This window comes from Lissotriton vulgaris, chromosome 7 (genome assembly GCF_964263255.1).
Source record: "Lissotriton vulgaris chromosome 7, aLisVul1.2, whole genome shotgun sequence".
Classification (NCBI taxonomy): Eukaryota; Metazoa; Chordata; class Amphibia; order Caudata; family Salamandridae; genus Lissotriton; species Lissotriton vulgaris.
This window is the reverse complement of record NC_141695.1, coordinates 592,837,489-592,981,667: the sequence shown is the minus strand read 5'-3', so window position 1 is coordinate 592,981,667 and position 144,179 is coordinate 592,837,489. Positions and strand designations below refer to the sequence as shown.

General features: G+C 45.3%; 1 protein-coding gene across 1 annotated transcript; it reads left to right on the top strand.

Moving 5' to 3' along the window:
* Positions 1-33,821: 33,821 nt before the first annotated feature.
* Positions 33,822-136,193, top strand: SPHK1 (sphingosine kinase 1). The gene is made up of 5 exons (XM_086930689.1): positions 33,822-34,782; positions 91,370-91,519; positions 94,137-94,231; positions 126,764-126,879; positions 134,086-136,193. The coding sequence occupies exons 1-5, from the start codon at positions 34,386-34,388 to the stop codon at positions 134,954-134,956; spliced, it is 1,629 nt and encodes a 542-aa protein (XP_086786815.1). The 5' UTR covers positions 33,822-34,385; the 3' UTR covers positions 134,957-136,193.
* The last annotated feature ends 7,986 nt before the right edge of the window (positions 136,194-144,179 follow it).

The following is a 144,179-nucleotide window of genomic DNA, read 5'->3' as shown; positions in this document are numbered from 1 at the left end:
GCTACCAGATGGAGTGGTGTTGATCCAATATGTCGATGATATCCTTTTGGCAGCCGACACCACCCCACTTGCAATCACAGCCACTGTTCAACTCCTACACTTTCTTGCAGAGAATGGCCATAAAGTTTCCAAAAAGAAATTACAGTTCTGCCAGCCACAAGTGACATACCTAGGCCATCTCCTGTCCAAAGAAGGGAGGAAACTCACACCCGACCGAATCCAAACCATCCTAGACACCCCCGTCCCAAAAACACATAAGCAAGTCCGCTCTTTGGTCGGCCTAACCTCTTTTTGTAGACAGTGGTTACCTAATTTCAGCCTCATTGTAAGACCCCTACTTGCCCTATTAACCAAAGATGCCTCCTTCCCGCTCCCTTGGACCCCTGAGTGTCAAGCATCCTTTAAGGAATTACGAGATGCACTCTGTTCAGCACCCGTCCTGGGAACCCCGGATTACTCCAAACCCTTCTCCCCCTTCACCCACGAAAGGGAGGGGTGTGCATTGTCTGTCCTGACTCAATCAATTGGTCCTAAGCAGCGCCCTTGCGCCTACTTCTCCGCCACTCTTGATCCTGTAGCCAGAGCTTTGCCTGCCTACCTTCGAGCGGTGGCTGCCGCTGCCGTCTCTATCCGTCAGAGCGAAGGAATCGTACTTTCAAACTCTCTAGTACCCCATGCTGTCGACACCCTTCTGAACCAAACCAAGATTCAACATCTGACTAGCGCACGACTGACAGGGTACGAATTGACGCTACTTGCACCCCACATCACACTAAAGAGATGCACGACTTTGAATCCGGCCACATTGTTGCCCCTACCTGAAAATGACCCCGACGTTCCTCCCATACACGACTGTGTGACCCTCACGGACGAACAAACTAGGAGTAGAGTTGACCTCCGAGATACTGCTTTCACTGACCCCGATGGAGAGCTATGGGTAGACGGCTCATGCATCAAACTCCCAGATGGCACCACTTCGGCTGCCTATGCAGTTACGACAGCCCGAACAGTAGTTGAGACAGCCTGCATCACACAACGATCTGCCCAGGCAGCAGAGCTGATAGCCCTCACACGAGCATGCATCATAGCCACGGGGACCACTGCGAACGTATATACAGACAGCCAGTATGCCTTCGGGGTGGTTCACCATTTTGGGCTCCTGTGGAGGGAGAGGGGATTCCTGACGTCCCACGGCACCCCTATCCTCCACGGAGATCTAGTCTCCGCCCTGATTGAAGCAGTTCTCGTCCCCAAACGATTAGCGGTGATCAAATGCCAGGCACACAAAAGGGTGACAGACTTAGTCGGACAAGGGAATGCACTGGCCGACATCACTGCACGAACCACAGCTGAGAATAGGGCGATGACACGCATGTATGTGACCAGGTCACAAGCAGAGAAATGGACTGACACAAGGGAAATGATCAGAGACATCCAGTCGACCAGCACCCCTCACGAACTGACTAAGTGGGCCGGGGTGGGTTTGAAGGATGATGAGGGCTGCTGGCGAACAAAAGATGCAAACAAATGGTTGCTACCTGACTCATACCTGATCCCCATACTGACAATGGCTCATTCCCCCGCACACATAGGATCTGCACCCATGATCGAACTCATTTCCAAAGTCTGGCACAACGACAAAATCCCCGACTCAGCCAGACGCCTAGTCCAACAGTGCCTTATCTGTCTGCAACACAACCCCGGGAAAGGAACTGTGGTACCCCGGGGAGGGTTTGGGATCCCCAATCACCCCTTTGAGGTCCTTCAAATGGACTACATCCAGCTAGAGAGATGCCAAGGCTTGAAGTATGTACTAGTCATCGTATGTGCCTTCAGCAAATGGGTAGAGGCCTATCCAACCCGTGACAACACTGCCATGACTACTGCCAAAGTACTATTGAAAGAATTCTTTCCTCGCTATGGCCTTTGTCGAATTTTATGGAGCGACAATGGCCCCCACTTCATAGCTGAGGTTATCCAATTAATCTTAAAGGGGTTGGGGGTGAAGCAAAGGTTTCATGCGGTCTTCCACCCCCAATCCGCCGGCCTGGTGGAACGCCATAATGCCACACTGAAGCTGAAATTGTCGAAAATAGTGGCCACCACTGGACTTAAATGGCCGGATGCCCTCCCACTGGCATTGTTATCGATGCGCTCTACTCCCACCAAACACCATTTGACCCCCTACGAGGTTGTATTCGGGCGACCGATGAACCTCTGGACTTCTCCCAAGCCAACCTCCATTCAGGACGTCCCGGACGTCCTACTATCTGATTATTTGTGCAAGTTAACTAAAACGTTGTCTGTCATTCATCAACAGGTGCAGCAGGCCATCCCCGATGCTTCCAGGGGCCCCGGCCACGACATCCAACCGGGAGATTTCGTTCTAATACGAAATTTCCAACGGACCAAGAGTCTGGAACCCCGGTGGACTGGCCCCTGGCAAGTGCTGATTACCACACGGACGGCGCTTCGAGTGGAGGGGAAGAGGCATTGGCTGCACGCGCATCACTGCCGGAAGGTTTCTGCAAACCTGGCCACGACAGAAAACGTCAACACCCAAGAAGAGCTCCTGAACAAAGACCGACCGACATTGAACTGTTATCCCGATACTGAGGCACTCGAGCTTGCAAAATTCTCTGATCCCACTGTGCCATCCAGAGAAGGGTATTTCCTGCGTCGAAAGGAGGGAGCTTCGGCTAAGTAGGCCACGGACTAAGTTGAATCTCAGAACGGTGACCTAAGCAAAACCAAGGGTTGCCGGGAGAGACGCTAAACGAAGTCCGTGGTTCTGCCCGCTACCGAGCCCCTTGAAGGTGATGGAATCGCCAGATAAGAAGATGATGGAAGCGCCAGATAAGAAGATGATGGAAGCAACAGGAAATACCCACTATAGAAACCCAAAGACTGACAATTTGCACAAATCAAAGACAATCGCCCTCTTTATTGTCTTCCTCTTCTGCCTCCTCCTCATGACCTCCTTCTGGATTCTGGAGGAAAGCACACCGGCTCATGAGGCATTGCTGCCTACTGCACATCCGACCCCCATGAAGGAGCATCACCTAATCTCCCTGTCGCCTCAGCTCCGAGAGAGGCGCGGGGAATTCTGGAACAATTCCTTCGTGCAACTGTTGCACCAACACAACCTTGCCGCAAATGCTACGAACTGCTGGATCTGCGGGTTGCTCCCGCATGCCACTGGACACTCCATCCCCTTCATCCCTTCTCCTTTCTCAGTTCACGGCTCCTGCCTCGCCTGGCTGATCCTCATGCAAGAGAGCCACAAGGACAACGCCACTTCCAGCCAGACGGTGTCGCACTTCTACTCTGGGTTCTGGCTGAACAAAACCGGAAAGACCTCTGCTCCCCTGTGTCCTGCGCTCACAGGCGCCACCTTCCTTAAAGACATTCCAGCCAAAGAACGTGTCGAAGTACAGGTGCTCCACAATCCAGCTAGATCCACCTTCTCTCATCTGCAAAAACAAACTACTGCCACTCTGACTGTGGCTCTGTCTGTTATCAATGTCACAGGTCTTGTGTGTCTCGAAGGCCAGGGAACACAGCCGGTGGGTCGCAGTTCCTGCCGAATCATTAGAACATTGGACTCAGCCGACCCCCCTTCCTTTGTTGCTTCTCCAAACATGTACTTTGTGTGTGGCACCAAAGCTTACACCTGGCTCCCGAAAGGTTGGAAGGGTATCTGTTACATTGCCTTCGTTCTTCCCCCCACGTATGTAGCCCCTGCCAACCATCACCGGCAGAGGCGTGCAAATGACATTGAACAAGCCGACTCCACTGGAGCACAGTTCCTGGATGCCGCAAAAGGACTTGTTCCTCTGTGGGGGCCAATGGCAAACAGCCGCGCTATCCGACACCTGACCCAGGCAGTAGAAACAACGATCAACATCACGGCTGGCATCCTCGCCAACAACATGGCGGAGCTTCAGGCGGTCCGCCTTGTGACCCTTCAAAACCGCCTTGTCCTAGACGTGGTCCTAGCCGACCGAGGAGGAGCATGCCGCATCATCGGATCTAGCTGCTGCACCTACGTGCCAGACAACTCGCCTTCAGTCTACAAGGCAATTGAGCACCTCCACAGACTTTCCTCGGAGGTTCATCAAGAACAAGAAGTATGGTCGCTTGGGAGCTGGTTTTGGGACACTTTGAAGGGCTGGGGTTGGAAGTTGTTTTCCTTCATACTGATACCTGTTGTGATATTATGTGGGTGTTGCTTGGGTATTCAATGTCTACCCTCCTTGTGCAGCTTCGTTTCTAACTGTATGTGCCCAAAGACTTTGGACTCCCGAACTGAGCACATGAGTCCCCTCTATGAAGTAGAAATACGTGGCCTTATGGGGATAAATCCGAACTGACAAGTTGGCGAGACATGTTAAAAGGGAGGACTGTGGAATTTTAGTTTACGAGCTGAACATCATCTGCGCCAGCTTGTCACCCATGTACAACGTGCACAACAACCATTTTAGGTATCATGGTCTCCCTGTCCACGATCGATCGCCAGCGCGCCCCTCTGACCCAGCAGGCATCCTCCGCGCACCCTGGCTCCCCCTCCCTCCCTCTCATGAGCATAACCCTTCTGCATGACCCTGTCCTTGGGAGTCACGCCTGCGCCTGACCAGCATCTCCTCTCCTCCCATAATTGCCCCTCTGTTGATAAACCTTCCCTCCGCGCTCGATTGTCCACGCGGCATGAATACCACTCCTTTGATGACCCCTTCCCCCGTGTCCAGCTGTCCACACAGGTCCGAGGCCATCGCCTAAGCCGGGAGATATCATTTACTGCCCCTTATTGTATGAAGTCACTCTTCTTCAAAGGACCCTCTATTGATCAAGACCTCCCCACCCCCCGGGATATGATCAGGCGCACACATCCTAAGAATCGGCAGAACACTCAGCTGCGCGATGACCCCTTCCTCTTATCAGCAGGTTGAGGATCTCTATTGTAGAGGCATGTGGGGTGGGATTGACACGAGGATTACGGGGATGTCTTTTTCCTTACTTCACAATGTTCTGATTGTAATAAAGAAAGGTCACATGCCATAAACCAGTGTATAAGAGGCCAGGCCTCAGAGAGGCTGTTAGAGCACCTCGAGACGATACCTTGTTGTCTGATCTGATGTGTTCTGCTCCGTCGGAATAAAACTTCTGTTTCCTGCCTTCTGGTCTCCGGCGCCTGCCTCATTGCTTGGTAATTTGAATGGTACAAAGGCGGTTAGCGCCGGGCAAATCTTGAAAAAGGTCTTAGCCCTACCTTTATTCAACAAGCCTCCCGGGGATTTGACCGCTTACCCGGCTGGCCAGTCCGGCCATGGGCTTAGGGAACCAACACACTGATTCTCTTAAAGACATACCTGGAGACAGGAGAGCCTTGTTCACTTTTGAAACTGGTCTTGTGATATGGCATTTAAACCACAGTTATAGGACAAACTGAAGAGACAATGGACAAGAATATAGTGCAGCATTTCGCTTCCCCCTGCTATGGCGCTAACCTAGCTGCTTAGCTCCAACGCAGACACCTTTGCCCCATAGTTCAAGGGTGACTGCGTTGCAGGGGAAATATTGTTTATGTGCAGGAAGGTGCTCTTTCCTGCACATAAACAATACATAAGAACACTTTGTAACTTCTGTGTGTGCTGATTAATGCAGCACACAAAGAAGCTGCAAAATGTCATTTTTGTTCAAGAATTGTTTATGTGCAGGAAGAGACACCTTCCTGCACATGAACAATTAATGGTGTTTTGCTGTTTCTATGTGTGTTGCACAACGCAGCACACATTGAAACAGCAAAAACGAGGAGAAATAAAGCATTTCTCCTTGTTTCGTCCGTTTAAGACCAGGTTTTCCCTGGTCTGAATTTTGGCTCTGTCTCCTATTTACGCCACCCTTGTAAATAGGGGGCAGCTTCAAAATCAACGGGTGTTGCAGTGAAACGACCACTGCAACACCCATTGCCCTCCCCTTTAACGCTAAGTGTAGCGTGAAAGGATGCCTTATTTACAAGGCAGTGTTGATCCACGTTAAGTGGCTTAACGCTCCCTTTTAAATAATGCAAAGCTCTGCTAGCCACCACAACGTCTGAAAAAGTGACGCTGTGGTATCGATAGGGGCTTGTAAATATGCCCCAATACAGCATATACTCACAGACTAAACAAGCTCTCTCCACCCACTGCTTACACGGATGGAGTGAAGGACCTTTTTGCGGGGACTGGACAGCCCTCGTAATAGGAGAAGTCAGTAGACATCTCTCCTGTGAAAGTGATGGGAAAAGGGCCTGCCCCTTCTACAAGATGTGTTGCTGCTACCACTACCAGTCCCTCAGCCACAAGAGGCCAATAGTCACTCTCGGAAGAGGGTATACTTTGTGTACCGCTCCTGACCTCAGAGTCACGGTCCAGCATCTCATGCCATTACATAAGTAGGATCGCAGATATACAATTCTAAAGATTTTAGTCAGCATAGCGCCAAAAAGTACAAAGCTTCATCTGTGGATATTTGGTCGTGCCATTACAAGACAAAGGCATAAGTTCAGGCCAACCACAATAGAGCGCGAACAAACTAATCGGACCCAGAAAGGCCCACTGAACAGAGAACCTTAATTCCGGTTGTCGAGGATCCCATCGACTGGGCTTGCAATATGAAGTCCGACGATGCAGCACATAGTCGTGTGATGCGCCCATTCAGAGGAGCTGCGAGGGTGTGATGCAGAGTCTGGCATCGTCTTCGAGGCTGTAGTCAACAAGGGATGTGAGGGCCTGCACCAAAAATGGGTCACACAGCAGCGGTTCCTATGAGCTATAATACGATGCAGATATTTGCAATGGGTCCAAGCCACGCAGTAGTGGTGATGCATGCAGTGGCTTAATATAAGCCACCACAGCCCCCGAGGTGAAGGGGACCCTGAACTCCAGGGGTCCCCTCAGCAAAAGTGCTAGGTTAGGAGGCAGTGTCTGAGATCCAGTACTTATACCCAAGTGTGCTTTTGAAGTGGAGAGAAGTTTCTAGAGGCATGCCTTTGGGATGCATACCTTTGCGGTGCACAGGTACCCTGCCTTCCTGGCTCCAGACTAACTACAGGGCCTATTCAAGTGTATGTGGGGCTGGGCTCTCCCATTCCGGACTTGCCAGCTAATGAAGCTCTATCTAAACAGGCATACATTCTATGTCCGGATGATGATCCGCCCATTTTTTCAAAGGATCGAAACACCGTCAACACCATAAACACACCTTATATGCCAAAAAAAACTTTCATTTACCTTGCTGTGAAGGTGTTCTGTTGCGATTTGTTCTCACAGTACTATGTATTTCCTATTTGTAACAAACCAAAAAAGCTTTGCCTGAGCCCCCTGTTGTATGTTTTTTCCCCTGTTCTTTATTCCACTGGCTATGTAGGACACAGGCCTGTGTCCCATTTTATGTATTGTTGTGCATTATTGACTTAACTGCTCTCAAGTAAATATTAGACCTCTGTCCGGCTGGACAAGCCCACTAAATATAGTAAAGATTGAGTCTATATTCATTACTTGGTTTCCTATCTTTCCTTTCCGGGGACCATTGTTGTTCTAAATAATGGATTCCCAAGGTCCCTGGTCGACTTGTTTGGGTTCCCTTGTTGTTTCTGAATATAGACTAGAGCCAGGCAGCAGGGGAGAGGGGTGTTTGATCACCCTAGCGCACAGCAATCTCCTGTTTTGCCAATAGCAGGGCCATTGAAATCAATCTGCACCCTGATCGGGGAAGAGCAGCGGTGTTAACCATAAGTGTAATTGCCAGGTCTGGCTGAAGGGTGGGTGAGGTCTGTCATTTTTGCAATGTACGAATATATTGATATGTAGTAATCAAGAATGGGGAGAAGGAAAGTTAGTGATCCCACCAAGTTCCTTGGCTTTAAATACTGCTAATCAAAAAGGGGGGGGGGGGATCACTTGTCCTGTGTAACCTGGGTACAGTTCTTACTAGAATGACCCTTGGTAAAAGACCCTCATACACGTGTAATCATGATGGTATGGGCGGTATATCTTGATTCTCCGCCTTCGTTTACACGTCTGTGCAGAATCACGGGGTCAGTTGGTGTGCACCCTCCACCTGGAGGAGAACACCCTAGGTTAAAACAGTAGTGATCAGTGATTTTTGGTGAAGTGTGAGTGAATTTCTTTAAAACAATCCAATCATGCCGGGAAGGAAATAATTTTATTGACCGGGATTGAATTGGTGGTAGAGGATATGGCAGAATACGTTGGAGAAATTATTAGGTTTCACACATATTCAATCCTCCAGTGTTCAAACAATGGTCGACATGTTTCAGCCTTGTTGCCCAAGGGGTCGGTGCGGCTTTCTTCAGGACCAGGTGAGTTCAGTGTAGAGAGTGACTAAGGTCTACTCTTTATTGAAGGTCAAAATTGGACCTATAAGTGAAAAGAGAATGATATTGCTAGGGTGTGGGTCATAAGGATTAGTGCAAGAGTCAAGGTTAAAAAGTAGGTTTTTAGTCAGGAGTTAAAAAACTACGCTGTAGGACTCCCTATCTCTAGGGGACATAAACCACATACTCAATACAGGTAAACAAGTCGTGACTGGGAACCTCCAATTGTGTATGGCAGGAGGTAGAGGTAACTCTAGAGTTTGTGTAACTTCCTAGGGTTCTCTAAAAAAACCGTATTGTTTAGTAAGATATACAAAGGTCTGGATTCAAAAGGGAATCGTTGTGAAGTAGTAAAGCTGCATTAAACAACAGTGTTAGGGAACTGTTGTGATTCGCCCCTAAATGCCAAAAATACACTCGCAATACATACCTTTCATTAGTTAATTTTTAACATTTCAAACAGGTACCCAGAGGCTTGAAGGAGGGGCTCCTACAAAAATAGAGGTAGGTTTTAGTTAAAGGGAGCGGGTGGATACTTATCTCCATTCAATGTCCCGGCTGTTTGGTCTTTCAGCGCCATACCTCGTTGCTCCGCTCGCGTACATGCAGCTTGTGCTGTCTCTGCCTCTCGCGGTCCCGGATATGGCGGTAGCCAGTGTTGCCGGGTTAAATGGTCATTTTTCAGTATGGAGATGGAAAAAAGACTCAGGGGGGTTAACGGAATAACCGCTGGTAAAGGAAAAATATTGACGAATATAATCAAAGCGATATTAGTCGCGAGGTATGGGTAAAGTAGCGGTGAATTTATACAGACCAACAGTAGATTTGTATTGTTATTACAGGGAGGATTAATGTCATCAGGAAAACTGTTGGGAAAGAAAGACCCCCTTGTTGGTGTCATTTTGTCAACTAAGTGAGTGTTATTTTCATGGGTATCGAAGGTAGTATTGTGATTTAAAATTGATCATTTATTCGTTTATTCTGAATCACAGTATCCAACAAGATTTCTAAAGGGACAGTTCATCTGTTGAGGCTCAGCCAAGGGACGTTATCATTCAGTCCCCATTGGTCTGTCTTCAGACGGTGAACAGAATAAACGAATAAATGATCAATTTTAAATCACAATACTACCTTCGATACCCATGAAAATAACACTCACTTAGTTGACAAAATGACACCAACACGGGAGTCTTTCTTTCCCAACAGTTTTCCTGATGACATTAATCCTCCCTGTAATAACAATACAAATCTGCTGTTGGTCTGTATAAATTCACCGCTACTTTACCCATACCTCGCGACTAATATCGCTTTGATTATATTCGTCAATATTTTTCCTTTACCAGTGGTTATTCCGTTAACCCCCCTGAGTCTTTTTTCCATCTCCATACTGAAAAATGACCATTTAACCCGGCAACACTGGCTTCCGCCATATCCGGGACCGCGAGAGGCAGAGACAGCACAAGCTGCATGTACGCGAGCGGAGCAACGAGGTATGGCGCTGAAAGACCAAACAGCCGGGACATTGAATGGAGATAAGTATCCACCCGCTCCCTTAAACTAAAACCTACCTCTATTTTTGTAGGAGCCCCTCCTTCAAGCCTCTGGGTACCTGTTTGAAATGTTAAAAATTAACTAATGAAAGGTATGTATTGCGAGTGTATTTTTGGCATTTAGGGGCGAATCACAACAGTTCCCTAACACTGTTGTTTAATGCAGCTTTACTACTTCACAACGATTCCCTTTTGAATCCAGACCTTTGTATATCTTACTAAACAATACGGTTTTTTTAGAGAACCCTAGGAAGTTACACAAACTCTAGAGTTACCTCTACCTCCTGCCATACACAATTGGAGGTTCCCAGTCACGACTTGTTTACCAGTATTGAGTATGTGGTTTATGTCCCCTAGAGATAGGGAGTCCTACAGCGTAGTTTTTTAACTCATGACTAAAAACCTACTTTTTAACCTTGACTCTTGCACTAATCCTTATGACCCACACCCTAGCAATATCATTCTCTTTTCACTTATAGGTCCAATTTTGACCTTCAATAAAGAGTAGACCTTAGTCACTCTCTACACTGAACTCACCTGGTCCTGAAGAAAGCCGCACCGACCCCTTGGGCAACAAGGCTGAAACATGTCGACCATTGTTTGAACACTGGAGGATTGAATATGTGTGAAACCTAATAATTTCTCCAACGTATTCTGCCATATCCTCTACCACCAATTCAATCCCGGTCAATAAAATTATTTCCTTCCCGGCATGATTGGATTGTTTTAAAGAAATTCACTCACACTTCACCAAAAATCACTGATCACTACTGTTTTAACCTAGGGTGTTCTCCTCCAGGTGGAGGGTGCATACCAACTGACCCCGTGATTCTGCACAGACGTGTAAACGAAGGCGGAGAATCAAGATATACCGCCCATACCATCATGATTACACGTGTATGAGGGTCTTTTACCAAGGGTCATTCTAGTAAGAACTGTACCCAGGTTACACAGGACAAGTGATCCCCCCCCCCCTTTTTTGATTAGCGAATATATTGATAGCCAAAACCCAGTAATGATGGGGCAGGTCCATGTAAGATGTGCAAAGTCTGCTGCTGGGGTCTGGCATTTGAGACAACGGTCTGTTCTGTTAGCATCCTTTTTTGCTATTTCCACCAGGGTAAGATAAGCTCTGTGTAGGAACTTGAACTGTAGTAGTTTGTGTCTATGATTGAGTGATATTTTCTGTATTCGCATGCAACAATATGACCATACGTGTTTAGTCACGGGCCCCCAAGTCACGTGCCCATGATTCTCGTACCGTAGTGGTTGTGTCAGGTTTCAGCACTATGCATACATGGTAGATTCTGGAAATCAAATGAGCTCTATCTGTTATTGCAAGCCTTAATGGTGGGAACTCTTTTGGGGCAAGATGGTATGTGGACATCTTGGATATGAGAGTGGCAAAGGCTCTGGAATACAAAGCGGTACACGTATGGCATATTGTGGAATCTAGGGTCATCTGCGAGTTGCAATGCATGGCCATCTGGTAAGAGGTCTCCTATGGTGCACATGTTATAGTGTGATAATGTGCGCTGGACCACTGGTTCCCCCATGAGTGGAAGCTATAGATTATTTTTTAATGGAATATCAGTGGAGTAGAGGGGGCCCCTTCAGGTCTGCGTCGCAGCATGTGCCATGTCTAGCATGTTGTGGAAACTGTCAAATTATCATTGGGATCCAGTGGTACGCCTCTAGGTAGTAGGGCAGAGTGAGGGAGACCTTTCAGTTGATCTACTTCTTGCTTCAGATAGGGAATGCGCGCATCAGGATGGTACCAATGTTACACCTAGTGGCATTGAGCCACCAGATAGTTCAGCTGTATGTCAGGGACCCCTAGGCTGCCCCGTTCATATGGCAGCGTCAATGTGTCCCATTGCAACCATGGTCTGCATCCAGCCCAGATCAAGGTCAAGAGGAGACTGCGTAATGTTCGGAAAAAGGTAATGGGGAGTGGCACTGGAATATGGAGGGAAAGGTATAAAAATTGGGGAAGTACAAGCATTTTGATTATTGCCACCCTACCTGCCATAGAGAGTGGTTGTTTAATACATCTATCGATCTGCACCTCCAGATTTGCCACTGCAGGTCCATAATTAAGCTGTAGTATTTGATGCTTATCTCTGTGCAGTTGGATGCCAAGATATCTGGTTTGCCCTTCTGACCATTTGAGGGGATATTCAGACTGCACTGGTTGGGCAGCGTTGGTGAGTGAGAAGAGCTCAGACTTGGCCCAGTTGATCTGCAAACCCGATAGATTACCAAATCGTATTATCTCCTCAACCAGGGGCGGAAGACTAGCAGCGCGGTGCCTGATAAACAAGAGTATGTCATCTGCATACAGAGATAAAAGTAGAGGACCAAGCTCAGGTTGGAGCCCACGATGACTATGTCTCGCATGCATATGGCACACCAATGGGTCTATTGTGATAATGAACAGTAGTGGAGACAGTGCCATCCCTACCTCGTCCCTATAGTGATGGGAAAGGAGTCAGTTAATGACCCATCAATTCTTACACGGGCTAGCGGCTCAGTGTACAGTAACATAATCATGGATAGAGCAGCGAGGATCCCCAATTTCTTCAGGACGGTGGCCATGAAAGGCCACTCTAGGGAGTCGACCGCCTTCTCTGCATCGCAAGTGTGACAGCTGCAGGTATGTTTGGTACTATCCTGTGCAGGACTGCAAATAGTGTACGGAGTTTGAGGGAGGTCGATCTGTGGGGCACGAAGCCTCACTGCACTGGTGAAATAAGTTGCTCTATTAGAAGGGCCAACCTAATTGCCAGGGCATTGGCAAGTATTTTATTATCGTGGTTAAGGTGTGAGACGGGTCTGTACAAAGCTCATGCATAGGATCCTTACCCGGTTCCAATAATAGGATAAGCACTGCTTCTCGCAGAGTTGGTGGCAACAAGCCCGCAGTCAGAGCCACTTTACATGGCGTCAGAAGTTGTGGGGCTAGCTGTTCTTTGAAGGCCTTGTAGAAGACCCCCGTGAAGCTGTCAAGCCCAAGCGCCTTTGACCCATCAAGAGCATCGATGGCTTCTTTAATCTCGTCCAATGTAAGGGGTTTGCTTAAGAATTGCTACAGGCTGTTGTCTAGCCAGACCATTGCAACCTCCTCCAAGTATGCTGAGAGTGTCGAAGGGGGTTCGGCTAGACGAGCTGTATATAATTGATTATAGTACTCTTGAAAAGTATTTTTGATGTTTGTGGTGCCCAGGACACGGGTACCTGTACCTGCTTGGATTTCAGTTATGTAGCCAGTTGCATGACTGGGGCGCAGCATTCTGGCCAGCGTATGACCGACCTTCCACCCTCCCCATATTGGCACGCTGTGGCATACTTTACAAGGTTTCATGATCAGCCAGCGCAAAATTCTTTCATGAGTTGCACTCCGTGGTGCAGGCGCGGATATCCGTCCGCCACCACAGCTGAATCTAAGCTCCACAGTTCCAATTCAATGTGTTCAATTTGCCTACATATATTATGTAGAATGCCAAATTGCTTGGATATGCTTGTACCTCGAATATAGGCTTTAATGGCCTCCCATATTGTGGGCTGAGTGTCGACAGTGCCAGTATTGATGGTAAAGTATTCTGTGATTGCCCCAAGTAACTCACCCGGGAATGCCTGGCCTTGCAAAGTGTCACTGGGGAATCGTCAGTGCTTTTCGGCTTCAGAACTGACATGAATATTGAGCTGTGATAGGACCGGGCTGTGGTCAGATAAGGTTCAGGGTAGAACTGTGATTTGAGATGCTCGGTGTAGTATATTGGCTGACAAGAGCCAGTAGTCAAGCTTTGTCTTTATTGTATGTGGCTATGAGTAATAGGTGTAACCAGGATCGGTAGGGTAAAGTGCATGCCACAAGTCGTGTAGTGCATAGGCCTCCATTATATGCCGAAGTAGAGCCCTGGCCTTAGGTTTATCACTAGGGTGTGCGCTGGAGGAGTCCATCTGTGGGCACTGGATCAAATTGAAGTTGCCTCCCATTATTATCTGGTCGAAATCTACTCTGCCCATATGATTATATATATCCTGATCAAAAGTAGCGGCGTCTATAGTGGGGCAGTAGTAGTACTTGCTTATCTGCGAGTAAACCATATAGGATGATATATCGACCTTTTGAATCTAGATGTGCAGTAATAGATGAAAATGGACGCTTTTGTGTATAAGTTTACAGGTGCCCCTCGAGTACGAGATGTAGGAGGAGAAATAGCGATTTATGCCCCAGGCTTTAGCAAAGGAGATGGATGTGTCTGGCAATAAGTGTGTTTCTTGCAAGAAGGCTATTTTGACTCTGTGTCTGTTTAGATATGCTAATACTTGTTTTCCCTTCCATGGGTTATTAATTCGACAGATGTTCCAAGTAATACAGGATATATCTAAATGCTTAGTCCACTCAAGTTGCGGAGCGAAAATGAGGTTTAGATGTAGCGTGCATGTAAGTGCAGCCCCGGAAGTAGGTACTAATAAAGTTGTTCTGTGGTGTTGTGATACTGTGGGGAGATTAAGCAAAAAACATTCAAACATGATCTTTCCCTTATGACATAGAAACACCCCCGCTCCCTCCCAAACTAGATTAAAAAACATCCAGTGAATCCCAATTATACAAAACACGTAACTAATGATCCCCAAACTTATACTCATGGTGTACACCAAGGAGGGCGCAGAGGCGACCCGGAAGACAGCAGTCCATCTAGGAAATGAAATTGGAATATATTGCATACTAGAGAGTCCGTGCCATCACATACAGTTAGGATCATTGGCGTTACAGGCAGAGTAGGCTGACCCACTGCCAGGGACTCAGACACCATCCAGGGGCAGCGCCCAGGGGACCCGAGCAGTTGACCCAGCCGAGCGATCCCTTAGCCTGGGCTGATACTCGGCATAGTAGCCTTGAGGAACGGTCAGTTCGGCGTGGGGCTGCCACGCAACTGAGCGGGAGAACCATTCGACAGTTGCTTACAGTAGCTGGCGGCATCTGCGGGGGTTTTAAAGATCTTGAGTTTTCCATGGTGGTCAATTTTAAGTTGGGCAGGGGTATAACATTGCGAACTTTATATTCAGCTTGTGTAGCGTGGTCTTGACATCCCCAAATTTGCGCCAGGGTATATGGAGATGATGGACCCCTGATATTGCAATTGCCTGCGGTCCCAGGCAAGTCTGAGGACAGCGTCTCTGTCTTTATAATTAAGGAGCCGCACAATAATAAAGCGTGGTGTGGCGCCCAGAAGGGGCTGATGTTCCAGAGTGCGGTAAGCGCTCTCTACAGAGAAAGTTGGGGAGAAGCTGGAGCGATCAAAAAAGTCGACAAGCTGATGCTCTACAAAGGTGTCAGGGCAGCTCAAGTTTGCAGTTTCAGCTATGCCGGAAATGCAAATATTGTTGTGCCTGGTTCTGGCTTCTAAGTCTTCATTCTTTATGGCCGCCTGCTTGAGAACCGGTCTACTTTCTCCAAGCGCTTTTGCACTGTGGATGTAGTGTTCTTGAGGCTGGATATCCTCTTCTCTGCGCTATCCAGCCTCACCCCCTGGCGATCTAATCGCTCACCTAGCCTATACATCCATGTGGTCAGTGTATCAAAACAGGCATCTATGGCTAGAACCCCTGCTTTCAGTTTAATCATAAGAGCCGCATTGTCTGTGGCAGGGAAATTTCTGTAGGTACCCTTATAGATTCTTCAGCGTTTGAGCTTGCACCTCCACCCGGCTTGATCAAATTGCAGCCAGCACTGCTTGGGGTCGTTTCTATCCATTCTTTATTGCTGTGATTACAAAGTGCCCCAAACTGGTCACAGGTGGGTAATCAGGTGCCGAGAAATGGGCTCCAGAGCCCTGCAGGACGTGTGATAAAGTGATGCACTGCACCAGTAGGCAGGTAGGTCACATGTGGGGGCGATATTCAGGCCCACAAAGCCAAGGCCCAAGGCCATGGAGGCACAGTGTTTGACAGTTAGGGAAGCAGGTGATGGAGCCTACAGACTTGCCCCTTATTATCCTGGGCAGCGCGTACCGATTTGTCGCTTGCCACCAGCCTCCTGCGTAGCAGCAGTACCCGCAGCTCATGTATCGCAGCGCAGGTCAAGTACCCGCCTCCATTTTAGTTCAATGACGCCCAGGCCTAGCAGTTACCTGGGGCAGTGTGCAGTCTCGCGGACGTGGGCAGGCATCCCTTACCGCTGTGACTGTATGATGGCGTCTCCTGGCCGCACGTATGCCCATCACCGATCCGCAGTTTTGTAGTTTGTGATGATGCCAGTCCTTCCCCTCACATCTCAGGCTCCCAGGTTCAATGCCAATTATGCCAGCAGGGCGTCCGACACTGGGGCAGCACCAGCGGGACCGAGTGGTCTTGGCCTCAGCCTCACCCACGGCCCTAATTGGCTCAGGGCCTCCGAAGCTGGCTGTGCCTCTCCCAGCGCCCACCCGCTTCTCGATTTCAGTGCCACCGCAGGTCACCGGTCACTAGCTTGGCCCCTCCATTCACCCGGGACGCCGCGGGCGTGCACCACCACCCGGCGGAGTAGTGCAAAGGACAGCAAGCGAGATTAGATGGCCGCAGCCTCCGGAGCCCTACAAGATGCGGGCATCTTGTCAACGGTCACACTCCCACTTACACGCACATTAAATATGCCAATGGGATGTAATCAAATCCAACATGTTTTAAGGAGAGAGAACAAGCACTTTAGCAGTGGTAAAGTGTGCAGAACCCTAAGGCTAGCAAAATCAGGAGATCTGAAGGCAAAAGGTTAGGGGGAAACCACAACATGGATGCCAGGTCTGACACTCCACTTCACAAGTCTTGCAACAGGTTAATATGCAGTCATCCACCCTGCTATCCAATTATGCATTGTGCAATATTTGTAGGTCGAACATATAAGACAGAGTAAACTGTCTGGTTGTGAACAACATATTGTGGGCTTACCAAGAACATAAAAGTGAGCTTGCAGTCCAACCACTGCTTACCATTGGTTGGCTTTCCTGTCACTCTTCTTTGCTTGTATTCTATTCACTGGCTTTCCTTATTTCAATCTGTTTCTCTTGTGTTTGTCCCTCCCCTAGATTCTAACCCTAACCTTATTACTAGCTCACTAGTTGCCTGGCTTCTATGCCTCCTTAGCTCACTTTTAGGGAACTACTTTTTTTCATTTTGTTTGAGCACTCCATGAGTGGAGAAGTGTGGCTCAGGGGTTAGAGGAGGCAGACCTGGAAGCTGAGATCGGTCCTGGACCAGGGTTCAATTCCCTGCCTCGGCGGGTCTTGAGCTCAAAAATTCCATGGACTCGATAATTCTCGCTCCGGTGCCTACTTGACTCACGGGTTCACACTCTACAGCTCTGGGCAATAGCTTGCTTAATCTCCACTACGGCCCCTCGCGGCGGGATGCCTGGCTTTCACCTTGCGGATGCCCTGTTGGGGTTATCTCACAGGGGAATACCAGGACGGGTTCCCTAAGCAAGCGCCGAGATGCCTACGGGTAGTCGTGCGCTATATAAGAGCCTCTACATTTACATTTACATGAGAGTGGATGTGTTTTCTAGCAGTCTACCTCGTATGCTTTGCTCCCCCCACATTGCTCTCTCTCACCCACTCTTGTGTGGTGATATCTCATCCCTGTTCATCCCAGCTTTCCTCCCGCCTCCATGTTGTGATCTCTCATCCCTGTCCATCCCTGCTTTCTCACCCGTCTCCATGTTGTGATCTCTCATACCTGTCCATCCCTACTTTTCCCTCTGCCTCCATGTTGTGATCTCGCATCCCTGTTCATCCCTGCTTTTCCCCCTGCCTCCATGTTGTGATCTCTCATCCCTGCTTTGCCCCCTGCTTCCATGTTGGGATCTCTCATCCCTGTTCATCCCTTCTTTTCCCCCTGCTTCCATGTTGGGAACTCTCATCCCTGTTCATCCCTGCTTTTCCCCCACCTCCATGTTGTGATCTCTCATCCGTGTCCATCCCCGTTTCCCCCGCCTGCAGGTTGTGATCTCTCCTCCTTGTCGCTCACTGCTTTCCCACCCACCTCCATGTTGTGATCTATCATTCCTGTTCATCCCTGCTTTTCCCCCTGCTTCCATGTTGTGATCTCTCCTCCTTGTCCATCCCTGATTTCCACCCCGCCTCCATGTTGTGATCCTTTCTCCCTATCCATCCCTGCTTTTCCCCCGCCTCCATGTTGTGATCTCTTCTCCCTATCCATCCCTGCTTTTCCCCCCGCCTCCATGTTGTGATCACTTCTCCCTATCCATCCCTGCTTTTCCCCCCACCTCCATGTTGTGATCTCATCGCTGTCCATCCCTGTCCCCCCCCTCCAGGTTGTGATCTCTCATCCCTGTTTCCCCCCGCCTCCATGTTGTGATCTCTCCTCCTTGTCCATCCCTGCTTTTCCCCCACCCCGCCTCCACGTTGTGATATCTCCGCCCTGTCAATCCCTGCTTTTCCACTGCCTCCATGTTGGGATCTTTCATCCATGTCCATCCCTGCTTTCCCCCCCCCCGCCTCCATGATGTGATCTCTCATCCCTGTCCATTCCTGCTTTTCCCCCTGCTTTAATGTTGGGATCTCTCATCCCTGTTCATCCCTGCTTTTCCCCCTGCTTCCATGTTGGGATCTCTCATCCCTTTTCATCCCTGCTTGTCCCCCACCTCCAGGTTGTGATCTCTCCTCCTTGTCCATCCCTGATTTCCACCCCGCCTCCATGTTGTGATCTCTCATCCATGCTTTTCCCCGCCTCCATGTTGTGATCTCTCATCCATGCTTTTCCCCACCTCCATGCTGTGATCTCTCCTCCCTGTCGCTCACTGCTTTCCCACCCACCTCCATGTTGTGATCTCTCATCAGTGTCCATCCCTGCCCCCCCCCCGTCTACAGGTTATAATCTCTCATCTCTGTTTCCCCCCGCCTCCAGGTTGTGATCTCTTCTCGCTTTCCATCCCTGTTTCCCCCCGTCTCCATGTGATCTCTCATCCCTGTCCATCCCTGTTTCCCCCAGCCTCCATGTTGGGATCTTTCATTCATGTCCATCCCTGTTTCCCCCCACCTCCATGTTTTGATATCTCCTCCCTGTCCATCCCTGCTTTTCCCCCCGCCTCCATGTTGTGATTTCTCCTCCTTGTCCAGCTCTTCTTTTTCCCCCGTCTCCAGGTTGTGATCTCTTCTCCCTTTCCATTACTGCTTTTCCCCCCCGCCTCCATGTTTTGAGCTCTCATCCCTGTCCCCCCGCCCCCAGCGCCTCCAGGTTGGGATCTCTCATCCCTGTCCATCCCTGTTTCCCCCAGCCTCCATGTTGTGATCTCTCCTCCTTGTCCATCCCTGCTTTTCCTCCACCCCGCCTCCATGTTGTGATATCTCCGCCCTGTCAATCCCTGCTTTTCCACTGCCTCCATGTTGGGATCTTTCATCCATGTCCATCCCTGCTTTTCCCCCGCCTCCATGTTGTGCTCTCTCCTCCTTGTCCATCCCTGCTTTTCCACTGCCTCCATGTTGTGATCGCTCATTCCTGTTTATCCCTGATTTTCCCCACCTCCATGCTGTGATCTCTCCTCCCTGTCCATCCCTGCTTTTCACCCCGCTTCCATGTTGTGATCTCTCATCCTTGTCCATCCCTACTTTTCCACCGCCTCCATGTTGTGATCTCTCCTTGTCCATCCCTGCTTTTCCCCGGCCTCCATGTTGTCATTGCTCATCCCTGCTTTCCCCCCACCTCCATGCTGTGATATCTCATCCCTGTGCTTGTCTTTTTCAGTAAATTGCAAACACAGAAGCTATTTTAAAAATGCACCCCCAACATTCTTGCTTCAGACATGCTGGAAGCATTTTCATAGTGGGAAACTGAAGTTATGATTGCACTGTAGCACCTTCATTTATATAAATAACCCAGTTTATTGGTGGTGTTTTGTTTATCAATGTCTCCCACTGGAGGATGTTTTGAAGAGCAGGTAGAGACATGTGTGTGCTTTCATTATATTTGGCTGCCATATTTGGTGCCGTCTCCTCGGGCGTTACTATGTATTGACAATTGTGAAGTGCCTTTCAGGCTTTAAGTGGGAGTGTTTTCCTAAGTTAGGCGCTGTCACCCTCCAACACAATCAATTTCTCACAAGCTGCCAGTGAAAATGTTCAAATGTTTAAATGAGGGGATCTATGACAGCTTTAATGTGTCACCAGTTTACACTTAATGAGCCCTACACTGTCTTTACTTTGCATAGATGCATACATTAAGTACAGGCCATTTCTAAAGATGAAGTTTAGGGCTAGATGTACTAAGGATTTCTGTGATTCCGGGGTCTGCTTTGCAAAATCTGTGACAGCAAAATGGCTTTTTGGTTTGCACCAAACGCAAATTGCGATTCAGCAACATGTTGCCGCGGTGCAATTCGAGTGTGCGACTCCATATTAAAAGAATTAACATTAATATTTTATGAACGAAATCCGGTTTTAAAACATTATTATTTTACCGACTACACAACTGTAGTGAACCCATTTGTAAACGGAGAGGGGTCTCTAAAGAACCCCTTCCCCACTGTCAATGTTCACAATTTTTTAAGACTTGGCAGCGGTTCTGTGGACCACTGCCTACGCTTTAAACCTTTGTCACACTTTTCATTTTTTTAATCATCCTGGATTCCTTCATGAAAAACAACTGCATGAAAAAACAGTTGCCTTATAGTATATTGTTACCTGTGTTTAGAACATCTGGCCCTCTCTGTTTCACAAGAGTCAAGTGCCTCAATTTGTTTTGAACCTAAGCAGTAACATATCAAATGGCTCTGTCTTTGGAGGGAGCTTAGTACAGGTGAAGTTTATTCTTTTACAGCTCATTAGCATAGAGGCTTTGATCAGTAAATATCTAAACATTCAATCTGCATAAAACAGTTCTATATTTCTACAAAGGTATGTATGATTGCTATGACACTCACTGTCACTTCCACACTGTTGAGAAAAACATCCAACAATTTTGATGGCTTGTGAATTCAACTACTATGGTCAGCTGCAGTACAGTAACTTATGGTTTCCAAATACTGGCAGAGAAAATATGATACACGTTATCCTGTTATACATTAAACAATTACAGTATTCTATTTTAATAGCTTGAATGATTTTTAAGTTCAGTATTGGCAATGCCAAAAAATTGGCTATCTGCTTACAAACTCTAGACCTATTGGCTTTGCCAATGTGTGTTATTTTTGAAAAGTTTAGGCGTACCAGTATTAGGCAAACAAGAGTTCAGTTGCAGCAATACAAAAGATCAATAGCAAGACCTGGTGCTCAGAGAAGAGTTTCTGGTCCTCTCTTCTATACACGAGTAAAATCTAAAATCAAATAGGTTAAAGTCAGAAGTAAGAAGGATGGTTTAAACCCTGAAGGAGATCAAAATTCAGGGAAATGCAGAAAAATAGACTAACGCAGGGAAGTATGGTAAGGTGTCAGCATTGCAAATGCTCTGTAAAGAGTCTTCCTTGGTCTGGGGACTTTGAGTGTTAGCCTGAGTCACACTTAGCAAGAATCAGACGGAATAAGCATTGAGGTCAAAACCTCAAAATCCAAGGAAAAAATGGAAGCAACTCAGATAGTGTAGAGTTCAATTAAATGCACCAAAATGATCACTCCGATACCACCCCTCTGTTCACATCATCAGGGATTCCAATGTCCTTTTCCATTCTCACGCTGTAAACTGCAACATTGACAAAATGTCTCACACTGGAGATGGGCACGACATCATCCTTTCTCAGCCAAGCCACGTTGTAACATTGCTGAATAGGACTCTTCAGTTAAGGCTCTGGCTCTGCATGTTCCTTTTTCAAGGTCTTCTTCTCAGGCTCTCTTTCTGTCAGTAATACAGTTGTGTGGTACCCATCTGCAAATGTGCTTTAGCGCCTCGTCACAGGTATAAAGTGCTATATACTTCTATCTACAAAACAACTAAAAATGAACTATAGAAAAGAGTTTTTGCTCCCCCCTTTCTGTCCAGGCTGTCAGATCCTGCAACCATGCAAGTGAAATGAGGGTGACAATGGCTCTGGGAGTGTCGGATTGGCTATGGTAAAAGGACATGTGAACCTTTCCCAGCAGGGCCACCTTCTCCCCTCTCTCTTTCTGCGAGGTAGAGGTGGCACAAAACACCTCTTCCTATATCTCAGCCCTTGACCTCCCCAAAGCAGACCAGGAATACTTCATGAGTACCCTTTCATGGTCTCTGGCTTTATAGCAAATGTAAGTGAAAATTGTGCTCTAGAGCGCACTTTTTGATCCAATGTATTCAAACATTTCTTTGGAAGGGGAGTTACCTACTTCTGAATTCCTACTTGGTGAACACTGGCTCAATTGTTTGATGCAATTCAGCTATGTGCAGTGTTCACAGTGGCAATTGGAGAAGTGTGCAGTAGAGTAAAAAAAAAAAATGTTGGCCATTGTCACTTTTAAAAAAAAGAAATTATGCAGTGCATTGGATACCAATACATTTCCTTTACAAGACTACCACAAATTCAACACCCTCCCAATGATGCATCCCTCCCCCTCCCCCACACGTAGTGTGCCACTTGTTCTACCATACGCATCAGCGCCCTTTGGTGGAGTATGAGCAACGCCACTGAATTATGCAATTCTGTGACTGCTGTGTTTTCTGAATAATTATGGATTTACCGCATTCACAGCTGAACCTATCATCTGCTGCATAATTTGCTGATTTTAACCCCAAAAAGGTGCTCTATTTTAAACAGATCAAAAGTTACCAAAGACGTTCTGCCGCGCAGTGGAAGGTCTTCTCAAGGGTTGACTGGCCACCTTTCAGTTGCTGGTTACTGTATTTGTTGTTAAACTAGTTAAAAAGTAAAGGAGGACCCCGCACAGGCTAATAGGGCACTGGGGGGATCGTAAATCTTAAAAATGAGAGACAGGGGTGTCCCCACGCGAGAACAGTCTAAGACTGAGTTTCACACCTAGTTCTTGGGTTCCAGGGTGAATATTCTATTTTCAAAGAGACATATTTATGAAGCATGCCACTAATATGGCGGGAAAGGTAAAGTTACAATAATTTGTACTCAACTTCTATCCGTGTATGGTAAGAGCAGCTATGTTTACCCACTTTTCTACTTGCTTATATCCTCAATGATGCCGAATTTATAGAGAAATGACTATTATACACCCTTGTTCAGGACTACAGTTATTTAGTACTACCCACCATGAACACAATTTTTAGTTTTTAAACAATAGTATAAACAGGAAACAATGTTGAAAATATAAAACAGGAAAGTAAAATTTACCACACCGTGAGTTACTCTGTCAAACATTTATTGTATATATACATTTTAAAATCTCATCATTACACAGTATACAATTTTTCAAAAATCAACGTTAAATACATTTGAATAAATACAATTAAAAAAAGAAGAATCACAGGTCGACGCGGCGTTTCGGTTTCTTGGATTTCTACCTTCTTCAGGACAGATTCTACATCAGATTTAAAAGATTTTTAAAAGAACAGAGTTACTCTAAGTTGCATTGGTGCAGTACATTATGTATTCACAGATTTATGAATAATCATAGTCGTGGTAACTAAAACTAATCTTTGGGCATCTCTAGTTCAAAGCAAGCATACATCTTTTAGCACAGGGTTTTCATTTGCATGTTAATAATAATCGTTTGACATGCTAAGGGTTTTTTTTAAGTAAAAACATTCTTTATTCTTTCTCACGTTTAAAACATTGAGTTATGCGACATATAAACCATATTATTACTGCTCATACACTTCGAACAAAACTAATAGTGTTTACCTCTCCCATGGACTTGTAACGTCCAATGCTTATGTAACTTAGAAGAAAGAGCTCCTATTCATACACTCAAGGTTTTTCTCAATTTATTGCGTACCTTAGGACAAGTGGATTAAATTCCCCACAGGACAGTGCTTTCTGTTCAGAACTTTGTTGCCGTCTTATTTATGGGCTTATTAACAATTTCTGTTTGGTGTTTCACCTTAGATAAAATAAATATATGAAAAGGATATTAGCAACTGTATATCTACAAGAGATATACATGTATACAGGTGTCACAATGGACGCGTTAATAGATGAAGTGGGAAGTGGAAGTTAATCCCTAACTCCAGATACTGTGTGTAAATATTGATATATACCTTCTATTCACACTTGGTATGCTTGGTCTTTAACTACCAGGAGGAGCCACCGAATTTTTCATATTGGGTTTCTTCAATGACCCTAGGAAACATTTGGTTGTTTAAATTACAGGTTCATATCACTTATTCGAATACAGAATATGACCTCAGGGCATTATTTATTTGTAGCTGAATTATCACTCACCAAAAAATATTTCTGCTCGTTGCAGTCCCTTAGGTGTTCTGATTCTCAGTCCCTTTCTGGATATCAGAGTTCGTGGCTATATTTAGAAAATAAAATGTTTCTTGTATCTTACTGAATTTTAGCAATTTTTACATTAGTTGTTACAATCTTGGAATCTATCTTTATAAAAAAACTGTCAAAGTGTTGGTTGTTATTACAAGTGTTTATTCAGAATTACTACTGGAGGCTTATTTAAATCCTATTTGCATTTTTAAAGGGTTTGAAAGAAACCCTCTCTTTTGGTAGTCATTACCTTTTCATTAGCAATCGGCCTCCCTGCTCCTGAATCCTGATAGTCTATCCCAGCGTCCCTTCGTCGGTCTGCTCCGATCCGTCAGAAGAACTGAGTGTTGGTTTCAGCGCGATGTTCTTATACTACACGCGCGTTAATAGGCTAAGTATACCACCATTGCTGATTGGTTCTTCATGAGCCAATGAGATTGCGGTTACCTAGGTAACCGAATGCTTTCCGCCGGGATGCGGAAACGGCTTTCTATTTGTCTTTCCCTTTGTTTCTAGACTCCTTTGATAGGCTTGGTTGGTTGCTAGGTAACCTAGCGCATTTCTCGTCACTCCGATCCGGCAGACGACCTGAATATTGGTTTCAGCGCGGTGTTCCCATCCTACACGCGCGTTGATTGGGTTAGTCTTTCACCATTGCGGATTGGTTCTTCATGGGCCAATCAGATCGCGGTTACCTAGGTAACCGAATGCTTTCCGCCGAGATGCGGAACCGGCTTTCTGTTTGCCTACCCTTTGTTTCTTCACTCCTTTGATCGGCTTGGTGCATTGCTAGGAAACCTAGCGCGTTTTCTAGTCACCTCAACGTTTTATTTTTCTAGATTTGCGTGGAGGATTATGTTATTTGCTAAGATTCCTTCCGTGAGGGATATTTGTAAATATTCCACGAGCGGAGTTTAAACGGAGACAGGTGTGTCCCTCTTCGTGGATGCAAGACTAAACAAAGCCATACATGGATGTGCCTTCCCTTTACTGAAGGCACTCAGGATAATTATTCAAAAAGGTGTATATTTTTGTTACACAATGAAACATTCAATAGGTTCCTATATTGCTTATTTAATAGTACTACTGACTCATCTCATATACTATTTATTTGCCCCTTCCTTGCATGTATACTTATCTTTTAAAGAGATGGGAGTGTTGTTATTCCCATTCCCATGGTGGATAGTAAAGTCATAGGTACACAAGTTTTGTTCAGATCTTGTATATCTATTGCTTATTATCCTTGGATAATTTTCTCCCAATCCTCCTTGGAGTTTAAGCCACACCTGACACTGTTCAGGGTTGACATGAAGAATTGTTCCCTTCTTTTTCTTTTATTGTTCTGATTCCCACCTCTGATGTTCTCACTTACTCTCTCTAGGCCACACCATTTTAAATCCTCAATTTTATGGCCAGCTTCCCTCCAATGCTCCGTCAGGGGGGCTCCAATTTTATTAGTCCTGATGGCTGAGCGGTGTTCATTCAGCCGAAGCCTGAGTTCCCGGGACGTTTCACCTACATATGGTTTATTGCAGGGGCATTGAATGAGGTAGATTGCGTTTGTGGTTCTACAATTAATAAAACTCCTAATGTTGATTGTTTTATCATTCACTGTGATCGTGCTGCCTTTAATAATATTAACACAATTAACACAACCTGCACACGGGTGGGTTCCTGTCGGAAAAGGCTTGCCATCTATAGTGGTTTGCACGTTCCTGTGGGACTCCTTGTATGTATGTACAAGGGAGTTCCTGATAGTTCTATTTCTCCTGTATGAGATCATAGGCTTAGGGATGGGCTCCTGTGCCTTGTCTGAGATAAGGTGCCAATTTCTATTTATTATATTTTTTACTTTGAAACTCACTTGGGAGAAGTTAGTCACGAACATGATTGGCTGCTCTTTTTGTTGGTTATTTTGTTCATTATTGAACAGATTTTCTCTGTTAAAATATTTCGCTCTTTTAAAAGCATGTCTAATCATTCTCTTTGGGTAACCCCTTTCCAAGAATTTTTCTTTCAGTCTATTGGCATGGATTTCGTAATCTGTCATGGAGGTACAGTTCCTTCTCAGGCGAAGGAACTGGCCAAAGGGAATATTATTTTTCTGTGATGGTGGATGGTTACTTTTGTAATGGAGCATACTATTCCTATCCGTTGGTTTGGTATATAGTTCCACTATTAATCTCCCTTCTCTGTGTTTGATCAGGATGTCCAGAAATTCTACCTGAGTCCTACTCCTGTGGGATGTGAACTTTAAATTCGCATCTCCCAGGTTCAACCATATCAAAAATTCATTCAAGGTGTCCATTTCACCTGTCCATATAAAGAAAATGTCATCAATGTAACGACCCCACTCAGAGATGTTTTCATAGAATGGGGCAGCTACATTGTAGACATGTTTCTCCTCAAATTTAGAGACATAAAGACATGCCAAGCTGGGGGCACAAGTGGCCCCCATACTGGTCCCCTTAATCTGTCTGAAGAGACTGTCCCTGTATAGAAAAATATTATTCTTGAGAATGATCTTAATGCACTCGATTATAAAGGTTTGGTGATCTGTTAGATCCTGTTCACCTTCTCCTAATATCTCCTCCATAATGTCAATCGTACTGTCTTGAGGGATATTGGTATATAACGCTTCAATATCCAGAGTCACCAATATCTGTGACTCTGGATTGAAGCTTAGGTTCTCTACTTTCTTAATCATTGAGGTGGTGTCCTTTATATATGCTTTCTGTTGTTGCACAAGAGGTTGCAGGAATATCTCGACGTACTTACTCAAGGGCTCAGTCAGAGACCCTATGCATGACACTATGGGTCTCATCGGGGGGTCACCAATATTTTTATGCACCTTGGGGAGGCCATATAGTGCAGGAATTAAAGGGTCCTTATTAAACATGAATGCGAATTCTTCTTCACATATGATATCATCTTCTCTCGCTAACCTCAACATCCTCTCTATTTCTACCTTTAGGGTTTGCCACTCTCCTCTGTTCGATTTCTTATAGTGATCACTATTATTTAATAGTTTCAACATCCTATTATCGTAGTCACTGCTGTTCATTAGAACAACACTTCCTCCCTTGTCAGCTGGTTTGACTGTCAGGGCGCCGTTTTTCTCAAAATGTTCCAATGCCTTTTTCTCCTCTCTGCTGAGATTATATGATGTCCAATTTTTTTGTTTTAAAAGATTATCTATGCTTTTGTCTACCGACCTTTCAAAAGCCTCTACATCCTTGTGTACAGCGTTGATAGGAGGAACCCATGTTGATTTGTTTTTGAGACCGGATTTGTTTTGTCGCACTATCTTATCTTTACCATCAAAGAAAATTCGGAGTCTTATTTTTCGGAAAAAGCTCTGCAGATCTCTTTCCAGGGTGTATCTGTCTACATGAGAGCATATGGCATAACCTAATCCCTTTTCAAAAAGTTTTATCTCTATTGGGGTGAGTTTGTGGTCCGACAGGTTGATAACTGGTAGTTTCTCATTCTTAGTGCTTAATCCCATTGCTTCTGGCTCCGAGTGCGAGGACGTTGAGGGTTCTGGGCTTGGGTATATTGTGTCTGGTTGTAATTGCCTCTGCCCCTTCCCCTCCCTCTTTGTTGTCCGAACATCTGATTGTGCCTCTCTAAAAAAATTAGACCCTCTTTAGTTGTCTGTTGTTGTTTGTTTGTTTCACCATCTTGCTGTTGTCTATCGTTTCCAAGTTCACCCTCTGAGTCACTGCTACTGTAAGAGGAATCAAAAAATCTTACCCGTTTCCTAGATTGGTTTCTAGGCTGATTCTGCCACTGTCTACGGGGTTGGAAGTTTTCTTTGGGACGATCATAAAAATCTTTTTGGAGATATGGATAAACAATTTCTGGGTTATAATTTTCAATATCTTTTTTTAGTTTGTTACTCTTCTTTTTAATTAGGTACTCACTATAACTATCAACGTCATTTTGGATTTCTTTTAATTTGGCCTTTGCATCTTCCAAGGCAGTACTGTCCCTTAGTTGACTCTCTAATGTTTCAATTTCCTTTTTTTCAATGAATATAAATTCCTCTGCTGTCTCTATAATGAGTAAGATCCAGTCTCTACTGCACCTATTTGCCACCAAAGTCCATTTGTCTATAAATTTTTTATCTGTGATAAAGATCCCTGGTTCATTCGTCACTTGTAGACCCTTTGGGATAATACCACTCTTGCAGTATTCCACTAGGAACTCTGCGTGTAATTCCGCTCTTATCACTTTCTTTTTGAGGTTCCAGAGTTTTCCCACTGTTCCTCGTCTGTTTTATCTAGTCTAATTGTGGTGGTGTTCCGTGATCTCTTATTTATTAATCTATCAAACTGATCTTCCGAGAAGCTATATGTTTTTATACCCTCCATATTGGGGATAATTAATCTATTCGTTATGTTGAATCTGAGGGTATCTTTTCAATTTTATACCGCTATGCTGATTTGCATATAAAAGCTTGGCATGTCTTTATGTCTCTAAATTTGAGGAGAAACATGTCTACAATGTAGCTGCCCCATTCTATGAAAACATCTCTGAGTGGGGTCGTTACATTGATGACATTTTCTTTATATGGACAGGTGAAATGGACACCTTGAATGAATTTTTGATATGGTTGAACCTGGGAGATGCGAATTTAAAGTTCACATCCCACAGGAGTAGGACTCAGGTAGAATTTCTGGACATCCTGATCAAACACAGAGAAGGGAGATTAATAGTGGAACTATATACCAAACCAACGGATAGGAATAGTATGCTCCATTACAAAAGTAACCATCCACCATCACAGAAAAATAATATTCCCTTTGGCCAGTTCCTTCGCCTGAGAAGGAACTGTACCTCGATGACAGATTACGAAATCCATGCCAATAGACTGAAAGAAAAATTCTTGGAAAGGGGTTACCCAAAGAGAATGATTAGACATGCTTTTAAAAGAGCGAAATATTTTAACAGAGAAAATCTGTTCAATAATGAACAAAATAACCAACAAAAAGAGCAGCCAATCATGTTCGTGACTAACTTCTCCCAAGTGAGTTTCAAAGTAAAAAATATAATAAATAGAAATTGGCACCTTATCTCAGACAAGGCACAGGAGCCCATCCCTAAGCCTATGATCTCATACAGGAGAAATAGAACTATCAGGAACTCCCTTGTACATACATACAAGGAGTCCCACAGGAACGTGCAAACCACTATAGATGGCAAGCCTTTTCCGACAGGAACCCACCCGTGTGCAGGTTGTGTTAATTGTGTTAATATTATTAAAGGCAGCACGATCACAGTGAATGATAAAACAATCAACATTAGGAGTTTTATTAATTGTAGAACCACAAACGCAATCTACCTCATTCAATGCCCCTGCAATAAACCATATGTAGGTGAAACGTCCCGGGAACTCAGGCTTCGGCTGAATGAACACCGCTCAGCCATCAGGACTAATAAAATTGGAGCCCCCCTGACGGAGCATTGGAGGGAAGCTGGCCATAAAATTGAGGATTTAAAATGGTGTGGCCTAGAGAGAGTAAGTGAGAACATCAGAGGTGGGAATCAGAACAATAAAAGAAAAAGAAGGGAACAATTCTTCATGTCAACCCTGAACAGTGTCAGGTGTGGCTTAAACTCCAAGGAGGATTGGGAGAAAATTATCCAAGGATAATAAGCAATAGATATACAAGATCTGAACAAAACTTGTGTACCTATGACTTTACTATCCACCATGGGAATGGGAATAACAACACTCCCATCTCTTTAAAAGATAAGTATACATGCAAGGAAGGGGCAAATAAATAGTATATGAGATGAGTCAGTAGTACTATTAAATAAGCAATATAGGAACCTATTGAATGTTTCATTGTGTAACAAAAATATACACCTTTTTGAATAATTATCCTGAGTGCCTTCAGTAAAGGGAAGGTACATCCATGTATGGCTTTGTTTAGTCTTGCATCCACGAAGAGGGACACACCTGTCTCCGTTTAAACTCCGCTCGTGGAATATTTACAAATATCCCTCACGGAAGGAATCTTAGCAAATAACATAATCCTCCACGCAAATCTAGAAAAATAAAACGTTGAGGTGACTAGAAAACGTGCTAGGTTTCCTAGCAATGCACCAAGCCGATCAAAGGAGTGAAGAAACAAAGGGTAGGCAAACAGAAAGCCGGTTCCGCATCTCGGCGGAAAGCATTCGGTTACCTAGGTAACCGCGATCTGATTGGCCCATGAAGAACCAATCCGCAATGGTGAAAGACTAACCCAATCAACGCGCGTGTAGGATGGGAACACCGCGCTGAAACCAATATTCAGGTCGTCTGCCGGATCGGAGTGACGAGAAATGCGCTAGGTTACCTAGCAACCAACCAAGCCTATCAAAGGAGTCTAGAAACAAAGGGAAAGACAAATAGAAAGCCGTTTCCGCATCCCGGCGGAAAGCATTCGGTTACCTAGGTAACCGCAATCTCATTGGCTCATGAAGAACCAATCAGCAATGGTGGTATACTTAGCCTATTAACGCGCGTGTAGTATAAGAACATCGCGCTGAAACCAACACTCAGTTCTTCTGACGGATCGGAGCAGACCGACGAAGGGACGCTGGGATAGACTATCAGGATTCAGGAGCAGGGAGGCCGATTGCTAATGAAAAGGTAATGACTACCAAAAGAGAGGGTTTCTTTCAAACCCTTTAAAAATGCAAATAGGATTTAAATAAGCCTCCAGTAGTAATTCTGAATAAACACTTGTAATAACAACCAACACTTTGACAGTTTTTTTATAAAGATAGATTCCAAGATTGTAACAACTAATGTAAAAATTGCTAAAATTCAGTAAGATACAAGAAACATTTTATTTTCTAAATATAGCCACGAACTCTGATATCCAGAAAGGGACTGAGAATCAGAACACCTAAGGGACTGCAACGAGCAGAAATATTTTTGGGTGAGTGATAATTCAGCTACAAATAAATAATGCCCTGAGGTCATATTCTGTATTCGAATAAGTGATATGAACCTGTAATTTAAACAACCAAATGTTTCCTAGGGTCATTGAAGAAACCCAATATGAAAAATTCGGTGGCTCCTCCTGGTAGTTAAAGACCAAGCATACCAAGTGTGAATAGAAGGTATATATCAATATTTACACACAGTATCTGGAGTTAGGGATTAACTTCCACTTCCCACTTCATCTATTAACGCGTCCATTGTGACACCTGTATACATGTATATCTCTTGTAGATATACAGTTGCTAATATCCTTTTCATATATTTATTTTATCTAAGGTGAAACACCAAACAGAAATTGTTAATAAGCCCATAAATAAGACGGCAACAAAGTTCTGAACAGAAAGCACTGTCCTGTGGGGAATTTAATCCACTTGTCCTAAGGTACGCAATAAATTGAGAAAAACCTTGAGTGTATGAATAGGAGCTCTTTCTTCTAAGTTACATAAGCATTGGACGTTACAAGTCCATGGGAGAGGTAAACACTATTAGTTTTGTTCGAAGTGTATGAGCAGTAATAATATGGTTTATATGTCGCATAACTCAATGTTTTAAACGTGAGAAAGAATAAAGAATGTTTTTACTTAAAAAAAACCCTTAGCATGTCAAACGATTATTATTAACATGCAAATGAAAACCCTGTGCTAAAAGATGTATGCTTGCTTTGAACTAGAGATGCCCAAAGATTAGTTTTAGTTACCACGACTATGATTATTCATAAATCTGTGAATACATAATGTACTGCACCAATGCAACTTAGAGTAACTCTGTTCTTTTAAAAATCTTTTAAATCTGATGTAGAATCTGTCCTGAAGAAGGTAGAAATCCAAGAAACCGAAACGCCGCGTCGACCTGTGATTCTTCTTTTTTTAATTGTATTTATTCAAATGTATTTAACGTTGATTTTTGAAAAATTGTATACTGTGTAATGATGAGATTTTAAAATGTGTATATACAATAAATGTTTGACAGAGTAACTCACGGTGTGGTAAATTTTACTTTCCTGTTTTATATTTTCAACATTGTTTCCTGTTTATACTATTGTTTAAAAACTAAAAATTGTGTTCATGGTGGGTAGTACTAAATAACTGTAGTCCTGAACAAGGGTGTATAATAGTCATTTCTCTATAAATTCGGCATCATTGAGGATATAAGCAAGTAGAAGAGTGGGTAAACATAGCTGCTCTTACCATACACGGATAGAAGTTGAGTACAAATTATTGTAACTTTACCTTTCCCGCCATATTAGTGGCATGCTTCATAAATATGTCTCTTTGAAAATAGAATATTCACCCTGGAACCCAAGAACTAGGTGTGAAACTCAGTCTTAGACTGTTCTCGCGTGGGGACACCCCTGTCTCTCATTTTTAAGATTTGTTGTTAAACTGCCACTAGTGGGGTGAATGAACCCTTTGTGCAGACAGTCAACATGTCTAACCACGAGAAACTAAAAGTATCACAACATGTGCTTAATTATGCCACATAATTGCCTCTTGGTGCTGCGTAATTTAGTTCAACCCTGCCAGATAATGTGGGCATCCCTTGCTGCATAATTCCAGTGGTCGTGGGTACGAGGTGCAATGTAAAGGCTACAGGAGCATGCAAAACATCAGGAGCTACGGGGGACATATTGTAGCAGAGCGTAGAAGCGAGCCCTGGCTCTTGTGAACTGTCACTCTCGTGTGAGCAGGTGCTTCAACAGAAGCAGGGGCGTGCTCTTCCACAGCGCTTGAAGGCAGCTACATTTTCCAAAACATGTCTGACCGGGACTGGCAGATCCTTCTAATCACAGTCTTTGGGGGGTGAGAGTTTGGGGGGCTGTGGGGGAGGGGCTCTCCTCGCGCCGCAAGGCCTTGGCAGAACATTCGGAGAGCATGGTCCGCGGATGGCCCCAGGGCGGGCGTAAAGCGCCCACCCCGTCATGCAAAGCATATTTATTATATGTATAGTAGGTACAGTACTGCCATTTATTGCAGTACTATACCTCTACTTGTACTTTGTACGCTTTTTAACCTGCACACATGTCACTTTTACCTCCTGTAATGTACCGTTTGCTACCTCTTGTATTTATTTGCTCACAATTGTCACTTTTGCCTCATGTAACTTAACGTTTGCTTTTGTAATTTGCTCACTTGTTATTTTTTCCTCATGTATCAATACTGTTCCTATTGTGAAGCGCTCTGACACCATCGGGTAAAGTCCGTGCTATATAAAGACGCATATATATTTTTTTAAAGCATATGATTTTTTAGTGCATTCTGGAACACGTTCCGACCTGTTGAGCGGAAAAACAAAATAACAGGGACCAAAAAATACATACTTTTACACACTGTAATGGGAAAGTATGGTAAAGAGGCAACGTGCAAAAATAAATGCACACCATGACTCGACGTGGGAGCTGCTCGGGTCAGACTTGGAACACCTCATCTGTGATATGAAAATAATGATATCAATATGGTAGCATGCCAGCCGCGGCCTCAGACCTCCGGCGCCGCCCAGGGCATTGCAGTGTAACCCGGGGCGAAGGTCGCCCTCTGTAATAATGCTGATAATAATCAAAAGAGATGCCACGGTCAGCTGGTGCTGTAAAGGCCCCCGGTGCCCCTGGCGGGCAGGAGCCGCGACTCGTGGCTTCGCAGAGGGGGCGTGGAGTTACTAGGGACGCCCACTGTTGCTCGGTGCGTGTGCCGCCGAGTGCCTCGCAGCTCCCGGCCGGAGCAGGTGCCGCCGTCCTTGAGTCTCTCTCACCGGGACCTCCTGTTTCTGGAGGCTGTCCCCTCCGGCTTCTGGGGCGCGGGGGAGCCATATCCCCAGAACATCCGCGATCTGCACACTTCCAGCTTCAAGGAGCTATATCACCACAACCTCCAAAAGCTTTACAACCCCAGGGACTCTGCCCAACAGCCCCTTCCTGTCCACATTTATGGTGTATGCCTCCTGCCTCACGAGCCACCGATGAATCTCTTCAGCATTAGAAACTACACAATACAACTTCTTTAGGCATTCGCATCCGTCTGATAGGAGCGATACTCACCAGCTTCTAAGAGGTGTTCTGGGCGCTATACTCTCCAGCTTTTGGGCGCTACATATGAGCGCGGCACGATGGACCTGGAGCCTTGGAGCGCGGGGGCTTCTCCGGAGATCCTTCTTTGTGGTCGTTTCACGCCGGTGCCGGGGCCCCCAGTCGAGTACGCCCTCACCCTGACCACCAGTGCGTTGTACGTCCAGCGCCTTCAGGGCACGCCAGGGGTTCCCGAGGAGCTAAGGCATTCAGACTGCCTGGGAAGCTGGGCCTTTCGCCCCCCTCCAGCCGACCCTCTTGGCTACTACTTCACTGTCACCACCTACCCGCCCGTCGGGCGTCGGGGGAGGAGGCTGGAGCTATGCCGGACCTTCCGCGCCGGGTGCTCTCTGGACCCCGAAGAGAACCGCCAGAGCGCCGAGGCGTGGGCTCGGAGGATCACGCAGCTTTCAATGCCCGACGTCCCCACGCATGGAGGTAAGTGAAATAACTTCAGGGCGCATGCGCTATCTCTACTATAGTGCCGAGAAACCTTGATGTACCCGACCTCGTCGTCAAAATAAGACTGGCGGGTAAAACGTATAGCTTATTTTTTTACGAGAGTAGCCCTTTTTTGCCCGGCGTCTAGTATATTAAATCTCATGGTGCTTTAGACCACCACCCACTCTCTTTATGAACACACGGCTTGGGGAGGGGTCAATAGGTGAGGTTTAAACCTCTAGCTATAATGTACATCTTAAACTCTACTGCAGGGGGGATTCAGCCTTTAAAGGTTCAGATTCGTCTCGTAGTTTTTGAGGTGGCTCAGAGGGTTCAGCAGCTGCGGCGGAACGCTTGGAGTAACCTGGGGTACTAAGGCGCTGGCGCTCCGCCTAGTAAGATAGTACTGGAGGGGAATTATTCAGTTATATCTACAGATATCATACCACACAAGTCCGGTGTGTGAATCCCATTTTGAGGGTTGTGCACCTGCTGCAGAGCTGTGCAACCTACAGGTGCCATGTTTGAATCTCAGTGAAAAGGATAGGACCACTTCACATTCTGTAGACATTTGGATGCAACCTGCAGGCCACAGGTGAGGTTCGGAAAGCTGATTCTGACTTGTATCCTTCTAAGTCGAAGAGACGGAGTGCTACTGAGTTGAACGCTGTATAAAAGGTCGCTGGTTTTGCAATGAAATGATTGGCCCGCTCCGCCCTGGAGGGCACCCTGCCCTCTCACGGCCTCCCTGAGTTCCCGGCGTCCCCTGCGTCGGTGTGGGAGAACCGGTTTGCTGAGTCTCCAGGGTCAGCTCTGTTTTCCACATTGTTTTTGGTCACGAGGCCTGTGATAGGCCCACGCACCGTGTCGCGAGCAGCGCGGGCACACCTGCTGAGTTTATGTCTGCTCTGACAGAGGCCGGTGGAAAGTTCTCGTGCCTCATATTGGCCGTTTATCATCTCGCTGGCATTAGAGGACTCTGGCATTACAGAGCTTTGATAAAACAGTACGGTTTTGCCCAGGTGCTTAGCGATGCAACGCGACTTTATGCGAAGCACACTACAGCGTCAATCAACTGTCACCTGCAAAATTAAGTTTTCTTCCAAATGTTGTTGCGAGTGTAGCGCCAATTGACCTTCTATCGCATAGTGCGAGGCCCCAGTAATCCTTGAAGTAGGTGTACTGGGGAAGAAACGGAGCACACACTTATAGACGCAAACGTTTGGTGCGAGTTATTCTGCATATACGCTGTCGAGCAATAATAAACGTTAGCTCACACCAGCACAGCATCATTTGTGTATATACAATGGCCATGGGCGTAGGAAGTGTGGGGGACGCGGGGGATATATCCCCCCCCCCCAGATTTTGCAGTGGGGGGACACGGGGGACAATGGTGGGGGGGGGGGGGGAGAGGAGACAAACGAATTTCCCCTCTACCTTCTGTGATTCTCAGTGCCATTAGCACACGAAAGCGCTACCATTAACGTTAATGGCCCTGAACTTTACCTGTGATCTGCCTCCAGTCACAGAGGCCACCCGACCTCTGACCTTTGTTATGCTGTAGTAAGGCTCGCCCTCTGCCCTTTATTATGCTGCAGTGAGGCTCACGGGCAGAGAAGGAAACAAGCATTGGAAATGCAATAGGGCTCGCATTAGGAAAGTTTGAGCTATTGGTGTTATAAATGAATTATTTTTATTTATGTGTTTTTTTTTAAAATAGCTAAATTAATAGCTTTATCATTTACAATGCCAATAGTTATAACTTTCGCAAATGTGACACCTATAGCATTTGCAATGCAACATGTTTTGTATTTACGTGACTTAGATGTATTGATATTACAAATAACAATGGCTTTTAATTTTTTTAAATAATTAATACTTAATTATTTATTTAATTTGTAATGGCAATAGCTTAAACTTTTGTAAATAACATTTGTGAAGATTATGTTCAGTGTTTTTTATTGTGACGAAAATCCAAGAACAGAAGTGAAATATTAACATCTTTTTGTAATTTGTAATAAAGCGTGAAAGCTTGAAAAATTGAAAGAACATATTTGAACCAGTGATGCTGTGGTTGCGCTGAGTGGTGTGTGCATCGGTGTAGCTGTTTGGTGGGTGCATTGGTGGAGCTTAGTTGGAGCTTCGGTGGAGCTGTATGGTGGGTGCCACGGCGGAGCTGTGTGGTGGGTGCCACGGCGGAGCTGTGTGGTGGGTGCCATGGCTGAGCTGTGTGCATTGGTGGAGCTTAGTTGGAGCATCGGCAGAGCTGTGTGGTGGGTGCCTCGGCGGAGCTGTGTGGTGGGTGCCTCGGCGGAGCTGTGTGGTGGGTGCCTCGGCGGAGCTGTGTGGTGGGTGCCTCGGCGGAGCTGTGTGGTGGGTGCATCGGCGGAGCTGTGTGGTGGGTGCATCGGTGGAGCTGTGTCGGTGGAGCTGTGTGGTGGCTGCATCGCTGGAGCTGTGTGATGGGTGCATCGCTGGAGCTGTGTAGGTGGAGCTGTGTGGTGGGTGTATCGGTGGAGCTGTGTCGGTGGAGCTGTGTGGTGGGTGCATCAGTGGAGCTGTGTGGTGGGTGCATCGGTGGAGCTGTGTAGGTGGAGCTGTGTGGTGGGTGCATCGGTGGAGCTGTGTCGGTGGAGCTGTTTGGTGGGTGCATCAGTGGAGTTGGGTGGAGGGTGCATCGGTGGAGCTGTGTAGGTGGAGCTGTGTGGTGGGTGCATCGCTGGAGCTGTGTGGTGGGTGCACCGGTGGAGCTGTGTGGTGGGTGCATCGGTGGAGCTGTGTAGGTGGAGCTGTGTGGTGGGTGCATCGGTGGAGCTGTGTCGGTGGAGTTGGGTGGAGGGTGCATCGGTGGAGCTGTGTAGGTGGAGCTGTGTGGTGGCTGCATCGCTGGAGCTGTGTGGTGGGTGCATCGGTGGAGCTGTGTTGGTGGAGCTGTGTGGTGGGTGCATCAGTGTAGCTGTGTGGTGGGTGCATCGGTGGAGCTGTATAGGTGGAGCTGTGTGGTGGGTGCATCGGTGGAGCTGTGTGGTGGGTGCATCAGTGGAGCTGTGTGCATCGGTGGAGCTGTGTGGTGGGTGCATCGGTGGAGTTGTGTGGTGGGTGCATCGGTGGAGCTGTGTGGTGGGGGCATCTGTGGAGCTGTGTGGTTGGGGCATGTGTAGTGGGGGCATGTGTGGTGAGTGCATCGGTGGAGGTGTGTGGTGGGTGCATCGGTGGAGGTGTGTGGTGGGTGCATCGGTGGAGGTGTGTGGGGGGTGCATCGGTGGAGCTGTGTGGTGGGTGCATCGGTGGAGCTGTGAGGTGGGTGCATCGGTGGAGCTGTGTGGTGGGTGCCTCGGTGGAGCTGTGTGGTGGGTGCCTCGGTGGAGCTGTGTGGTGGGTGCCTCGGTGGAGCTGTGTGGTGGGTGCATCGGTGGAGCTGTGTAGGTGGGTGCCTCGGTGGAGCTGTGTGGTGGGTGCATCGGTGGAGCTGTGTAGGTGGAGTTGGGTGGTGGGTGCATCAGTGGAGCTGTGTGGTGGGTGCCTCGGTGGAGCTGTGTGGTGGGTGCCTTGGTGGAGCTGTGTAGGTGAAGCTGTGTGGTGGGAGCCTTAACGGAAATTACAACTCTCAAAACAAAAAAAATCTATCCTTTAACGATGCTGGATAAATTATGACAAGTGCTTGCTACTGTTCCAACAGATACATGCAGAAAAATATGTAGGACGTTATTCTGGAAGGAAAACTAAATCACAGAAAAGAAAAAAGAGTACGAACCGTAAATGAGAGAGGTTTGTTTGTTAACATCTGCATTGGGAGAAGGTTTTGTTAAACCTGTCGGTGTTTAATTAATACCGAAGCTACACTATATTTTAAGGAATGACGAATTTTAAAGGTCTGCTTAGAAAATGATAAGTAGCAGGGCAAAATAAATCGCAACAATGTGTGCAGAAAGGAAGGATACAGCATGCATTCCATGTTTCTTTTCAAGCAGAGCATAAACAGTTGTTGCAGCAAGGGGCGGGAAGATTAGGAGATGAAACTGAAAATACGGCCGGCAGGCAGTGAATAATTAGGAGGTGACAAATGACCTGGGACGGCTGCCTTTGATGTGGTAATGCGAGGCAGGCAGGCAGATGGCTGGTGGCATTGTGCACGCGCTTTTTAGGGCTTGCGCTTGCGCAATGACCTAAAAAGCACATGCACTCAAAGGAATCGCCAGTGGAATCGCCAGTGGTGGTTAAACACTGGATAAGCCCCTATAGAGCTTCCAGCTGTGCGCATGCGCACAGCAGTCGAGCCCTAAAAAACCCTGTCTCTTCCTTCCTACACAGAGAAGTGTCCATTTCTCCTGCGCTGCCTCTGGCAGCTGCCCTCCTCTGCGTTCTCTCTCTTTATTCCTCCCTCTCTTTAAGTCTCGCTCCTCCTCGCTTGCTTTTTTTAAGAGACCGCACTTACCCCCTCTTGTCCCACCTTTCCTTTATTTGTTCCCCTATCAAATGGTTCCAAAAAAGAACGAACCACTTAGGATGGAAATGTCATTATTTTCTGACCCTTTTTCTATTCCAAAAGACAATCTCGAAACGAAGAGAAACAAGTAAAAAATACGAAAACTAATTAAAGCAATAGAGACTGGTCACAGACAGGCCGCATTGGTGTTATTTACACCCACGCACATTAGCACCACTTTACAGAGTTTGCCAGTGAAAGCTCTACTTTCTATTTACCTTCTTTCTTTGTACAACATTGTTTTCCCAGGGTGTGGAAGTGCACCATTCCTAGATGGACTACAAAAGGTTGATGGGCGGAGTGGGAAACGTTTAATGTGATCATTTTGAACAGTTTTAATTATTTTAGATTATAAAATGTGTACCACTGATGGGTGTTCAGGAATGCGGTCTTATTAAAGCAAACTGCTTAAGTTTTGTAAGAATAAAAGCAATGGACATTGAAACGGGTCTCTTCCGGGTCTTGTAGTCATGTCCTGACTTTTCAGGCACTAACACTCACTGATGACTGAATGAGTGTAAAAGCATTAAGGTAACCATGTTGTTCCTGCTTACATTTCATATGCTTTAATTATCCTTGCATTCCCTACGAGTGTTTGCTTTTTCCAGGATGCTAATACTTTTTTTTAGGCAGCATATTACTCTTGTCTAGTGCATCATTTGAATTGAGTCGCAGCACAATTGGATTGTAGCTGAAGGCAGTGCGAGTTTCTTTCAGTGGGGCAGTATGGTGTTCAGTAGGGGAGAGGATGTGGCACTCTGACCAGAGCTGCAGAATTTTGAACTGCAGAACCAGGTTCAACCTTCATTTTTTTTTGTTTTTGGAAGACCTTTATTGTACATAACATCGTTGTCATACATCATACATTTCGTGTCATGCACGGGCCGGTCGGGCCATGTAAAAATAGCAGGGTCCATAATCGAATGACACAGCCATTTAGCCGGTAACCCGGGGGTCCGGCGGCGATATTCAGAAATATACATAGGCAACAGTTTGGCATTCAGCTGTATAAATGTTAGGTCTACATTTTATATTTTATTATGAACATAAACTCTGCAGAGTAGGTCAAGCATTAGTGCAGTTGTATTCAGTGCTCAGGTCTCCCCTGAGGGTCCGTGCGCGCGTCGTGGAGAAATAAAGGTGGGGGAGCTGTTCCTATGTGGTAGCTCAGGTGAGTGTGAGTAATGCGACGCGGGTGTAACAAAATGCGCGATAGTATAGCTCACTGAGGAGTAGAACAAGCGGTGAAATTAGGCATGGCATGCATAGAGCCATTGTGTGTACGAGGACCAGGACGTCTGATGGCGCAGTGTGCAAGTGATTCTCCCATGATATGAGTGGGAGAGCGCAGTGTGAAAGATCGAGGGGCGGTGAAAATGTATTGTATGTCCTGGTCATATTATATCATATGTGAGGTACTAGCGTGTGTCTGCATCTAGCTGCTGTCCTTGGGCGCTGTCGCGGCTCGGTAGGCAGCAGGTGGTGTAAGTTCCGTTAGAGGGCCGCTTCTTGTCAGTTTCATGATGCAATGGTCGCTTCCTTCTGCGATAGGGGAGTGGGTCTGGTCTGGAACTTGACCAGCAAGGTAACTAATCCCTATAGCTTAATAACTGTGGGAAGGAGAGATTACCGTGAGTAGGGAAACAGGTGAGATCAGGGGGGGGAAGGGAGAGGGGGGGGGGGAGAGCGGAGATCATTAAGTGTCTCATTTGGTGGCGGCTGGAGCAGGGTGGGATGTAGCTGGCTGTCTCGTAATGTAGGGCATAGGGCATGGGGTGGGGGGGCACTCAGCCATGACTTTCGTGGTCGTCCATGTGCGTCGTCGTGATGGCGACAGGGCTTGTCGCCTTACGTTATCCCTCGCTCCATGCAGGCGCGCTGGTATGTCTTGAGTAGGTCATCCCAGAGCTGAGCGATGGGGAATTTCCGAAGCCCTGCAGTTTCCTCCCGGAGAAGGACTGTGCTTTCCGCGCGTGCCCAGTTGGTGAAGGAGGTGCTCCAGTGTCGGATGTGCGGAGGGGTCACGGCTTTCCAATGCTTAGTAAGCAAGCGTTTCGCCGTTATGAGACCCATGTCCCAGAAGCGCGCTTGTACCTTGTTAAGTTTCGTGCGTCTATATAAACCTAGGATGCATGCCTCCCAGGTGTGGGGCAGCTGTTCGTCGGCGCCCTGGTTGAGTAGCGCTGCGACGCCGTCCCAGTACGGACGAATATTTGAGCAGTGCCACAGCATGTGTAGGAGGTCAGCTCCGGGCAGGGAGCAGCGTTGGCAGGTAGCAGTCGTGGTCGCGAAGTATCTGTTAATTTTGTCAGGAGTGAGGTAAGCGCGGTGCACTATGTATAATTGAATTATTTTAAAACGGGGGTTGCGCGGGATGTACGTTGGTCCAGCCAGGATGATCTCCCATTCTTTGTCGGTCCAGTCCCGTCCTCTGTCTGTCGCCCACTTCGTCCGCAGCGGTGTCGTCAGTGGTTGTGAGTGCGTCTGCAGGGCTTGCGCTAGCCAGTGGATGACATGTGAGCCATTACCCATAACGTGCAAGTATTGCACAAAGGTGTGCATCGGCAGCTCCTCCGCCATGTCGCCCCAGGAAGCGGTGAGCGTCCGCAAAAGGGATGCATGTAACAGGAACTGGCCAGCTGGGAGGCCCGTGTCAGCCGCCAGGGTCGCGAAGGGGAGCAGCTCTCCATCGGCATACAGGTCACTAAGTGTGTCAACGCCAGCCTGCGTCCAAGCTGCTAGGCGTGCCTCCGTCAGCGCGCCTGTCGGGCTCGGAGTGCCCAGTAGGGGCAGTATCGGGGCATATGGTGTCGTTGATCGCGTGAGTTTCAGACATCTCAGAAAGCACTTACGTGCTACTGCAAGGTGCAGCTGGGAGGGGCAGGGAGCCCTGGTGAGTGGGTGGAACAGTGTGCAAAGTTGGGGTTGCGTCCAGGCAGCGGTGTCCGAGGCAGTATCATCCAGGTGTTTGCCGCTTAGCCACCCCGTCACTCACTGTATTTGCGCCGAGAGATAGTACAGTTCCATGTTTGGAACCGCTAGGCCCCCCGAGTCAGTGGGCATATACAATTTGGTCAGCGCCACCCGGGGACGGCCCGAGTTCCAGATAAGGCTCCTCTGCAGGACCTCCAGGTCTCTGAATACTCTGCAAGGCACATACGTGGGAAGATTAGCAAAGTAGTATAGCAGTCTGGGCAGTACAATCATTTTGGTCAGCGCTATTCGGCTAGGAACATTGAGGGGCAGGGTGTTCCAGAAAGTGATTTGTGCCCTGATCGAGGCGATCGTCCGCAGAAGGTTCCCTTCCAAGACGTCCGTCAGGTCTCGGTAGATTTGTATACCCAGGTACCGAAAGGTGGTAGGGTACCATTGCAGTCTCCCTCTGCCCAGGCAGATGTCACACTCGGGTGTATCAGAACTGAAGGGGTAGGCCCCAGACTTGGCCCAATTGACTGGTAGACCCGACATCTCCTCGAACGTGCGGAAGACGTCAGTGAGGGAGGCCGGGATGTCAGTGATGTCTCTGACATACAGCAGCAGATCGTCTGCATAGAGTGACACTGCATGTAGGCCGTCCGCCAGCGGAATCCCCCATTCGGGTCCCTGGATTCTGAGAATCGTGGCCAGGGGTTCCATTGCCAGCGAGAACAGTATGGGCGATAAGGGGCAGCCTTGTCTGGTGCCCCTCCGAACCCGGATCACGTCCGAGAGCAGCGCGCCTGTGCGGACCCGAACCGTCGCTCTATCATATAGGAGGCCCACCATAGCCACGTAGTCGTCTCCCAGTTGGCACTTCTCAGTAACTGCTCTAAGGAACGGCCACTCGACCGAGTCAAAGGCCTTTTCCAGGTCCAATATCAGGCACCCTGCCCTAGGCCATTGCTGAACAGCGTACTTTTGTACCCGGAAGAGGCGACGGATGTTGTGGGAGGTGTGCCGCGTCGGAACAAAACCCTTTTGGTCTGGGTGAACCAGGTGGGGTATGTGCAGAGCCAGTCTACGGGCTAGTGTGGAGGCTAGGATTTTGTAGTCCGTATTCAGGAGCGCTAGGGGGCGGTACGAGCCCATCTGTGTGCTGTCTTTGTTTGGTTTAAGAATGGAGATTAGAGTGGCCTCGTTTAACGTAGGGGGTAAGGCCGCGTCCTCCACGGCAGCGGCGTACATTTTCAACAGTTCCGGGACAAGGATATCAGAGTTAGCCTTATAGAATTCTGCTGGAAGCCCGTCCGGGCCCGGGGATTTGCCGTTGGACAGGTCGAATATCGCTTCGCGAATTTCATCTGGGTCAAGTGTGGCCCCCAAGTCGGTCTGTTGGGCAGGTGTGAGCTGTGGTATGGGAAGGGGGGAGAGGTAGCCAATGATGTCAGGGCAGGGGGTTGCTAGCCGGGAGCGGTATAGTGTTGTGTAGTGGGTGGTAAACGCATCGTGAATGCGGCGCTGAGTATACAGGAGGCCTTGCCCCTCCACGTGTATAGCTGTCACAGGGGTCATGCGGTTTTCCTGCGAAATCAGCCAAGCTAGGAGCTTGCCTGGTCTATCGCCCAGGTGATGTGTTCTTGCCGAGTGTGCTGCATAATTAATGTTGCGCAGGCGCTCCAGCAGCCGCGCGTGTTCCGTCTGTGCTACCCGTAGTGAGTCAGCATCCCCCTCGACAGCTCCCTCCTCCCTGTCAAGCAAGTCGGTTTCCAGATTGGTTAGATCGTTCTCTAGTTGGTGCCCTATGCTTCCCTGGGTTCTCAAGCAATGGCCCCTAATCACCACTTTAAATGCGTCCCATTCTACCTGGGGGAGGACGCCGTGCCTGTGTTTTCCTCGAAGTATTGGGCAGTGCGTGTGAGGAGGGAATCGTGGAAAGGCGCATCAAGTAGTAGTGCTGGTTGTAGCCGCCAGGTGGGTACAGGGGGCGTGGGCATTCCCAGGACAAAGACAGGAAATGTGGGTTATGGTCCGAGTGTGTGCGGCCCATGTATCGTGCATCTGTCACTAGAGGCAAGAGTGTGGCAGACGCCATGAACCTGTCAAGGCGGACATGTAGGTTGTGGGCGCCAGAGTGGTAAGAGTAGACTCGCGTGCCGGGGTTGCGCGATCGCCAAACATCTTGGAGGTCCCATTGTGCAGCCCAACCGAGTAAGGCTTTCGTGCGGGTGGGGAAGAGCGGTCCAGTGTCGTGTCTAGAGTGCAGTTATAGTCCCCACCCAATATCCATGGGATCGCATGCCAGGCCGCCAGCGCGGTGGAAAGGCGCGTCAGGAAGATACCCTGATCGACATTAGGGGAATATAGAGAGACCAGGACCACCTGCCGCCCATCCAATCTGCCCTGTACAGCAACAAATCTACCCTCCCGGTCTATTATGGTATCAGTGACTGTCCAAGGGGTGCCAGGGCGAACCCACACAAGCGCGCCACGAGCGTACGAGGAGTAGTCCGTGGCATAGAGCTGGCCGCGCCATCTACGGTGCAGTGCGTGTACCTCTGCCTTGTTCAGGTGCGATTCTTGGAGTAGTGCAATGTTGATCCTGTGGCGTTTCAGATAGGAGTAGATTTGGTAGCGCCTGGCCGGTGTGTGCATCCCCCTGACGTTCCAGGTGCATAATCGTATATCAGCCATAACTGTCTAGTATGTGGTGTCCCCTATCCCCCCTGCGCCGCAGCGTCTCGCGTGTAACCCCCCGCCAAAGCCAGCGCCCCGCCCGTGATACAAAGAGGTTACCAGCTTTAAGTGCATAGCAAATCAGTCTCCGGCAAGTTAGAAGGGGAAGGTAGGGAGGGAAAACAAATGGCCTCAACATGGCAATAAAGTAAAAAATACCAAAAGGTCGGCTGCACAACATGCCGCCGTCCAAACACTCTAATGAGCTCGTAAACTATACAGTTCTGGGGGGATTCGCGTGGCTTATACGTGCAGGAGTAATAGTCACAGCGTGGTTAGTGGGGAGTGCTGCGTCCCTCCCGGGCGTGTGAGAAAGGCCGTCGCTGTCTGGCGGGTGCCCAGGCCTCGCCAGCCGGTACAATGTCAATGGCATGTTCCAAGTGTCATTGGTGGGGGGGTCAGGGCCCCCGGAGGGAGAACTCTTTCCTCCGGCAACCAGGGCAGTGGTGTCTTGGTATGAGCAGCACTGTAAATCGATCTCCAGTGCCCGGCAGTGAGCGGTCGGGCCAGGTGTAAGAAAGAAAAAGCAAACGAGTACTCACAGTGATTGGTGCAGCCCTGGTCCGTCGGGCCGGGGAGGCTGAGTCCATGGGTGAGCGCACAGGTTACCTGCATGGGGGTGGGCATCCATACAGGCGTTGAGGTGCGCTAGTGCTGCATGCTGGAGGCGCTTCATTTGTCAGGCCTCCCGGTTCAGCCAAAGAGGTCTGCCGTCTGTGGTGTGATATCTGGGAGTCCCTCGGAGCCTTGGGTGTCCGGCATTCCGTACACTGCCTCATCATCTGTCAGGGATGCAGTCGGGCTGGCGTCCGGGTGTGGCGATTGGGAGGGTGAGTTGCTGATTTCCACCACCTTGCGTAGGGCGTCTCGTTGGTCCTGTAGGATTTGGTCCATGGGTGGAGAGTGTGTGGGCGCTTCGCGGTTTCGTGGTGATGGGGGAGTCCCGCGGCGGCGCCGTCTTCTCGATCCTCGAGTCCGTTCCGTGGTGGCAGTTCCTTGCGCTTTCCTAGGTGCGTCCGGTTGTCCCGCATCAAGCCAGGCCTCTGCTTCCTTCGGGCTCGTGAAGAAGTGTGTTTTATCTTGAGCGACAACTCTGAGTTTGGCCGGGAAGAGCAACGAATATTTGAGATCTGCTTGGCGTAGGCGTCTCTTCACCGCCAGGAATGAGTGTCTTTGTCTTTGCACTTGCACAGTGTAGTCAGGGAAGAACATCACTGTGGCATTGTCTATTTTAACTTCCCCCAGCTTCCTGGACTCGCGTAGTATTGCATCACGGTCCCTGTAATTGAGGACCCGGAGAAGGAATGGTCTGGGGTTCGAGCCAGGCGGCAGTGGTCTCGTGGGCACTCGGTGGGCCCGTTCCACCACGAAGTAGGGCGACAGTGTGTCTTCCGGCAACAGATCGCGCAGCCAGTCCTCTACGCGGCTAGCAGGATCCGTCCCTTCCCATTTCTCCGGAATGCCCACCAGGCGGATGTTGTTCCGTCGCGCCCGTCCTTCCGCATCCTCAGCGCGGTCCTCTAGGAACTCCACTCTGTTTAGGAGATCCCGTATGTGTTTGTCCGCCTGGGTAACCTTCGGTTCGATGGTCGTTACCGTGCTCTCAAGCGTCGAGGTCCGGTCTTGGAGTTTTTTGTGGTCGGCTCGTAGGTGCGTCAGGTCGATGGCCACATTATCGATCCTGGTCTCCAGGGAGGTGCGTGTCTGTTGGAGGGATTCTTCCATCCTTTCCATGGCCGCCAGTACGCTGTCCAGTTTCGACGCCACCTGTTCCGCATCCATCTTGGATATTGCTTTCGACTGCTTTCCCTTCGTTGACGCAGTCCCTAATCTAGAGCGCGATCTCACCCCCGCAGACATGGGCCAGGCAGGGCATGCAAGTGGACCCCGCTGTCAGGAGGAGGATAAGCAGCAGCACGGAGTATGTATCCGGCAAGAAAGGAGAACCTCCGCGGGCTTCAGGCTGTCCCCGCAGGTTGCCACACAGTGGCCTCAGTCCCAGGCCTTCGAGTGTTGTGGTGCAGGCCTCTTCTGCCGCAGCGGCGGTCACCTCAGTCCACAGAGGGCAGTCGTCTTGCAGGCGGGCGTGGGGCCTGTCCGCGGCTCAGTCCGTGCTGCACAGGTAGGAGGACCTGGGGTGGGCGAAAGCGTAAGGCCAATCCCTCAGCAGGCAGCGGGGGCAGGTCTGTAAGTTATTCTAGGTAGGTAAGTGGGCTTCGCAAGTCATATCCCCCAGCGTGCAAAGTGTTGTGAATTGCGGCGTGGTCCGGTCGGCTCTGCGGGGGGAGAGAACACGTAGGTGTCCCCAGCAATCAGCGCGCCTTCTCAGCGCTGCTCGTTCGCGCCCAGGCGCCGTCCATAGCAGCCTATAGTGCCCCAGCGTGTGTAACATGCAGGAGGGGGGGGGGGGGGGGAGGGACCCCCAGGCACCGGAGGGGGGGGGCGCTCATGCGGCCTCAGGCGCCTCGTGGTCTCCGTGGCCTTCCACGTGGCTTGGGCAGCCCAGGGTGGCGTTGATCCCTCGTCGTTGCGCCCCTGGTATGGGGTCCCCGCTTACCTCCGTCCTCCAGATGGGCCGCAGGGCCGCCGCCGGACAAGGCCGCCACTCTCGGCCGCCCCCTGCCCTCCCAATGGGGTTCCAGGCGTCGCTGTTGTGGCTGAGGTGGGGTGCAGGATCGGGGATGAGGAGGGGCCCTGGCAGAGGCCGCTCAGTCCTCCTCGCGGGATCGCGGCAGTTCCGGTGCAGGCCCTGTACCAAGGCCCAGTCGGCCGCCAGGATCCTCGGTCTCGCCCAGCAGTGTCCACCGGCTAGGACGCAAGCAGGGCGGCGTCAAGTCGGCCGGCCTCGCCGGAGGGGAGCCCCCGCACCGATCCGTCCCAAATTCGGACCACCAGCGAGGAACAAGTGCGGGCGGGTCCGCCAGCAGTTTCAGGCCGGTAGGATAAGTGTGGCCGGAGAAAGGACCCGGGGTAGGGGAGCTTATGCAGGAGCTCTACCCGGGTGCGACCATCTTCGTTGTGTGTTAAGCCACGCCCCCCAGGTTCAACCTTCATGACCAGTCCACCAGCCCACTCTCTTGACAGAGCACATGCCCATGATACACCTTAGAAGTCCCCCATAAACCTTAGAAACGATTGGTGTCTTAGCACCAGCAGGTAGACCCTTGCGGTTTCAAGTATGCCTAACGTTGAAGGCCTGTCCACCACAATCCATACTGAAGTTTACCTCCATTCTTTGTGGCAAGCATACAAAGAAGCACACCATAGAGCGACAATGACGGTCATTGAAGTCACAAGACCCTTGAGGCCAGTCCACCGGACCCATTGGTACCTCCATTGGCCTTTTTCAGCAGTAGTAGTGCAATTTACCAAGGATTGTCAATGTAAGATTTGCATGCACATCAAACTAATTTCGCAAACTTCATGGTGTCTGCTTTATGCACAAGCACTTTTAACATGTGCTGCCTGCTTTTGGGCCACTGAAGTTATGCAGCAATGGAGGGCAAAATTATGGTGCAATGTTGGCTAAATTATGTAGTAAAAAAGGCTACAGAGTAATGCAGTACATTTTATGATACTTTATTTTAACATTTGTACACATACTAACAGCCTCTACAAAGCTTTTGCACCATTAGTACCTGTGTAACATACAAATGCAGCAGTGTGAAAGGTGATTAGTAAACCTTTGCAAAGGGCCCTCCACTTCGCAGCAACATAAGCCACATTTATTTGCAATTTTTGATCTGTTTGAGATACAAACAATTTTTTGGGTGATATCGTTAGATTATGTACTGGATGATGTATTATGTGGCAAATATGGTACAGCCATAATTAAGTGGAAAACATTTGCAAAATAGGATATTTTGCCTTTCATGTTTGAACTGCTGTTGTGGAACAAGGGAGAAGTGCTGATGACAAACTCCATGGCTGGAAGACAAATAGCTTTTCATTCCACTTTTATGCGTATTTGGCACAATCTGTGATTGAAAACATATCCCACTTTGTGAATGTATTTAATGTCAAAAACTCAAATTGAACCTTAAATAAACATGTGTATCTATTGGTTGAATTAACTGGTCAGTAAAATGCCAAAGAAATACTAAAAATAGGGAGGTTTTGCTCTTTCTGGCCACACCTCTGACTCCGCCCACAGACGGAAATCTCAGGTTATTCTCGCCCTCGGATTCTGCATCCACAGTTCTCCTAATTTTTTTCCACTTCGGCCACTGCTTCCTGCTTATTGTGTCACAGATCACAGGCCTGCTAGGGCATCTTCTTGAAAAAATATGTGGCAAGTGCTTTAGCACCACATGCCCTCTGTGCTTTGTCTTTGACTGTGACAGCTGTGGGTCTTCTTAAATAAGGGACACTCAAGTGGGCTTTCAAGGAAAAAAACTATGCTTTTTGAGACTACAAATCATTTATCTACCAGAATCACCTCGGAAAGAAGCGAATCTCCTGCGTTTTAGGAAGCTGCTAAAAACCTTTTTATTTAGGGAGGTACTTGATCCAGCTAAATAAGTCATATTACATGCCCCTGCCTCTCTCTTGTCCTCATTCACTGTTGTTTGTTATCTGGTCTTGAGCGCCTAGAGACCTGTAGGTGAGTTGGCGCTATAAAAAACTAAGTTAACAATAACAATAACAAATTGAATTTTCAGCAGAGTAACTTTACATTATAAAGCTTCAAGTGGAAAACAATCACAGATGAGGTCATCAGCCAGTCGTGGCTCTTTAGCCATCAGCCCTTTGCATTCTGGTACTTGTAGTTTTACATTTTCTATTATAGGCATGGACTTTGAAATCCAGTCATGCAAAGTGAAGTGGACCTAAAGAGCCTACATATGACGTGTGCCAATTGGCAGCTAGGAGAATAATAACTCTAGGCATGAGTCTGGGCCCAGGATGACAGAGGGATGATGGCTCTAAAATAATGCAATCTGTGGAATTCACTTGTCAACAATGTGGGGTCAGTATGAAGACTTCTGATTGGATATCAGGGTGCAAACTTAGCAGACAGGTGTAAGTTCTGTGAACACCACTGGTGAGGCCTCATCTCCAGTCTTAGGCCAGTCATGCAGGTCACTTCTAACAAACAATGCAAAATTATCAATGAGCCACTCAGGGACATTTTCAGAGACCCTCTTTCAGGGGAACAAAGACGTGCAAGGCCAATAAAACAATGAGGAAACAGGCCTACCCCATCAACACACTCAGGAATGCTTGCCAACTGAATTGTGTATAGCTTCTGCTGTTTCTCATTCATGGCTCCCCCCCACGTACCCTCCCATGGTATGTAAGAATATAAACACTCTACAGGCAGGAGTTGTTGCTTGAACCCCGTGCCATCGAATTTCTGGAGCTTTTCTTCTCAGGGTCCCTCGAAGCTCTCAACCAGTCCAGATTCGTTGAGGGTTCGCCGGCTTGCCTTGCGACAACCTCCCTGTCAAACTTATGCAAGTCTGATTCCCAGAGCTTTCCTGGGGGAGGGGCTAGGGATCCAGGCCGGCTTGCAGTTGAAGGTGGGCTGCTTGGCTCTCACGGTTGGTCCCGGTTACCTTTTCTATGTTCAGAATTAAAAACTTTTACTGACCTTTTTCTTGTGGGGTCCCTCGATGCTCTTCACCAGGCTGGATTCGATGACAGTTTGCCGGCTTGGGTTTCTGCCTATGCCTAGTAAACTCTGGAAGTTGGACCTCTGGAGCTTTTCAGGGGGAGGAACCTGGACGGCAGGCCAGCACCCGGTTGAGGGTCGCCAACTTGGATAGTCAGGTCAAGTCGGTCCACTAATGGAGCTTTTTTCCAAAGTTGTTTCAAACTTGTCCAAACCTTTGGGACATTTCCTGAAAATCCCAAAAGGTTCCCAAAGTGTCCAAACCTTACTCCAAGGGTTTGGTACCTCCATGATGGTCCTTGAAAGTTTGAGACTTCAGTTCCCACAATCCACTTGGACAAAACACTTACAAATTCACTGGTAGTTCTACAGGCTGGGGATTCTTGGTGATGGAGGTCCAGGTGAGCGCTTCTAACCTGTAGCTTGCAGAGAGTCCACTCTTTTGTCCTTTTGAAGCAAGGTGGTCCACAGGGCTGTAGTTCCAGATTGTGCAACAGGCGGAATCTTCTGAGTGTGGGGCCTGGTTGGTGCAAATCAAAATCCTCAGCAGGGACCCTTCTTCTCTCAAGTTGCAAGCAGTATAATCTGAGAGGGTCTGTCCCACTCAGATACGTATTCCAAGTACTCTGGGTCAAGCAGGAGGTCACTCCTGTCCAATGAGGTACAGGGCAATACCCCAGGGTATGACCAGGCCTGCTTAAGTGTGGCATTATTTCTCACAGAGGACAGTTTCTCCATAATTCATCATGGTTGATTTTCCAGCAGAGGGAGCAGAACTTACAAAAGCAGCCTACAGGATTGCTTCATTTGCATAGGTCCACTCCACTTACATCTGGGAATTCCTCCTTAATCCCCCATTTAGCTGTGGAGCAGGGGGAGAGGTGTAAATGAAATTGCTTTCTCCAGCTTGTCTCCTCCTTCCCTTGAAGAGCATTTTTCCTACCCCTCGCCCTGGCTCTGGCATTCCTATGCCCAGCAACCTCTCCTCCCTGAAAGGCCTCCTAACCCCAGGGGCTATTTAATACCTCTTCAAACAGCCATGCTCACCCACTTATCTTTGAACAATCAAGGCAGAGCACTAGAGGGCTACATTTTGGCTTACAGACAAGAAAGTCTTATAACTTCTTCTCTGTACATTTTAGAATACATTCAACATTACCAAATTGTTGCATTTGACATTATCATTCCACTGAGTCCTTTAATCCTAGTTTTATGGCTTTCCTTTCTCCACTTATTAATTAATAATCTCTTGTAATGTTAACCTATGGGCTGGGGATCTGCAATGGAAATATGAACTGGTTAATTTTTCCAATACCAGGCCCTATAGAACCTGTTTTATAAGGACCCTGCTTATCCCCACAGCCCCCCCCCCCTCCCCTAGAACACCTAGAAAAGACTTTAGGGGTTCTTATTATACCAAAATATTGCAGATCCTGACTTCACAGTGCTCCTAGCACAAAAGTCGGTTTGGGAAGCACTTTACTACAATATGGGGAGTGCAATGTTCAATTTCACTAAACTCAGGGCATATAAATCTTATTTTATAACGGTCCTCTGTATAGATATCTAACACCTCCACCCCCACCCCTGGGACACCTTGTGGAAACTATAGGGATACCTAATATGCTCCAACATTGTAGTTTATCCATTTTTAAGTGCCCCAAACACAGAAGTCAATTTGGGCACAATTTGCATCTTAATAGCAGTCCTGCAACACAAGGCTGCGTTTAAACTATCCTCAGGCTTCAGAAGTTCACGCGTGCAAGTACAGAAAGGCTGCTGGCCTCTAAAACGCCATATTATATACTAGGGACTTAGAGGTAGTTTTGATCCCCCTGCTCTATCGTGTACTAGGGCCTTATAGAGAGGGGAATGCCAATCCTAGTGGTACCCTAACCCATAGTGTATGTAGGTGTTTTCACTTTTCACTGTATTTCTAAGTGTCTCTTTCAGCATAGCACCAGCCCTGGGCCTGGTTAGGCAGAGCCCAGAGTCAGTTACCACCAGTAGCAGTTAGCAAACAGTTGAGGGGGGTGCCCAGGGCAGAGGATGACTTTGCAACACTGGAAAAGCACAAACTCAGAATTTAAACATAACACCACGGTTGGAGGTTCTCTATAATAATCAGAATTGATTTCTATCCAAATGAACCCATCTTCCAACATTAGGCTAATGAAAGACAGGGGGGAAATCATAACGGTATAATCTATGCCTTGTAGTTTTCATGTAGCTCTTTAATGACGGTTAACAGCTCACTGTTCTATGTTAAGATTTTACCTTATAAACTTCAAGTAACAAAAGAATCTCTGAGACAAAAGCATTAACCCACTGACCTATTTACATTATATACACTTTGTGATCTGCGTGGTACACGTTTTTTGCAGCAGGCATATTAACCCACTGTGCCTACCTTACCAAGAGTCAATACATCTACTCGACAAACCTCTGATCTCTCTGAACAAAGAACATTTATCGCCAGAGTTATCTTCACATTTTTATTGTTGCCGGAAAATTGCTGGAGACCAGGAATGCAGCAGCAGGTATTTTTCAAACCATAATGCACTTGCAAACACGGCACCCCCACCCGAAGTCGGCGACCTTTGTTTGCTTTGTACATGAAGATGCAAGATTCATATACATGTTTTTTAAACTGTGACTACTGCCTACCTTTCTCAATATGTCACTTCAAAACTATGCGATTGTATTTGTTTAACGGGTGCCCGGTCTCACGCAACAGGTAATTTGTATGGGGTCACTGGAAAGTCCATAAGGTTGTCCCTGTCCCCCCCAGAATTTTAGTGCTTCCTACGCCCCTGACAATGGCAAATTAGGCGATGCTAATATGGCGCAGTGCTATTTTTCTGAGTGAGGACAAAAAAGCCGCCGGTTTTCTCACAGAGTAGCGCGCACGTCTTTTTCTTTGTTTTCTACACCTACCCCGCTCGCTGACCTGAAACATTCTGAAAATGGGGAGATTTTACCCCCACATGAAAATTGACAGCTTCACACTGTCCGGCCTCAGCAGCTCACACTACCGTTCTTTTAAGGCATTTACACTTGTGCTTTATTTAAAAAAAATGATGCCAGTGTAACCTATGCATTTCTTGCATACATTAGCTCTCTTTCCTTTTAATAGTTGCAGCAGCACTTTAAATCATGACATGGGATGATATTTACCAAGTGGACCATCTCCCCAGGGTCACTCGCCATCAATCTGCCTGTGCATTTTAGCTATTAGCATTCTGGATTCTGGGATGGGTTGTTTTGCTTTTGTCAGCACAATGGACCTACCGTTCCCGCAGGCATATGTATGGAAATAGGGCAAATTGTTCAACATTTAAACGTAAAAATATTTTTTCTTCATGGGGAAATACATTTATTTCTGGGTTTTGAAGGCACAGCTATCGAATGACCTGTGGCTAACAATATAACCTGAAGGGCTTTAAGGTTTGGGAATGGACAGAGCAGCCCTGAAGCATACCTATTGCTAACAATAAATATAAAATGCACATTGGATTTGCACCTTTCAGCCTTGGACTTTGTTTTTTAACCAGTCTGTTCAGCCATTGGCTTAAGAGTATGTCAATCACATCTTGGTTCAGTCCAGTGAGTGAAGTATTCATCAGTCACCTGATGCTGTTGCCTGTTTTGGTATATCCTACTACTTTCCCTTGAGTGCTTGTACTGAGCTACACGAGGGACTATTTTACAACTACAGCAGCGGTGGGGCAGGGGGGCAAGGGGAAAGTAATATAAAAAAGAACTCTAACCTGCTCCTGCGCCCGCCACCTTGGTGCTTGTCTGCGGACGATGGTCACACTGCACAGGCTTCCAGAGGACAATCACCTCGCTGCTCTCATGCTGGTAATACCAGCATGAAAGCAGCGCTGTGATTGGCCTGAGCGGGCTGACTTGATACTCGCTCAGGCCCAGGGAGCCTGGGGCTTTTCTCCACACAGCTGGGTTGGATAAACATGAGTGGCCATGTCTATTTGGCCGGCCAAACTGACAAGTGCACTTACAAGTGCTCAACACTCCTCCCTGTAGACTAACGCTTGGTAGGATGACCCCACCCTAACCTCGGCTGGCAGTAATGAAAAATAAAATTTGAATAAAGTGGTTTTATTATCGTTTTATTTTTCAGTGAGCGATGCTCCTCCACCATGATATGATGCAGGAGCCACCCCTGGACTTTAGCCCTCTCTGTCCTTTCCTGCTGGCTCCCTTCCATGTGTCTCCCTCTAATATGCGAACACCACATGGTATAGCACATTAAATCCAGACCTATTGGCTTTGCCAATCCTTGTCCTATGTACATTATTTCTCCAATGAGAGAAAAACGAGGAGGGATTGGATACCCACAAATTTACACTGAGGTCATTCACTACCTTTGCACAGGCGACACCTTTGATGCTACCAATGGAACACCCACAAAGCTGCCCAGTGGTCACAGGTCATGCTACAACTTGAGGTAGTCCTGTTCTTTTTCACCAACCTCAGCTTGCTTTCTGGGATTTGTAGTTTGCTTTGACACTTTTCAATATAGACTTAGAACTCTCAATGTGCTGTTTGCTAAAAAGCCACGATAATAACAGACCCTTGGCACCTAGGAGCAAACGAATCCTCTACTGTCAGAAATGTAAAAACAATGTGGATACTTTGTGGATTTAATACCGTCCAAACCCTGTTCAAAGGGCCACAGGGCTAACAGTGGGGGTTGAGGCCTTTTACTCCTGATGTCTAGAGGCCTGGTCTACTCCTGGTGCTCTTCTTCAGTGGGGGCTTGGGCCAACAGGGTCTCTGTGGCGGCCTCTTCCTCTCAACAACAGTTTTGACCAGACAACACTCCTTTCCATTTCCCGGTGGCCCCTCCTGGCATCTGGGGTTACCGTCTTTACTCTGCACATGGTCTACAGCCCAATCGGCACAACAGCAATCTTCACAGTGGCCCCATCGGCACACAGGGTCGCCACCTTTACACCGCACAAGGCTACCACCCGATTGGCACAGCAGTAATCTACACAGTGGCCCCATCTTGTATACGGGGTCATCATGTTAAACCTGCACATGGGCCACAACCTGATCGGTTCCGGAAAGTTCACAGCTCCCTTTATGGTGAAACCTCCTCTGGCATATGGGGGTCCCTGACATTAACCTGCACATGGGCAGCAGCCCTCTCCTCCCACCTTGCTACAAAGATCCAATTGCGACGATCCCCCGCTCAATCTGCTCCCTCCAATGCTCTCCTCCTTCTCCTCACAGGGCACCCTAGTATTGGCAAGCAGGTAGACACTGATGCTCCAGCCACTAGGGGCAGGTTATCTTTAATTACCTGGGTAATGTCCACTCACCCACATGGGACACTGGCAGGCCTTGGCCCCCAGTCCTGCTCAGAGGCAGAAGTCTTGCATAGCTTCCCTTCTCACACATCCCACCTGGATGCTTGCAAGATGACAGCTTTTAGGGTCTCAATCTCCAATTCTTACAGTCAATTTCCATACACCAAATATGATTTAGTGTGAGGCTGTAAAGTTTATGTCGAGGGTCTGTTTCCTTTTGAAGTGCCCTTTCCTCTGTCCTGGCGTTCCCCCAGAAAGCAATTTGTCACAGCAGAAGCAACTCCAAACCTGATAGCTCCACAACACGGACCATGATACTGATTAGAGGTTCACACCTGGATGTCAACACAGTGATATGTGTATCAAAAGATTACCTCAGGGCCCCAGGTCTCTTCTTTATGATTCTCTTATCAGCTGCATATCCTTCCTGAGATGTGACCAGGCCCTCCCCAGTGACATCTCTGTGAATCAAAGAGCCCCATTTGAAGTACACCGAAGAACCTATCTCTCCCTTCCTCCAGTGTGTCCCACTGAGCTCACCGGAACACAGCAATCCACAAATCTGTCTGGGGAGATTCCTCTACCTCCTTATGCACCTCCAGATAGCACTGGGTCTTTCAAAATGGAACCCAGAATCGTCCATGTATGGTATGATACACAGGCATACATACACTCAGCGAATGCATGTAACTTACAGTCACTGCCCAGCATTGCATCATCCCTGTAATGTAGCATTCAAAGGCATACATACACCCTGGACATGTACATAGCACACACGCACTGCACAGCACTACTCATCACTCCAATGTAGGTCAAGGGTGAGTACAGCACACAGCAGTAGAAGTTTAAATGAGTGAGCCTGTAAGCCTCACACCAGTGGCATAGGTAACAAGCATTGGCAAATCCAATAGGACGCTCATATACAATAGCTATTGGCTTTGCCAATGTTTTTTAGCCATGTCGTATTCCAGTGTGCCTGCTGTTCAGCATGGCTGAAGGTTAGTGGCGTAGAGGAGGGTAGCGTGGAGTGTCGTAAAGTGGAGTAGCGAACAGTGGAGTAGAGGGTCGTAGAGTGGAGTGACATAAAAGGGAGTCGCCTAGAGTAGCGTACAGTGGAGTGGCATAGTGGAGTGATGTAGAGTGCATTGTTGTAGAGTGTTGCAGAGTTTAGTGGCGTAGACTACAGCAGCATAGACTTCAGCGGCGTACAATGCAGCGTTGGAGAATGTAGTGGGGCAGATTAAATTGTTGCATAGTAGAGTGCAGTGCCATAGAATACAATGGCGTAGAGTGCATGGTGTAGAGTAGAGGGGCATAGAGTGCAGTGGGGAAGAGTGGTGCAGAGTAGAGTGACGTGGAGTGGTGCAAAGTAGAGTGGTGCAGAGTATTACAGAGTAGAATGACTCAGAGTGGTGCAGAGTAGATTATAGTGCTGTAGAGTGCAGTGGCATAGAGTGCAATGGCATAGAGTGGAGTGCTGCAGAGGACTGTGGCATACAGTGGAGTGATGCAGAGTAAAGTGGCAGAGCGTGCATTGGCATAGAATGCAGTAGTGCAGAGTAGAGTGGAACTGAGTTCAGTGGCATAAAGTGCAGTGTTGCAGTGCTTCTGGTGTAGTGGTGTGGTATAGTGAAGATTAGAGTGGAGTGCTGTATGCAAGATGTGGTAGCACACTGCCATTACAGACAACTCGTTTCATTTGAAATGACCATTACATTTGCCCAGACACAGTTTTAGTAATAAAACTATACAGCACACAAACTATAATGTCAGGAAATGGCATCTCCTAGTGTATTAATCACATTAAAGTATTTGTTTCCAACACTCTCCAGAATTAACAAAATTGTGCTTCATTTGTGCTTGAGAATTCTGATATGTTCTGAAATACTAGCAACCCCCAGTATCCTGCAAGATTGCCACATAAATCCTTCCACTATGAAGTCAAAGAAAGAAAAGTAACAGCTTGATGTCTGACCTCTGGTTTTAATAGCACTGCAAATGTACAAGATAAGAACAGGATTTACAGGCATGTTTACAGAAAGGAGCGCTGTTGGAAGAATACTAGGAGAGGGAGCGTGAAAAGGCTTTGCTTCTTGGGAGGGATGAACTGAACCTGGACAGCCAAAAACCAATAAAGCCATCGAATAGAAAGCTAGAATTTGAATTACAAACCAGAAAGCAAATGACAAACAACGGGTGCGATGCATTCCCAAGGAAGTTTTCTGATTGTCCCTAAGATGTCTTTAGCAAACCCAGCCCCGGTCCGTGCAGGAAAGAGTAGTGGGGCCTGGTTGGGGGGGGGGTTTCGACGGTATACAATGTTTACAACGCGCGCGTTACAACGAAATACCATTACCACGCGGTTATAACAACGAAAGTTGTTACAACGAATTGCGCTGGGTGGCGCTCAAGGATAATAAATCATTTAATTTACTATCCCAACACCTTCCCTACTATCCACGGGGACTGGTGTTGGAATAGTAAATTATATTTTTTTAATTTGCGCCCCCCCCCCAACGCAAGTCGTTGTAACGACTTGCGTTGTTACAACCGCGTTGTAATGGTACGCTTTGTAACAGTGTGCGTGGTAGTGACATACATCCGAATTCGACAGACGACCACAAAGGAGAATTAAATAAATAATACATTTTTCCTCGTTGTCGTCTGTCGCAATAACCTCCCACCCAGCCCCACCGCTGAGCAAACCAGATAGCTGTGCTGTGTGGTAGGCTGTGTCCTAAAAGGGACTGTTCACTCCCACTGATCTCTTCATGGTATGCTGCCAACACCATGCTCATGCTGTTTAACTTCTGGCAAAGGAAGGAGCCTTTCACCAGTATGAGGGTAGCGCTTTTGAGCGCCCCTTCCGGTCCATAGAGACTACAATATGTGAGACAATCCTATGTCATGACACACACGCATGGTCCATGTTCACCCATGACTTCAAAAATCAACATCAGGGTCCAGATATCATTACAGTTTGGGCACTCGGTGCAGGGGTGGGTGTTCATCACCATGAGAGGGACTTTTCTGTCTCAACAAACACATTTTGATGTACACTTTTCACAAAACTGGTTTTGCGATTCACCTCTCAGTTTCATGTACGGTGTCCCAATGTAGAGGCATCAAGGCTGAATTTCAAATGGAGAAAACCTTGGTATATTGAATCCTGTGTTGGGAGCACCCCCCTTCTCTCCACAACACATGCATACTGTGAGCACACCTACCTGCTGAACCTGTACAGAAGGAGCCAGGGTGTGACAGAGACTCACCCAGGCTCTTCCTGGCAGCCCTGTGATTCAGAGGCAGCAGCATTGCAGCACATCCTGTTTGGGCTGTTCGTGGCTGATGACGCGGATCATCCTTGCACTCTGGAGAGGTGGAAGTTGGGAGAAGTGACTTCAAGCCGCCTGTGGTAAAATGCCTTCAGTGCCCATTTTACCAACGGGTAACACACTTATACATCTTGTTTTGCCTATTACAGAGAGACAAGCTTTGTTAATCTATACTGCACAATAGCAATGGTCACTGTGTAGTTATGTTTCAGGCAGTGTTTTAATTGAAAAGGCATTTTTTGATTTGACCATAACATTTGACCCAGTGAATAGATTTGCATAAAACTTTACAGTCTACTTAGTCAGTCAGCTAAATTTTGGCGTGTTCTGTTATGCAGATTTTTAGAGTGAACTGTCGTCACCTGGGAGGGTGTCTTGGTGCTAATCAGGTGTGAGCCTAGCCAAAACTAGGGCCTAGTGGGACTACTCGAAAATACAGGTCTTCAGCTTCTTGCTGAATTCTTGCAGAGCTCAAGAAGTGTGGAGAAGGCTTTTAGGTGTAGGCTTCTAGTCTTAGGTGACAGGTTATTCCAAGTTTTAGGAGCTAAGTAGGAGAAGGCTCGACCACTGAATCTGGTTTTCTGTATGTATGCAATGCTTGCAAGTAGGAGTTCAAACGAGCGGAGGTGTCTGAAAGGTTTATGAAAGTATATGTGCTTGTTGAGGTATGTTGGGGAAGGGTTATGTAGTCACTTGAAAGTGAGGGTGGGGAGTTTGCATTTTGCAAATTTTTTTATGGATGGCGAGTGGAGATCCTTAAGGTGTGGTGTGGTGTGAGTGTGGCATGTGAGTGTGAGAGTGATTCTGTCTACCAAGTTCAGAGCAGTGTGCAGCCTTCTGGTGAGTTTTGATCCCAGCATAGAGGGTGTTTCCGTGGGCTAGCTTGCGTGTGATCAGGGCATGCATGACAGTTTTACGGGAGCTGGTTTGGAGCCATTTGGAATTCTTCCTCAACATCTTCAGGGTATGGAAACATGAGGCAGTGATGGCGCTGAATTTGGGTTGTCATGTTCAATTTGCAAGGTGCTTGGCGTGGGTGGGTGTTGGTCCTACCTCTGTTGGCTACCAGGTGGAGTACCACTGTGAAATGATTTTACTGTAGATCACAATTTTCGTCTGGTCAGTGTTCAGCTTTAGTCTGCTGGTCTTCATCCAATGGGAAATTTCAGTCATGCAGGCATTAATCTGAGTACTGGGCATCTGTGAAGGAGAAAATCAGTTGCATATATGTGGCATAGGAGAGGACAATGCCGGCTAGAGGGATCATGTATGTGTCAAAGATGGTCCGGCTCAGGAATGGTTTTGAGAAATTTCACTGATGTGGTCACTGGCATCTGCGGTGTAAGGTGCCAGGCTGCCTGACTGGATCCTTCCAGACAGGAAGGAGCAGATCCATCGGATTGCGTGTCTTTGGATTCCCATGTCATGTAGGTATTGGATGAGGATGGACTGAGATACCGTGTCGAAGGCATGGACACAGGCCGGCCAAGTGCAATGTGTTTTTTAATGCCATTGTAGATTATGTGAGTGGCCATGAATCACAAAAGGTGAGGATTTGAGTGAGTCATGATGCCCCTCACTTGCAATAAATAGCATGTTCTATTCTAAGCATCTGCTTATTTGGTTTATGACATGGCATTATTCATGTGTATTTGTTTGATAAGTAACCAAAACAGGATGCAGGGAGTTAAACTTGTGCAGTAAGGTAAAATCACATTGAAGCGGCTTCCTGACTAGAAGGAGAGTTGTTGCCATGCGTAAAGTACCTGTAATATGCAATCTGTGCGACAGTAAACACTGTGGAAACAAACTGGAATTCGACCTTTACACTGTAGTAATAAATGTGTGAATGTGTGTGTATTAGCTCAGTTGCTCTAAATAAATGTTATTATTTTCATGGCATAAATGTATGTGTAGTGCTATCGTGCCACTTTTTGATTGCTTCAGATTTCTAAATCATTGCAAGAAATGTCAGGACAGAGACATTTATATAGTAACAGAGATCAGACACTGCTGTGTAATGACCCTGTGCTATGAAGGATTATGGGAGATGTCTGAGAGGCAGGTACTGCAATACATTTGACAAATTAAAAAAAGAATATCAGTATGGGAGAAATCCACTTATTTGAAAATGTATTCGTATTACAAATGACAACAAATAATAAAAATAACTTAAATACAGCAATTCAAGTACTATAAATGATAGGCATTATGGCCCCCATTAGGATGCCTTGCGGACTTCAGTCTGCCTGCCACCCTAGCGGTGTGGGGCCCGCTGCCAGCTGTGCGGCGGTCCTGCACTGCCAATTAGGATGCGATCGCCACCCTGGCGGTCGCATCCCGCATAATCAACATTGTGGCGGGTGGCATTGGCATGTACAACGTGACAGGCACTGCGCCTGCGACCTTGTGCATGCCAATGTAGGGGTGTATCATGGGTACCCCCCAGGTGCAGCCCCCCACCCCCTATCCCCCCGGTGGCCCAAAGCGGGCCCCCAAAGTAAACACTGCATGCCTTTCAATGGCAGAGTCTCCGCCATGGAAAGGCATTTCTCCGCACACATCATAATATGGATGCACCGCCACCATATTATGGGCGGTGGCAATCCGCCCGCCATGCTAATGGACACCTAAATGTTTGTTTTATGCTTCGTAAGGGGCATAATGGGTGCTTGGGGGTACATGATGTTGGCCCCACGTTCACTTGAAATATAATAAAAGAGATACTTGAAGAACATGAATTAGACAGTGAGACGTACACGGTACCAGGTGCGTAGGTACAAATGTGCAGCAGGTGCAGTGGCACCGGGTCCCAAAGTCCTGGAGGGCCCACAGAACCCTAATTATTACTGTTGTTTACTACCTAAAGAGTAGCCTGGGGAGCATTTCCCTTGCTTGCTTGCTCTAGGGTCCATGACATCCTAAGTGTATCAACTGTTCAGGGCACAGGAGCAACATTTATTTTAAAGATCTGTAAATGAGGTGCATCATCCAATGCAGTTCAGGAGCCTGACAATCAAAATAGGCTAACTGAAGCACCAGTTTTGCAATGCCTCTGCCTTTGAGGTGAGAGGCATGCTCACAGCCATTAGTATTTAGGTTCTGCCTGAACAGTGGAAGCGGCGCATGTGCAGTGCTTGTGAACCCTCTTGTAAACATAAACAAGAGCTTAAAAGAGGCTTAGTGCCTGCCCCATACTTACTATTAGTTACCATTGGTTAGCTTGCATGTCGCTCTTGTTTCCTTACTTCTTATTGGTCAGTGACTTCCTGCTCTTCAAGTTTCTTTCCCTGCTGTGGAGCATGGACCAACAACAATTTTGGCTCCAGCAGGCACTTAATTTTTTTTTCTTTCAGTTTTGGACATGCACTCTTGAAGAACGGATGTCTCTGCAGTGTGTGTCCCGTCCTCCCTCGATCTGCTGTGCAACATGGCTTAAAGTAAACAAAAAAGTGCTATGACACGGTCAACACTGACTGCACCATAGGGTTTTCTTTTTTTTAGAATGTCAAAGGTGGACTGCCTCAGATGTCTAACCATGTCCCAAAGCCAATAACACCTTTTTAACCTGCAGACAGGTACTACACGTTGCCCATGGATGAATGCAGGTTTGATTTTAACTGTGGCCGTTCTGTGCCCGTTTACTCCCCTGCTGTTGCCTGTATGCGTAGTACACTTGCCTGCCCCAGCATAGGGACAGATGAAGAGGTCAGGCAAGGCAGCCTGTTTTCTTTTGGAGGTGTGCATAGCGCATTCTTTTGCAACATATTGGGGCATGTTCCTAGGTTGATGTGCTCCCTTTGACTCTTGGCTGCACACCCAGTTTGACTTCAGCGTCCTCTGTGCTCAGTCAATCTTCAACAGTGAAAAATGCTCCACTCTGGTCTTTCTCAGTTGCCGAACTTTGCAGTGGTGTGTTTTTGTCAACTGAAAGCAAACTCATACCAAGCACCAATTGCATGGGTACTCGCAAACATTTTCCCAGGGGCCATAAAGTAAGGTCTGTGGTGTGCCTGAGGGCCAGACTAATGCAAGCACCGTGGCAGTGAACCTCTTTGTTATGCCATCACCGAGGTGCACTCGGGTAATCCTTCTCTGCATGCTATCAATACTTCAAGTGTGAAAGGAAAGTAATTTAATGATTGAATCGGAATGAAATAGAATTGCGCACTGCGAAAGCACCTTGAAATAAACGTGGTCAAGATATGCGCAGTATAAAACTTTCTCTTGCGTTTTATTTATTAAACTATATTGTTGTTCACCTATAATAACAACCCAGAGGGTTTCTCGTGAAAACTGACTTGCCAAGGAGAAATGCATGTTAATGAATTAAACTATGCACTTAAAACCCCAAAATAGCTTGTCCATTTCTCGAAATCCCTTAAAACAAAGCTGTTTACAAATAAATAGTTACAAGAGATATGCAAGAACGCCTCACTCTTTTTTCCCCCTTTTCTGCAGTCTAACGCTCTGTCAGTCTTACCAGGGCCAAGTAGACTGCTTTATATATTTTTCAATCATTCATTCACTAAACCACACACACAACTTTGAAGAGACTTTGGGGCATATTATCAAGGGGGTTTATCTCCACTTTTTTGGCTTTAAAAGCCAAGAAAGCGGAGATAAATGTATCTCCCTATTACCTAGCTGTCGCTAACACCAGTTGTATAGCGACCATCTTGGGCCCCACTTTTCATGTCAGTGATATTTATCACTAATGACATGCAAAGTGGGCGTGCCGAGATGTTAGCGACTGGAAACAGCCTTTAACATCGCTATCTCCTATTACCAACTTTTGGAGATATTCGGCTAAGCGCAAATATCTCCAAAAGCGAACACCTGCCCTGAGCAGTTCTTAAGCGGTACGGTCTGAACTGGGGTGGGCTAAAGAACAGTGATGGATTAAACCCAGATCTTTTGACTGGGTGTGAGTGTTTGATTGATTCGGATGCTCCGTCCATCACCATCCCCCTTTTGTACCGCTTTTGGCCACCATAAGTGTGGCAGGGTATGCTCAGACGTGAGTCCCTTGCTCACTTTGCCACTGGATTCAAGCAAGCCGGGCTGAAGACGGCTGGAATGCCAGAAACCGGTCCTCGGAAGCTTGTTTCCGGTCCAGGGAAGACATGGCTTGGCAGTTCGGGCTGGACTGTTCCCATGAGGCACAGGGTCAGACTGATTTGCATATAGCCATGTCTGAACTGGGGTGGCAGAGTGGGCTAAAGAACAGTGATGGATTAAACCCAGATCTCTTGACTGGGTGTGAGTGTTTGATTGATTCAGATGCTCCGTCCATCACCACCCCCTTTTGTACCGCTGAGCAGTTCTTAGCCATGTTATCCAACGGGATGTGGATAACATGGCTAAGAGCATTAGCTCGGTAATGCATGAATATCGCTGACTTTTCAGCGATATTCATGCATTGCGGCCAATTTTTATCGCATTTGCGATATTATCTGCGATAAAAATCGCCGCAGCTCAGCGGTAAATTTTTGTCTCTAACCAAGCAATAGCGATAATTATCGCTATTGCTTGGTAATATGCCCCTTTATTTTTACATGTTTGTTGAAAGATGTCTAAAAAATGAATGTGTTACAAATGTTATACGGTGAAGGACATTTTTTTTGCTTCTTTTATTTCAGTTAGTGCAAATAAACGCTTTACAGTTTAATTAACATCTTTATGAGTGTAAGTTCTCTCAGCTGGCCCGTGCGGTCGTCCAGCTGGGGGCTGAATGTGAAGGTCGGGAGGGCCACATGCGGCCCCCGGGCCGGAGTATCACTAACCTATTACATCGTTTTTATGCTTCCAGGCGTCTGTCTTATGTTCCCTTCAAGGTGGGCGTATGCTCACCCTGCTTCCTTGAAGCGCCTAGAGTCTTTAATTGATCGTGCAAGCGGGTACAGAAATCATTAAAAAGCATTTTGTTGTTAGACACGTCTTTCGGAAAGGCAGGAGTGTGAAAAGCATTACGTCTCTTGCTGGACGGCAGGTCACAGGAGATAAAGGAACATAGATGGGAAGGGTTTCCGGCCGCCATGTCCTACCCTGCGAGGGGGGCAAACTGTGCGATTAGTGGAGGAGATGAACATGGGGTGGGGCGGCTTCTGAGAGAAGTGTAAGGCGCTCTTGGCATTTGCAGTTGGAAATGCAAATAAGCCAATAAATTAGGAAGTAGAACCGAGACGAGTTAATGGTATTCCTTCGCTCTAGGACTCAACAGATCAAGAGGCAAGGCAGTTGTCTTTGTGCACCGAGTATGTAGCTTAGATTCTTAATATACATGGAGCAACATTACAGTATATTAAATCAGATCACAAGAGGATATATATATATCGTCACAGTGCTATATTGGAGTTAAGTGAAGTAAACTTATACTTACCTATATAGTATTATTATTTTGGGGCCCCATATTAGCACACAATATTATGGTAGCACAATATATTTGAAATTATGTTTAGGTGGAATACCCAAAATGTTGGGCCTAGTCGGTGGTTACTGGCTGAATCTGTGGTTAATACTTTTATTTCCCATTGGTGCCTGATGCCTAAGCCACTATTTCATTCTAACTAAATACGTTTTTCTTTTTGTTGTACAATTATGTCTTCATTTGGTACATAATGCAGAAAGAACACCACTCGGTGCCTGACAAAGTTGGACGATATCTCAACAGCATGTGGAGCCATCCACTGCCTCCCAGCTAAGGGTTTCACCCACGTTTATCTAAAGCTTTGCCTCCTTATGCTATGCACTCATGAATGTTGAATTGCGATGGTGTGCTCCAGTCATGTTGCAATTACATTTTAGTAGCACTTATGCATGAAAGTGAATGTGAAAGAAATATAGCATCTCAGTTTGCACATATGTTCCTTTATTCTAATGACCTGCACCTGACGGATTACGTTTTAATTAACAGCGAGGTTTTATTGCACTTGGGGTTCTAGATGGTTGTTGATTATCCTTATTGTTATGGAGTCTAGGTGGGGTTGTCAGCAGTCCCAAAGGACTCTTTTAACCCCACAGTTCTCCTGATCTTATTGCTGTATGTTGACACCCCAACCATAGGCTGGCGCGGACTCCATGGCTGGAACGACTCAACAACTACCAGGAAGAAGCTTATTCATGCAGGTAATGACATGTCGGCTCCATCCATCCCTCCTCCTCAGTACCTCCCTAGTGTGGCTTGTTAAAGATATATATCTTTTTTTTTAGCGCTCTCTCTCCCATCCGCCAGCGGCAGCTTCTCAGATAAGGCAGAGTAGAGTCACCCCACTGCTCTCCGGACAGTTCAAAAAGGAACAATAACATTATATTAATACAACGTTATTCTTATTTTATTTTTCCTTGCTGCTGTGGCTCAGTTGGTTTGTTTCATGCTGGGCTGGGCTGGCCAGAGAATACAGGGAGGAGTGGTGGGCACTCCTAAGTGCGCATGACGGTTTGGCCGTCTGTCTTGGGCTGGTCATACAGTTATGCACACTTAGCATGTTTTCCACCCAGCTGTACTGTACAGCCTGGGTGGCGAACATGTACAGACTCCCAGTCCCTGTCTGAGCACCGAAATAGGGTGCTCAGACCAATCATGATGTTGCTGTCATGCTTGTGACAGCAGCGTTGTGATTGGCTAAGGGATTCTGGGAACCCGAGTGCTTCCTGCTGCCAGGAGTCAGAAAAGAAGAAGAAAGAGGAGAGGCGGCAGCCGACGGTACCTAAGTAAGTGCATTTTTTTTATTCTTCTGCCTACATCCACCTTAGAATGGCATCTTGATGCTGAGGAATGCAGGATAAACTGGAAGAATGGAGGGTGGAAAGAAGAAGCAGGAAATTGATCAGCATAAAAAGGAACGTTTTAAGTGTTTTCCTACAGGGTCTGTCATTCTGTACTAAGAACAAAGATAAAGTCAGTGCATGTGAGGCTTTTAATCCTGACAAAGGTGACCCGTGAACGTCTGACACGTGGGCGTGTAAAAGCAAGGGTGATCTAGTGCTCCAAGCACGAGAGGTGATAGCTTGGTTAAAAAGTAATCACAGAGGCATGACCACTCTGTACACACGGACGGACGGACTGGTACAGAAAACGAGCCCGGGCACAAAAGTAAAAGTGGCCCCATTAGTGAATTTAGAAAGGTAAAAAAGTAGACCATGTTTATTTGGACCAGGTTTTAACTTGTTAAGACTCGCTGTGTAAGTGTTTTGTAAGGTATGGAAGACTATATACATTTGAGATTGCTGCAGGAAATGTTGGCTCATTATCAGGGAAACAACAGTAAAAACCGGCCCACCTGACCATAAAACAGGCCACAAACAGCCAACAAAAACTGGCCCACACACTGACTTACCAGAGCAGCCAAGCGAGCATTGCCTGTTGCCCTACATGCCAGTCTGGCCCTGTGTGTATCATGAATGTGCAGGAGCAAGCAGAGTAGAACCAGTGCCGGCTTTAGGTCAGCCGACCGGTGGGGCCGCACTGGGCGCTGACTTGTGGAGGGGGTGCTGACCTCAGGGCGGGGCAGCCATGGGGTGTGGTGGCGCCAAAAATGATTGTCGCACCAGGTGCCACCAGCGCTAAAGCCGGCCATGGGTAGGACTCCTGGTGAAAACTAGGAAATACTGGTATAGGGAACTGCATGGGCCTGCAGCCCTACCCCCCCCCCCCCCCCACCCCTCCTCCTCCAGCATCCAGAGTGTGCCTGCTCTGCTGCGGGCAAAAGGGAAGCCTCGAGAGGTCCATGCAACTGGTGTCTGATCCTACCAAGTTATCCAGCATGCATAATCAAGGTGTAAGTTACCAATCTTAGCAAATGATTAATTACTGCCTGCCTCCGGCAGAGGCTTTGTGACCACAAAGACCAACCCATTAGATCGTTTGTTTTTGAAACGTTTCTGCATAACATAATAATAAATTATGCACTTTTCAGTTTTGGGAATTTCAAATGTGATGGTTCATACTTCCTCAAATCCAAGGAAAAATCCATGTTTTATTCCCTGGATTTTATGCCTTCAAAGTTTCTAACGTACTGCTATTCTCACTTCTGCATTCGCAATTTTCACCTACATCGTCTGTGTGACTGCTTTAATTAATTCTGGCTTTTTCGTCAGCAACACACCGCGTGCTATCATTTTCAAGTCCAAAAGTAGAAAAACAAACTTCAAATTCATGAAATGATGTATTGAGGGTTTAAAAACCAGGGTCTTTCACGTGGGAGCTACATTGCCTCGCTAAAGGTCTGTATTTTTATGTAGGAATGAAGGGGCATATGTAGGAAGCCGTTTGCGATTCGCAAACGCCAGAATTAGCAGAATTCCGGCGTTTGCGAATCACAATCGGCGTTTTGGTATGTATGGGCAACTTAGCAAAATAAGGAATCACAAAAATTGCGATTCCTTATTTTGCTCAAGCATTTAAGGAATCGCAATGTTGTGATTCCTTAAATGCTATGTAGGGGTGCCTCGCAAATTGCGATTTTGGCTTAAGGAATCGCAAAATACCACCTACTCCAAGTAGATAGTATTTTGCGATTTCCTGCTTAAATGCATTTAAAAAAAAATAGAAAGTGCCATGTGGCGCACAGACATGCCCTTAGGACATGTATGTGCGCCACATGTACTTACATGCACATTCCAGGGGTGCAACAGGTGTCCTTTGGACACCCTGGCACCCTTGGAATTGCGATTCTCAAATTGCGATTTTGACACTCATTCCGTAATTGCGATTCACAATTTGCTAATCACAATTAAGGAATTTTAGCAATTCGCCCAAAAATTGCGATTTTTTTTTCACCTACATTCCATTTTGCAATTCTCAAATAGCGATTCCTTAAAAATCGCTATTTGGGAATCGCAAAACGAAAATTACATACATATGCCCCAAATGTACTTATGGTGTCACATCACATCTGGCAGTGCAAGCCAAACGCAGGTTAATGTGTCCCTTCCTGAACTACCCTGCCCTACACAAGAGTATTTGCCACATGCGATGCAGCCTGGCAGAGGTGGACTATTCTCTGGAGGGGGGGAGGGGGGGAGCGGACAGGGCTTGAAAGTTATCCACCCCAAGCACAGAGACGCAGGCAGCCACCTCCCTGCTTCTTTTCCCCGCGTGGGGGTCACTGTTGCTGTATTGTCTTCTCTCGACCCAGCTCCCCACCCCCAGGCTTTCCCATTCACTAACATTCTCCCTCTCACAGAGGGAGCCTCCTGCCCGTGAGGGCGTGGCCGTACTTTGTGGTGTGTGTGGCTGATAAGAACCCCAGCTTAGCTGCGGAGATCAGTCAGGGAGCACACAAACAGCCGACAAGTGACCCTATTCATGCCTGGCACATTCAGTCACTCCTGACAATGCTTTCCAACAACATGTTTTGTTCTCGGACTTGTAGTTTCGCATTTAATATAATAATCAATGGTTTAAATACCCTAAGAAGCAGTGGTGTAGCAATTGTGATATGGGTCCTAATGCAAACATGGTAAATGGGCCCCTTGACCCCTGGGTCCTCATTAGAAGATACCAAGAATTCGGCTATTGGGCCCCTCACTCCTCTGGGCACTGGTGCTACTGCCCCTGCTGCACACATATCGATATACCTATGCTTATAATTCTACTTAGTGGTTTCTGAGTTATGTGGTAGTCAATTACCAAATTATATGGCAGGATTGGCAAACTTATGCAGCAAGAAAAAGCAAATTATACGATAGAACTTGCAGCAGTATTTTGTTATTTTGTCATTTTAACAACACTTAATAATGTATGGACAAAGTTAACCCCGTTAGTACCAATTTCACACGTTCACAGCAACAATCAGCAACTGAAAGATGACCAGTTAACGTTTGCAAAGTATCTACGGCTGCATGGACCACATCTGGTGCTTTTTTTTAGTAACCTTTTATCTGTTTGCGTTAGAAGCATTTTTTTAATTTGCAAATTATGCAGTAATGGTCGATTATGTGGTAAATCTACAATTATGTGAAAATGCAGCAGAGCCACCTAATTTAGGTGGCCCTGCCTACACACATCCACTCTGTCTTTTTCCTGCCCTCGCTCTCATTCTGATGCCCTTCCACCCTTTCTTTATCTCCGTTTATATCAGAGGCCTGCAAACTGTGTCCCCGTCCTCCTCAGGGGCTGTGGCTGTGTTCCCAGGGGGTGCAAAGGCCTCAGTAAGTACTTGTAAATGGAGACGGCCAGTAAGGGCGCCTTTATTTGTTGCTTTTCCAGCAGGGCTCGAGTCGGGGTACCACACAGGTGGATGACGTCCCCCAACTTATTTAACCGGGTAGACGCCGTCCCCCCTGCCAAACAGCTGGACTTCACTCTTTGGCTTCTCTGGGGCGAGATCGTTTCCTCTACCGCAAACACTTTTTACATCCCCCACTGCATTAAGACAGTGCAGTTTGAACGTCGTTACTGCATCACCTCCTGCAGGGGTCATCCAACTCCCCTCTCTCCTCTCCTGCACTTGCAAAGCTCTGCCAGCACAATCACAGACAACAGTTGTTAGAACCCCCAACACGTCAAAGTGACCAGGGTCCTCGATCGTTTAACCACAGGCTAACATCAAAATGCATTGAACTTGAATACGTTTTGGGAGACATGGTGTGAAACTTGTCACAAGTTTCTGGGTCGCAATAAGTCCGATGGTGCAAGCCACCTTTCCTGACGTCACTTCCTGTCGTGACGTCACTTCCGGTGACAGCGTCCCCGCACTTCTTTTTTTAGGACTCGTGCCCTGGTTTCCAAGCTGTCTTTATTTACAGGTACCAGTTGGAGTGCATGAATAAGTCTGGCAACTGTGATCCTGAGCGCTGTGGAGGGTGGGTTAAAGACCTGGCAAAAAAGCACAAAACATTCTACAAGTACTTCTAGTTTTTTCACCTTCAGGCAATATAAAATACTGCACACACCTTCAATTAGAAATAAATGCAAATTAAACTAATCATTGGGAGATCTTTTACCTTATGAAACCGCAGTTGTTTAATGTGATCACTACAGATGTCTCTTTGCAGGCCCGGTTCTAGAGGGAGGGCCAAGACCTCCCAATGTGGCCCTATGGCCCACCCAAGGCCCATTTACAGTTATAAAACTTTTGCTTTTTTTCTTAATGAGTCGCCTGGGCCTGAAGCATCGTTTTCCCAGCTGATTTTTCGTGCATAACGCCAATGCCCTGGGCTGCTCGAATTGCCTGGCACAGGTGTGAAGTCAGTCGGAATGGTGCCTGTTGTAATGTGTGAGGGGACAGCAGGGTACCTGCGACGCTCCCACTACATCAAAAGAGCCCAACCCAGCACCCATCACACAGTATTTAGGAGACGCCACATAGCAGAAAGAATCTGATAGGATTTTACCATCCCAAAAAAAGCAATTGAAAATGTACGTACAATTTTACAAAAGATTTCGAGTCAGTTTAAGGCGCAGACACCTCTAGTGGCTGTGATTTTATTGTCTCCCAAACATTATATCCCCCAAAATTGTCTGTTTTGGTTATATGAGTAGCTATAAATAGATTGCAGCACTCCTGTAACAGGTCCTAAACTGAAACGATAATATGGAGGGCTAATGCACTTGCTTCTGAAATGTTCCTACTGGTCGTGGCTTCACAAATGCAAATCTTGCTGCTCTCCTTTTCATTTCTGACACAGAGTGGGACAGCAAGCGCTCTAAAAGAGATGTATGTCCTGACATCAATATTACTGTTCTGAACTGCTTGTTGTTCCTCAGCTAGATAAGCCCACGTATTTGAGTTTCAAACAATTGTGATATTTTGGGGCTATTTGAAAAGGAGAGTGCATAACGCACACCACGTAATGATATTAGCAGTCGAGTAATTGGCTGCTGAGGGCGAGGCGTGCCTTTTCATTGGAAGTCTTGAAACACACAGGGCCACACCTTTCACAACTGTGGTGCTAAAGGCTTGGGAACATGATCAGACATACTAGAATCATGAGAAGAAGAAAAGAAGGAGCTCAGAGGTGAAAGATGGAGAGGGGTTAAAGGAGAGAGCTAGGATAGAAAAGATGAGGGCAAGAAAGAGTAAGACAAACTGGCAAGGAAAGAGATAGGTCAGTAAGAATAAAGGAGTGAGGAGAAGGAAAAAGAAGAACGATGACTAGAGAAGAGTAGGAGGGCTGGGAATGTCATAAAGTAGAGAAGCAATGATTTTGGTAGGGCAGATGCACAGCTGGTTTTGAAAAAGTTTTGTCAATTTTAGGTGCTACACAAGTAACGTCAAGTGTCCCACGACGTTCATTACTATGTATTGAAATTGTGAGGTCAGTGAACCACTGGTCCCATCCTTGTATGCACACTGTAATTCCTCTACTGGAACAGAGGATTCACACTTCTTTTACGATGATTTGATACTTTTTTATTCAACAAAGTAGTTCATAAATTGATTCCATATCATATATGTGATATTCGTTTTTTTGGTTCTTTTTCAACATATAACACAATCCTTTGTATACATCCAATGTATTTCGGGGCTATTGTTTGCCCCTTCATCAGTGAAAGGACACTATAATCCAAAAGCAAAATGAACAACCTGTCAGTTATGTGATGTTTGTGGTGGAGTCTATACAGTGAATTAAAAAGGGGAGGGAGGGGGGGGGGAGTTGTTTTGAATGGTGGGGCTGGGTGCTAATTTGTGTGATCACCTTAAGAAACCCGTAAACCCGTGGGAAATCAAAGATTATCAACCATTTCTTACATGCTGTGGTTTTCCGGTTTTACGTGGCTCTGTGGATAAAAGGGAAAAGTAAAAATGTTACCGCGATGCAGCGTATGGGACGGGAGCTTAACTCGAGAAGCTAATACCCTAATGGTAAAGTAACCAGTGAACTAACCTGGATGGTAATGGCGAAGTTCGTTCCTGTTCTGTTCGTGAACGCCGGTCAGGACGATAGCATCTATGGCCGCGTTTGGTCAAATTTAAAAGGTTGCGATCACGTGGTCTATAGACAGTGAGGATAGACTCGCGTAGTGGTTCGCGGAGGTACGGGGCGAGATTTTGGAAGAGTATTCTTTCAAAGGTGAAAGAAAAGTATGTGTGAGTGGCTCCTATGGAAGTGAGACAGGAGAAAAATATCGCAACAGGGAATATGCGTGGGGATGTGACCCCAGGACATCCGGGGTAATGGAAATAGGATAAAGTGTATGAGTAATATGAAATATTAACACTGCTAATCTAAACGTATGATGTTCGATAGGAGGTGATGGTGAAAGTTGATATATCCGATAAACATAAATAATGTATCCAATAAACACAAATAAAAAACACAAATAATATAGTAATGAACGTCGTGGGACACTTGACGTTACTTGTGTAGCACCTAAAATTGACAAAACTTTTTCAAAACCAGCTGTGCATCTGCCCTACCAAAATCGTTGTTTTACTACTTTGTGTCCACCACAGGATAGATAGCACGCAACCAAACCAATATGAGCAACTACGAGGTAATTTCCAAAAGTACTGAGGCCAGAGCCTCCACCTTTGCATTTAAACCAGATGAAGCAGATCGCATATACGCACTTATCAGGGATGAAAACGCACAGGAAACTACTACCCGCTCCAAAGAGCAACATAGAAGACAACTAATATATTTAAGCAAGAGACGAATCAATCAACAACTACATGCAAGTACGCTTGTGAAGTACCATCGCAATCAACGAATACCGAGGGGCCTAAGAATTGCCTTAAAACCATCACTCTGCAAAAATTCAAAACAATTCCAAGAAAGGTGGTATGAAATTCTTAACAAATGCTCTCTGGACTTAATTCTTTTAATCATCGAAGAGTTATCTGGAATATTAGAAGAGTTAACCATGGAAATTTCTGAAGTATCAACAGAATTATCCAAGATGCTTTCTGAGGAGGAATTAAAGATTATACTTGATGACATACAAACCCAAATGGATAAACATACAAGCGATATTAATGAAAGTAAGATTCGCAAATATAAGAGGGACACTCTCGACTACAGACTTGGAGAGGTCTATACATGGGCCGAAATCTATTCTCAGAAAAGAAGGAATAGACCTTATACCTCCCAAACAGAAACCTCGTCATCGGACAGTGACAGTACCCAAAGAACTCGGAGAACTCAACCCACACCCACAAATAGGGATACTACTCAGGCACAACAACCCACCACTAGCCTACAAGCAGAATCGAGTCCTTTTTTAGAACAGGGCCAAGCACAAAAAGGAGACCCCGGAGAGGACAAAACAAAAGAAAAAGAAAAAGAGAAAGAACCACCTACTACGAGGAGTGTAACGGGAACCATCAAGGACAAGAAAGGAAAGAAGACTCAAACATAGAAAAACTAGTTATCAATATTAGTGATTACAAGCTCACTAATCACGAAACACAACTTTTACAAAAGGGTACATCCTTTGTACCAACTACCACTACAAACAATTTGGAATTGGAAGTAAGTTTCTTTAAACTCATGCGAAAACTCAGGCTGCGCCACTTTTTTGACAACGTGCTACCCCAACAACCCAAAGATGAAGTGGACCAACTACCCGGATTAAGACCACATAGTACATTCCAACCACCAGTCAGTCACAAACGCTTGATTTATTTGAGAATAGATTCAAACAAGATCTGCTCAGCATCAAACATGGCAACAAAAAAACCAAAAACATCACTCAAAAAGATTTGCATACCTTGAAAAATATATCATCAAACGACCAGATCAGATGTACTAAAGCTGACAAGGGGGGAGCCCTAGTTATCATGAACAGAAGTATGTATGAGTCTAAAGTCATGGAACACATAACAGACACTACCACCTATATGAAACTGGATAATAACCCCACAACCGAATTCATGAAAACTCTTATGAACATTTTAGAGAAAGCACAGGAAGCAGGAGTAATCAACGACAGAACCAAGAACTTTCTCACTAAAGCCAATCCAAAGAGTCCCACTCTGAGAATGGTACCCAAAATTCACAAAAACCTCATGGAACCTCCCATGAGACCCATAGTTTCCACATGTGGGAATCTTCATGAACCAATTGGTCCACTCCTGGACAAATACCTCCAACCATCAGTGCAATCTATGAGAACATACACGAAAGACACCACCCATTTCATTTCCAAATTAGATAATCTAAAGATTGATGCAGAAGACCAATTGATTTTATGTACCGCGGATGTATGCTCACTCTACACCTCTGTACCTCACTCCTTAGGTATAGAAGCAATTGAACAAGCCTCACTTAATTCTGACCTGGATGCACCATTTCAAACGTTCTTGATGGAGCTTATGCTCCTTACATTATATCAGAGTTATTTCAAATACCAAGATACATGGTACCAACAACTCGTGGAATGGCCATGGGCAATTCGGCGGCGCCTGTACACGCCAACATCTTTATGCAACAATATGAGGAGACTCACATCTTCACCAAAAAGGAATGGACAGATAATTTGTTACTCCTAACACGCTACATCGACGATATTTTTATCGTCTGGAAAGACACCAAGGAAAAACTACAAAAACTTCTTGTGGAATTTAACCAAATTGATGAACGTATTCAATTAACCTGGGAAATATCGGAAAATGTGTGAACTTTCTTGATGTTAACGTTTCTACCAACCAACAGGGATTCGAAACTGATTTATTCACAAAACCAACAGACAGAAATAACATGCTCCACTATACGAGTTTCCATGAACCCAATCTGAAAAAATACCCTCCATTTTCCCAAATGGCATGGGTCAAAAGAATTACGTCAGATTCTATTAAATCCAAACAACGAATTGAGGAAGTTGCCACCAAATTTCATAATAGAGGATACCCAGACAATATCATTGAAGAATCCAAACACAAGATTTCGAACAAGATCCGCATAGTGGTAGTTTCGAAATACTCTACAGCAAGTACAACATTTAAACGGATCATATATCAACACTGGTCACTATTGAACTTGGAATCTGACTTTAACCAGATATTCATGGAACCTCCACTATTCGCTTTCACCAGAGCACATAACCTAGGAGAACTGGTTCATCACAAACCCATAACTACCCTCCAATACACTGGTACCAAACCATGTTTGAACTGTGCAAACTGCAATAGCATCATCAGAGGAAACATAATTAATCATCCCATGAAAGGCCATAAGATAAAACTCAAGGTCAATGCTACATGCGATTCCAGCAACGTGATCTACGCCTTAAAAGGCCCATGCGGCAAACTGTACATTGGCAAGACAGAACGCAAAATCAAGACAAGACTCACTGAACATAAATCTAACATTCGACTTAAAAATACTAAATCTTCAATAGCCGCACATTTTCAGGAAGAAAAACATAACATCTCCCAAATGAAGTTTATCATATTGGAAATGATTCCGAAAATTGAAGGTAGAGACAATACCAAATTTCTACTTCAACGAGAAAATACCTGGATTCAGAGACTTTCTACACAGAAGCCATTCGGCTTAAATGATAGAATTGAACTCTTTTGTTACCTGTAAGGTTGTTCTTGGATCAACCTAGTAATTCCTGTGTGAATTCACTGTGACATATTATTTGTGTTTATTGGATACATTATTTATGTTTATCGGATATATCAACTTTCACCATCACCTCCTATCGAACATCATACGTTTAGATTAGCAGTGTTAATATTTCATATTACTCATAAACTTTATCCTATTTCCATTACCTCGGATGCCCTGGGGTCACATCCCCATGCATATTCCCTGTTCCGATATTTTTCTCCTGTCTCACTTCCATAGGAACCACTCACACATACTTTTCTTTCACCTTTGAAAGAAGACTCTTCCAAAATCTCGCCCGTACCTCCGCGAAGCACTACGCGAGTCTATCCTCACTGTCTATAGACCACGTGATCGCAACCTTTTGAATTTGACCAAACGCGGCCATAGACGCTATCGTCCTGACCGGCGTTCACGAACAGAACACGAACTAACTTCGCCATTACCATCCAGGTTAGTTCACCGGCTACTTTACCATTAGGGTATTAGCTTCTCTAGTTAAGCTCCCGTCCCATACGCTGCATCGCGGTAACACTTTTACTTTACCTTTTTATCCACAGAGCCACGTAAAACCGGAAAACCACAGCACGTAAGAAATGGTTGATAATCTTTGATTTCCCACGGGTTTACGGGTTTCTTAAGGTGATCACACAAATTAGCACCCAGCCCCACCATTCAAAAGAACTCCCCCCCCACCCACTCCCTCCCCTTTTTAATTCACTGTATAGACTCCACCACAAACATCACATAACTGACAGGTTGTTCATTTTGCTTTTTGATTATAGTGTCCTTTCCCTGATGAAGGGGCAAACAATAGCCCCGAAATGCATTGGATGTATACAAGAGAAATGGGTATGCATGTGCTGAGGGGGATGATGAGAGGTGAGGAGAGGGAGATGAGATGGGGAGGGGGAAAGGATGAAGCTGTTTAGGGATGAGTATTCATGGGAAAGGAAGGTGGTCAGAGAGAAGGGTGATGTTAAAATGAACAGTGGTTTGGAAGGGATCAGGGAATTCGGGTGAATAGCCTGGATGAGGTTGGTAGAACAAAAGTTGCAGGCAGGGAGAGTGGTGGAGAAATAAAGAGAGGCTGGTGGGGCTGAAAGAGACTAGTGTGAAAGAGGAAGAGAACTTGAAACAGGCATGAACATGCCAGTCACAATTTGGGGGCAACAGTTCAGATCTTAAACACTCGCATGAGCGGTACATTTCCTTTTTGTTTCGCTCAAAATCCACTCTGAGATGGGTGAGGTGTCGAGAGAAGGGTGAGGTGGGGAGAGAAGGGTGAGGGGAGAGAGGACGTTGATGCACAGTGAAAGGATGGCAAGATGGAGAAAGAGAGGGAGATGAGGTGGACAGAGAAGGGTGAGGTGGAAAGAGATGGTGAGGCAGAGAAAAGAGGCCACTGCATGGAGAAAGAAGGGTGAGGTGGAGAGAAAGAGGGTGAGGCAGAGAAAGAGGAGGGTGAGACGTAAAGAGAAGAGGGTGAGCTGGGAGGAAGCAGAGGGTGAGGTGGGCAGGAGAGCAGTGAAAGAGAGCGTGAAGCGCGAGGCGGAGAGTAATCGTGAGTGAGGTGGAGAAAGCAGTAGACATAAAGCACATATGTACAAACCTCCAGAAATGAAGAGTAAAACTAGTAGGCACAACCTGGACAGTAGGTAGATTATGTGCTCCATCACCCTTACAAGACTATCCTACAAATCCAGGCCCAGCTCTCAGACACCTAGGAGATGCAGGGCAACCCCAATCTTTTACATAGCCCATCTATGTCTTTTCATGGCCCTCCCTGATCCCGAATCCTGGAGCCAGGCCTGTGCCTTTGTGAGAACAGAGTCTCAAAGAATTTAATCTAGGTTGGAGGAGTGTGGAATAGTGACTTATGTTTTATAGTGCCATGAGGTCCTAGCCTTAAGCAGAAAATCCTGTGAATATGTAAGCCATTGTCGTAAAATTATTTCGGAAACTGTGTAAGATAGGCTGTTAATATGATTTAGTATTTAAGACAAAGCAAGTGCTTTCAAAAGATTACATTCGAGTAATAGGAACTTTGTGGAACCTTTTTTAAAGTCTGTTAAAAGGATGCTTTCTAAAACTCAACCCGATTGCATTACCTTTCACTAAGAGTGATTTCTTTGTCAACACAAAGCTTCAAGTGACCCCATAATTTAAAGCCTATACTTGCTCTCAACCAGCCTTCACATTTGGTGATTTGCCATTGCACACATTTACATTTCTTTTAGGTAGCAGGAAACCTGGTGAGAAAGCCAGTTTCTCATCTGGCTCTCTGTCTCTCTGTCAGCTACACTTTAGATCCCCCGTCTTTCATTTTCACCCACAGGCACCTCAAGGTCTCCATTAACCGCTCAGGAATGATTGTTTTTTTTTTTTTAAAGCGTGTGAACTGTTTGTGTGAAATTAAAAAGTTTGGGTACATCTGTTCCCCCATCACCCTTCCCGCTTTGACCTCTGTTTACATGCATATGCCATTTCAGGTGAAGGGGGCGGGGTTGCAGGGAGGACTCCAGCAGGGTGGTATTCAGAGGCAGAGCCCCAATGTCTGAGTCCAGGGGCCTCAGAGTAATGACCCAGGAGGAAGTAGAAAGTAGCGATCATAGATAGCATGGAAGAGATGGCCTACCTGAGCTCTTTGAGGGTTCTTTTTTTCATTCACAAATGGGCAGTGACAGCTTCCTCAGAGAGATGCCCTCAGGAAGGTGGCTAGCTATGCAGGCTTATTTTTCAAAGGGCCATCACTATCATTAGTGCAGCAGGTGCAGTGGCACTGGGATAATGGTGTGAGGTACTACTGCACCCCATTTATAGCTGTTTTACTAGCAATAAACAGGGGTGGGTAGCCATTTCTTTAACACAAAGGGAAAGCCATTCTGCTTTGGGCATTAGGCCCAAACTTGAGCCATTTACCCACCCGTTTATCTCACCCTTCTACGATCCTTTCATCTTGTCTTCTATGCTCTTTAATGCTTGTAACTGATGTATCTTTGTAACAATGTGGAACCTCATGCAAAGCGCTCTGATACCTCCGGATCTAGCCAGAGCTAGATAGAACTCAAATAAATAAATGCAAAATATAATGATCTAGCGGAGTGGGCTGAGGAGACGCTATCATTGGTGCTGCAGGTGCAGTGACACTAGGGCCCAGGGGTGTCAGGGGCCAACTAAACCCCAATTAAGGCTGTTTTCCCATCCTTCCTTGCTTGCATTAGGCTCAGTGCACCTTTCCTCACCAGTGTTGATGGGAGTGACCTCACACAATGCTCAACAGCGCTCTGGAGGCTTTGGCTTTCTCTAACCTAGCTGTCGTAAGACAGCTGGGTTAGAGAGGTTTATAGTACGCATGTGTTGTTTGCTGTCGAAAGACGGCGGGCCAAAAAAGACATGCGCACTTTAAACTGAAAGTTCCCTGCTCTCTCTGCTGCTGCCAGTCAGCAGCAGCCCCACCCCTGTCCTGACTCTTCTTTCAGGCTGGGGTGACGAAAAAATTAAATGGTAATGAATTAACTTAATTACCATTTTATATTTTTCTCCGGGGGCATTTCAGTGGGGAGACACTCCTCCGCTCAATCGGAGGTGCCGCCCCTGGCTGCTGCATCAAATACTGTGTGCTCGTGGAGTGGCACAGCAGTGCTGGTGCAGCACATGATGCTTTTTGGTGCGTGCTGACTTTGCTCTTGAGCCCCAAAAACTCTTCACCCTAGACGTTTCACTTTTGTGTAGACCCATAGTGATTTATTAATTAGGTTGTTGACACTGGAATGTGTCAACTTTTGAGTAAGCTTGCCCTCACCTCGCACCAGGGTCGGCGCTAGGCATGGGCAGCTGCCCAGGGCCCCGTGCTTGCTCGCAGCCGTGGGGCCTCGCACCTTTACAGACTCCAGACTATTGAGGCCCAGGGGGCCCCCTAAGAGTTCATCGTTTTTCTTGGTTTGAACAATCTCCCCTGCAGGCCTGTTTCTGTGGGCCTAATGGCTGCATCTGCACGTTAATGACTACAATTAGACAGTTTATTGAAGTGGCCTTTCTGTGAAGGGTGCCCTGCCCCTGTATCAATGGATAGGAATTGGTTCTGTATTCTAAGAAATGACTGATCAATTTTATGTGATTTATCTGTGATTGTAATTTACAAATATTTGTATATGGTCATATGCAATATGATGCACTTTGCAAAGGCAAAAAACATGTAATAAAAAAAAGATATAAAAATGTGAACAAAACTTTTTTGATACAATGATTAAAATTAAACAAAATATAGATCATGCAAACATTTATTAGTACCTGACTTATTGTTCAGCGTCTAACTTGTGTGGTTAAAATTCTTGCACGTAACCCGGTGCGCCTTCTATTTTTTCTAAAAAGTTAACTGTTTACCATACAGAATCCTGAAAGTGAATTTTAGTAGAAGCCTCCTGGCACTCAGAAGGTGCCACTTTGTGTCACCTGAGTGGTGAAGCAGAGGGTGCAAATTGTAAATCCTGAACAGTCCGTCAAGTCCTCTCATGCAGTCTGTCCAACACCGGTAAAATGTAATACTACAGCAAGGTGTAGATACAGACGGAAAGAATAAGGGGTCAGACTCTACCTCTGACCGTCAGAGGGAGAGCTAAATCCACCGAACTACATGCGCTAGATGCAGGAGATGGGTCCTTTGATTGTAAAGGGTTGATTGCAAGTCTTAATTCCACAAAAAATACGAAATTCTCAAATCCTATGTAATGCGAAATTCACATAATTTGTTCAAAATATCGAATTATGTATTTGCGCACCTCACGCATTGTTCAGGAGTTATCAGCAGGAGACTGCTCCGTTCAGAAATTCCTGGCCGAGAGATATTTTCTGTTCAACCCAGTTTCCTGCCAGGATCTAGTGAGACTTCTTTAAGAGAGCTGCAGTCACTTAAAATAAGTCATACGATATATCAGCAAACCACATTTCCTTCGGAAAGAATAGTTTTGCAAAACGGCCATAGAATTATGCAAACAAATCTTATCTCTGCCTCCCAATTCGACCACGTTGTGTGATCCTAGGCAAATCACTGTATTTCTGTGTATCGCAGGTCACTTATTTGTCGCAGCAGGGAGAACCTAAAACATCTTGAGGGCAGAAATTTCTCTTTATAAAAACTTTTGCAACACTTTCTGGCAATACCCTTCTTCTGAGCTGCGACCTGGGGTACCCTTTGCTGTCTAGATACACACAGGGCTGCAGAACCGATGCCGAAACACGAAGCACATAAGAAGAAAATGCCCCTTTGTTCCCTAGCCATCCAGAGTACAGCGTGGAATAGACACTAAGCAGTTGCAGCAGGCTGCCTGATGAGGGCAGCAGAGATCTAGCAAGGAGCACTCATAAACCTCCTTAATGGATGTGCAGAGCTAAAGTCGGCCCCATGCAAGGCCTTTAATGGGTAAGGAAGGAGCGGGCGGCTGTTTACCTTGCGGGAGCGAGCAGCGGCAGGCGAAATGATTACAAACAGATGGCGCCACTGCTCGCTCCTGCAAAGGAAACGCCAAACGTGCACGCATTGCAATACAATGCAATGCAAAACGTGCACATGTTTAGGCAAAAGTGGTGATCGATTCCAAAAGGCCCCCTCCTAAGCAGCTCTTGTGCTCTGCGTAGGCGAGACCAAAAATGACAAAAAAATGAAGTAATACAATTTCAAAATATGCCAGATTATGGCGCATAATTTGCCTTTTCTTGCCACATAATTTACTCACCCTGCCACATAATTTAGCCCTCTCCTGCCGCATAATTCCAGTGGCCCTGATGTTGGGGTAATCCATGGCAGTGGTTTTGTTCCTGTTTATATTTCACATGCTTTACTTATTCTTACATTCCTCAAGTGTGCTAGCTATTTCCAGCATGTGTGTTAATGTTGTTACACATTTATCTTATACATCTAACAGCCATTGACAAAACCCAGTCGCGGCCAGCATGAATCGCGGGTCACATTTTTTTTTTTTAATTTAAATTATTTAAAAAAATGTAAACTTTCCTTAGCCGGCCCTTATCCAATCTGCTTAGGGGCCTCACATGTTCCTATTCTGCCCGGGTCCCCACATATTCTAGGACCGGCCCTGCCTCGCACAATGTACAGTGTATCTGGGCTGGCACAGGTGCACAATTACAAGCTCAGAGCAGCGCCCATCTTCCAGTAGGGCTGCCACCTTACCAAGAGAAAAAACGCTTACCATTCGGTGCTGTTTTAATAGTCTGCAAATGCGCGTTTGTGATACTAAATAGGATTGTGAACGAAATCGTATGTATTCCTCTGATATGTATATGTTTACGTCGTCTTCACTGCTTTATTTTGCTCGTGAGAAAATGTAACTCGTAGTCGTTGAATGCCACTCATAATTACACTGAAATTATGAAAATGTCACACAAAAGGAATCTGAAACCTTGGCAGCTATAGGCCGCTCTTGCCGGGGGAAAAACTACCAGAAGGTGGCCGCGCTCTCGAGCCTCGCGCAGATCCTGTCCTTGAGCCTCCCCCGTCTCTCTGGGCGATCGGATGATGGTTCTGGTGACAGGGCCTGTGCGCGAGGGCGGGCAGTGCTCGTTAAAGCGATCAGAGGGCGCTGAGGAGTCCTCATTTCAGTCATTAGTGTTGGGGGGCGGAGTGTCGCCGGTCTGAGCGGCCTGGGGCCCTCACTCGTTGTTTGTCGCATTGACTTTCTCCCGCCAACAGTTCATGTTCTCAGAGCACGCACGATGAGATGCCCCTTGCAGGGGTGGGCGTCAGATGCTGGTGAGGGAAGGGAGGCCTGTGCACGCGGCGGCCAGTCCAGCCCCTCTTTAAGTCAGTATCGCCGTGAGGCCTTCTGAGGGTGGGGTGTCCTTAGGAAGGACTCGGAGGGCCCCCTTGAGCGGCCACACAACCCTGGTTATCGGATTCTCGACTATCCTGACTGACGTCTTCAGTGTGAGGGTTCTAAATGACAGTCTGTCAAACACGTATCTAAGCTACACACTGCGCCACGAGTGAGTTCAATGCCACGGGCCAAAATGTGAGCCAGGAAAACGTGTGCCAATTCAAACAGGTTGGACAATAACATTCGGGTATAATTGAAGTACAGTGGCCCGTTCCCACCCCTGGCCCCTGGCACCACTGCACCAGCCTCACCGACGATAGCTACAAAGGGGACCCTTTCTCGCCCCTGGCCATTCCTAGGCGGCCTACCTCAGGAGAATATGTTATTGAAGGAGCGGGAGGGAGGCGAGGCCCAGAAAAGACTTGTTCTTGTTCAATAGTTTACTGTGTGCGATAACGACGTGTTTGCCCAAATGAATCCCTTTGGAGTCATGAACGCCATGCCTCAATATTTTAAAGCACATTTTCCGGTTCCAACTCCTGGCTTCTACTCATGAGACTTTATCTTGACACAGCCGAATGTTTCTCTTCTCCTTTTGGGATGGAAATCATCCCACGGGACGACGAGCGCGCGCTGTAGCAGTTTCTCGAGGTGCAAGGCCGAATGCGTTTGGCAAAGCACACAGGGCTGCAGCTGGACCCAGTTCCAAATGTGCCTCACGCTTCCCCAGTGAGGAAAGACGGCCACTGTCCCCTCCTGCAACCGGTGGTGGCTAAGACTGGGACATCTTCCAGGAGAGGACGAGGAATGCACTGTATAGGTTTTCAGGAAAGTCCTGGAAAATAATGTATTCAAAAAGTCTTAAAAGTGCAGAGAAAGTAAAGGAAAGCAGGATGGAGACATGTAAGGCCTCGAGTCAATGGTCGTTCTTGTTCTTTTCTGTTAGTAAACTCTGCTTTTTCTCTTGGTGTCTGTGTGTTGTTTCGCAGACATTCTAAATCTACCTCTATAACATAAAGAGGCACTGTAGATTATCTTTATGGACTACACATGACCTTTTAGCAGATGCACGTCCGTAGACCGGAAGGGTAATGTACCATACCACCTCTTTGTTTGTTGTAGTTTTATTGCAGCAATTCACATTTTTATCTACATCATATGAAATCCTTTCTTGAACCAACTCTGCAACTAACAGAAAACAAAACACTTTCTTTTCGGGAGGTGAATAGAGGGTGATGTGAGTCGTGTAGACGGGCGTGTGAAACAGGGCTGGTCGGCCGGACAGGCCTTTTATTCCACCGGGCATTTCCCCAGCGGGCTGAAGCCATTGGAGGCCGTTTTAGGAGCCCTGGGCCGCTGCTGGTGCCTCTGTGAGTTTTACCAGATCCACGTAATTAATCGCAGTAAGCACAGAGAGCATCAAGACAAAGAGAGGGAGAGATCAGAGAAAGCAGAGAAGAGATACGGAGAGAGAGAAAGAATGGATGGGTGAAAGGAAAGAGATAGAGCACAGGGGGGAAGGGAGTGGGGCTGGGGTGAGCATTGTTGCCACAGCTGCTTTTTGTTTCCCAGTCCGGCTCTTGTGTGAAAAGATGGAAAGAGCTTTTCTCACAACCTTTGCAAAGTTCTTCGTCGCATTTTACCAGTACACGACTGTGCAAATTGTGTTACCCATAAGCGTCATGGAAATTGTGACTTTTGCAATATTTTGTACCAAATGGTGGATTGTCAGAGGACACATTCTGCATTTATTTTCCATTATGCTTTGAACTTCTCTGCAAAATGTAAAGTTGCAGAAAAATACACATTTGCCATTGCTAATTGAAATCACCAATGAAAAATAACATTTTCCATATTGAAGGAGGGTGGGAGCACACTGACTCACATGATGCATTGGGTCAACTTGAGTGCTGGGGTGAAGCAGTGTGCTCCCACCCTCCTTATATTTCCCATACTGGCTTGTTTTGATTAGAGTGGAAATTATCTCACAATACACTGACAATCGTTTTACAATGTGCAGTAAAGCTTTGAAAATCTAAGCTAGGAATCTGAAAACTTTGCAAACGGGGAAAACCAGGAACTGCACAAGATTGCAGCAGTAGGTATACAGTGCAATTGGAGGGATTAAAGAGAGGGAATACCTCTAGGGGAAGGACCATGGAGGTGATGTGTGCTGCCGGACATCAGTATGAAGTAGTCTTCCTGGAATACCGCAGATGCGGTCTGTGTAGACTTTCATGGCTTAGTACTGCAGTATAGGGGTTTTTGGCTTCTTAGGAGTGAGGGATAGGTGGAGATGCATAGGTTGTGTGACAGAGGGAAGTTTGCTTACCAGTGGAGAAGAGGCTGCCCATTCCCACTAACCTGGACTAAGTCCTGGAATCCATCTAGTTAACGGGGCAGCCTCTGGAGGTGAACGTAGATGTTCTGAATGGCTGAAGGATCTGTAGGGCAGGTGTCGTTACTCTGCATTATATTGTTTGTCTTGCTTATATTTAATTTGTTTTATGGATCAGCTGGTGTACAATTGTAGTCTTTTTCTTTGTCCATGGAAGCTGTCAGAATAGCCTGTTTGCGTCCATGGATGGTGCCAACATCTAGTCCTACTTCTTTATCTGTGGTCTATCTCAGTATTTGTTTTTGAAAAACCTGTGACTCTAGTTGTAGGTAGTGGATGGTAGCTACAGCAATTGAGAAACTACTTCCATGTGGCTAAAAACACCCCTTCTCTTGCTTAGACTATGGTGTAGGGCCCATGGTTTAAGGGCAGCTAGGGTGTAGCATCCAGCACACCCCAATACTAATCTCTTCACACTGTCTGCTTAGCACCTTTGCTCAAGGGTTACTCTGGAATAGGGGCTTTAAGCTCATCATGCTCGGATTCTAGTGGTGTTACACAGAGTAAAGCTGCACAAAAAGGAGCCCTACTCTGGCCAGGCAGCAAGGTTGTCACCCCATCAAGGACATGAGGCTGATTTTCATGCAGTTGCTTTTTGCAGCAGTTTTGGTATTTTGTAAAGAATTTTAATGCCTCAACATTTGCATTCAATGTCTCCAGTAGATTTTGATGGGGCCATTGAAGTTGTTGATGTGAAGTGCATATTATACAATCATGTTCCCTATCCTGAGTGCCTGCCTGCGAATATCTGGTATTCTGGTTATTGATTTTGACCCTATGTAAATATTCACATATAAGCACTAACCCAGGTTCTAGCGATAACATCTAATTGCATGTTATGCATGTGCATGTGTAGCCTGCGTGGTGCATGCATTGCGTGTATGAGTGAACCAGAGTAATGGAGGCCTGTTGGTCCCATTTTAGAAATTTCGCGCCTGTCAACGTGGACAAGATGGAGGTGGGGTTATTTTCCCAGACAGCTGAAGTGTTTTGCCGACATTCCTTCGACCAGAAGGAGGCGATCTATACAGTTAGGACTCCTAACTTTAGGACTCCTAAATGCCTTCTGTGAATCCCAAAAGTCTTAAAGTTAGGATTTTTCTCAGTTTAGGAGTAGTAAAGTTAGGACTCCTAACTTTACTACTCCTAAACTGAGAAAAATCCTAACTTTAAGACTTTCGGTATTCACAGAAGCATTTAGGAGTCCTAAAGTTAGGAGTTCTAACTTTACTACTCCTAAACTGAGAAAAATCCTAACTTTAAGACTTTCAGTATTCACAGAAGGCATTTAGGAGCCCTAAAGTTAGGACTCCTAACTTCTGTGAATACCAGAATGTGTAAGTGCCTTCTGTGAATACCAAAATGGTAGTAAATTTAGGATTTTGTCTTAAGTTAGTTCTGTGAATCGGGCCCAATGAGTCCTGCGCCTTTGTATATTTCATGTTTCTTGTTTTGAGCAAGGGGGCATTACATGTCGCCTGATGGCATTAGTTCATGGGCATCAGTCAAGGTCTCTGCATGTTGACATGTGCCTTACTCTCACCTTTTAACTGAGAAGTGCATTGAACCTCACAAATAGACTTTTGATACAGGGAAAGAAAATTAATTTCCAGATGTAGTCTAGTCTCACTCTCTCTCCGTTTTATTCTTTTGCAGATTTCCCAGTGAGGCAATGTCTTAACTGTTGTTTGTAAGGCATGCAAAAGAATGACAAGATGAGCGATTTACTCTAACGATGAAAAATACTTGTCCAAGGCTGCTGCTTAGTATTCGAGGTTGTTTTGGTAACTGTTACAAATAGTTTTGGTTGGAAGAGATGCTATTGACTGATTGGCAGAATTGTGCTGAATAATGTGTGGCAGGTGGTTCAGCACATGAGAGGAGTGATATGAGTAGGGAGGGTGTTGGATCCCTGGGCCAGCGGTGATGCAGAATCCTCTCCCGTAAGGGATGTGTGCTTCCTGTGTTGACATTTTCTGTATTAATGTTGGCTGTGCCATACTGCTGTCGGTATACTGTGTGTAATTTCAACGAAGACCAGTTGAAAAAAAACAGTGACAAATACTGCACAAAGAGTGTTTGAATAGTGATAAATAGGTCATAGGCATCTATCTATAATCATGGTCCTGAAGAAAGACAATCAACCCCTTCGTTTGTGCGTTTAATAGTGACTGAAACATGTAGACATCTGGATGTGGAAGTGCAGTGTACACTCCAAAAAACCTCTAAAAGTGTTTTTAACCTTGCCATGGGTACTTATAAGGAATGAGAATTCATAGAGAATTTGAGTTACCTGCAGGAAATTTTAATACAGTTAACTTAAAAAATACAATCAAAGAGCTCCGCTGATAAGAACCATTGAAGCCCACCCTGGTGCATTAGGCACCATGAATGAGGACCCGAGGATCAGGCATGCTTGCCACCATTATACTTGGTGGGTGAGGGTCCTTTCAGAAAGGGACATAGCGCCACGCCTCAATGGGGCGCGGCATTAGGATCCGGTGGCCCGAGGGCTCGAGGGCCGGACCATCTCCATTCGCTCTGCGTTTCTCTGGCCAGAGGGGAAGGGGGCATGTTAGTTCTTGCAGGTCAGCTGGGGCTGCCTCCACCTATTAGATGGGGGGTTAAATCGGGGAGCGGCGCACGGTTTGCACATCACTTCCATTTCTGCCACCCAATAGCTGAGCTTATTTAGGGCACGCCTGCCCTGGCCACCTCCTTTTGCATTAGAGGCAGCGATGGCGGGAGCGAATTGAGTAGCGCACCCACTGGTCCCAATACTTTTTTACTGGCCATAATTTTTAATAGCCCCACTTTTTCATTTAGCATAAAATCGAACCTCCAAGATCGCTTTACAACAGCGAGGGGAATCCTTGAATGCATTTCCAAGGGCTGCAGTGAGGATGGAGACAGCAATCTGAACCCCAAAGAGGAATGTTCACACATCGGTGTAGGGCGTGGGGCTCCAATCCCTGGTCACACTCTACGAGCCCCGCAGACAGCCTGGTGTCGGAGGCGCGACCCCTGGGGTTGCCGTCCGGTATGGGGGGCTGGGGACCTTCCTTTAGGGATGCGGTTGGAGTACACCTGTGTGGTTCTCCTTGGGATGAAGGTTGAGTAGGCCTTAGTGTTGTAAGCGTTAGGATTGAAGGCTCCGTTACGATTGTGTGACTTCAATGATTTCAGCTGTCAGATCGTAAAAGTTTGCTACCCTATGTGCATACCATTTAAAATGTGTTTTTTCTCATTTCATTAGATGTGTACTACTATAAATGTTAAGAACATTATATGAATGTTATGAAGTCATGTTTGTGTTCTTGTGTAATAGACATGGCTGTTTTCCCAAAGCAGTTGGTATCTGTCATTGACTTATGGGGTTTGGGAGGGGGTCTGGGCGGGCTTGGGCGGCTCAGGGTCCTAAAGGTTTCTGTCCCCCACCACTAGGAATAAACAAGTGCTAGGAGGGCAGGGTTATACAAATTACGAGTTTACTCTTTTGGTTAGGTTCAAAATGGTTTATGGCATTTCTTCTTTGTCTATCCTATTTTACATGTACAGCTGCACTGCAAACCAAGGGGCATATTATTAAGAACGGCAATTAAATTATCGCCGCTTTAGGGGCAGGAAACTGCCGCTAAAGCGGCGATAATTGGCCTTGATAATATGCCCTTGTTAATTCCTATAGAAGCCCATGTTCTGGTGTTAACATGGGCTTCTTTTTAAAAAAAAAATATATATATATATTTTTGTTTATTCATTTTCAGAGAAACACAGTACATACATTTCGTTAAAAATTGTACATTTGTAGGGTATATGCAAACTGTATAGTATCAAAATATACATAAGATTATTAATCATTTACCAGGATCAGAATAACACCAACAGGTAACTGTCAGTACTTCCCAACAATTTCCTAATTAAGGGGCCGATTATGATCGCGGACGGACTTGAGTCCATCCGCGACCCCTGAGGAGGAGGGAACGTCCGCAGGGGCTGCGGCGTTCCCTCCGAGCAGATTAGGATGTGACCGCCAGGGTGGCGGTCACATTCTCTATCTTTAACATTGCGGCAGGTGGAGCTTCAAGCTGCACCCGCCGCAATGTTAAAAACGCATGCATCTCATTTGCATGCACAAAGCGGCAGGCACCGCGCAGTGCCTGCTGCTTTGTGCACGCAAATACAGGGGTACCATAGGTACCCCCCATGTGCACCCCCCACCCCCCCTCCACCCAGGGGACCCGCAACGGGCCCCCAAAGTGAAAGTCCGTATGCTTTTCCACGGCGGAAAAGCCGCAGCAGAAAAGCATGTCATTCCCACCATCCTAATATGGCTGGCGGTGTCTGATAGACACCGCCAGCCATGTTAGAGCTTTTCCGCCGCGGTCGGAAAGCGACCGCGGCGGAAAAGCTGCGGACGGAATTCCAGACCCACCAGCCATCCTAATATGGCGGTGGGTCTTTGGAGGCTCCGCAATCATAATCGTCCCCTTAGTGTGTGCATCAGCATGCTTACGTATGTAGCTGATGTCATTTAAACTGTGAGAACACAAAAGAGGGACAGGTTAGCACATCAACATGGGCTTCTATGGGAATTAACAAGGGCGTATTATCAAGGCCATTTTCGCCGTTTTATTGGCAGTTTACTGGCGATAAAACGACGATAATTTTAACACCGGTCCTTGATAATATGCCCCCTGATTCTCACATCTTATGATGCACTGTTTGGATGTCTGCCAGCACAAACACAAGCTGCATAATCAAACATCGACCTTCACTCTGTGTGTATCACAAAAACAGCTGCTCTTGCGGAGTAAAGTGTGTAACATTTCATCCATCTCCCTGAGGTCAGGCACAGTGTGTTACTGAGAGCTGAATCGTCCTACAACATTGTTACCCTGTGTTCAGTGGCACTACAAAAAGATAGTTTATTGCTGAATCCTTTATCCTTCTGGATATGGAACAAATCTGGTCAGTGCACATAAAGCGGAGGGCAGGATGATGCTGTCAGATGTTGGACCCAGAAGAACTAGATAGCTGGGGCCTTATTTATGAAGGCCTTGCGCCGCCGGTGCGCCACTTTTAAAATGGGAAAAAGTGACGCACCGGCGGCGCAAGGCCTTCATAAATAAGGCCCCTGGTTTTTAAAGCGATACATGGAAAGGACCATTTATATGCACGCAATGCAAACTACGTTTTGTTTTTGTAGAAAAAGTCAGTGTAAATAAATATATGTATAAATAACTTGTCAATGCCCCTGAAAGGTTAGCAGAGCTGTGGCAGAAAGTCACTAACAAGGCCAGTGTCTCTGAAAGGCCACACTGGACCATAGGCTTGTGTTTTGGGTCTCCTGAGAATACCTAAGCCTGGCTTCTGACCCTTGCCGCACTTCCACGTCATGAACTGCTCTCCCTCTCTCATCACTCAGGCGCCGAGTACAGCCTCCTGCCCAGGCCATGCCAGCTGCTGATATTCGTGAACCCTCGTGGAGGAAAGGGGGCTGCTCTCTCACTCTTCAAAGAGCACGTACTACCCATCCTGAGCAAAGCAGACATTGGCTTCAACCTGATTGTAACTGGTGAGTGTAAGCGCATACGGCAGGTAAGGCCATATGTAGTATGTGGGACCTTTAATGGGGGTCATTAGTGCAATGTGACGAAAGGATGACTGCTAATCCATATATATAGGCAAAGGGAAACAGCCTTAAAATGCTGGCTCAGCCACGTGTGCCGTTTCCACGTAATCTTACCTTAACCGCGCATATGGCTTAACAACGCATATGATTGGTTAAGGCCTTTTAAAATAATTTATTTGTTGTACATTAGAAATCTTTTATTCGGCTTGGTTTTTAACTTGTACAGTTTTTTACGATGTGCTATTTTATATATTTTGTAATGCTTTTATGATATTTGCATATCGAAATAAAGCTATCAACCGGTTAAGGCAATGCATGGTCTAGATGCCGAGTGGATGGGTGGGAGAGGAAGACAGGAAGAGAAAGGATAATCGGGATTCGGGAGAGGACGAGGTGAAGTAAGTGGGGCTGGGTAGTTTTTTGGGGTGGGGGTAGGTTTTAGGACTTAGGAGGGGGTCGGGGTTGTTTGTGGGCAGGGAGCAGTTTTAGTGCTCAGGGCAGGGGGGCTGGGTTGGGGTAATTAGCAGGTGTAGTGGACAGTTTTCAGGGCTTAGGGTGGGGAAGGCTGGGGTCGGATAGTTTTTGGGGCATGGGGTTAATTTTTAGGGCTCCGGGCAGTGGAAAAGGGTCAGTTTACAGGCCACGGGGTAGTTTTAGACCTTTGGGTGAGGGGGGCTGGGTTGGGGTACTTTAGGGATGAGGGGCCAGTTTTTAAGGCTTAGGGCGGAGGTCAGGGTGGTTTTTGGGGCACAAGTTTAATTTGTAGGGCTCAGGGCAGAGGAAAAAGGGACAGTGTACAGGGCAGGGGGATGATCTTTAACAAACATTTCCCTATACCCATCATGTCTTTACCACAAATTGCATGGTAAAGGTACGTGTGGTAAAGACATGCGTGGTAAAGATGCTCTCGTGGTAGAGACCGCATGTTACATGCATGCATGGTTCAGGCATGCGTTGTACCATCATATAACCGGTAGACAAGGCCATTGTGAGAGGTGATTGCATGTGTAATTTATTCAGGTTAGCCTTGTCAGATGTTTTGCAATGTTTGGGACCAAAAGCTAATGTAGGGCCCTCTGAATACTAGGTTAATTTTTGTGAAGTGTCATAAGCACCCATTTCCATTTGTTAAAAAAATATTGCTGTTTTGGAAAGAGAAAACATGGCATCTGGCACTATACAGTGACCCTTCCTGCACAAAATCAATCCTGCTTACATCGCAGGCACCCTTGCACCATGGTACAAGTGTGCCTGTGTTTGGCAGCACATTGTGCCCCAGCGCAGGGAAAAAAATGGATTGCGCTTTATAATGGTAAATATGGTGCATTATTGCCCTTTTTCATATCATGCAGCACTTCCCATATTTGTGACAATAGTAGATTTTGGGGCAGGATCCTTCTCCAACCTCGCTAAAGTACACTGCAGTGGGTGGGACGATACAACACTATGGTTCGTGATGGGTATTATTTGGGACTTTTATGGGAGCTCCTAAGACAGCCCTCCTGACCTTGTAATGTCACCGACCTATCATAAAACCATTCTATAACCCGCTTCCCAAGGAAAGAGACCGTCTTTGGTGGCAGCTGTCACTAGGAGGTGGTTGGAGGCAGCAACCTCATTTGACTCTGACACTTGGCCATCGTTTAGTGCCTGATTGCAGCTGTCACCAAGAGAGTACTGGCAGTAGCACTTTGATTTGACTCTGACACTTAGCCGTCATCTAGGGCCAGATGTGCTAGCATTAGTAATAGCTATGACCAATCAGCAATTTTTTTGCGAATCACTATTTGGTAATCGCTATTACAAATGTATGAATTTATATCTGGCCCTTATTTCCTAATTAGCGATTCATAGTGGATCACAAATAGACATACCTCATGAATATTAATGAGGTAGGTCACAATTTGTGACCCACTAGGAATCACTGCCACCACAGGAATGGTGGCCTCTTGGGATCAGCAGATCCTATGTTTGTGATTGCTTTTAAATAAAGCAATCTTTTTTAAATGCAGCCCGTTATCGTTAAAGGGATGTGTTTGAATAAAAAAATAAAAAAAAGTTTCATGTTTATGGACTGTGGGACCACTGCCTGCTCTTAAAAACAATATTTGCAGACATTCTCAAAGGAGAAGGCGTCTTAAGGGGACCCCATCCCATTTGCGAATAGGCTATCACCAACTTTAAGTTGATGGTAAATTACAAATGTTTGTGACCACATTTTGGTCACAAAATATTAGTACATACAATTCAGATTCCCTTTTTGGAAGGGATGCCCTTAACACACCTTTTCCAAATAGCAATTCTGTTTTTTGTCTCAAACCCAAACTGCAATTCGTCAGAATCGCAATTAGGCTTTTGTATGTTGAAAACTCTGTTTTGCGGACTCAAACAGCCAAATTCTGTGAATTGGGCTGTTCGTGAACTCAAAAAAACGTTCTACATCAGGCCCCCAGTTCCTGATGGCAGCTGACACCAGGAGGGATTGGAGGCAACAGTTTGACTTGTTTCCCACACTGTGCCATTGTGTATTTTTTACCCTTCTCTCTCCTCCTGCTTGCAGAAAGACCAAACCACGCACGGGAGCTAGCCAGGGAGAAGAACCTCGATCGCTTTGATGCCCTGGTGGTCATGTCGGGAGATGGTCTGATGTATGAGGTAAAGCATGGGTGTAAGGGAAGGGGCTGCTGAAGAACTCAAAACTATCTTTTAGTGAAACATTATCTCTTTCAGTGTGCTTGTGCATCACTCAAGTGATATGCAGTGCCCCTCGAGCAGTGGATTTGTACCTTTTTATGAATACATTGAAGAACTTATCCCTCACACTCACAGCCAGTGCTTAATATATATAATATGTATATATATATATATATATGTATATATATATGTGTAAATATATATGTGTGTGTGTGTGTGTGTGTGTGTGTGTGTGTGTGTGTGTGACATATATATATATTACTGGATAGCTATATCCATGACCATGTTTCCATTGAAAATAATTTTTTGAGGTTTGCTAATACGTTTGGCGCCATTTGACGAATCTTCACAATACTTAAAAAAAAAAGGCTTGTCGATCTCAGCTCCTTTCTGGAAAGGTTCGGGGTAATTCCTGAAGTGGGGTCCACGAAAAACTGGGTAGGGGTTCCCAAAACATATTTCCGCATTCATTTTTCCATCTGAAAATTAGACACAGCTACAGCCAAAATGGTTGAATAGAATTACACCATATTTGGAAGGAAGCTAGATCTTGGTCCAGAAAGCGAGCTTTTTGTGATTTGGTGTAAATCCATTCAGTAGTACTTTAGAAATTAGGGATCAAAAATGTTTGTATATCTGGATGGTTGGGTTTGATGGACTCTTGCATGAGTCCCTTTTACCAAGTTTCAAACAATTGAGTGTTCTGTTGGCCCAGGCGGCTTTTTTCCCTTTGGCCAATTTGCTCCAATGGAAGACATTTCCCCATATCGGCGAACATGAAGAAAAATGTTGCAGGCAACGATTACAGGACTCAGGGACTTGGTCCCCTGTTCTGCATTACATTTTTAAAACACCCATAACTGGGCAGGGTAGGGATACTCTGAGATATAAAAATATAAATAAATAAATATATGTATATATATATATATTTTTTTTAAATATATATATATATAAATCCAAGACCCCCGATCCCAGGACCTGGCCCACCCTGTAGTTCTGAATAAAATGGAAGCAGGCATTTTCTTTTAAAAGCCACGATCACACAGGAGCCCCGCTGGATTATATATATATATCCTTCTCACTTTGCTCGATACCGCTCACACAGCATCAACAGTCGAATCCAGACTGTCAGGAAAAACGAAAAAGGCAGACCCAAAGAGAATTCCAGTGCAGTGATTTAATCCAGTTTAAAGTTTACAACCCAGCAAGCCCGCATGACGCGTTTCGCCTCCAGCCGGAGGCTTGATCACATGATCTATATATATATATATGTCCAAGGCTTCCTTTCCCAGTTAGAAAAATATGAGGGGACGCAGCAGGGCTTCACGGGATTCTTCTATTGGTTTACGGCATGATGCGTTTCGGCGGTAGCCTCATCTGATGCCTCCGTTGTTGTACTCCCAAGAATGTCTTCTCTTGTTTTATTCGTTATGGCCCTCCTTTGAAGTAGTGAGGGGCTCACCTGCACCGCATCTCGTACCTGAGCGCTCCTCCCAGTTCATGGTTAAAGACTGCATGCTCCAGCATGCAGTTGGTTCTCAGCATGGAAGAGTGCTCACCACACAGCCGGAGTGTTTTCTATTCTCAAAGTGAGAGGCTGAGTTGGAGGGCGGTCGGCTTGGGATGGTAAAACTGTGTCGAGTAATTGTTGATTCCTGCCCCTGCACTTCCAGCCTCGCAGTTCCTCCGTTGGCTCGGCTTGGGGAGGGAATGGGATCCTTGGGGTTTTATTAGGCACAGTGAGGGATAAAACCCCAAGGATCCCATTCCCTGGGGCCAAATACCATTAGAAAATGGAACACGATGCATTCCCCCTCCCTGAGCCTACATAGGCCCCAGGAACACCATCCCCTGGGGCTGATCCAAAATTAAAAGGGAGGGGGGCACATGGCCCCACTCCCAAAGCCTTTAACGGCCAAGGGACCCCATCCTTTGGGGCTGGCTCAAACATTGTGTCCTGGGAAGCCTGCACCTGGGACAAAGTAGTTTCCTTGCCTGTAAGAGCACTAGCACCCCTGGCAATTTTGTCGGACCAGCCCGGGGGGGTGTGCAAGTGTAAAGCATAACTGCTGAATAAAACCGCCCGGCACTGCTGCTTTTGTTACTGGGGCTGTTATTACAGCCCCACTGCAATACCGGGCCCCAGTAACAAAACCAGCCCCTACTGCTCCAAAACCAAGTGCCTCCCTTCCAGCCTCCCAGGGAAATGCCCGATGACCGTCACGGCCAGTCTGGCCCTGGGCAAAGGAAGGAACAAACTCGACCACAGCCTAAAGAAAATAAAGCCAGCAAATAGAGAGCCAGAAAATGTGAGTTGTAAACCACAAAGCTAATGGTAAGCCACAGGCAGAATGCATTCCTAGTCCAACACTCTGAATGTCCCCAAGATGTCTCTAGCAAACCAGACAGTTGTGCTGTCTTGGAGGATGTAACTTTAAAAAAAGGGGTGAGGCAATGTGCCTCTCTGACTGCGCTTTCCAATGACTATGCAATGGTTGTGCATTCGTTTTCTGTGCAGCATCCCCCTGCAACTGTGCATGAAATGTGTACCACTGCCTGCTTATCTGCAGTGTGATTCTGTAGCGGATGGGTGTGAAGATATATAATTTACTGCTGTATAGTAATCCATGCTTCATTTCTGTGGACGCTAAGCAAAGCCTTTATAACCAGTATCAGTAATATCTAATTCTAATTTATTAGTGCTCAGTTGTCCATAGTATGACAGCCAACGTGCCCTTGGGGCTTCTTCTTAGTGCTGCATGATGTGGCAGTTGGGACCTCGCCGGATGGGGATGAGAACCATGAACACTACAGGCCTGCTTATGAGTTCCACAGTATTGTGAGGCGGTGAATATGCACATGAAAATATTGTTTCAGTGAAGTACACTACACCACTACCAAGCAATTACAAGTTATAACCAATAGAATGGGGAATTACCATGTGGGACGGCTTTACCAGTTGTAAAATCACACAATTTGTCATCCGTGGGTTTTTAACGCATATATTTACCACCTGCTGTGAGCCTCCAGTAAATGAATGAATGCTAAGACCCCTGGGTGGAGTGGGGATCGAAGGAGGCGACTGTGGGAAGTAGGGGAGGGTAGAGGAAGCAAAGTTTTGAGCCGGGGGTAGCATTACATGCTCTTCCCTGCCAGAAAGAATGAACGCGGAGAGAAGCTTGTCTGCTACTGCAGCCAAATCCTCTTGAGTAAATTTGGGTTCAGTGTTTCAACACCTGGGAAAACCAGGTGCGAAACACCGTCCCACTTCGAATCAGGCCGAGGGAAATTTCATATGCAAATTCTGCTTCGCTGGACTCATAATCAGGACCTAGGTGTGTATTTGCAATACCCCTGCACTCACAGAAGATGCTTGTGTCCTACACCTCATCAGTGAATCAAGGTAAGCAGGGCCCTCCCCAACAAATGGAGTGGAGTCGGACATTGATAATACGTTGGGTGGGTAATGTCACTTCGAAGCAGGTGCTTCTGCCTACAACTTTAACTGGACTTCGTTTTATAAACTTGGTTTACGTTTGATGCTTTGTACACCCACAATAGCATTCTGATTCATGTTTGAAGCTGGTTTTGCATGATTGACAGGCATATGTTAGACTTTGGAACACAACGCAGCTATACCCTGCAGCGTCAATTCTAAATCCCCGGGGCCTCATTTATGAAAAGTGACGCATCGCTGCGTGAAAACAGCGATGCGTCACTTTTCACTGCGCACTCCTTACGACATTCCTGATGCGTCATATTTAATGTATGACGCATCATGTCGCAAGGAGTTACAGATACGTCAGTATTTCTGACTTATCTGTAAGCGCAAAAGTGACACATTTCTGGAGTGTGTCACAAAAGTGACGCAACTCCAGCAATGGGTCCTTTCACATGGGGAAAGCCCCTTGTGAAAGGGCTTGCGTCAGTCTTACACCTGCTGTGAGGCAGGCGCAAGATTTTGACGCAACAGCGTCCTAAAAGTGACGCAGTGAAATCTCATAAATTTCACTGCGTCACTATTACGAGGCTTTTTGCGGTGGAACGCCCCCTCTGCATACATTATACCTGACGCAGGTATAATGTGGCGCAGGGGTTTAAAAAGTGACGCATCTACCTAGATGCGTGACTTTTTAAATATGGCACAACAAGGCGCATTTTTTACACCGCTGGTGCGTCACAAAAAGTGACGCACTGGCGGTGCAAAACTGACGCAAGGACTACATAAATAAGGCCCCAGGTATGTAGAAGATGCGATTTAACAACCTCAGCTGTTTTAGTTGAGCTGGTTGTTAGTACCTCTAAGGTCTAGTACTACGTATCCATTTGCTGATCTTTCTAAGAATTACTTTTCTTTTCCTTGCACTTTCTCCACATCTGCTCCCTCTTAGTCATCTTCTATTCCTTTTAAGAGGTACTTTCAATGGGACCACAGGTTTCAGAGTCTCACTTCTGCGTGAACTATGCCTAAGTACGCTTCAATCAATTCATTACAATATATATTCATAAATCCAATCCTAATTCTTGGGGGATGCACTTCACCCACTGAATGCCCACCCTCCTTTGGTCAGCAGCAGGAACATTAATACAAAGTGCGACCGGCAGTGTTTAGGAACCTGCTGTGCTTAGCCCTGTAAGGCAATCAGTGATGCCCAGGGCAAATGTCCTCCAATCCTTTCCCACAGCAATTTAAATACCTCCCACCAAAATCTTGCTGCCCCAGGGAACTGCCAGCGAGATGGATGAACCCGCCACCCTTTGCCAGTGCTGTATTAAACTCTGTGGAGGACCCTAGGCAGTAGAAATTCCGCTCCCCCCCCCTCCAAAAAAGGATTTAAGAAAGCTTGATTGTAATTTTCTTTCAAGATCAAATCAATATTATTTTGATTGGTTGTCATGGGGTCCCTAAAAGGAGGGGGGCCTATGGGCTCGTGCCTACTTTGCCTGTTTAGAAATCCAGGACTGCCCATTGTATTGAGTATGTGGCAGCTGTGTGCACTGGTGTCATGTAAGGCCATCAGCTTTGGGTGATGAGTTATCTGCAGGTGTTTGAAGTGCATCAGCTTATGCTGTTTGTTAAACAGAATATGATTACCTGACCCGCCTGCAAATGTCTGTCCCTGTGATGATGGTTAACTTTAATCCAATGTTGTGGATCCAGTTCTCATTTGCTTTAACTGTTTCAGTGAGGCGTGTTGTTGATTTACGCATACATAAATGCTACTCTCCACTTTAAGACTCCTTTCTTTGTACTAGGGACGGCCTCTTTTATCATTTCAAATGTGATTTTGTATATCTTTTCCACTGTTTTGTGTCCAGTCAGAATGGAGTCTTTGTGCTATTTATCACTTTACTATTGGCCATTACAGATTCTATTCTGTGAAACCCTTATGATGTGAATCATCAGGTAAGGAGGAATCTCAGAGCTGCTCTCCCTTCTTAATATGCCATTACATGTTGTGTTCCAATAAATCACATTCAACCCCCTTCTCCCCCTGGCTTTTTACAATATTTCCGATTTATGTGATGATCAGAATCCAGGATAGAGTTGGTCGCGAGAGGGTATCACACTACCAATCAGCAAGGCATTGAAAATATAGGAAAGCATTCACTTTTGAGAGCAGAAGTGTTTCTAACCTAGACCAATTTTACCTGCCCTACAGTCTTTAAAATGAAATATTTACTGTACATTTAACTAAAACTGTGTCTTCTGACACTAACCAAGCAATGTTTCATGAAAAGGTCACAATCAACAATTGTGGACCTCTTTTGTGTGCTGCCTGGGCCAATCCGACTCTGTGAATATATGTGTGTGTATATTTCTGAATGCATGGGTGTGAGTGAGGGTAAATGTGCACATGTGTGTCCCTCTCGCCCCCTTCCCTGTCCGAATTATCAGCCGCCACTGGATTTGCTCCAGATTTCAAACACTGTCATATCGTGTTTGAACTCTTAAAATCAGGAGGAATGATTGAACCTGGAAGGGTAGGGAGACCCTTTCATACCTGAAAGGATGAGGGGATACGCACTCCCTAGAATTAATCAAATAACTCCAATGGTATCTCCCTCCTACTGCGGTCGATTTGTAAGAGAAGGGAAAATGAGCGATGCTCCACCTCTCAAAGGTGGGAAAAAAGGGAAATATAACTTTTTTGATATAACTCTCACCCGGGAGGCTTCATCATCGGGTTCACCCTGGTGCCTAACATTGAGGGTGGGCTCGACCGTATTCCAGGGAGCTCTTTGGATATTTCTGTCTGGGGGGAGGGTGTAGGGGGCGAGCAGGTTTACAGAGAGCAGGGACCCTTGTTGATGGTTAGACCACCGCCCCTTGAAGGGTAGAATATACCCATAAGCAGGGTACCCCCGATAAGGCAAGTAAACATAGTTTTTGCAAACACAAATCATTTTGTCTGCATGCCACAGATTGTTCCATCCTATTCTCTCTGCTAATAAAGGGTTACCTTAGGGTAGGATGGGGAATATTACATATTTCTCTATCACCCCCCCCCCCCCCCCCCCAACACCCACCTAGACAGAACGCACCTGATGATGAAGCATGCCACTACTAGAGTGGTTGAGGGATACATAAAAAAATATATATTTTCATTTATTTTACTCCTTTTAGATGTTGAGTCTAGGCGTAGATCGGTTTCCGTTGCCTTGAAAATTGACTGTTCTAGGGGATGGGTATCATAGACGTTAATCGAGTGCTATACCTAGATATACAATTTGGGTACTACATGATGTCATTCTAGAAATGTGGCTATGCACTTGGCTGCGTTTTTGTTTGGTTATTCATTTGGAATGTCTTCCTGCATATGACTAAATGGGGACACACGTGCACCCCTCCCTTGAATATGTGTGGTATATTCTACGTATACTCACAGGCCAGCCATACAACATGACTCTTAGAAATTCTGTCTGTCACGTGTTACAGACCCAGACATTTCATTTGGTGCTTTGGCTTCTCGTGGTAAGTGCTGATTTACAACCCTTTTGCGCCACTTTTGCGTCACTTTTAACATGGGAAAAGTGATGCAAAAGTGGCTCAAGCGGCTTGTAAATCTGCCCCCCAGTGTGAACCAGGGGGCCTCTCTGGCCTGGATCCCACCACCCCCTCGCTTTCAAGCATCAACGACCATCCACGGGCTCACAGTGTGACTAGGGGTAATTCTATATTCGATTCTATACCGAGTGTGTTATCCTCACAGGCTGTACATTGAGTTTAATTTCCAACTTTCCTTCACCTATAGCGGGACTTCTCTTCCTCGGCGTGGGTCCCTTCGCTATAACTTAATTTGAGATCTTTTCAAATTACTTCTAATCGTCTTCTGTTGCTATTACGAGCACCTTTGCTAGGCATTGCCCACAGCGACCTCTTCAAATAAGAACCAGCCTGGCCCTATTGACGTTTTCCGACCCACTGCCAATTAATTTTCTTTTTCTGATCGTTTTCCTGTGTAAATATGCTGTATTTTGTTGTTTATTGCTTGGAAAAGACTCACCTAGCTCTTGGTGCTCCGCTACTATAGAAAGCTGTTCATCATTGTCTCTCCAAGTCCAAGCCTCCTCATGCCTGAGATACCGGTTTACTGCTGGCTAGACTATGATTTTCCACAAGGTTGGCTGGATAGAGTTATGATGTGTTTAGTTCATAAAGTTCTCAGAGATTCACTGGCTCGGGCCTCTGCTCTGGTTCCATTCTTGAGTGTGTTCCATTGTGGCACTTCTGAACTCCCCCTATCTTTTACCGGACACACAGTCACAAGCGGTACAAGAGACTGGAGCTGAATGACAGAGTAAATGTAAATGTCAAGGTATTTGTAGAGCGCACTGCCACCAAGCGGTTTCCTGGCGCTATTACTCATACCGTTGTGGAACCCTTCCTGGCTTTCCCTGTGATGTGTCCACTCCTGGGCACCCCCAGGGTGAAGCCAGGCATCCTAGCGCTGTTGGGGCCGGGGTGGAGGTTAAGCAAGCTATTGCCCAGAGTTGCAGCGTGGGGCCCATGATTAGAATAGGCACCAAGGCGAGAATTGTCAGGTCCGAGGAAATTGAGCCCAAGACCCGCCGAGGCGGGAATTGAACCCTGGTCCCGGGCCAGACCTCTGCATCAGGGTCTGCCGCTCTAACCATTGAGCCACACTCCTCCACACTCGCCCACAGTTCAGACCCACTGATATTGAAAAAATGATGTTCACTCGGCTGCCCCGCACTGGTGCAGAAGCGGGCTGCTAATGCATTCTGTCTGGGATGCGTTGCATGCATCCACCCATGCATTATGACGCATTTTCAGATTTAGTAACGCTAGAAAACCTGGGAATGCGTCAAAATACTACACCTTTCCTCAGTGAAGTTTAAGGAGGAGAAATATCTTTTTTTCTCCTCCCTACTTCCTGTTTCTATGTCTGATGCTCTCTGAATCACACATAAAAAGAGTAAATTGCATTACAAGATGGCCCTTCAGTCTGGGCGCCGGACACACCCTTTGGGGTGGATAGATGTTACAAAAACCTGGCTCTGACAGGTCTCCTCTTGTAGAAGGGTTGATGCCTGCCACCGAAAGACAATAGGGCCACACCAGCACTTCCTTTCAAAAACCGCCTCCTGCATATTAATTGGAATTCAGACCTTTTTGGAGTTTTGCTTTTCTAGTGAAAATAGAGTAAAGTATGTGTATAATGTATACAACTTGAAAGCCTAATGAATTAAGAAATAAAGGAGCAAAAGACGAACAGAAACCAAGGAAAGAAACATGAACGAGAGGCAGAAAGTATTAGGAAGCAAATGTGTAGGAGCAGGATGCAAGAGATGCAGAATGAAGCTTATGGGAATGCATGTCAGGCCCCCCCAGGGTACTAGTCACAAGGACATCAGAGCCAGGGAGGTGGAAGCAGAGCCGCCGTTCGTGAACCGCTGGAACCAGAAGAAGCACAACTGTGAAAACAAAGACTTGTAACCATCTCTGGGTTTTAACAAGGGTTTAGAGACACAAACCCAACGTCTAAGCCATGGAACACCAATTGCTGTAGCCTGAGCTCATTAACCCTAACCTACGTTTGACGCTACACATGCAAGGGCCATTCTTCTAGCCACTCAGTGAGAAACAGGAGGCTCGTTCATCACGCGAGTCTAAGGGTGTGTAATGTGGTTCCGACTAATCCTGGCTTTGTGAGGAACTGGCATCCATGCCTCGGCATCTGGTGTTCTCCTTCACCCACAAGTGGTGCACCTGGGAAGGAATGGCGAAGTTTGGCCAAGGAGATATGGATACATTAAGTTCTGCAGGAAGCCATTGGGCACGTCACATAAAAACAGGTTGGGGGAGGGAGTGGTACAAAGGCCATTAAATATGTGTATGGGCTGGTAGTACGCAGGAAAGACTGATTCCCATCCACTTGCACCTTGGCAGCCAGCACCAACACAGTGCCATCTGGTGGCTGGTGCATGGGTCCATGATGTGCATAGAGAGGACCCTACCTGTGGTACCAGGAAACGTGGGTCAATCTCATTATGCCATCATGTCATGCACTGTATTTTCCAAAGAAAACACATCGCATAAAGACTACCTAAGAGACTATTTTCAGGTGATCCTTCTGTGCACCAGTGATTTTTGATATATAAAGATGTGTGGGATCCCAGAGAAGCTACCATGCTTCCTATTTAGCTGTACTTAAAAAAAACTGTAGCTCTCTAATGCCAGAGACACTTTTACGTCGAAGCCTACCAGACAGCACAGCTGTCTGGTTGCGAAAATACTTCTTATGGACATTCTAAAAGCTTCCCTGGGAAAGTATTCCGCTTTGAAGTTTGTAACTCACCTTTGCTTGCTTTGTATTTGCATGCTTTATTTGTTTGAGGCTGTCCAGCATGTCCTTGTTCCTACTGTGGAGCATAGCCTGTTTACCAATGCTCCTTTTATTCTTCTACAGTTGCTTGCTTTATGTAAATAGGCCTTTACATTGTGTTCTTATCTTGTTGCATTTGCTGTGCATTCAAAAGCAGAGGTCTAATGTCAGACTCTGTCTTTTGAGGGAACTATGTGTTTTCTTTCACTGACTTCAAAGTGAAAGGGTTTCTGTGATAATCTTGCTGGATACTGGGGTTGGGAAAGAAAATGTTTCCTTTCCCATACCCAGGAAAGATTTTTTCTTGCAGTAAATTAACTGTACAAATATTTCAGAATATATCAGAAATAAGAAAGGACAAATGGAGCACATTTTTGAAATTCTGAAGTGTGGTGGAAACAAATACTTTAATATGATCAAAACAAATCAATACACTAGGTGATGGCATTTCCACACATTATCGTTTGCCACTGCATAGTTTTATCAGTAAACTGTATCTGCAAATGTAATGGTCATTTCAATTGAAAATGTGTTGTTTGTAATGGTAGTGCGATAGCACAGCATGCATACTCCACTAACAAGAGACATGTTTGGGATTAAGGCTGCAATTTAGGCTTCACTCTATGCTACTCTATGCCACTCCACTCTATGACACTCCACAACACTCCTCTCTATCCCACTCCACTCTCGACACTCCATTCTATTCTACGTCACTATAGGCCACTCTACTAGACTCTACATCGCTCCACAACACTCCACTCTGCGACAATCCACTCTACCACATGTCACTCTACTCCATTTCACTATAGACCACTTTACGCAAAACTACTCCACTCCACTCTACACCATTTCGCTTTGACAGTGCACTCTATGACATGCTATGCCACTTAACGGCACTCCACTCTGACACACCAGGCCACTTTACGCCAATATATAACTCTTCACGCTACCCACTCCATTCTATGATACTTCACTCCACTCTATGCTATGCCACTCCACTCTAAGCCACTCAACTCTACATCACTTTACTCCATTCTATGCTAAGCCACTCTATATCGTTCCACTCTATGCCACTCCACTCTAGGCCACTCTAATCCACTCCACTCTAATCCACTCCACTCTAATCCACTCCACTCTACGCCACTCCACTCTGTCACTTCACTCTACTCCACTCTGCCACTCCACTTATGCCACTTCAATCCATTCCATGCTACTCCATTCCACAACCATTTACACCACTCTATGCCACTCCACTCTACACCACTCCACGCCATTCCACTCTACTCTGCAACACCTTAGTCCACTCTACGCCCTCCCACTCTGACACTCCACTGTATGCCACTCTTCAACATTCTACACCAGTCCACGCATTTCCCTCTATTGCACTCCACGCCACTTTACTGTACTCTGCGACACCCCACCCTACTCTACTCTACGACACTCCACTCCAAAACACTCTGCTCCACTCTACGCCCCTCCACTTGGGACACTCCACTCTAAGACACTCCACTCTACAACACTCTGTACCACTCTATGTCACTCCACTATACGACACACTACTCCACTACTATACTCTACGCCACTCCCTTGTATGCCACACTGCCACTCCACTCTATGCCACTCTACTCTACGACACTCTATACAATTCCCTCTTTCCCTATGCCACCTCACTCCATTCTATGCCACTCCATTCTAAATCACTGTACTCCACTTTGTACCTCTCCACTCTAAACCACTCCACTCTGAGCCACTCCACTCTAACACCCTATGCCGGTGGTTCCCAAAGTGTGCGCCGTGGCACCCCGGTGCGCCGTGATGAGAAGCCAGGGGTGATGCGCCGCCGCCCAGCATGTGGCTCCTTTGTGCTGAACGTGATCCCAGCCCTCATCCTCTGCATTTAAATGGCTCAATTAAGAGCTCGGTGCGGTTACGGAGAATGCTGTGGACATTGCTGTATGGTTTGTTTCAGAGTTTAAGCAATAGTCTTTGTTCCTGAATGAACGTCTTACCCTGGGCATTGTGTTTTTGTTGATGGTAAATACAAGTTACACAAAGCTCTGGTGCTTTACATTTTTACTTTACCTTTCGTGGAGTGTGGCAGCGTCTCTATATGGTTTCCTTCGGAGTTCCAGACGGGTGCATCTTGTGTCATAAATCGGAAGTGCATTGTAGGCAGAAATAGCTTCGAACACGTTCTTGCGGCTGACAGCACGGCAGAAAATAGAGTGGGAGAAAACTGTCAAAACAGCAAAGGTTGTGCTAATAATTACTGTTGCAGAGGTGGATTTCTACAGTGGGGCCAGTACACTTACTTCCGGTTTGGATATTTCGAATAGAGGTGGACAGCCTCGAATAAGTGTGATAGCAAGTGTTCAAAGAAGCGGATATTTGAAGATATAGCTTACAAATATTTCTTTGTGGCTAATACTTTTTGAGGGAAGGGTCCTCAATTGTTTTTATTCGCAAGGAAACAGCATTACCGTGAGGTGTCAGAGCGCTTTACATAAGAACCAGTTGCGATACCTAAGGACTTAGGATTACATGCGTTACATAAAAGATAAAAGCAGAGAAAAATTGCAAATGTACAAGTTATAAAGTCACACAGGGAAGAGATATAAACAGTAATAAATTGCAAATGTACAAGTAGTAAAGTCACACAGGGAAGAGACAAATATAAAAAATTGCAAATGTACAGGTTGTAAAGTCACTCAAGGAAGAGATACCAATGGATAAACTCTAAGAGTCACATAGGAATGGTAGAGAGTACAAAGATCTACTGCGGTGGTTCCTAAAGTGTGCGCCGCGTCACCCCAGTGTGCCGGTAGAAAAATGGTGGAGAGCCATGGCCAACTGCCAATTAGGTCAAGGGAGCCAAAGGTCAAAAAAGTTTGGGAACCACTGCCCTATGCCACTCAACTCTGACACTCTATGTCACTCTAATCTATGACACTCTACTCCTCTTTAAGCCCTTTCACTGTAAGCCCCACCACTCTTATTCTTTACTCCACGGTACATCACTCCATCCCAATACATTCCACTTTTTGCCATTCCACTCCACTTTATGCTACTCTACTGTACTCTATGACACTTTACTGGACTACACTCCATGCCACCCCCTCTATGCCACACCACTCCACTTGATGCCACTCCCCTCCACTCTACAACAGTCTATTCCACTCTGCGACACTCCACTCTACTCTACGACACTTTACTCTACTGTATGACACTTCACTCTATGAAATTCTACTTTATGACACTCCATTCTATGACATTCTACTCCACTCTCTGACACTGTACTCCACTCTATGCAACTCTACTCCTCTTTACGCCACTCAACACAACTCCCTCTATGCCGCTTTACTCCACTCTATGATGCTCCACTCTATGACACTACTCCACTGGACACCACTCCACTCTGCAAAACTCTATGCCACTCCACACTATGATACTGTACTCTACAACACTCCACTCGATGACACTTTACGCCCCTCCACTCTGTGCCACTCTACTCCATGCGACTCTCCTCTACACCACTAACATTTAGCCTTGCTGAACAGCAGCCATGCTGGTGTACAACATGGCTAAAACCCATTGGCAAAGCCAATAGCTCTTGCATAGCTGAGACCATTTGGGTTTGTCAATGCCAGTTCTAATCTGATTTCTGCATTCTAGATGCATGAGTTTGTCAGATGTGCTCTTCTCTTTTACGTTTCGCTACCAGAAACAACTGTGTTGTTTAGCTTGCAGGCTTGCTTTAAAAGATAAAGTAAAAACAGTGCTGACGGTTCCCAGGGGCAGGCAGCATGTGACAGAAATAGTTTATTTATAGTGTGTGAATCACTTAGAAAGAGCACGTTTGCCGAAGAGTTTTCAAGGAAACAATTGCATATAAAGCAACACTTGTATAAATAGGCTGTGGCATCAGACAAAGACGACCAGAAGCATCTGCTTTACTGCAACAAAACCGAACCCTCTAGACTCTGTCTTTCAACAATATAAACATGTTTTTTTATACTTCTAAGATGACCGCCAAGTTGCATGAACCAACATGAAGCCCCAAAGCAGTGACCGTCTGGAAAGTATAAAAAACATTTTCTATACATTCTATTCTTTCAAGATAGCCGCCATGTTGAATCACGAAAAGTGATGACGTGTGTCATCATACTGAGAGTATAGAAAGTAAAGAGAAATATTTTTTTCTACATTTTGCAGAGGGCGGAAGCGTTGCACCTTGATGTCACCTCGCACGACACAGCGGCCATCTGCAAAGCACAACAGCAATTAAAAAAAATGGTTTTATACCTTTGGATGGTTCTTCACTGCTATTGGCTTTGCCAGTGCATTATGAAAAGCATCCAGCATCGGAAAAGCCAATTGCAGCAGCTGCCATAATGTAGGAGTGGGATGGAGGTAGATATATTATCACAAGCTGGGCGTGACTGGTGGCGGATCTGTGGGAGCCACAGGGAAGCGGGGAATGTGGGTTGAGGGGTGAAATTCAGACACTGAAAAGCTGCAGCAGTGAGCAAGAATTTTTTTTGAACAAGCTGTGGCGGAGCCAATAGGTCTCGCCTATGCAAGAGCTATTGGATTTATCAATGTCTTTTAGGTGTGTTGTACAGCGGCACAGCTGCTGTGCAGCATGGCCAGCATGGCCTAGAAAGTTAAACAAGCACTGGCGTTGCCAATAGGTTTCGCATTTGGAAAGTTGGAGCTATTGGTTTTGTAAATGACATTTTATATTTATATATCGTTATTGGCATTGCTCCGAATTGCCAATAACAATATATAAATATAAAATGTCATTTACAAAACCAATAGCTCCAAATTTCCAAATGCGAAACCTATTGACAACGCCAGTGCTTGTTTTTAACTCCTGCCAAAAAATAGAAATGTCTCCATGAGCGAAGCACCATAACGGTGCATACTGTGTACAGTTTTTGTTCCAAACTGCGAGGAGGAAATGCAGCAACCTGCCGCGGCCCTGAACTTAAACATGTTTTGGGCGCTGCTTGGCTAAGTAAGTGGTGACACCTCCGGCCGAGCCCTGCTAAAAAACATCCTGCTTAAGAGCTCTGGCGTACTCCGCCAACGCCAAACGTACGGCGACCTAAATCACTGACTCAAGTAGCCGTGCGGCACTGATTGGCACACATCTTAATTAGCTTTTAATACAAGTAATCTGATAACTGCCCCTCGCCGCATCCACGGCGGAACTGTCACAGTGATGAAGGAGGTTTATAAAGAAAAAAAAATTAACCTCTCCGCCTCCAGCCGCCCCGCTGACCTTTGTCAAAGAACCCCATCTGCTGGTTGCCATGGTAACTGAAGGCAATTGATCGAGCCGAACAAGAGCGGCGTTGAGAAGTTTGCCGCCAAAGGAATGCTGCAGTATTTTAGAACCGAGACGGGGCAGCGCGCACGCATTCACGTTATGCAAATGCACTTTCGCAAAAGCGGTAGTTGAGGAATGGAGGAGAATGGTGCACCGCTGCCTGGAATGGCGCACTTATGCTGCCCGGAGAGCATTACCAACCACCGTGGAAAATGTACAAGCAAACATACACGTTTGAATTAAATGGTTGTTTACAAACTGGGGCGTAATGCTATATAATTGTGTTAATTGTGTTGATAAAAGTGAGGCAGGGAAACATGATGTGATTAAAGGGCGGTGAAGCAGTCAGTCTAGCGCTGCTAGAGTAGGATCAATACGGAGTTTATTCTAAAACATCATGTTAGACAAAAATGTCGACTTAAGCCTCCTAGAAAATTGAAAAAAAAGTCTCCAAAGTGATAAATATTCTTTTTAAAAAAGAATTATTTACATGTTCAAATGAGAATAATAAAAACTGAGTATGATGCTTTTTTTCGTGGAAACAAAACGTAGTTTTGGTCAAAATAGAAGAAAAGTCACTTGGAACGAAAAATGAACAAATTCGAAGTTGCTGTGAGAGGGCTCGTGCAGTGGAAGGGGCAGCAAATAATATGCAAACAAAGCCGGATGGGGGCAGGAGAGCCTAGTGGGTGGGCGGGGCGAGGGGAGGAGAAATGTGGCAGGCAGATTAGGGAGATGCGCATGCTTGTGTGGTCACGTGACCCGCTTTTGTGGTCACGTGACTCACATGCACTGTGGAAAAACCGCAGTGGTTTGACGAGTCGAATGGAGCACTTGAATTTTCGCCTATTACATTCACAAGCGAATGATAATAGGCGAAACCTAAAAATGAAAACTATCTGACGCGGCCAGTGCTTACCACATGGGGCAATGATCTGTTTTCCTTGTATGCAGTTATTCTCTGCCTTCACAAAAAAAACATTTTCAAAGAACAAATGAAAAGAATACCTTGCCAGCAAATGTAAACCAACGAGAAATTAAAATACACATTTAAGCATCAACTTTTTATTTTTATTTTGGGCAGGAATTGTAAGCCTGAGGGTGCTGGGCAGAGCATAAATTAAGCAATAGGATAAAAAATAAGTGATACCCTCCATTGTGAACACGTGTAAGGGTAGCAATCTACTTAAAGCGGTCTGAAGTTATCACCCACAAGATGGATCATGGCATAGCTGTGAAGACTGAAACTCGCAATTACAGAAACGGCATTCAAGGCATTTAAAAATTGTAAATTGTAAATCGATACTTGTATAGCGCATTACTCAACCGCAAGGGTCTCAAGGTGCTTCTACGAATACCGCTGTGGAACCCATCCTGGCTTTCCCTGTGAGGCGTCCACTCCTGGGCACCCCCAAGGTGGAGGCCAGGCATCCTTAGCGTTGTGGGGGCCATTGTGGAGATTAAGCAAGCTATTGCCCGGAGTTACAGAGTGGGACTCCATGACTGGAATAGGCACCGAGGCGAGAATGATCAGGTCCGGGGAATTTTGAGCCCAAGACCCGCCGAGGCGGGTAATTGAACCCTGGTTTCGGGCTAGACCTCTGCATCAGGGTCTGCCGCTCTAACCATTTAGCCATGCTGTACCCCAGAATGGCTGCTGTTAAGCATAGCTAAAAGTTAATGGTGTAAAGGAGATGGCACCGTGTAAAGTGGTGTGGCTTAGAGGGTTGTAGAGTGGCCTGGTGTTGAGTGTCATAGAGTGGTGTGGCATAGAGTGACGTGGCGTAGCATATAATGGTGTAGAGTGGCGTAGCGTAGAACCTCATAGATTAGCTTGGCATAGAGTGGCGCGGCATTGAGTGTCATAAAGTAGAGTGGGATAGAGTGTCATAGAGAAGTGGCATAGAGTGGACTAGTGTCGTAGAGTGGAATGGCATAAGATGGAGTAGATTTCTGTAGAGTAAAGAGACATAGAGTGGAGAAGAGTATCATAGAGTCTAGTGGTATATTGTTGTGGAGTGGAGTGGTGTAGAGTGGAGTAGTGGAGCGGAGTAGAGTGGAGTGTTGCAGAGTATAGGGTAGAAGAGTGCAGTAGAGTAGAGTGGCGTAGTGAGCAGTGGCATAAAGTACAGTGGTGTAGAGTAGAGTAGAGTGTTATAGAGTGCAGTGGTTCGGAGTAAACTAGTGTAGAGTGCAGTGGTGTGAAGTAGCATGGTACAGTGGAGTAGCGTAATGTAAGAGTGGAGTGGAATAGAGTGTATTATTTCAGAGTACAGTGGCATAGTGTAGAATGGTGCATAGTAGAGTAGAGTGGTATAGAGTGAAGAACTGCCATGTAAATTTCAGGTGCATAGAGTTCAGTGGTATATAGTGGCGTGGCACAATGTGGAGTAGTGTGGCGCAGAGTGCAGAGCATAGAGTGCAGTGGCACAGAGAAGATTGTTTCAGAGTAGAGTGAAGTTTCGCAGAGTAGAGTGGTGCAGTGGCATAGAGTGTAGTTGTGTAGAGTGCAGTGGGATACAGTAAATTGTATAGTGAAGTGGCGTAGAGTGGAGTGATCCAAGGTAGTGTGTAGTGGCATTAAGTGCAGTGGCATTGAGTATAGCGGTGAAGAGTAGATTAGAATAGTTTAGAGTGGAGTGGTACAGAGTAGCATGCATGGCGTAGAGTGCAGTGGTTTAGAGCAGAGTGGCGCAGAGTAGAGTGGTACAGAGAGAAGTGGTGCAAAGTGGAGTAGTGTGTCATTGAGTGCAGTGGTGTAGAGTAGATTGTTTCAGAGTAGAGTGAAGTGGCATGGAGGGAGGTATTAGAGGGTAGAGTGCCGTGTTTTAGAGTAGAGTGGCGTAAAGAGGAGTGGGGCAGATTGTGGAGTAGAGTGCATAGAGAGCAATGGCGTAGAGTAAATTGTTTTCAGAGTAAAGTAAAGTGGCATGGAGTAGTGTAGGGTAGATGGGAGTGGTGCAGAGTGGTATACAATGGTGTGGAATAGAGTGGCATAGAGTGCAATGGAATACAGTGGAGTGTTGTAGAGTGCAGTGTCTAGTGCAGAGTAATCAGAGTGGCGTAGAATGGATTGGCATAAAATGCAGTGGTGTAGAGTGGAGTGATGCAGAGTTGAGTGGCATAGAGTGTAGAAGCATAGATTGCCATGAAGTGGTGCAGAGTAGTGTTCCGTGGCATGGAGTAAATGGTGCAGAGTAGAGGGTCATATAGTGCAGTGACATTGAGTGCATTGGGGTAGAGTACAGTAGAGTGACAGAGAGATGTGGCATACAGTGCAGTGGTACAGAGTGGAATAGAGTGGTATAGAGCGCAGTGGCATGGAGTAGAGTGTTGCAGAGTAGAGTATAGTCGCGTAAAGTGCATTGGTGCAGAGTAGATTGGCATAGAGTGCAGTGACACAGAGTAGGGTGGTGTGAAGTGGCGCTGGGTGGAGTGGAGTGGCATAGCGTAGAGTGGTGTAAAGTGGAGTGGCGTAGAGTGTATTGTTTGAGAGTAGAATGAAGTTGTGATGAGTGGTGCATGTTAGAGTGCAGTTGCATAGAGTGCAGTGGTATAGAGTAGAGTGTAAGAGTGCAGTGGCGCAGAGTATTCAGAGTGGCATAGAATGGAGTAATGCAGAACGAAGTGGTATAGAGTGTAGCGGCATACAGTGAATTGGTGTAGAGTGTAGTACGCTGGCATAGAGTAGAGTGGCTGAACATTCAGTAGAGGAGAATGGAGTGTTGCAGAGTAGTGTGTTCTAGAGTGCAGTGAAGAATAGTAGAGTGGCATAGAGTGCAGTGATACAGAGTAGAGTGGTACAGAGTAGAGTGGCGTAGAGTAGAGCGGTGCAGAGTAGATTAGAGTGGCGTACACTGCAGTGGTGCACAGTAGATTGACGTACATTGCATTGGTTTTGAGTAAAGTGGTGTAAAGTGCATTGGTGTAGAGTGGCGTAGTGTGGAGTGGTGCTGAGTGGAGTTGTGCAGCATAGATTGCAGTGGTATAGAATGCAGTAGAGTACAGTGGTGAGGAATGGTGCAGTGTGGAATAGAGTGGCGTAGAGTGCAGGGCATAGGGTGCAGTGGCGTAAAATGGAGTGGTGCAGCACAGATTGTAGTGACATAGAGCAGAGCGGCTTAGAGTGGATTGCTTCATATTTCAGAGTAGAGCGAAGTTGCGCAGAGTGCAGTGGTGCAGGCTAGATTATGGTGGCTTAGAATGGAGTAGTACATAGTAGAGTGCATTGGCGTAGAGTGCATTGGCATAGAGTGCAGTGTAGCAGAGTGGAGTGGTGCAGGGTAGATTAGAGTAGCTTAGACTGGGGTGTTGTAGAGTGCAGTGGTGTAGAGTAGAGTGGTGTAGATCTCATTGTCGTAGAGTAGAGTTGTGCAGAGAAGATAAGAGAGGCGTAAAGTGAAGGGGCATAGAGTGGAGTGGGGCAGAGTAGAGTTCAGTGGTGTGCAGTGTTCCACAGTAGACTGGAGTGGCATAAAGTGGAGTATGCTTGGTGTGGTAGCACACTGCTATTACAGACAACACCTCTTCAATTGAAATGACCATTACATTTGTACAGACATACAGTTTTACTAATAAAAGAACACAGCGCCCAAACGATAATTTATGGAAATACTACCACGTAGTGTATTGATTTGTTTTGATCATATTAAAATTTTTGTTTCCACCGGGCTTCGGAATTCCTAATTCTGATATAGTCCTAAATGTCTGCACAGTTCATTTATAGACATAACATCCTACAGCCATCCTCTAGTACACCCCCAGTAGCCAACATGATTGTCATGTAAATCCTTTTACTTTGAAGTCCGAGAAAGAAAGGTAAACACCAAGCTCCCTCAGAAGACCGAGCCTGTTGCCTGACTTTGGTCTTTGAATGCACGGTAAATGTGACAAGATAATAACAAATGTTTAAAGTCTATTTACAGAAATCAAACACTAGTGGAAGGATACAGTAAACCGGGTATGCCTTACGGGAGGGATAAACTCAAACTGGACAACCTAAAACAAATATAGGAACCAAATAGAAACCATACAAATGTGACTTACCAACCCAATGGTTAGCAATAGGTGGAAAGCCTTCCCAGGGAAGCTTTCCATATGTCCCCAAGATGTTTTTAGCAGACCAGACAGTTGTGCTTTCTGGTATGCTATGACTTAAAAAACAGGGGGGAGGGTGCACCGGATGAGTTTGGGGAGTTAGAGCAGCACAGAGCGCGGAGATGTCAATGGGGAAGCAGCACATAGGAGAGCGGGAGAGAGAGCAAGAAGATATATGCACTACCATGGAGTGCTAAAAGGAAAAGAAAAAAAGTATTTCTCTGCATGCAAGGAGTGGAAGGATACAAGGCATCTAGTCAAGAAGGTAGAAAAGAAGCGATGCTCCAGGGAGGGAGAACAACTAGGAGAGAAAGGAAAGCAATTTACTAAGAAGTAAGCACATGAGACTGGTTAGAAAGACAAGCAATGGTAAATAGTGGGCTGACCCAAAGCCCACTGATTTATAAAACCAAAAGGTTCTAAGTCAAACTCCTCCAGGACAGACATGCACAGCAACAACCAGAAACTCACCTCTTGACTGACATAGGAAGATGAAGTGTAGAGTTCAATAAAGCATTCATGAACAAGATAGGCATTTTAAAAAACAACCATAACATTGGTCAGTAGAGGATGGTGGAACCCTGATCTCAGCTCTGTTATAACATTTATCTGAACTGTTACGCTTGCTAGCTTTCTGCAAGCTCCCCTATTGCAGTTGGTTTGGTCTCAGTCAGTTCTGTAAATTAATGCAACTGTTATGCTGGCAAACCTACGGTGTATTATGGATGCCACTCATTTTTTTGATGGGTTGGTTAGTTCGAGAAGCAAATAGTCATCAAATCGTGGCTGGAGATTTGGTTAAGGGGCAAGTGTGGAGAAGAGTTTTGCGATGTCCAGAAAAGGCGTTCAAATTTGATAGACATTGTCACAGCAACAGTTTTGAGACATCAGGGTTGGTTGGCCCTACTGCAGATTTGCCTATGCCCTGTATGTGACCACTTTTATTAAATTTGTGTCCACTCCTTCAGGTAGGAAAAGGTTCAAATCACATATTTGCAGGAAGCACAATTAACTAGCAATGCTACACTAATCTATGGCATGTGTGTTTAGGGAGGGGGTGGGGGTTCTCTGCTTACATCTTCCGCCAGAGGGGTTTGTGGTCTAATCATCTGAATTCTGAAATACATTAAAAACTTTGGGCCTTATTTACAGGGTCCCTGCTCCACTGGAACGTCACACTGCAGGGCAATATCTACAAGGCCACATAAAGCTACCCTGCATTGCCTTTCATGGCCTTGTAGATATAGACTGAGGCAACACAGCGCTAGTCACTGCGTTGCCTCTCCTTACAATGGGGAAACGTGCCATGGGCGTTACAGTGGGTGTTCCCATGTAACACCCATGACATTAGACACATTCACAGATTCACGAGAATTTGTAAACCTTGGAAGGTGTCAAAAGCTTACACCTCCCCAGGGGTGACGTAGGCGAGGCACAACAAGGAGAAACATTATTTCTCCTCATTTTTCCTCTTTCTATGTGTGCTACATTCTGCATCACACATAGAAAGAGGAAATTGCCTCCATTGATTGTTTTTATGGAGGAAGGTACGCTTCCGAATTGGAAAAAAGGCTTAGCACTGGGCAGGAGTGTTACTCATTTATATGTGTTACAACTATATCATAGGTATATGAACAAAAACTATACTACAGACACAAATTATGTAAACATATATCTGTTTATATATTATTTATTTGACCATTTTTTTCATTTGTTTTTTTGGTTATTATCAAAAAGTCTAAGTTAAATATCATACAAATAAACAACAATAAAATCACAATGGGAATAATTTTTGGAAAAATGTCATTAATATATCTGTTTTTCTAATGAGGTATGACCACACAAAGACAATCAAAGAAAAAAAGAGAGAAAAAATGTATTGACAAACACAATAATATGTTGGTGAGTCTTGAAGTTTAACCAATGGAACTAAATGTTAATATCCACTATTATATCGGAAACACTGGTTGAAAAACACGATTGTCACCAACGCGTTTCGGTGTTTAACCTTCCTCAGGGTGAATTTACTAGTGGCACACTAAAACAGAAAAAAGAAATAACATAAACATATATCTTTGATACAGATGTAGAGCACACTAAACACGTATGACTAACAAAAAATAACTGCATCCCACCCATCCGACATTAATCAGGTTTCCAAAGACAGAAAAACTCACAATCTGGCCTTCTAATCACAATAGAGTAAAGTAAAGAGAAAGAACAGCTTCAACCAATACCAATACCAAGGTACGCTTCCTGCACAAAAACCATCACCCATTAAACGCAGACACCCTTGCACCATGGCGCAAAGGTGCCTGTGTTGGTGCATGCCAGCCATTTGCGCGTCAGTGCAGGGGGAAAGGACAGGAATGGCCAAATCTGATAGATATGGCACATTCCAGCCCTTTTCTTTTGACGTAGGGCAGTGCAGCAGGAAGGCTTGCGGCACGCCCCTACGTCAAAAGATTGTAAATTAGGCCCTTTATATTTAAGGGATACATCCCTCTGCTGAGTTGGAAAAAAACAGGTCAATTTCATGAGTACTACCCCTGAGACTGAACACATTTGGAGGGGGCATTGCTTAGTCCTCCCCGAGGGAACCTTAACTGGCTGTAGACACTATCAGGTACATGCATCAATGTAGGCTTTTGGGATTCCTTAATTGTGATTATTACCAATAGGTACTCGCAAATTGCGCATGCAATTTCAAGGGTGCAAGGGTATCATAAGGACACCCTGTTGCACCCCTGAAATTGCCCTGTGCACACATTTTGAGCACACACATGCCCCAAGGGCATGGGTGTGTGTAACTTACAACTTTTGAAAAATACACTTTAGTGCATTTTTCAAAGTTTTTGCAAATTACCATGAAGTTCAACTTGATGGTAATTTGCGCCCACTAGTAGCAAAATCGCTATTCTAAAGTGGTTCTTGCATTGCATTTAAGGAATCGCAAATTGCGATTCCTTAAATGCAAACGCAATTTGAGAAATCACAATTAATTGCAAATTTGCAAATTGCGAGTGCCTTGAACCTTGATGCATCGCAAATGCCCTTTTTGCTGGCGCAAGTGCCCGAGTTTTGCGAATCGCACTGTTTGCGTTCGCAAAAAGAGTTGATGCATGTGCCTGTTAGTTAATACTGCCACCAAATTGTTCAAACACAGCTATGGAAAATAAAACGCTGGATTCCTTTATGATGAGACAAAGCAGCCAGAACTTTACCATGGACGGTCAGTAGGGAAAAGGGGCAACCCTATTCATGAACTCAAAGTGTCAGATAGGAAAATCCCCACAGATGAACAATGAGTGGAGGGCTATCAGACACTGTGTGCTGGCAACCCAAATAAGGAAGTGTACACATGATCAGGTACTGTCCCGGGGTGAGCTGACTAAGTTAGGTGAGGTCGTTTCTCAAGACTTCACAGTCATTACAAAATAAGACATTTTTATTGCAAAGTCCGACATGCAAAGGGGAGAAGGCCAGGAAGAGACTGCTTTGGAACAGAATTCTACTTGAAATTCTGTGACATATTGATACCCCCTCTGTTGATAGTATACTCCAAAGAGCTGGAAATGGGTTCACTGTCTTCGAATCATGGGGACCATTGCAAAGTCCCCAGTTAGCTCAATTCAGTCGGTAACAGGATTACAAGAGCTGCAGTAACTCTGCAGATTTGGGGTGTTTCATCTGGAGACCCCATCAGCTACAAAACAGGTGGAGTCTCAAATACTAGTGTAAATGTGGAATAACCAAGGGAATCTGGTAACCAATGCCCCTGGTGTCAGTACCTTTCTTGGCAGACCACCTAGGGAGATAACTGAGACCTTGTAATGACACCCTTACTGGGGCTGGTATAGCAGAACAACAAAAACCTTGCAAAAGTCTGAGGGAATACTCCTCATACAGACCTCTCTCATTGCTAGACGGCAATATTAAATTCCTGGTCAAAGTCCTTATTAATTGATATATGCGTGAATTCCAAGAGTTGGTGCACCTTGATCCACCCAGGTCTGTATTTGGTAGATTCACTATGCAAGCCCTTAGCGGACAACGGTTGGTCATAGTACACCGTGGCATAACAAGAAAGGAGTGAATATTTCTTCTGATGACTAGCAGCCCCGCTTCGCAGACCTGTGGTGCCCCAGATCTACAGAACCCTGCTGAACAACAGCTTCTCCTTGCTTGAATCACTGAAAGAACAATGGGAAAGGGACCCAGGCAGACTCGAGGACTGGGGTGAGGCCTTTCGACAGCCAAGTGAAGTAGCAATCAGAGCGGGGTTCTGCCTAGTACCACTGAAAATCCTTCACGGGGCATACTACACGAGAACCAGGTTGCACCACAAGGAGACAGACACAGATAAATGCCTGAGAGGCTGCAGACCATCAGGAACACTGCTGCATACACTGTAGGGAGGGATAAGCACTACTAGGGCCAGGTGGGCAGCTGGCTCTCGGAGGTCTCTGGGGAAGAAAGAACTGTGAGCCTTGGGCTGGCACCCTAGGGAGATGGGTAGAGCAGACATTGCCCAAGTATACTCTGTTGTTGTGCAGCACTAGCCTCATGGTGTCTACAAGGGACATAGTGAAGCTATGGGGCAGCAGAAATGCCCCAACTGTAGAACAATGAGCAGCCAGAATGGACTGGGGTATGTGTAATGTCTTACTTTGATGTTTAGTATGCAAATGGTGTTCTTTGACTTTATGTAGAATGTAGAATCCTCATGTTGCCATGGTGGTCTACGCTTCGGGTCAGTAGACAGTTGCCTGCCCTAGGAGTTGGATGGGGTCTCTGTTTCCAGGAACTTAATAAAGACTGAATCTTCACCAACTCTGCCTATCTGGATTTTTATCAAGATTGATCTTACATTTGGCGACGATGGAGAACTAAAGGAACTGCACTTCCTCTAACAGAGACCTCAACACATACTTTAATGAACATCTTCAAGAAAAGATCTTGAGCTTCAGTATCTTTGCCTTATCTTCACGTCTTCTATTTTGCAATACTATTCGCGGACACACACCGCTGTCACTAACTACTTTGCATTTTTGCGTCTTCAGGAATACTTGCGAACACACACTGCTTTTATTTGTCACTTTGTGTGTCATCTCTTCAAGAAGACTCGCGGACACGCACCGCTGCTATAAGCAAGTTTGTGGGTTTGGAATCTTCACATGTTTATGTCTGCTGACACACACAGCTTTATTAGGAGTCAATGATTTTTGTGTGCCAGCTATTTGGAGTACACCGCTGACGCGCACAGCTGTAATTAGAATGTCGGCGTGAAAGGGGGAAAACGAGGTATTTGCTTCATTTTAATATTTATTTATGTCATAATTTAACATTAATTCCATTTAACAGTAGTGTGTGAATATTTCCACAATCTCCACAATTGTTTGTTCCTCAATATTCTTCAATTTCTTTAAAAAGTTAAAAACTGTGTTTTAGAAAATAATTTTCTATTGTATGTTTATTAACTTAATTTAATATACAATGCAAAACGTGCAAGCACCTCCATTTTTCTTGTCAACTCCAGGGGATCCGGCTCTTCCTTGGTTAAAATGGAAGAAAGTGTTTACACACTATGCAAGAGTCTGTGGCACTTCCCTCAGTGCTGAAAGGAAGACTTCTTTGTTAATGCACTGTTTAGGATCAGAGGGTCAGGAAGTTTTTGAGCATCTTCCTGACCTCTCTGATAGTGATGCTGCAAATGTAAATTAATTTGAAATTGCTGTGAAAAAATTGGACTTGCATTACCTCCCAAAGATAAGCACAGTCCTAGAGAGTTACCATTTCAGCAGAAGGATGCAGCGGCAAGATGAGTCTGTTGAACAACACATTACGGATTTACGTAAACTTGCTGCTACGTGCAATTTTGCAGCATCTCTGGATGAACGCCTAAGGAACCAATTTATGTTAGGCTGTACCATTGATAAAGCTCGGGATAGTCTATGGCAGAAAGACAATCCATCTCTTTATGAAGTGTTAACTATTGCCAAAACGCATGAACATTCTAAAGCATGTATAGAGACCATACGTAAAGATGATCCTGTTAAGGAAAACAATGGTGAGACAATTTTGGTTGTCGAAAAGGGACAATCTATAAAGCCTAAGATTTCGGTCAAAGCAGGGCCAGCTAAGTCTTTCTCTGGAAAGTGTTTTAATTGTGGCAATCCAGGTCACATGGCCAATTTTAAAGGGTGTCCTGGGTTGAAAGCCTCATGTAGGGTATGTGGGCGCAAAGGTAATTTCACAAGATGTTGTAGATCGGGGAAGTACCAGAGAAAGGACAAAGTTAGAGAAATAGATCTGTATGACAATGATTCTGATTCTGATACGACAAATATATGTCAGGTCAAAACTTCTAGCAGTGATGGTCCAATGGAGGTGGTTTTAATTAACGATGCCCCTGTCAAAAAAATTATTTGACTCTGGGGCTAAAGTGACATTAATTCCAAGGTCATTTTTTGAACAACATTTAGCCAAAAAGGTAAAACTCTCAAAGCCTGACATTAAACCGAGAGGATATAGTGGGGAAATCATTGACTTACTTGATTATTTTTGGAGTACCATCGATCTCAAAGGGAGAATAGTACCGGGAAAGGTGTACATGTCCATGAAGGGAGATTCCCTCATTAGTTGGTTCCACCAACGAGATTTACATATAATTCTGGATCCCAACAAGAACCCTTCTGTGTGTTTAAAGGAGTTGCCCTCAGTGTGCCAGATTAGTGATGAAAATAAGTCATGGGTAAAATAATTCCCTGAAGTTTTTGAAGCAAAGTTGGGTTGTCTAAAAAATTATTATCATCATATCAAGATTCGACACAATGCCCTACCTAAGGTGGCCAAAGTTAGGAACGTTCCCCTGTTAGCAAAAGAATCTATGAGAATTTAATTGGACAAGAGTATCCAATGGCATTATACAGGAAGTCGAAGCCACTGAATGGCTTTCACGCTTTGTAATGGCCGGCAAAGCTAATGGAGAGGGCAGGCTCTGTGTGGACTTGAGAGAATTAAATAAGGCTGTGGTTGTAGATCACTACCCTCTACCTAATATCAGTGAAATGTTTTGTTCGCTAAATGGTGCAAAACACTTCTCCTCCCTTGATCTAACCTCGGCCTACCATTAGGTCAAATTATACCCTTTGTCTCAAGATCTCACGGCATTTGTAACGCCCTTTGGTACTTTCAAATTTGTGAGAATGCCATTTGGTCTTATTTCCGCTGCCTCTGTGTTTCAGAGAGTCATGGAGCGTGTTTTGAAGGGTGTAGAAGGGGTGAGAATTTACTGAGATGATGTGCTTGTGTTTGGAACGGATTTGAATGAGCACAACAGTAGATTGAGAGCAGTGTTGGGAAAAGTGCGTGATACCCCAAGATAAGGACGAGCTTGTAAAATTTCTAGGGATGACTGAATTCTATCACAAATGTATTCCTAATTTTGCTAACATCACAGAAAACTTGAGAAATCTGTTAAAAAAGGGGAGTGAGTTTGTCTGTTGCAGTGAGTGTGATAAAGAGTTTCAGAACCTCAAAGCCCCTGATCTGAGTAGTTTTGATCCAAAGGCACCTGATGACCGATGCTAGCTCAAAGGGTCTTGGGGCTGTACTTTTACAAAAAGGTAAAGTTGCAGATAGTACACTCTTGTTTCTGTCAAGACCTTTGAGGGATGCTGAATTCAATTATTCAGTAATTGAGAAAGAAGCACTGGCTATATTTTGGGCCATACGCAAGTTAACAAAATTTCTATGGGGCTGTCAGTTTTCTGTTTTGACAGATCATAAGCCCTTGAAATTAGTTTTCTCAAGGAAAGGTATTGATTTAGTGTCTCGCCGTATTGGGAAATGGGTAGTGGCCTTGCAGGAGTTTGATTTTTCAGTGGACTATCTTCCAGGAGCCAGCAACAAACTAGCGGATTGTTTATCCAGATAAAGTGGTATTTCTAAGGATGGTGATTGGTTTGATGGTGATGAACTTAGTGAAGTAGTCAATTTCTGTCTTGTCAGTGAGGGGATAATTTCTGAGAAGGAGTGGAAAGAGACAGCAATCAAGGATTGAGTTTCACAGGAAGTCATCTCAATGGTGTTGGGTCATTGATGTGATAAAAATGACTGCAGTGATGAAATTAAAGGATTCTGGCATGTTAAGGAGGAATTGGCCGTGGCAGATGGCATCCTCTTGAGAGGTAGTAAATTGGTTCCTCCACAAGAGCTTAGAAATAGTTTGTTGGAACATGCTCATTCCAGTCATATGGGCATTGTAAAGACTAAAGAAAGGATAAGGGAAGCGTATTGGTTGTCTGGCGTTGATGCACATGTTGAAAGGGTTGTTAGGAGCTGTCTATAATGTGGTCGCAGTGACAAAGTCTTGAAGTGCAGGACTCAGCCTATGGTAAAGAGGGAGCCCTCTCAAGGACCATGGAGTGACATCTCGATTGATATTTTTGGTCTAGTGAGAAGGAATGCCTCTGATCGGTATGTTTTGGTTTGCATGGATATGCACTCACGTTGGCCTGAAATTAAGATAGTAAATTCGGTGGAGTCCAAGGTTGTGGTAGAGTTTCTTGACGAACTATTTGAAAGGGAAGGTTTTCCTTCTTCTTTATTGTCAGGTAATGGAGTTCAATTTACTTCAAAGATTTTTGAAGATTTTCTGTCTACAAGAGGAATTAAGTACAAAAGAGCTGCTCTCTACCATCCGGAATGCAATGGTTTGGTTGAGAGGTTTGTGAAGGTCTTGAAGTAGTGGTTACAGCAAGCTGTTTTGTCTGTGGTCAATTTTGAACAGGCCATATAAAAAAAGTAAGGGAGTATAGATTTACACCACATTCCTCAACAGGTATCTCACCCTTTAGACTTTTCAAAGGTAGAATGCCTAATGTGGAAATCTGTCCGTCATGGGTCTTAGCTAAAAGAATTTTGATGGATGAGAATGTTGGCAGTGTTGAAGGATGGAAAGAGAAGGAGAGAGAGAGATGATGGACAAACGTAAGGTATGGTTTGATGGACGCAATGCTATGAAGAAAACTGTTGTCTCGGTGGGTGATTGGATAAAAATAAAATCACCCCGCCTAGATACAGGATGTTCCAAGTTTAGCAAACCATTTAGAGTAATTAATGTTTTAAAAAATGCTGTTAAGACCAACGACCATAGGGTATGGAATCTCAATAGAGTTTCTAAATGTCTTCCCTTAGAGGTTTCAACTCCTTCTACTTCTTCTTCAATGCCTTTAGTTGATGTGAACGTAAGACCTCATAGGGCAATCAGACGCCCTCAAAAGTTACAAGACTATGTATAGGTGTCACTAGTCAATTTATTTTTCTCCGCCAACTCTATTTTGTTCCATTCTTGACATTTGGTTTGTTTATTTATTTGTTTATTAGGAGGAAGATAGTGTAATGTCGAAACGCCAAAGGATCCATTAGGGACCAAAGAAGCGTGAAACATGTTGACGTGACTTGACCTGATTACCTATCCAACACCACTATTCACTTCAATTTGCAATAACGGACAAACCCTCCTCATTGACAGCAGGGTCAATAGTTCCCTCCTTTGCCTAATTTTAAATATACTGTCCAGACCCAGGAATAAATACCTTTGAGGGTACCAGCACAGTATTTTTAATCCACTTGCACCATTCCCCACACACCTGCACTCACCACTGCGGCGTTCCTCTAAAAAGATCTCCGACAAAGAGCCCTCTCGCGGGGGCCATGGGGCAACGCAGCTCCAGCCACACGAGGAGCAAAACACCCAATGATGAAGCATGACACCCTGATGGGCATGTGTGTGCAATACAGATAGATGACCCTTCAACAATATTGAAAGTAATAATTGGTATTGGAGACACCAACTCCTGAGCGAGCGTTACTGATTCTGTGACCTTCGTCGTGGTAATACAGATTTACCTGTCTTTGACCAGTTTACATATTGAAGAAAATATCCTGGTCTTCAGTTTAAACAATATTGAACTTTGCTCACTGGATAAGTTGTAGGTATTTGTGCCACTTCATATCGGTCTGGATTCCAATACCAATAATTACTTTAAATACTGTTGAAGGGTCATTTGTGTTTCTAAAAGTCCTGAAGATGGTCTAGTGGATGCAAACAGTTATAGACCGAAATGTCAACAACTACACCGATTTCATAGATCATTGTATCAAAGGCAAAATTGTCTGCAGAATTTAGTTTCATTGCCTTGGAACCATCTGGGAAACGGTGTTCACGGAAACGGATATATATAACTGTAACTTCTGGTTGCTTTGTGTCTTGAATTATTTTGTACCCTTTTTTAATTAATGAAATTTGATTAATATAAAATTTGACATTTGAATATATACACCTGTTTGATAAATCTTTCTGTGATGATTTGTTTTTATGTAAATAATTTGAATTTGGCTTTGGAAATTTGAATTACAAACTACTTTGCTAGAGCTTGCTAACACTGAATGCAATAATTATACAAATATTTGATCCAACAAATCCCTTGCAGGCTCATTTACTCGCTAGTATTTACAATACGGCGCACCATGACGCAAGAACTGACAGATGCGCAGAAATTCTGATGCACCTGTTGTGGCAAAAGTCATGCATTGCTGGAGTCGTGTAACAACCACAATGCAACTCCAGCAATGCATTTTGAGGCCTATTTCCACTACAGTGCGTCACTCTTGATGCCTGCTTCAAGCAGGCGTAAGGTTTTGACTAAGTGGCGTCCAAGAAGGGAAGCTGTGAAATATTGTAGATTTCACTGCATCACTTCTATGAGGCTTTCCTGCGTGAGAACGCCCACCCTGGCATACATTATACCTGATGCAGGTATAATGTGACGCAGAACTTAACAACCTGATGCATCTCCCTAGTAAACGAGTTCAGTGTTTTTAATTGTAATGGTTCTAAATAACTGTAAACAATAAAGATACATATATCCACACAATTCCATTTCAGTCCACTCAGAACCACACAATTCCACTCCATACCATACAATGACACACAATTCCACTCCATGCCACACAATTTCACTCTAGTCCATGACACATAATTCCACTCAACTTCAGTCCACTCAATTCCACTCCACTTAATTACTGTCCGCTTCACGCAACACTATGCCACACAATTCTACTCCACTCCAGTCCACACCACACAATGCCACACAATTCCACTCCATGCCACACAATTCCACTCCAGTCTACTCCATTCCACACACACAATTCCACTCCACAGCAATTTACTCCAAACAATGCCACACTATTCTACTCCACGCCACACAACTCCTCTCTGCTACATGCCACACAGAGCCAGACAAAGCCACACAATTACTTGCCAGTCCACACCTCCACAGTGCCACAATTCCCGACTACTCCACACAATGTCACACAATTCCACTACCTCCACACAATGTCACACAATTCAATTCCATCCTACTTCACGCCACAAAATTCCATTCCACTTCACACATTGCCATTCCACTTCAAGCTATTCTGTCACACAAAGCCACACAATTCTACTCCAATCCACTCAATGCCACACAATTCTGCTTCACGTCACACAGTTCCACTCCAGTTAACACGATGCCACACAATCCCACTTCAAACCAAACAATGCCACACAACTACACTCCATGCCACACAATTTCACTCCAGTCTACTTCACTCTACGTAATTCCACTCCTCTTTACACAGTGCCACACAATTCCACTTCTATTAACACAGTACCACACAATACCACTCCAACCCACACAATTGCACTCCACTCCATGCCATGCAGAGCTACACATTTACACTCCAATCCACACCACACAATGCTACTCCACTCCACACAATGCCACACAGTTCAATTCCAGTCTACTGCACGCCACACAATTCCACTCCACACCACCCAATGCACACAATTCCACTCAACACAATGCCATACAATTCCACTAAACAAAATGCTATACAATTCCACTTCACTCCATGCCACATAATGATATACAGTTCCACTCCACTCAACACCAAATAATTCCACTGTACTTCCACTTCACTGCACTCCACTCCAGACCACACCACACAATATCATACAATTGCACTCCACTCCATGCCACACAGTACCTCATCCAGGGGCCCCACAATCCTTAAGATGACACTGTTTACGCCACTCCACTCCACCAGAGTCAAAAGATCTCACATAGGCGAGACCTTACCAATGCTTGCTTGTCTTCGCAGGTGGTGAACGGGCTGATGGAGCGTCCCGACTGGAGTGTGGCCATCAAGAAGCCGTTGGGCATTCTGCCAGCGGGGTCTGGGAATGCGCTGGCCGCATCGGTCAACCACTACTCTGGGTAAGAAGGCTCGGCACTGCCTGTCTGGCAGCACAATGCCACACGTCTGGGTGCTTTTGGTAATGGTGCTACTGAACATTACTGGTATGTGTACGGAAACAGAAAGGGTAAAAGTTAGGCATCATGTAGGGATGAGTTGAGCTGACTGCTGAAGTATTGGGTAGTCACAGGGGTGCATCACACTTAGAAAACATGGGAAAACCTGGAGACCATGCAGTGTCTGCGTGCCATGACTACCCCGGAAACTTTCCAGCTCTCGGGTAGTCTAAATAGAAAAGAAAATTGTGTGTCTTGGTAAAACTCATTCCAAGACACTAATTATTGTTTTAATACAGCACTTCATGCTTCTCCTCCGCCATTTGTGAGCGCTGTGAATAACAAATGTTAGTTACTGGAGCCCAATTTTATTGGTGTCCAATGTAATGACCTCTGAAGAACAGAAGGGTGGGTCAGCCTTGTTGGAATGACCGGCAGATAAAAGGGACTAAAGATCAACTAACTGAGCTTGCAGGCTAGTGGAAACATTACACCGACCCTTATTTAACCCGCTTCATGAATATCAAGGGTCAGAAGGAATATAGCGCCTTGGAACATAGCGCCTGAAGCTATTGTACTTGAACTCAATGGGGTTCTGCCCTCGTATAAGAGGTGCCGCCTGCCTCTGAGTAATACCACATCACTATGCCAGGCCGAGCGTCTGTAGAGCTGGAGGCAGGGAAATTATTAACAGTTAGTATAACTAAGGACAGGACCATGTTAGCAGCGAGGGTGGGCGTACCATGCCAGAGACCTGTTAAAGAAGGGGAGTACCAAATGCATTCCCTGGCAAAGGCATTCAAGCATTTCCTATTAAGCATCGAATGCGGAACCAAATCCGCAGTGTTTCCTCAAAAAGATAGATTCTGATTTCTGTACAATCAAAGGGGAAGACAGGCGACACCTGCAGCGCAGAGTAGTCAGTGCAAGCAGTCAGTATAACCATTGAAAATAAAAGAGTAACAACAGCCAGTAAAACCAAATCAGTACAGTATAGCCAAATTACAAAGATGAGGTCAAGATGTGGACTGGGATGTTGGTCTCTGCTGTGCTAACTTTTGCCTAGTGTCGGGTGCACTCTAGCATCTCACCAAGAACAGATAAGAAGCCATGGACTTGTATAGCCTTATTATTACACTTACGCCTCAAGGGTGACATGTGCAACAAAGTAAAACTGATGTGTCTTTTTTATCTGGATTATACTGTATTCGAACAACAAGAAGGAGGGAGGGAGAAGTGATACAAGGTTCGCTCACCTTCCCAAACATCTAACCATTCAAGAGTAACAGGAGGGAACCCCTACCATGCTTAGCCTGTCTCTCCATACCCACCCATGAGCAACACAATATGGTGGTACAAGGACTCTCAATCACTGGGATTCCAAGTAGTATGCTTCATTCTAGAGTCCCCGTCCAGCTATCTAGTGTATTTGGACAGGCTCGACCTTGGTAGCCAAGGGAGCGTTTTGGTTATTGGGTGGAATCCTAGATTAAAAATATTCTAGGGTGTCCTGAGAGTTAATTTAATTTTGAAAGGGCACCCTGACAGAGTTAAAAACAGGTAGGGATGCACTAAGGAAACTAGTATCCTCTGTATCCCTGGGGCAACATGTTTCAGCTATCACACCAAAGCATCCCCACCCTGGTTGGCTTTCATCAGGACCACACAAGGATCATGTTAGTATCCTATTTGCATGTATTCAACTGTGAAACTTCCATTCACCATTCTCATACATACCGACCCATTTGTTCTCTATGTTAAAATTTCTCTATAGGTCTGAGAGAGACAGAGATTATTAATCAAGCACAACATCCTTACATATATCTGTGTCTGAACAAATAAAGGTGGCTAGGGCACCCATTTGTTGCACAAAACAAGTGTGTTGTTTTATCATTTACAATACAATGAACACGAGTTGCCTACCACAAATAATGGTTTGCCACCAGTTTAAACCATAAATAATCAAATGTTTTTAACACACATCTGAGAGGCAACTATCAGAGTGAGTAATAGGATACAGGCAAAGTACTGTTTGCAAAAAGATGAATCGAGAGGTGTTATTCTTGAATCGTTCATTCCTTTATTCGATTTTCATTATTCGCGCAGCCAAAACGTTTCGCCCATGTGTGGGCTACTTCAGGGCATCTAGATAGAAGTGTGGAAAACTTTCTTAACTACTCCCACTGGGGGATGTCCGTTGTGGGAGCTTTAGTTCATATTCAATCAATTTCTATACGGCCTGTAGTAGCTGTGCACAATTTTTGTTAAATTTGATTGTCTGTGTCATCGACGTACGCCGTGTCCTGGTTAAGCGAGGTTGTGCATCTTGTTGAGTAATCTGATGAAAAAGCGTCAAACCTAACAAAAAGTTTTGCAAACAGTATTTTGCCTGTAACTTATTACTTGTTCTGAGCCTTCCCTTATGCCCCACTTACTTCATGAAAGTTCTCATTCCAGCCATTCAAAACCTATTTGGTTCTTCTTTCCCCCACATCTTATCATGGGGATATTTTCCTGGCCTTAAGTACCTAGGGCCTTATTTATGAAGGACTTGCGCCGCCGGTGCGTCACTTTTAACATGGGAAAAAGTGACGCACCGGCGGCGCAAGTCCTTCATAAATAAGGCCCCTAATGTTCCTAGGAGTCTTGTGACAAAGTGCTTCATCACATGACGATGAACTGCTGTCTCATTAGGCAAGGGCCACAGTAGGCTATTCTGCTGCCAATTTCTTTAGTTTTCTGTAAAGAATTGCCAAAATGTTCTCAATTTTCAAGAAGGTATTTTACTGCCTAGTCATTTTACTAAGTGTCGAACAATGCACAAACTTTCTAAATGTGTTGTATAGAGACTCACAGATCTTAGACTTCATAGGATTAGCCCTTATTTAAATGAGATCAAGCTATTAATTCTCTCTGGGGCTCTATATTTCTTGCGTTGTCTGTGTAAATATGTGACTATGTACGCAGACTCAAGATTTTTAAGGGCTATCATTTCATGTGGTGAAAATATAAAAATATAAAAAAGAAGAGGAATCTTGTGACATGGTTACTCCTATGCTACACTCTTGTACTCTTATTACATGTTATTCTGACTTGGGGTCTCCAGGAATGACCTCTAATCTACAGTTTTCATATATACGGGTGAGTCAGGATTCTGTCTGTAGTAAAATCTATGAGATCTCATCATTTAATCCTGTTCTATGAGCTTACAAATGGTAGATCTATCTTTGCTCTTTCTCATATAGGGTTATCTCTGGATTTTTTTTTCTCTTCTTGTAGTTTTATTATTACCCATCTCCGGACCTGATTCACAGAACTAACTTAAGACAAAATCCTAAACCTACTACCATTTTGGTATTCACAGAAGGCACTTACTCATTTTGGTATTCACAGTCGGCACTTACTTGTTTTGGTATGTACAGAAGGCACTTACTCATTAATGAGTAAGTGCCTTCGGTGCAAACAAAAATGAGTAAGTGTACTTACTCATTTTGGTATGCACAGAAGGCCCTTACTCATCAATGAGTAAGTGCTTTCTGTACATACCAAAATGAGTAAGTGCCTTCTCTGAATACCAAAATGTGTAAGTGCCATCTGTGAATACCATAATGGTAGTAAGTTTAGAATTTTGTCTTAAGTTAGTTCTGTGAATCGGGCCCTCAAGTCCTACTATCCAAAAGTGCTGTGACATTTGTGCTGTACTTTGACCACACCACAGATTACTAGTGTTCGTAAATCCGGGTCTTTACCTTTCTCATCGTCATGCCTATGTACCTATGGTTGCATGGGCTAGTGATCAGGTGAATGACTTTTGTAGAATAGCAATTTGTATGCTTTCTTGAAAACAAGATTTTTTTTAAGTCTAGGTCAATCGTCTTGATCTTTGCTGTAAAACTACAGACACTACAATGTTCGCGTGGGTAATGTCTGACCAGCTTGGTGAGGCTTCACATAAAGCATGACATCACTCCTTCCCATGTCGGTTAGCGTGTCTTATATGCACAATTTGGTACTGCGTCTGTGTAAGAAGAGTTTTCTATTCTAAGATTGCCTGAGTTCAGAATTCTCCAATTCTTGTTGATGATCTTCTTTATATAATTTTCGGCTGTGTTAAACGTGGTGACAAAGATCATCCTCCCCTTTTCCTGAGTTCTCTGAATATTTTCTAAGGGACCTTTCCAATTTTGATTATGGCCTCTTTTTGTTGACCTATGTATGGTCTTCTCTGAATAGCTTCTTGTTTAAAGTTTGTTCATTAGCGCATCTGCTTGTTTTTGGAAGTTTTCTATTCTACTGCAGTTTTCTACAAAGACATAGGCACTGTCCGTATCGTAGGTTTTTTTTCAGGGATCTCGGATGGAAACTGTCAAACATAAGCAGGTTGTTTTTGTCTGTTGGTTTGTGATATATTTCTATATGTAGCATTCCATGTTCCACTGTGACTCTTAAGTCAAGGAATACAATGTTGTTATTGCTAGGCGTATGTTTGAATTTCAAATGGGGTCCAAGAAGTTCAGTCATGAAAAGAAGCGTAACATTGAATCCTGGCGACCTTCCCACACAATCAAAATATCATCTATATACCTCTTCCATAGCTTTATGTGGTTGACAAAGGGATTACTGGTGTTGAGTATTCCCTCCTGTTCTAAATGGTGTTCATACAGACATGCCACACTTGGGGGAAATGTGCTGCCCATTGATATTCTGTGTCCTTTTTGAAACAATATCCTGAAATTCAAAATAATTATTTGTCAAGGCCATCTTTGCGCATTTCAAGAGGAAATGTTGAGAGGTTCAAAAATTCCAATCTCTAGAGTAGAGGAGTTCCTCCAGAACTGTTAAGGTGACGCAAACTGGTGTACAGACTCTTGATATCCCAACTTATGAGGAGGCTTTTCTCTGCTTTGAACCATATGTCTTTGAGCAGGCTCAAAAGATCCTTAGTATCCTTCAAGTATGTAGGTGTACATTGTACCATGGGGCGGTGGAAGTGATCACAAAACCTTGATAATGGTTCTAATATAGAACCTATCCCTGAAACTATTGGGCATCCTGGGGGAGGAATTTTGTGCTTATGTTTTGGGCAGGGTATACAAAGACAGGATTGTTAGATCTATAATCACTATCAACTGAGCTTTGTGTTTTGTGAGATCCAGTTTCCTATTTTGGCCTCTTCCACTGTGTTCTTTATTTTTCCCTGAATTGAAGAGGTTGGGTCTGATTCGAGAGCTACATAATTCTTCCTGTCCTCTAGTAGGCAAAAACATTCTTGTCTGTAGCATTCAGTATTCTGGATCACAATCCCACTTTCCTTGTCTGCAGGTTTTATTGTGATCTCCAGGTCAGATGTCAATTCAGACAGTCCTGTATGTTCTAATTTTGACATGTTGTAGAAGGTTGTAATTTTCATTGGATCAGCCATTTCCACTTTCCTTGCAACTGCCTGTTCTAAGGCGAGAATTTCTTCTGGTACACTTTATGTAGGGGTGGTTGTTGGATGCGTTCCACCCATGTCCCCTGGATTTTTCTTTCCGTCTGCCTCTTTGTTTTCCTTTTTTTGTCATCTTCACTACTACAAGCTTTTGGTCAGAACAACTGCTTGCAGTGGACTGGTAATCCTCGCAATCATTGTCCTTTTCAAACTGGGGTTTGTATTGTGGTGCAGAATATGAATATACTTTCTTGTAGGAGAACCGTTTCATGTCCTTCTGAAGTTTCTGTGCTTTCGACTGAGTGAGGGAATCCCTAAAGTCTGTCATTTCTTGATTGATTTCTTCTAATCTTTCCTTGTATGACTTAATTGGTACCATGGTCTTGAGTTAATTCTCATTCATCTGTATCTTTATGGTCGGGGCATCGGAAAGTCCCTTGGCTTTTTTTACCATAGATCAATCATGGGTCGAGTGCCAGGCTATTAGTGACCAATCTTGTCTAAATGTTGAACCTCCAGAAATAAATTCTTGGTGCATTGTCCCTGGGAGCAACATTAGATTTTCAGTATTCCCTCATTATCACCCCATGTAATAGCGTCTTAGCCTGTATTATTTTAGGCTCACTCAGGATCCACTAATTTCTTTAGTGCATCCTCAGCTGTTTTTTAACTCCGCCAAGGTGTCTTTTGAAAATAAAATTAACCCTGAGGGCATCCTAGACTATTTACAGCTAGGATCCCACCCAATCACCAAAGACCTCCATTGGCTACCAAGGTGGAGCTCATCCATATACACTAAGTATTTGGGCGAGGACTCTATGATGAAGCATACTACTTGGAATCTTAGTGGTTGAGATTCCTTTTAATACTATATGGTGATCCCCTGGGGTGGTTACGGAGAATTCGGTTAAGTACAGCAGGGGGTTCCCTCCTGTTGTATTTGAATGGTTTGCTGTCTTGATGACATTTACCAGTAGAGTCGAAAGGTAGACTATTCATCCACCTGACTGAACCTATAAATAAACCACTGGACCTCTAAACAACCTAATGAACCTGTAAATAACCTACTGAGATTCTACTGGGCAGTCATTATCTTACACTGCCGCAACAATGGTTTCAGCCTGGTTGTGCACTGTGCTGTGTAAATATACACACTTTTACTGGCCCTCACTTTGTTCATGCGTTCTACCGCATCAGCAGTGTTATACTGAGTGCACACCCAATATATATTATGATCACTTCAATGTATAACCAAAGGTCAGGTGGAAAGCTGTATCAGAATTCTATATATCCAAAGGGCCATGACATGCGGACAAAAGGCGGATTAGGGCATTTCCCAGAGTTTGTTACCTGAAAGGGAGGCCATACCAACAGTCTGTATAACTAAGTGAAGACCATACCAGCGGTCTGTAAAACTGTAAATGGGAGCCAAGCCATCAGTCTTTACAAATGATAAGGAGGCCATGCCAATGGTCTGTAGAACTGTGAAGGGAGGCCATGCCATCAGTCTTTATAACTGAAAGGGAGGCCATGCCAGCGGGTTGTAGTACTGAAGGCCTGGCACAGACAATGGCAGCTCATAGTTAGTCAAAGGGAGAGCAGTAGTGGCAGTGTTGACTAAGAAAAAATATACCTTTGTAGTAATATTTAGCCTCACCAGGTAGTATAGAGAGCGCTTTGGTTGCTGCTTCTGTATTGGTTTGATGTTCTTATCTTCTTTTTATGTGTTTTTGTTCTAGGCATAAACAAGTCATGAATCCAGATCTGCTGATCAACTGTACCTTTTACCTCTGTAAGGGCCTGGTGTCCCCGATGGACCTTGTCTCCATCACCACCGCCTCAGGCAAGCGCATCTTTTCATTCCTGAGTGTGGCCTGGGGCTTTGTTTCTGACGTGGACATCGAAAGCGAGAAGTATCGAATGCTGGGCTCTATCCGCTTCACCATGGGCACGCTGGTTCGTTTGACGGCCTTACGCACATACAAGGGTCGATTATCTTACCTGCCAGCAGAGCAGGACACTGCTTCAGCCTCAATGACCAAACCTGGCCTGTTGGACCAAACCTCATCCCATAGTGAAAGACTCAGCCCTGCTGACCAGGTTCGCCAAAACACTCTCTACAACTTCTGCAACTCCAACAACATGGGCAAAGCAAAGGGTGGTGGGGGGCAACAGAATGGAGGTGACATTTTGAAGCTGGAGGACTCACTCATGGCACCTCTGGACCAGCCAGTGCCGACACACTGGACCGTGGTGAAGGAGGAGAACTTTGTTTTGTTCCTTGCCATCCAGCAGTCGCACCTTGGAGCCGACCTCTTCTCTGCCCCCATGGTCACTGGCCTTAGTGACAATCTTATCCACCTTTTCTATATCCCAGCTGGGATCCCAAGGAGCTCACTGCTCAAGCTTTTCTTGGCCATGGAGAATGGCACCCATATGACACACAACTGTCCCCACTTGATTCATGTTCCAGTCAAGGCCTTTCGTATTGAACCCTTTGGCTCCAAAGACATAATAACTGTGGATGGGGAGGTGATTGAGTGTGAGCCACTTCAGGGCCAGGTCCATAGTGGGTTGGGCAGACTTATCAATGGGGGAAGAAAAACTTAAAGGTTTTCTAAGTAATGCTAGAAACAGGTCATGTTAGATCCATATCAGAAGAGACAAAGCCACTGTGACGTAAGTATCTCTGGGATATTCGGAATTTGGACAAAATGTTTGGTTTCGTTAGAAGTGCTGGGAGAGGAGTGTGTAATCATTATGTTGCAGTTCAAACCTCACACAGAGTTGAGACACTGAGGTCCATTTTTAATTTTCCATGTAATGTAGCACAACTACCAAATTTATCCTCTTGCAAAATGGACACCTATACCTATTAAGCTCACCCTGATGCTGCTATTATCTCCTGAGTTCATGCATTAAAAGACTACTGACTTGTGTGCCACAGCATCTGTGTTTGCTGCATAGGAATTATACTGGAAGGAAACTCTTGCAGTACACATTCCTATGTCTAGACAAAAAAACCAGGATCCAAAGCATTGTATGTCTGCTATGCACTTCAGCACTTATGCAATGAGTTCTATTTTGAGAAATGAAAACATTTCTCCTTGTTAACACCTACTTCAGGGAGGTGTTTGTGATGCAAAACCTGATCTTCTGGCTATATCAGAAGATCAGGCTTTGCAACAAGACTTATGGGTGTTTGCACTGACTTGCCCAAGAAACATCCCAGTAATGCCCCTTTTGCACAAAGTTATTTTTCACTGAGAAAATGGCATCTTTCTAGCACAAAATGCCTTTTGAATGGGAAAGTAAATACCATGCACTACTTTGTATCGCTATGCACTGGTGCAGGGTCTTAGTAAATCTGAGTCTGGGTTTCATTGCTAGGCATTGTCCCGTCTAAGGCTGGCATGCCTCTAGGTGACTCAGGTTGTGAAGCTGGGCAAAAAGAGGCTGGTTCCCAAACGAACACAAAAAAGACCCATCGCATCCCAAAGAAAATGAAGAATTAATAGGAGCGGGTCTATGTTCATGGACATTTGGTTGGGATTAGGTTATGCATGGTTAACATGTCACACAAGTTGCACAGTCTTGGGCCTATTTACACGCGTCTCTTAGTCCAACTGGTGTACTAAACTGAATCAAAACTACCTCTAACAGAATTCACTGAATTGTAAAAAAAAAAAAAAAACCTGGTGCTAGTGGCCTGGAGGTATTGTGTAACAGTATGGCTGCAAACTATTGATGGCAAGTTGATAACTTCCAGATTGGTTGCTACAGAGAAATCTTTTGTAGTGAAATGTTATTATTTTCTTGAAATAAAGTGTTTGCTATTTTTGTCAGATCTCCATTGGTGCTCTCTTGACTTACAATTCAGAAGGTTCTGCATCTAATACTATCCGCGCACTCCTTACGAGCTCAACGCTCAACAATGGACAGGGGTGTCTAGCAGTGAGTAGGAAAGGACTCTTCAGTTAGCAGCAGGAAAGCAAGCCGGTCCAAGACAACCAGACGCTGAGGCAATGACTGCAGACTCACAAGTTGGCAATGCCTGTTGTGTTACACACAGAGGCTCTCGTTCCTGAATGGGTGGTATTTATAAGACTGGTAGTAAACAGTTTAGTACCCTTGGCAATTTACCATCTATTCCATTTGCTTGAAAAACCACCTGAATGTGACAAAAATATCACAGCAGTAAATACTGCTCTTCTGTGTCAGTGCCAAGGAGCTGGAGGTAGCAATACCGAGCAGATGCAACCAACCTAAATTTGAAGCAAATGGATCCGAATACAAGGCCAAACAGACTGGTTTTACAAATAGTTACAGAGGGAAATACGTTTTTTATATGCTAACGAACGCATCCTAACGCGTGCAAGAAGCACAGTAGCCATACCATACCAAAGAGCATTGATCTCTTAGAAAGTTTGCTGTTGTGTGAAATGCAGCAGTGGCATAACACTTGTGCCACGACTCCTAATACTAGTAGTAAAGACAGCCATACTTGTGCTGCAGTGGATCCCTCCCAACCCTAGGCCCCGGTGCTATTGCACATTGAAACAAGACCAGTGCGTTTTAGGCGGATCCCTCCTTTGAACGTCTCTTCTTCCTCGCCCAGAAGGCCACACACTCTGGAACTCAGTGCCTGCACAAATAAGAAGAATCGCCAATCACCCTAAATTTAAGAGAGCTCACTAAAAACCTGGGTTTTCCAATCTATGTTATCACAAGCTACAGATGAAGAATCATGTAAATTGTAACATAGGTATGCATGATGTTGTTAATGCTCACTTTCTCCTTAACATCCCATGCTTCTGCATTTCAACATAATCCAAACCGTTTTTGATGCATGTCTTTGAACTTTACGGATCTCACCCAGCACCTCCCATATTGTACATACTATATTCAACTTTCATCCAACCACACAATCTACAAAGCTCTCCAAATAACCCAATGCAATTTGGAGCATCTCAGCATGATAGGGTATTTACACTATGCAAATCCTACAAAACAAGACATTCAATAGATAACAACAATAGATATATAGTCCCTGTAATAATACGGGTCTCTAATTAATAAAAGTCTGCCCCTAATTATAATCATCGATTTGTGACGCACCCAGTCACTAATTATAAAGAAAAGACGTTGGAACTCAAGTGTAATTCAGATTTTCCACAGCGGGGGTGGGTAGAAAATAATGATTTCTTTTAAAGACACGAAGGCTGATATTATGCATATCCTCTCCATTGCCAACTCACAGCAGCAACTACAATAAACAAAAAGAACTTAGAATAGGAATCCCAGAACATTCATTCTCTATATAATCCCGTTTCTGGCAGCCATCTACCTTCTTTTGCTGCGAACATAAGATCCTTAGGCCTATTAACGCTTGAACATCCCAACAGGAATTACACTACAAGCTGGAACAACTTTCTTCCAGCCAGGGCCGGACTGGGAACCGAAACCGGCCCTGGCAAAGTGCTCGGCCGGCCTCCCCCTCCCCCCCCAGGGGGTGGATTGGGGTGCGACCGCGCTCTTTGCCAGGGCCGGTTTTCGCCGATTTTGTTACAGGGCCGTTTTTGCAGCTATGCTGCGAAAAACAGCCCTGTAACAAAAACGGCCCCCTGGGGCCCAAAACCGGCCCCCACCCATGCGGCCGACCGGGGGATTGCCTGGTGCCCGCAACGGCCAGTCCGGGCCTGCTTCCAGCTCTTCCTCCACTATTTTTTATTTTCTGTAGCCACCTGCTTCTAAAAAAAAATCTGAAACAGATTATAGGGTGTGCATAACATAGGGTGGGGTAATATCAGCCTCCATGTCTTTAATAAAATCATGATTTTCTACCCACCCCTGCTGCGGAAAATCTGAATTTTATGGCAAGGCACGGAAGCCAATATTATGCATGTTTAAAACCTTGCCATAGTATCCTCATCTCACACTCCACTGGCTTAAAATAGATTTTCTTAAAAACTGATTCTGTTGACAAATCTGCTGCCTCTAAAATACCTGTTAAATTACCTCCCAACAAAAGTCCTTTGGATGTCATATAATCCCCAGCAAAATGCGCCCCAAACCTAGTAAGATCTATTTCTGTTCTTTTCATAACTACCTTTAACCAACAAGCTAACCTGGGCGTAGACACTGTTTAATAAGGATGCGAAAAATAAATTAGTAACCGGGTTTCCACACTGCTTTGCAAATTCTCTGTCCTCCTTTCATAAGCATGCAAACCTCTCACTACACACAACTTTCTACTTTGATCCAAATTTGGATAAAAGATAGTACGAGCCGGTCTTACCCCTCTGCCGAGACTCAGAGTTGATTGCTTATTCCATACCCCAACTTTTGTTACCCTCCCGCCCCCTCCTTCTATTTTCTGCGACATGTATACTTTTCTATTTGTTTGAATTCAATAAACGGATATTAAACAAAAGATAGTGCAAGACTTAGTCTTAGTTCTTCTTCTGATAGTAAAGCAAATCCCCTCTGGCATGTGCCTTCGTGCTATAACCTCAAATGCCTTAACATCTGAGACCCTGCTAAACGATATTAGACAAAGCAGCATGACTAACTTAAAAGACAGATTTTTTAAATCCAAAAATTAATTCTCTGACCGACTTGACAAAATTTTGCAGAACAAGATACATGTCCCACAAAGAAGAATACTTTGGACCCGGAGGTGCCTTTAACCGTACACTCATCAACCATCTTTTAACTATATCATGCTATCTCGCTGACAAACCATCCATCAAATCATGAGCTGCCGAAATTGCAGATCTACTAATATTCACCAAACTGTACGATTTCCCCTCTAAGAAAACCTCTGTTAGGAAATAAACTACCTCTGATATGGGATCCAAATTCTGCGAATCACACCAACAAACACATCTCTTCCATGCCAATCTGTAGGCTTTTGATGTCCCTTGTGCCCAGGACTCCTTGTTGAGTTTTGAAGCTTCCAACAATAACCCTGACACCTGCAAGGCTCTCCCAAAATCAACCAACCCATCAACCGTAACTGCCCTCGCAGCAGTAACTCGTGTCTCTCTCTCTCTGCACTCAATACCAGGTCTGCTAAGTCCAGGGGAAGCACTGCTCCAACTGTCAATATCTCCATGACATCTGGATACCATGCCTGGGATGGCCAAAATGGTGCTATCAATACTCATTCTGCATTGTATCCTCTTACTTTCAGCAAAAACTTTTGAATCGAAGAAAAAGGAGGGAAAGCATAACCATGAAACTTTCTCCAATCTTACAGAAATGCATCCACCGCTTCCTTCTCTAGGTCCAGTTTCCAACTGTAGAATCTCTATTTCTGAGCATTCACCCTGTTCTCAAACAAGTCTACCATAAACAGACCCCACCTGTCGCTGATCGGCACAAACACCTCCATGTTTAACTTCCAATTGCTGAAATTCTTCAACTCCCTTGAATTCCAGTTCGCTATGGTGATTCTCATTCCTGCTATGTACTGTGCCTGAATCATAATATCCTTGCTCAGACAAAAATGCCAAAACCCCCTTGCTCAATCTGCTAACGCCTTTGACCATGGTCCTCTTTGTTGACATAACGTACAGCCAAGATATTGTCCATCTTCAATTGAACATAACATTTCAGTTCGTCCCTGAAAAAATTCTTGATCGTAAACGAGCCTGCCAACAACTCTAGATAATTGATGTGCATCTTCTTCTCTTGATACATCCATTTTCCCCCTGTCGTCAATGAACCACATCTTGCTCCCCAGTCTCATAGACTAGCATCCAACTCTATAACCAAATTTCGGTCCGAAAATGGCCCTTCCATTCCACTCTTCAAAATTTTGAAATCTTAAACACACTATTTCCTGTGCTGATTCTAGACTTAATTTTCTCCTGTTCACCACAAAAACCTAGATCCTCCAGCACTCGAACTGCAAGCACCCTATGTTCTTGTGCCAACTCCTTGCTTTGAAACATAATCAAGATGTCATCAAAATACACTATTAATCAGATTCCTCTTGTCCATGGCCACGTTTTTTAAACATTAAGGAGCTGACGTCAACACAAATGTTTAACTTTTGAATCTCCACATTATCCCCTGCCACTGAAACTTCAAATAATTCCTCTGTTCCTGACATACTGCAACTGTCAAATATACATCTTTCAGATCTAGTTTAGTTAGCCAATCCCCTTTCCTCAAGAGATCTCTCGACATATGAATCCTTTCCATGTTGAAGTCATTGTTTTGGACCCAGTTGTTCAGCTCTTTCAAAGTTATGACAGGTTTCATGTCTGTTTACTTTTTCTCCACTGGAAAGAAGTTGCTTACAAACCCAGTTTTCAAATCTCCAGCTTTCTCTATGGCTCCTTTTCTTACTAACTCCTTTACCTCCTGATCTACCATTCTCTCCTCTCTCTTTGAAATGTCAATGATTTTGGAGGTCATTCTTGTATTGGGCTTTGAACACAATCTATTCAATAACCACTCACAGTTTGTAACACCTATGGATTTGATGTTATCTCCTTTCACCGGTTTAAAAAATGGGCTAGTTTGCAACCCAATTTTTCCGGAGTAGACAAATGGTCTTTTCCCAAGCATACCTTGTTGCTTTGCCCTTCTGTCTCCTCTATATCTTCCTCTTCCCTTCTGCCTCTCGGGGTAGAATCCTGATGACTGGAATTCTGATGACTGGAATCCACTGGGTCTAATGACACGTGAAGAGGAACTTCGTGTGATCCCAAAACCATGGCCGGGGAATCGACCCTGCATTCTCCCGGACCCACCAAAAATCTTCCTAATATCTTTATGGGCCTGTGCGCACAGAGCTGCATTAGTGTTACCTAGTAAACACAGTCCTCACTGCACCCATTGACGCAGCTCCAACATATCTACTGCAGTCTCCTGCAAATATGCCCCCTCACATAAGTCAAATATCTTTGTACAAGGGTCCACCCATCAAGAAGGCAGTCTTGACACCCTTTTAATTCCTTATCCAGACCATGTCTGGTATCTGTCCCTGACTTATTATTATATCTAATTCAGGTGTATACACCACCTTATTGGCCAATGTAGGTCTTGGGCACTCTGATCGAAGTCTTGTCCTGACTTCTTTAGGCATTTCACACCAAATCCAATACTCAACATATTCATCTACATACCTAGTTGGAACCCACTGAGGAGAAAGTGGATGCTGAATTGTATGCAGGTCAAACATAAAACACTCCAGGGGATCCCTCTTTACTCTTTTCTTTACCAACTCTTCCTCCTCAGAATCATCTATATCAGATGAACTTGAAATTGCAATATCCCCACTTCTGAAAGATTCATCACAGGCAATTGCTGTGTGCTCTCTCTTACCAGCCATTATAGCCTTGTCACTCAACTCCAACCGAGTTGCTATCTGACACCCTTTTTGAGAAAACGCCCCTTTTTGTCTTAGAGACTTTCTCTTTCTGAATACGTTTTCATTTCTGATTCACTTTTTGACTACTACCTCCAGCTGTCTCCTTTCCTGTGACCTCATCAACAGACCAAAACTGTTCATCCTCCTTTCTATTTACAAACCTTCCTTCTATTTTCTACAAACAGTCATCAATTTTTTTGCCTAATTGTGTTGCCAAGACAGCCACTGCCTTGTTTACACAATCCTGAACCTTGTCCTTCTTCTGTCCACTGCACCATTACTCTCCATGAAGATAATTAGTACTATTCATAAAACACCAGATACATTCCTAAAAAAGCACTAATTATCAAAACATAGCTCACTACCACAACTGTGGACCTCAAGTACCAGTGTCCTTTTGATCACCTCAGCGTAGTGTAAATTGACAGGAAAAAAACGAACTTTTAATCTCAAAATATGGCCGCCTTAAGTCTTATTGTTCAAAATCAACCTCACCAATTCAAAATGGCTACAGGCATCACCTGACGCTTCTACGGCAGCATATCTTTGACAAAACAACCTGCCCAGCAAATGAACGTATGTTAAAACCAGACCACAATGAGCAGACCACTCCTCTGGAACATTCTATGCGAGGGAAACCTGGACCTGTGTTTTGCAGAGAAATACTGTTCGATGGCAATTCTTTTTTAAAACTTCCTTTATTTAAAATCTATTTACGATGCAAGCGCACTCCTGCCATTGCCAATCGTGTGCATGCAATGCAAGCTTGTTGGTTCCGCGCTCACTCTGAGGTTGTGGAGTGTGCGGAATGCTCTTTGTTTTAAAAAACGCCGGCCAACAGACTTCACTGCAATCGTTTCTTCCTGCCTGCGCAGGCCCCCAGAGACTTAAATTAAAACAAATAAAATTCCCCTAATATATCCGCTTATTAAGTACTTAAAGGAAATCTTAAAAAATACATTTCCCAACAAAATTCCTAAATGTATAAGTAACCTTTACTCTTATTAGTTCAAGCATACAATACACCAACCAAACTTCTCCAACCATGTCAGCCAATCTAAATACATTCTGCTCACATATTTAAACTTTTAGGATCAAACAGTTCAACAATGTATGTACTTATTTTAGCTGTGAGAAGCAATAAAGAAGAAAGATTGCTGCCAGGTAAGGGATTATATGGAGAATGGAACGTTCTGCTATTCCTATTCTAAGTTCTTCAGGTGTGTTGTAGTTGCTGCTCTGAGTTGGCAATAAAGAGGATATGCATAATATTGACCTTAGTGCCTTGCCATAAAATTTATCGCAGTAGAGTTCTGATGTCACAATGCCTGCTGCCAGAGCCAACAGCCAGGTGAAAAGCAGGTCAGGGCACAGAGCAACTGTTGAAAACAAGGTTATTGATGTGTTTAATTTTGCACTACAGGTTCTATTTGTATTCTTTATGTTTGCAAACGTGGTCTCTCTTTGAAATAAAAAGAACTAGACTCTAAGATTTTAAGTGGTTTTGGGAAAGGTGATGGTGTGACCATGTATTATATGGGTTAAAGTTCCCCCTGCTGTACATGATAAGGATATTGCAAGTTACCTTGGAGTTCCATAACCATATAAAGGAACTCTGCCTTTGGCCTCATTCTCCATATGGTTATGAAATTCCTCTATGACTTACAATATCCCTATAATGTACGGCATGGGGTACTTTACCCCTATATATCTAGAGCTCATAGAAGACACACACATATACATACTTTTCTCAATTTCAAAATGCATACAATACCTTGCTATGACTTTGAATCCACATGGAAGGGTCAGAATGGAAAGAAATAAAGGTTATAGAAATCTCCCTATCACAGTGTTAGACAAATCCTACTGGCTCACACTGCAATGCTACTGCTAAAGTACGTAAAGCTAGTATTATCGGACAGCAGATAAGTCACATAAATCATGGTCATTTCTTAGACTGCTTTACCAATGTGTCTGATCAAATGCTTTTAAGCATGTTTTCAAATAACAATAGCAGAACGTGCTCTCTGGAACCAAGGAACCGAAATTGTCAATATACTTCCCACACTCAGCCTCAATTATCCCTTAATTATCACTTTTCACTATTTTAGGAATTACATTTTGTCTGAAACATCAGCTTGCCAGTTCCTGAAGCTAGACATGAGCCAGTGAAATACAACAATTTCATTTTTGACACAAACTAAATCTATTCAAACAAAACAATGTGATTTTTGTCTTGAAAACCTGATTTTCACTTTTATTAAACTCACGCTTTGTTCCTAAATATTGGTTCCTCATTTTCACCAAGAACTTACATAAGATATTCTCACATATATAAGGATGCTGCTATTCATGTAAAATCACCATCACCATCACCAATTGCCATGAATGTACATCGGATAGTAGGAATGCTCACCCCTGTCATATCAGGCATAGTTGGAGTTATGT

Coding starts and splice junctions, on each gene's coding strand:
- SPHK1 (XM_086930689.1), top strand. CDS start 34,386: ATGGACCTGGAGCCTTGGAGCGCGGGGGCTTCTCCGGAGATCCTTCTT. Junction 91,520..94,136: donor CTTCAACCTGATTGTAACTG/GTGAGTGTAAGC, acceptor TCCTGCTTGCAG/AAAGACCAAACCACGCACGG. Junction 126,880..134,085: donor TCGGTCAACCACTACTCTGG/GTAAGAAGGCTC, acceptor TTTTTGTTCTAG/GCATAAACAAGTCATGAATC.